This window comes from Acomys minous, assembly GCF_964271855.1.
Source record: "Acomys minous genome assembly, chromosome: 6".
Classification (NCBI taxonomy): domain Eukaryota; kingdom Metazoa; phylum Chordata; class Mammalia; order Rodentia; family Muridae; genus Acomys; species Acomys minous.
Window position 1 is genome coordinate 10,648,249 of NC_140487.1, and position 144,179 is coordinate 10,792,427.

The following is a 144,179-nucleotide window of genomic DNA, read 5'->3' on the forward strand; positions in this document are numbered from 1 at the left end:
GAAATTTGGGGGTTTAATCGAAGAAATTTTGTGAATTAGATGTGTTGTGTGGAGACTTTTCAAGAAAAGGCTTTATTGAGATGAGTAAATCATAATACCTGGGCAGGTGAAGCCCATCTATAGTCCCAGACAATCAGGAAGATTAGCTGAGACAGGATGATCCTCAAGCCTAGGACTTTGAAGCTGGCCCAAGGAGTAGAGAAAGATCAAATCAACCAGTTAATCAAATACCCAATCAATCAACCAACCAATCAGCAAGTAATAATAATATTATTGAATTTTTTATATTATTGAATATTTACAATAAAATCTATGAGCTTTAATCACAGACAAGGAGAATACAACTTTAAAATGATTGCATGGCATAGAAAGCCACAGAAGTATGAAAACTTATAATAAACTAGGACCCCTTCCTGCTATTTGTTTGATATTGCTAAAATGATGAAGAACACCAGTGTCTGTTTTCAATATTGTTTGGTATTAACTAAAAAATATTTTTATTGGCATAAGTCAATCATACATGCTTTATCGTGACACTTTAATACATGAACATAATGCATTTTGATTGTATTCACTCTCTGTTACTATCTCTTGTTCCCTTTATTTGGAGGCAGTTTTATGCTAGGGCCTTCTGCATTGGATCTTCTTGGTGTACAGAGCACGTTAAATATAACAAAAAGGAAAAATTTTGAAAAAAAAAGGTCTTCAGTATGGAACCTAGACGTAGGAAGATTCAATGAGTGATCTGAAAAATCACTCCACTCCTTAGTGGTGAACTGGGTCAAATGGAGTACGGATGATTCCAAAATGTGCCCGTGCAAACTCGTGTTCCAGTCCGTCTGTCCAGAAAGCGACTGAGGGATGGACCTGTCAGGCAGTCTCTGGACTCTGACTTACGACAGGATTATGCCAGTAATATAATGGCAGGAGTTTCAAGTTTCGACGTGTGGCTCCTTATGTAACGGACAAAATTAGGTTAGGTGCGCTTGCACCACAGGGACAGTTGGGGTCAAGGAAAGTGACCGCTTCAGCCAACAACCTATCCCCTGTGGTATTTGCTTGCACAGGCTTAGGCTAGTTCCAGGCAGTGACGTCATATCTGAGTGGCACTTCTACAACAAACCCTCTCGAAGTGCTCTTCGTAAGGAGGCCGCAGATTACACTTCCCATCTTAGTTTAAAACCCTTTAAAACTTCTAAGCAGTTTGAAGCTTCCATTGCAAAAGAGAACAAGAATTTTAGGAAAGTATAATGCTTTGTCAGTTTTCAGAAGTGAGTTTATTCTGTTTTGGCAAATAGAAATAAGCAAATCTGTTTTATGAGGAGAAAATAGTTCCATCTCCTCTCCATTTAAATACCTCAAGTAAATAATCTAAAGAGTAGTGGTCTGCAGGGGCACGGGACTCTCAGGCCACTGTAGCAGTCATTGTCAACCTGTGGGGCTTGACCCATATATTACATATCCTGCATAGCGGATATATACATTACGATCCATAACAGCAGCAAAATTACAGTTATGAAGTAGCAGCAAAAATAATTTTATGGCTGGGGGCTTACCACAACATGAGGAACCTTATTAAAGGGTTGCAGCATTAGGGAGGCTGAGAGCCGCTGCTCTAGAGGGAAAAGGCAGTTGGCTTCTTATGTTAGCTCTGTGTACACAGTTCATATCCTAAGTGGGTACTTTTGGCCGGAGTTCAAAGTCCCCAAGGTTTAGAGGCAAGCTCTCTACTGTGGAGCTGCTGTTGAGTCATAAACAGTTTAATAAAAAACGATGGAAGCTATTGACGGATGGACCGACACATCTGGCTCAGCGTGGGCCCCTTCCCAGGGTGGAACATTTCTGGACTAAGGTACAAAGAGTTTCAGCAGGAGTCACTCTGGAGAGGCAGGCTGGATGGAGGGAGACGGTGGCCAGAGGATATGTTCTGTCCACTTTATTATAGCTTGGCCCAGTTAAAATTTTTTTCCGTGAGGCTCTATTTTATAATACAAAATAAGCAAACCCAAACAGCACGAAGGAGAGACTCGGGAGAAGCAGGTAGGTGAAGCAATCAGATATTTGATTTTGGCAGCCGGTTTTCAAGTTAAAAGAAGGCAGTACTTGGTGGGCAGGACCGAGAGGTCAACTGTTTGAACAGTCTTAGACTTCTAAACCAAGTACAACTAGGAGACACTGTGAGGGATGCACATTGTCTTCAGGGCAAAGTGTTTAGACCAAATCATCCAACGGTAGAAAATCAATATGCTTACCCAAGAGGGAGTTATATTTTTTATTAATAGTTTAATTGGAATATTCTATAAATACACATATCCCCAGAGTAAAATTATGGGGCAGATGTATAAAAGACAGCAACTGGTGAAGCATATGTAATTTCTGAATCACAGATTAATAATAATAATTGAAAAGCCCAGTAAGCACGGTTTGTGACACATCCTGCTTTTACTCATCCCTCCAGTGAATCAACCAGCCCTGATGTTTTACTTTCTGTCATTTTAAGCATTCATTTACTAAACCAACAGCATTTCATTAAGTGAGACTAAGCCCCGTGAGTATTACCTTAGCCCATTAGCTTCCAGACAGCCATTAATCCCCATGACATTTCCTGGGATGACATCATTGTTGTTATTACTATTTATTTTGTTATTTTTATTTTATTAATGTATTAATTTCATTTTAAGAAAAAATATGTGTGTAGCTAGTTTTAACAATTGATTTTTTTTTCTGAAGTTTTTTGGGTGGTGATTTTATGTTTCTTCACCCAGGTGTTCCCAGAGCTCCTGTGGCTACCACAGACGCTAATGCAAATGCTCTCGTTTTTACAGCATAACAAATCAGAAACAGCCCTGCAGAAGCCTGGCACTATGATGCTGGGTAGTTTTTCCTTATTGAGACTTGTGAAATTATCTCTGAGGATCATGTGACTGAAGTTGGGTTTCTTGGGGGGCAGGCTTCACAAAGCTTCTGCATTGGGCATTTCTTCCTTAGCACTGAGGTGGCTGTTTAGTCACGGCTGAGAAGAAGAAAAGGCCCCGCCTGCTTCACTCTAATGGAAAGAGCAGATGTCAAAGTAAGGACTTGGGCTGGCAGAGAACACTTTACCCGCTCCCAGCACTCAGCATCAGACACAGAGCTGGGGTGGAGCACAGCAGTAGGGCTCTTATCCTGTATGAGCCATGCCTCAGATTTGATTCTGAACACTTGTTAAAAAAAAAAAGAAAGAAAGAAAAAGAAAGAAAGAGAAAGAAGAAAACAGAATAGAATACACAAAACAAAAATATTAAATAGAATAAATTGAGATAAAATAAGAGACAGGTAGCAGAAAGGCATGAAACCACTGAGAAAATTAAGAAAAAGACCCACAAAAGGTAGAAGAAATATGGTTCTTAAAAATTGCAGGCTGCCCAATAAAAATAGGAACGGATCTTACAGCTCCATGGACAACAAGTGAGGAACACAACTGGTTTGGGGTTAAAAACAGTTCTGACATGTTTGGATGCCAAAAATTTTTCGAGTTGATCTCTTTTGGCCTGGTAAGATTTTATGCATTTTTGTAGTTCCAGCCAAGTGGTCTAAGGATTACTGGATGTCTCTGCCAGCCTGGAACTCTGTGTAGCAAGAATGTTCTTGGGTGACAGTGAAAAAGTAAATGCATAAAGACAAAGGACTTCTCCTCACAAAAGGGATGGAAATTAATCGTCATTGCAGTCTCGGGCCAGTGCTGCAAAACAACATGGGAATATTGTTTACTTGAAATAGAAATTTCTGTGTATTCATGAGAAACACACCCATTTTCTTCTCAGAATTACTTCTTCAATGCTACCTGAATAGCATCTGAAACTTATTCTAAGTTGGTCCTTTCAGTGACATTCTCTCTCTCTCTCTCTCTCTCTCTTCTCTCTCTCTCTCTCTCTCTCTCTCTCTCTCTCTCTCTCTCTCTCTCTCTCTCTCTCTCACACACACACACACACACAGGCACCTGTCTCTGTGTGTGAAGGTTAGAGGTTGGCATCACGGTCTTCCTTTATGCCCCTCTGCCTTGCATTTTTGAGATAGTCTATTACTGAGTCCAGAGCCCACCTAGCAACTAGATTGCTTGACCATAGAGCCCCAAGATCCTTCCACCTCAACCTCCCAAAGCTGGGATTACAAGTGTACATTGCTAAGCCTTGTCTTTAAATTTTTTTATGAGAATTTCATACATGAATACTGTATTTATATAATTATCCCATTTGGTCCTCCAACTCCCTTTTACATTCATGACTTCTATAAATATTGTCTTTCACACACACACACACACACACACACACACACACACAAACTCAAGCTGTCATGCTTGTGCAGCAAGCACTTTATCCACTGATCTCTCTTTAGACCCCTTAATTCCCATTAAAAAAAAACCCATAGCAATAATAAAAGTTTTAGAGCTATGTAGATATTAATGGACAAGTAAGTAATTCATATGAGACAGTGGAGAGGGGATACTGGAGTGGAAGGCCCTAGGGGACAAGTGACGAGTGGGACAGGGAGAAGGGGAAAAGGAGTGGCCGCAGGGAAGAGTTCCACCCAAGCTATGTAGGAAGATGTTATAGAGAAACATGGTACTTTGTATGGTAACCAAAAGATAGAATAAAATACATTATTATAAATAAGTAAAGTGAAAAAAAGTAACTCACACGAGCCCTTTGAATCCACACTTTTTAATAATAAGAAAAACACATGCATCGGAATAATTTAAGAGGCATCCAGTGAAGGAAAGAGAGGACAGAAAATTCCTTCCACATCAGGCATTTGCTCAGTATTTGCCTTGGAGCCAACAGAGTCGGAGCCGGATGACAGGACAGTAAGCCCTGCTAATGACAGACTTTTCATTACCGTAGGTATGCTTTTGCAATTTTCCTAGATTTCTGCTCCAGGGTCACATGCTAAGTCAATAGTAGTTATAAACCTCTCAGCGCTGTGATCAATACCCTTTGGCTGAGGTAATCTAGACCTTTGCTGTGATTTACAACAAAGGACAGTTTGGGCAGCTTCTGTTTTATTACCTCCAATTCACTAACTGAAATATTTCACTGTCTATGACTGAAGGATTTTTTTCCATTTTTGTGATAGATAGGGAATTAAGATAGTCCTGAAGAAAAAGGTCAGATTTGACAAGGGAAAGAAACAGCCAGTGTTGTTCCCGTTGAGGGACAATGTTTGCATGCCTTTCTGTGTCACAACAGCAGCCAATGTGCCAGGTTGAGCTGTGTCTGTGCAGCTCCCTGTGTGTAGTCATCACCATGGGGAAGGATGTCCATGAAAAGTTCCTTAGCTTCCTGCCACAGAAAACACACCAATACAAACCAGGACATGAGCCACCTTTGCCTGAGCCTGAATAGTCAGCAACAACCCACTGGAGCAACATGAAAACATTAATAGTCGTTAGGCACCAGGGTGGGAACTGTGACTCTACCTCTGCACCACAGGCAAAGTGCCTAGAATTTTACATGGACTCTTGTTTTCCACATCTTTCCTGGATTCTCGATCTGAAGATTAAAGAGGACAAAAAGGAAACCAGCAACTGTCAGAGCGTTAGAGATAGCAGGGGTTCAGGGAAGCATAGTGTGACGACATCCTTCAGGGTCCTGCACTGGAATGAAAGTGCCACCACCTGGACACTGTTTTGTCATGCACCCTCCCTTTCTCATCTCCCTATGCTCAAGGAGGAGGTAGAATCGCTGTGCGCTGTGTGAGATGAATGCTTGCATTCAAACCCCTGTAAGGTCCCTTCAGACCAACTACAGGCGACCCTTATGTGGGCTTTTATTGTCCAGGACTAAAGATCATAATAATATTGCAATTACTCAGCATCTGTGGACACCGAGTGTTTTGCACACTCATTTTGCACCCTGAAACTGCGTTGTGAATTAAGCAGGGCCAGTCTATTTGACAGCTGAAGAATTGGGTTTAGGTTGAGTGAGAGCTTGGTCCCACTGTCCAAGAGCCTGCCATTTTTGTTGTTTAACTGTGAGCTGCTTGGAGGCATTTTGCAGAGATATGAAAAGCCCAAGATGTAATAGTCACCAACTGTGTACTGTCCTACCTGTTGACGTCCTTGGAGTAAGGATAGTTTCACAACCCTATTACCTAATAGTGCCTGACATAGAAGGCACGTGGGATTTGTTGAATTAAATAACAATCACTTTCCTTGTTATCATAGTATTGTTTTTTGAAGCCACTTGGGAAGATGCTTTCATCTGAACATTTGGTATGTTTTTACAGGTCATAAGTCTTTCCCTCCCTGTCAAGGAGTAGAAAGTACAATTTATGTTTGTGTCACAACATGAAAATACATTCCTACAAGCCAGTATTCAGGACATCAAGCAAAGCTATGCAAAATTGGTTGCGAGCCTAGGCTTTAATGGCAAAAATATAGCTTGTTTTTAATTTTTCTATTTTTCTATGTGTGGGGTTTGTATGTCTGTGCATGTTTGGTATGGGCATGTGTGCATGTGGAGGCCTGTTGTTGCTGATGTTGGGAATCATCCTTTATCACTCTCTGTCTTAGTTAGGGTTTCTATTGCTGTGATAAAGCACCATGACCAACAGTTCCACATCATCAAGGAAGTCAGACAGGATATCAGGCACAGTGGGAGCCTGAAGGCTGACACGGAAGCAGAAGCCATGGGGGAGAGCTGCTCATAGGCTTTCTCGCGGTTTGCTCAGTTTGTTTTTCCTTTCTTTTTTTTTTAACTTATCATTGATTCTTTTACATTTTACTTCACGCATCCCAATCCCACTCATCTACCAGTCCCTCCATGTTCACTCTCTGCCCTTGCCACCTTCCCTCCAAAAGAAAAAAAAAATCTTTCTGTAAAAGCTGCTGCGTGTCACACAGTCCATCCTTTTGCCCAGTTTTACTTGCCCGTGTTCGTTGCAGTGAGGCATTGGTCTGTTTGAGGCCTCTGGCTTTTGCTACACTATCAACACTGGATCCTCGCTGGGACTCCTCTCGGATGTCCTGTTGTTGCTCTGCATCATGGAGACCCTGCAGCTTCGGTTCTGCAGGACCAGCCCCTTCACAGGCTCCAGCAGCTCATAGATTGGGTAGATATTGGGGTGGGCTACTCAAAGCCCTGGATCTGGGCCTGGGGTGTACCTACGTTTGTCAGCCTGCTAGCTTTCCCGCCTTGCCAAGGTGATGGGCAGGACCAGCTCTTCCACGCCCATGACATCAGGGCCAGCTCTTTCACATTGCTCAGGCAAGGGGTGGGGCCAGCTCAGTGCAGCTCTTGGACATCAACATGACCCCAGGCAGCGTGAGGGCTCCTCAACCATGCAGCCACCAGAGGAACTGTCATGGGACTGGCAAGGCGGAGCATGTTCCAACCCAGGAAATGCCAAGCTTGAGATTTAAAATCTCATCCTGAGATGGCAGGTGCTGGGCAAGCTCTCTTCTCCCTGTTTTCGTACCTGCCTTGGAGCATGTGACATGATGACCTCCTACCCCCCAAGGTGGTTTAAAGTAGGCGTTTTTTGTTCATGGTTTAAAGTGGCTGATAGGAAATAAAACTGCTGGCTCAGTACAGTAATTGTAAGTATCAAATACTAGGGATACGAAGATAACAGGATTCTGTCTTCAAAAGACAGGAATGAATGAACTTTGCATGGGACAGCATCTCCTGGCTGGAAGCCTGGCTGTGTAGAGGAAATGAATTAGGCCTCACTGTATATTATTAACATCAGTATAAAATTGGATTTTTAAGAGTCAAATTTCTCCCAAAGTGCTACACAGTTCTTAGATGACTGAAACGCCATCTTTGAGTTCTTTTGTCATTATAAGAATGTGGAGATAAGCTGAATGCAGTTTCTCTGACCACTAAAGTTTCCAAAGGGTGGGGACATGTGTATAACAAAAAAGGATTTTGAGGGGCGACACCCATCTCTTTCCAACGGCCTTTTCGTATACATCTTTCTCTCAACTGTGCATTGCAGTTCCTTTGTCATATCTTCTGGTATGTGGATATTCATCTTGCAGAATAGCCCCCCCATGAAAACAGAACCAAATGCTCCAGCAGGGGAAAGGTTGTCAGAAAAATGCAGGCAATCAGAAAGTCAGGACAAACCACCCTTAGCAACACAGACACTTCCAGAGAGTCAGGCAAGCAAATCTATGTAGCTACTGCCCATACATTAAAGAGTCAGCAGCTGGGCTATGGAGGAGCGCCATGGAGCCAGGTGAAATCAATCTTAGGATTCCCTGTCATTATGTAAATGAGGTAGGTAATCAGGCATGACTAGCCATAACCAACTCACAGTATACAAGATGTTACGTCACTTTATTTTAACTGAATGATTTATCAGAGCAATTATGAACATACAAAGTACCATTCGACTCAACTGCAGGTATAGGCAGCGACAAGTAACTCTTAGAAGGATGACTTACTCACATAGTCTGTCCAGACAGATTACCCTAGGAAGGCTCATAAACAGAAAACATGATTTTCACATTGCGGCTTTCTTGAGTATGTATATACAGGTATGGGTGTTTTCCATAGCTCTTTCTGTTCTTGATGCATTCATTTTCCTGACCTCATAAAGACAGCTACTTCTTTCCACAGAGCAGTTTTTTTTTTTACTGTACACTATTGACAGTGCCCTGTGAATTAGTAATACTCTTCATAATTATGAAGCAGCAATATTTGAATTGAAATAAATCTGGACCACAGTTCCTTATGTGTTCTGATATATTCCACCACCACAAAGACCTGTTGATTGCCATCATTTTCCTGAATCAACGGCCAAGCTCAACTATTGGGTTTCAGTGGAGCACACCCATGTCATAGCTTGCTCTATTAACCCCTGGCTTCAAGTCTCAATGATGTAATGAGGGTGGGGTGTACTGGCAATCAGCGCATTTCCTTATCACAATTTACAGCCATTTAATAAAAAAAAAATCATGCTGCTGTCGCTCCAAGTCTCACATACCTCTTCGGAAACATTCACAGTGCAGTATTTCTGTGGCCTAACAAAAATTTTCTTACATCTTTAAAAATAAACATTTCTATAAAAATATAATACTTTTGATGTTTACACGGACAAAACCAGCTAGAGGAACCTAAGCCACATGCACTATACAGTAGTAAGCACAAAATTCCACAGAGCAAAACACGTCAAAAGTCCTATCCAGACTGACTACCCATCCAAGGTTTTCAATTGGCTTCTTGTCTGTTTCTAAAATACGCTTTTGTTTAACCTAAAAATATGTCCTAATGCAAGAAATGAGACTCCCCAAAAGTGTTACCTCCATTGTTTTAGGTGAGAAGCCTCCGCCTGAGAAAGTGTGTGTAGTTCTAGTCCGTTGACCCTTTCTTCTACATACAAGCTGTGTAGAACTTTTCAGTCAGTTTTATTGTCCTCTAAAAACCTATGGAGTTGCGCTTAAAAAGATTTATCACCACAAGTTACCTATTTTCAGAGTTGCCATTAAAAAACAGATAGAAAATTTAAAATGTCCACATTCATTAGATCAGAAAAAAAATCTTTCTTAAATTTTTGTTTGCTGAGACAGGATCACACACTGTTCCTTATTCTGGCCTGTAAATCATTATGTGGCCAAGGTTGGTTTCAAACTTGTGACAGTCTGCCTGCATCAGCATCGCAAATGCTGGGAATATAGGCACAAGCCACCACGCCTTACTAAACAGCTGCATTTTAACTGATGAATATTTTAGTGTAACAAAGTTATTTCTTGAAAAGTCTTCCTATTGTCATTTCTGTACATAAAATCCCTGATAATTTATAAACACACCTCATGTCATGCTATTTTGGAAATAAGTGCATTGTCTGTGGATATTCCTCCAACCAAAGGAATGTGCATATAAAGGTTTAAAAAGGAATGTTTTCCTGACAGGTAGACAGCATCAGAAATAGAAAATGTTCATGACCACAACACAAGAAAAATACTTTTAAAACAGTGGAATTCCAGCAAGCAGCCTGCTGGAGCTATCACATCTGTCCTGCATGATGCCATCTCTTCTGAGTTTTCTATGGAAAATTGTCAAAATTCATTGTATCACTTCCTGATTAAAAAACCAAAAACCAAAAACCAAAAAACTTCAACCCAGAACTGAGATTGTGGACTCTAATGAGATAGGAGTGTTGTAGTAGCTGCAGGCTGCCATTGGCCCCCAGCCTGTGGGGACCATGCTGCTGTTCCTGATGCATTGTCAGATGAGAAATTCCTCAGAATCCAGGAATCGAAGTAGCAACTTAGTGTCTCATAGTGGTGTAGTTTTGGCAAAAGCAAACACCAAAAACCAAAAACAAAACAATAACAACAGAAATGTTGGGTGACCTTTCAAAGGCCAGGCAGTGAGAACTGTTGGGAGAAGGTATATAGACTGTTGTTTGGGCCAATACTGTTTCTTGGAAGGAGGCTGGTGGGCCTCCTGTCCATCATGTGTTCACATCACCATCAACATTGTCTTGGGATGGCAACAGAGAGGGATATGGAGCAACAGATTTTACGTTCACGTAAGTAGCGTTCACGTGGACATAATGCTCCCCGAGGAAAGTGGAGAAGATTGAAGATATCCTGGAGACCAGTTCGGAAAAGGATGGGCGCATTTCAGCTTTGGGATGCCAGCATTTTAGCATCACTTCATACCTGTTTCAGAAAGACACAATGGTAAGGGCTTCTGCAAAGGTCATGAACTTCAGACTTACGGAGGACCACTCTGAGATCCTACTTACAAGGGATCCGGGCAGTATTCTGGTTGCAAGAGTCTTCTGCCTTGCAACAAGTAGATGGTGATATCGAATGTGTTCACATCAGGATAAGGAGGGGCTCCTCTTGTCATGAGCTCCCAGAGAAGCACACCAAAAGACCACTGATGAAACAAGACAGAGGAGAAGCCAGGTGAGGAAAGTGTAACCACCAACTATGCAGGGAAACTCAGCAGGTCCGTGTGATTAATACTTAACACCATTGCTACTTAGGGCAAAAATCTCACTATAGACAATTGGTAAGCTATAGATTTCATGGCCTGTTTAAACCAGAATGAGATTAGGTATGGATTACAAGTAATTATAGTTTTCAAGAAGAATATGAGAAGTCTATGCGATGATTAAGACCGAATTTGTGCTCAGTGGAGTACATTTTCTGAGTTTCTTCTTGTAGGGTCAAAGTACCAACATGTTCCTACCTTCTCCTTAAATGCTTTTATCACATTAGGTTCTTTTTTTTTTTAATTAATTAAAAAATTATATAATTTATTCTCATTACATTCCGATTGTTATCCCCCCCACTCTTATCTTCCCGTGCCCACCCTCCCTACCCCTTCCTCCCCATTCCCCTCTTTCCAGACCTCCGACAGGGGGGGCCCTCTCCCCACCCCCACCCCCACCCCCGCCCCATTTGGCCACAGCCCATCAGGTCTCATCAGCATAGCCTGCATTCCCTTCCTCTGTGTGCCACCCTGCCAAAGGGCAGTGATTTTTCTAGATAAAAGTGAGCTCCCAGAAATAAAAACATGGATTAAAACATTCTGTTTATATATGCTTGTGGGCCTGTGTGAGTTTATGAGCACCATGTAAGTGCAGATGCACATGGAGGCCAGAGGACATTAGATCCCTTCAACTGTGATAGGTGGCTGTGAGCTTCCCGGGGCAGCTGCTGGGAAAAGAATGTAGGTCCTCTGCAAGAGTAGTCAGTGCTCTCAGCTGCGGGCTGTCTCCAGGTTTAGGGATCCAAGTCCTCTTCTACCTCTGTGGATACCAGGCACACATGTGGTACACAGGCACACAGGCGGGCAAAGCGCAAAAGTACACACATTTAAAGAAGCAGGAACTGTGACTATATCAATGAACAGTGTGCTCACTATGAAATCATAAGGACGAGAGTTCTTATCTCCAGACCCACAAATGATGGGCAAGAATGGCAGTTGTCCACAATGCCAGCCTTTGGGAGGTGGAGACAGGATCTCTGAGGCTCAGCGGGAGACTCTGCCTCAGTAAATATGATGGAGAGAGACTGAGAAAAACACCAAGTATCAAGTTTTGGCTTCCACAAGCACAGTTACACATGCACATGCACATGGACTTATACACACACACACACACACACACACACACACACACACACACACACACACACACCATGTACACACACCAAACACACATACACATGCAAAAAGGGAGAAATGTACCCATATCAAAATGTTAATGTTAAAAGGGAATTTCTAAATCAGTGCAAGTAAGAATCTGTATTAAAAGCATAACTAATCAAATTGCTAGGCAACACAGTGTTCTATTGAAAACTAATTTCAATAAATCTGAAAATGCTAAAGTGCCAGCTTAATGTGAAACAGCTGTATCAGTATTTTATCAGGAGACCAGAGACATGGAGGGGCTGGGCAAATTGCTAAGATCTCCCAGTATATCTGAGTGCACACTGGCACAGACATTTAAAGACTTCCTGACTCTTAGGTCTTACTGTACCTACTGAACTTCACAGATATGCATTTTCTTGATTTAAAGCTCCCTACATAGATTAGCACAGGTCATGCATATCTCCCTGCCTCCCCCACTCCTGGACATGTGACAACGGTGACAAGGAGGTGAATCAGCATGTGCACGTCACCCCGTGCAGAGGACTCAGAACATTGGTTCTTCCTAAGCAACACTTACAGGCCATTTCCATACAAAAGAGCCTATGGGAAGCCTGGTGTGTGTGTATGTGTGTGTGTGTGTGTATGTGTGTATGTGTGTGTGTGTAAGAAAATTCTATACCAAAAAGAAGGAAGTTAGGACCAAATATAGAAAGGGCTGTCAAGAATCACATATTTAGCAAGGAGAATAATACATGTCTTTGAATCCAGAGACAGAAGGAAACTAGTGAACTCCACGGTCAGCCCTCCAGTTGTAGGAGTTGCTGAAGCAATCACATTAATGGCTTTTTCCTGTGCCCAAGTACAAGTGCCTCCCCTCCCCCTTTTCAAGTGACTTATTTACTTTTATGTGTTTGGGTGCAAATGCACACATGCTATGGTGAGTGTGTCGAGGTCAGAGAATAAGTCCCAGCATCCAGTTCTCTGCTACTACCTATGGGGTCAGGATGGGGGACAGACAGGTCATCAGGCCGGTGTGTAAGCGTCTCTACCACCTTGCTAGCCCTTAAGCACTCTCTGGCCGTCTTTCTTAGGAAGGGGGGGAGGATTACTGCTCACCCTGTAGTCAAGATTGGCTATAAGTTGGCAGCAACCTTTCCACCTTTGCCTCTAGAGAGCTGGGTTACAAATACGAGCCACACTGTCTGATTCCAGAGGCATTAAGATCACTAAATGATTTGATCAAAAGAGAGAACACAAATGCCACCCCCACCCCCACCCCCACCCCCAGGAGGGAACTAGGTAACTTCACTGTCAACTCAGCCTCTTATCAATGTTTTCAGGTAAATCTTATTCTGTCAAGCTATGGCATAAACGCTAAGCACTGGAATCTGAGTTAAAATTTAAGTTCACTAAACAAATATCTATTGACCTTTGATCCTGTCCAAGTGGGTTACTGTCCAAGTCACTAGCTGGGTCCCAGGGCTGATTAAACAGTGTTAACAGTATTGTGCAATAAGAGCATGGCTGTTATATAGATTGAGGACAGAAAAAAGGTACAGCTGCTGTGAAAAAATCAAAGGGCACTCAGAGAGATTATGGCAAGAGTGAGAGGAAAGTGGATCTCAAGGAACAGACAAGGACTGTTTCAGGAGCGCACGGCACCAGACTTCCGGGTGAAGGGATGCGGCAGCAAGTGTCCACATGAAGCTGGGGACGGTGGCACACTGTGGGACGCTGAGGTGGAAGAGCAACACGTCTGCAGCCAGTCTGAACTACTAGAAACCCTGTCTCAAGCCCTTAGATCCCTCCAAAAAGAACATGTGTTTGTTCTTATTGAATTTATACTACTAGAAAGTTCGCCCATCTAACTGGTGGATTAGGTGACGGGGAGTATGGTTACGACAAAACTGCAAGCCTGTTTGAAGACGGGCTAAGCTGAAATTGGGGAGAAATGACAGATCTGTGTGCCTGGAGGCTGTGACCACAGAAAGAGAATCAGGCAGCTGGGAATGTGGCTCAGTCGATAGAGTGCTTTCCTAGCATGCATGAAGCGGGTCCCACTCCCAGCATACATAAAACCAGGCGTGGTGTCTCATGCCTGTACCTATAGCTTTCAGGAGGTGGAAGCAAGGAGTCAGAAGTCCAAGCTCATCCTCAGCTACATTGTGGGTTTGGGACCAGCCAGGACTACATGAATAAGATCCTGTCCAAAAAGAAAAAAAAAATGTCTCACAAATCCCCAAATGGAGAATTCTGGGTAAGAACAGAGAAGGGTGGTAAGCTTCTCCTATATTCCGAGTCTGATGACAAAAAAGTGTCTGCCATATAGTGTGGCATGTGTAGGCATCACTTCCTTCCCATACTGTTATTTTATTTAATCCTTAGAATGGGTTAACAACAATCATGACCTTGAAGTGTAAATAACTTTGTAGATGTTGTAAGGACAAGGAAGCCAGAGTTATAAGAGGCTGCTCAGGTGCAGCATCTGTAATGCAGAGGGAGTAAAATGGAGACTACGGACATTGAGCATTGCACACCTTAGGCAATGACATCAGAAGTTGGATGACTCATATGACAAAAACTAGAGCGACACAGCTTCCAGAAAAACATTGTACTAGACTATAACAAAACCGCTTGTCTGATGACAAGCCTCTATCCAGGATACAGAACTCAACTCAAAACAAAAGGGGTTAAGATCTGATTAGACATCCCACAAAAAAGGATACAAGATGGCGCCAGGCACACAATAGGCTCAACATTAGTAGTCATTAGAGAAATGTAGATTAAAAAAGAAAATACAGCTTTATTAGATTGACTCAACCTCCCCAAATCTCACAATGCCCAGGGCAGGTGTGGATGCCGAGTGGCCAGATCCCACAGCAATCACCAGTGGGCAGATAAAAATGAGACAGCCATTTGGCATTTTCTTAAAAACTTGACAGTGTAGGAGCATTACTCCTAAATATCTAAACTCAAACTAAAATATATTCACACAAAACCTTTTAAGCAAATGTCTTGGCAATTGTAATTACGTGTAGGCAACTGCCTAACAATAGGATCCTTCAGCTGGTAGGTGAACAAGTTAAACAGTGTTAAGTATACAATGGCCTACCACTCAGAAGGACAGAGTACTTCCTACAGAATATGGTACTTAAAAAAAAAAAGAAAGAAAGAAAGAAAGAAAAGACAAGACAAGAAAAAGAAAATTGAACTACCAGATGGCCTAGAAATCTCCACCTCTGGGCATATATCCTACACAACTAAAAAGATTAAACAATTTGCATATTGCAAGCTCATTGCAGCACAATTCACAACAGCCATGAAGGGCAAGAAACCTAAATGTCTAATAATAGATGAATGAGGCAAACGAAGCTTATATACACATTATATACACATGTCACTCAGAGAAAAGAAGGAAGCCTTATCATATGTGCCAGCATGGCTGAACCTTGAGGACGTCATTTTAAGTGAAACAAGGACAAATGTCTTTATCACTTCACTTCTATGAGGCATCAATATAGTTGAACCCTTAAATGCAAAAGTGGAAGTGTGGCCAGGATCTGGAGGAAAACATAAATGAAAGGTTTTTTTTTTTTCCTGTTCAGTCAATATTGTGGATGATAGCTTCTGAGAAGCGAGGCAGAATGGGGTCCGAGTAAAGCGGGCTGGACCGAACAAGTGGGAGTGCAAACTTGAGTGAAAAGTCTGTGGGAGGTGAGCGCCCCTGGAGAGTGCTGTCTGGGCATGAGGGAATTTCACGGGATGTGATTTCTGTCTGATTTGAATACACCTGAGAGTATTTGGCGTGGCCACATTCCACCTGGGCATGGGCTAAAAAGAGAAGCTACACATTCATAGGCAAGTTTTTGCCTGTAGGACTCCATGGACTTTCAGTTTACTATATGCTTTTGGAAATGTTCCATGTCAACATTCAAAAGAGTATATGCTGCCTTTGAAATGAAACTTTACACAAATTATTCCACGCAATTAGCGACTGTTTGTCAAAGCAGCATTGTACGTGGCTTACCTAGCACAGTACAGCGTCCTTCAGTGAGACGGAGAGAAACTGCACTGACACTCTGCAGTTCCTTTTAAAAGTTTGATTGAGTTTTTGTGGTTCTTGGGATACGCCTTTTCTTGCTGGTGTCTGCTTTACAGATTACAGAATTACCTGATGTCTCTAATCAAGGCCACTGGAAAAATTCAGCTAGGCTATAGGTACCCTTGTTGCTCAGGGTTAGGTTCCCTCACGCCCATCTGTAATCAGTCCCCACTGCCATTCGTAGCCACAGGCAACTGCTGATGGCTTGTTTACAGTTCTACCGCCTTCTAGAAACGTCTTACAAATGGAATCGCTGAACATTATATCATTTGAGTCTGCTTTCCTTCACTTGGAATAATTTGGGGAGTTTTATCTGCACTGCAGAACATATCAGTCCTTCCTGTACACTGCCAAATGGCTTTGTATCACTTTGTATCATTCTCTCTCTCTCTCTCTCTCTCTCTCTCTCTCTCTCTCTCTCTCTCTCTGTGTGTGTGTGTGTGTGTGTGTGTGTGTGTGCGCACACGTGCGTGCATGCACCCACACATTTGTGTGGAGGCCAGCGGTCAAGGTACATGCTGGGTATCCTCTTTAATTACTGTCCACCTTATTTTTATTTTGAATGTATGGGTATTTTGCCTGCACATGTGTGTACTCTGTGCTTGGTGCCCACAGAGGCCAGGAGAAGGTATTGGTTCCCCTGAAACTGGATTTATAGGAGATTGTTGGCAGCTACATAAACACTGGAAGAGCAGTAAACACACTTAGCTGGCTGAGCTGTCTCTCCCAGCCCTGTCACCTGCAGTTTTTGGAGACAGGGACTTTCACTGAACCAGGAGGACCCCAATTTGAGCAGGCGAGATGGAGTTGGAGAGTAAGCCCCAAGTATCATCTCTGTCTCTGCCACCCCAGGGCTGGGACTGCAGGTGTGTACTGTCAGTGAGAGGGGCTACACTCTGGTTCTATGCCTGCACAGCAAGCAGTTTCCTGGCTGAAGTATCTCCACAGCGTAAGGTATATCACATTCGACGTCTCCATTTTCCAGTTGATGAATATAGGGATGTTCCTGATTTGGAGCAATTATGAATAATCCCACTGCAATCACGTACATGCGAATCTTTGTGTGGGCATTTTTTTTCCCTTCACCTGTTCACTGGCTAATGATTCACATCTGTATTTGGTACAATGCCCATTCATATGTTTTGTCTATTTTTGAAAACTGGGGTCTTTCATCTTCTCTCCTTGCTATTGACTTGTCAACACTGGTTCTCTCTCGTGTAGGCGCACTGGCGGTCAGGTCTGGATGAACAGTCCGTGCTCTGAACTTAGGTAAAGCTCTCACATTATGGATTCACCTGCAGCCTTTGTTTCAGCCTCCCTAACATATGTTTCTTGTATTTCATTTGTCAAAATCTCAGGCATTAAGGTCTACCGTGTGCTATGACATTCTTTTCTTTTCTCTTCTCTTCTCTTTTCCTTCCCTCCCTCCTTCCTTCTCTGCCTCCCTCCCTTCTATTTTGTTGACTCTCACATACCCAGAAGCCTCTTTTCACTGCCAGGGTTGTGACATAACTTAGTGAAAACAAACTGTTAGTCTCTTCCCACTAGTGCCAATGCCTCTCCCTCATAGGATCAGGAACTAGACGTGCTCCACTTCCCCAACTTATTCCTGGAGTCCACCCCTCTCCTCTGACTGGCAAGGGGGTGAGGTGGCTTCTCACCAGGACCCCTAGTCCCTGTTCCACATCATCTTTCTGCAGCTGCCAGCATCCTCTTTTGAAGGCCACATCCTCCAGAAGCATTTCCAGGATGTCTTATGTGCTGACAGAACAGATTTGTGGTTGTATCCTTCAGGGTAAAACATCAAATGTTTTTCTACCTAAACATCACACTTGTCCTGACTTGTTGCACGTCAGTAGAACAGTGCACTTGGGGTTTCAGGCAGCACTGACGCTCTGAGCATGCTCCAGACTCTCAAATCATTTAAGTCCTGAGAGGCCAAGGCTCTTTGAACCGGTGAGAAGCAGTGGACTTGCTGCTCCTCCCACCCCCATGCCCTTTGACATTTTTTTCTTCCTCTGGCTTCCATGGTAGTCTCTCCTTCTGTGTCTTCAGGCTCTCCGCCTTCCCTTTCACTTTAGTGTGTAGATTCTTTCAAGTAACTTCTTTTGGATGCTCATAAAAATATCACTAGCCTGGATTTCTCTGTGTAATGGTATTTGGAGAGGGGTCCTGTAAGAGGTTAGTGGGACCTGGGGCATATAGCTTGGTATGGTGTTTCAGTCTACAAATACTTTTGAATAAACAAAGAGAATTTCTGAATACAGTTTGGTACCTATTGGACAATAAACTCCAGTTTTACATATGAAAATATCCCGCAATTAGCGGTTCTTAATTAAAAAAAAAAGTTACCGTACAACTATAGGAATGAAAGTAACAGAAGAGAAATTTAGGACAAATGGCTACGTTACCACGTCTGACTTGGTGGTGAACTTCTGTGTCTGCAGACTCTCCAGCGCCATCCACTTCACCGGCAGCTTCGCGCCCGTTTTGTTGTGGACACTATAATATTCTTTATCATACATGTCTCTGGCAAGACCGAAGTCAGCAACCTTGACCGTGAATTTTTCATCCAACCTACAGGACAAAAATCATTACTGACCGAAGTAGAATAATTTACAACAGCGCTGAAGGTCTATAGATTTTTTTAAAAGTGGCTTCAGTATTAGAGATCCATAATTTCCTCTGGCCTATTGACTAAAGCTAAACTACAGTGGAATTCCTGAATAAAAATGCTTGACATTTACATTTCAAATTCCATGGGCTGAAGGGAGCCATTATGAGTGGCATGGCATTTTGCTGCAGTGTAGGTTTGGAGAAAAGGTAAAGCTGGATTCCACCTTCTTGTCCTTGGTTGCAAAATAAACAGGGTACCAGGCCCCCCTCCCCCACCAAGACAGTCACCTCCATCATCGGTCTTCACCAGTTATCCTACTCGCACTATGGTCCATGGAGTGAGCAGGCTATGGAACTGCATTTTACTCATTTTTGTTTTAAAATAGGCTAGCCAGCACATAAAACTCATATAGATGCCCTCAGTGAGGTAGAACAACAGAAGGCAAAGCACCGAAGAAACCCCTCAAGTTAAAAAAACAAAATAATAGCAAGACAAACATTTTCTGCTAAGACTATAAATCCTTGGTTTCATGGGCTTTTATGATGTTACCCTGAGCAAAACCTAGGTAGAAAATTAATAGCGTAGCTCTGTCGTTCACACATGCCACAAGCCACGAATCAGTGCTCTGCCAGGGAAACGCAGGGATTCAATTATAAACTGTTGACTGTTGTTGTTACACAGCCAGGCAGCCAGACCCAAATAAAAGTTCTTTGTATATTCATTCCCAAATACCATTTTTGGTAGCGCTTCTGCAGGCTGATTTCAAATCTGCTGTCGGGAGTCACACTGCACTGGTATTGCTGGTACTGGCTTTCCCATTCCACTGTCAAAAGCTGAAGATCAAATTCTCTCTCCCAATCACTAATACAGTGTGAAACCACAACCCTGGAGAGTGCTGGTGGGAAGGGCCAAGGAAAGCGGGAGTCCACAGCAGCTGTCCAAGATCCCCTGGGGAGCAAGCTTTTAAATGCTTTGTTTGATAAAACTAAAAGCCCCACCCACACCCCAGGAGCTTATACTTCCGCTGAAAATAGTCAGGGAAACCTGACTTCTTGCTTCCAAGAGAAAAGGGGAACCTTTTCTTACTAGCTTTGGAGTAGTGAGAAACAAACACTTCATTTGTACTTTCCTAACGGAGGAGATTATTTGCATACTCACATGCAGTTTCTTGCAGCTAAGTCTCTGTGGACAAACTTTTTGCTGGCAAGATACTTCATGCCTTTGGCTACTTGAAGGCCAAATCCTATAAGATCTTTCACAGTTGGGTTCTGCAACCAAAAAGAGTCGGGAAAAGCATAAACTAAGCACTCAAATGTTCTAACAGTGATCTCAGAATACTGCAATGTTTATATGACTTATCTTGTCTCAAATAATAACTCATGCCCTGTGGAGAGCCAAAACTATTTGTTCAGTAGTACAGTATACAAAGCCCCAGGCTGGATGCTTTCTGTGCATTTTACTTATTTCCATACACAACTTCTGTTTGGGAGGTGTGGCGGGCTGTTTTCCAGATGGGGAAAGGCACATTATTTGAAAATGTAGGCTTTATTATTCAAGGCATATGATGAAACAAACTCATCAGGAGATGGTGCTCGTAGAAAAGACAGTTTATGCCTCACAGTTAGCAAAAGAATATGGCACACCACACATGCGGGCTGTGTAGGAGAGTACCAGGGATGGTTAGAAGGCCGTGAGGGGAAGGTATGGGCAGCGACTGGATTGTAGCTTCCCTGGGAAGGTGTGGGGTGCCTTCTGGGAAGCCTTGTAAACAGTTCTAGGGGGCTTGGTGATAGGGCTGGTCTCTAGGTCTCACGCCTGGCCCTAGGGTTATTAGGATAGAGGTGACTGAATGACTGGCTAATTTGCACATGAACAGCAGACTCTGAAGGCAGGGGGTACACTACTTCAAGAAATTAGCCCTGAAGGAAGCGATCCCACTCAGCAAAGTTCTAGGTGTCCAAGTATCCAGAACTTGGTCAATGCAGAAGGCTCAGAGAAATAAATCAAACCACTCCTGAGGCTAAGTCTGTTAGGATAGTCACTGACATCTGTCAGAAGCTCAAGGGAGAGCCAATGCAGCAGCTAGCTCATCCCTCAGCTGTCCTGGAGTGACGCAGAGAACAGGTCATGCCGTTCTACCAGTGCCACCCCCAAAACTGCATGAGCAGAGGGAAGGATTGGACTCTGAGCTTGTAGATCTCACTGTGCCTGACAGGCCTGAGAAGGGTCTTAACATCCAGAAGGATCTCTCCTTCAGCAGCTACCATGGAGCTTGTGAGAGCACAGTAATTCAGTGGGCAGCCAGACAGAAGGGCTGCAGTCTCTGCTAGTGCACAGCCCGTGGACAGGCCGCGTCTTGTAGCCTAGACATCCCCTTCGGACATACAGGTTAGGCGCCAGTAACCCATTCTCTGGGCTTTAAGAGCTCAGCTCTGATTCTGTAATGGACACTAGGGCATCTCTCCCACACTTTACCTCCTGAGAGAACAATGCTGCGTTTCTAAGCTGACTGACTCATCAGAAAGATGACAAGAATTAAAGCGAGGCCTTTGCAATGTCAGTTCATTTTATCTGAAGAACAAAACAAAACAAAACAAAACAAACAAACAAAAAAACCCAGTTCACATCCTGAGGGTGTTTTAGTCTTTTGGCTGAACAGAAACTATTACTTTAACCTCCCAGAACTTATGTAGCTTCGTGTTTATACAGCCAGTTTTGAGGGAGAGCAAAGCTACCTGGTTGACTCCCACAGGGACCTGTGCAGCTTTAGCCAAGCCTGAGGCCATCCTGTCAGTTTAGTTGTGGGAGCTCCTTGTTGCTCTCTCCTTAGCTCTGGCCTTGCCAAAGATCGCTCAACTGTCCTGTTGTGATACAGGTGTCATGAAGAAAACTCACACCCACATAAGCTATGGCCCCCTTTTGTAAAGTTCATTTATCCAGCTAATGTTTATTAAGAGCTGATATACTGAGCACTGGGGCCATAGGAGTGAATAAAATCCATAAAATTCCTACCCCGTGAGCTACTGTGGATGTGAGATACATCTCTGTGGTGATTATCTGTTTGTTAATTGTCTAGTACAAAGCTATTTGGTATAATATAAAGTAAGATACATATTTACCTTAAATAAAGATAAATGAGACATAGCACAATATATTTTTAACTCAAGTTTTCTAAAATATTATCTCAATACATGGTCAATATAAGGACTTGTTCATTAAACATTCCTCCTTCTTCTAAAACAGCACCTAGCTATGTAGCTTTTTATAAGCAGCTTTTTATAAGACTCAAATGCTTGTGTTGGAGTGGGAAGATGGCTCAGGGAATAAAGTGAGTGCTTTGCAAACACAAGAACCTGATCTCAGACCCCTAGCACCCACATAAAAGCCAGATGTTATGGTATTCTCTCTCTCTCTCTCTCTCTCTCTCTCTCTCTCTCTCTCTCTCTCTCTCTCACTCCAGAGCAGGGGGCAGAGACAGGCAGATCCTAGCGGCTTATTCACTAGCTAAATTAGGCAAAGTGGCGAACTCCAGGTTTGGTGAGAGACCTTGTCTCAAAAAGCAAGGTAAAGTAATAATATAAATGTATATATAAAAAAAATGTTTAATTAATAAAAAATTTTTGAAGTCAATGTCACAATAAAAAATGCTTTACATAAAAAGAAGAAGAAGAAAAAAAGAATACAATAAAAACCCTAAGGTGGAGAAAAAATTGAAGAAGACACCCAATGTGAGTCTTTGGCCTGCAGAAGTGCCCCCATAGATGTGTGTTCACATACCCCAATACACCAAACAAACAAAGAAGCAAGTGAGAAAACAGCTGGAAAATTGTATTTGTTGCTCTTTCAGAGGGACCTGAATTTGCTTCTCTGCCCATATATGGTGGTTCCAGGAGACACGATGCCCACTTAAAGAGTATCAGGTACTAGGCATACACATTGTGCACACATACATGTAGTTTAATACATAAAACGAAAATAAAATAAAATCGTTAAAAAAAGGAAGGCAAGCCAAGTGGTGGTATCACGTGGCCTGTGATGTCAATCAGTATTCACGAGGCTGAGGGAGGCTGACTGCAGGGAATTTGAGGCTAGCTGGGGCTACAGAGTAAGTACCAGGTCAGCCTGAAGTACAGCAAGACCCCGTCTCATCTGCCAAAAATGTTAACAATCAAACAAACAAACAAACACACATGTTTAAGGAATGGTGGGCTCACAGCTAATTTGCGAGTCAATAAGCTCAATAAAGTACTTACATGCGTCTCATTTCGAATGAAGTTGCGAAGATCTCCATGTTTCATATAGGGCAGAACCACCAGAGGGGACCCTTCACTCCGCAGGCAGATCCCCAAGAGTGAGAGAACATTGGGGTGACTGAAATCCTTCATGATGATCCCCTCAGTCAGAAACTGGGAGACTTCTTCTATATCCGTGATTCCTGAAACACCCCATGTTAGGACGTTAGCTTCAGCAGGGGAGAAGGACCACTTCCTTGACATTTAGAAAACAAGAGCAACGAAATGCAAAAACCAGCAGGCGACCGGCTTGCCTTGATGTTTCAGCTCTATTGTGTTCTTTCTGCGACACGTCTACAACAAGGGAATGGTGTCCTAGCAGAAAGGTTTTTTTTTCTTTTATTTTTTTTACTTTCCTTACCTATCATGTGGGTTGCATCTGGACTGATTGGCAACAGAAACGCATAAGGTCTTTTAAACATTTTGTTTCTGTTATCGTTACTATTAGTGTGCATGTTCCTGTGTCTGTATGTGGGTGTGGTAGATAGTTGTGAGGAACCAGTGGGAGCTGCTGGGAACAAAACCTGAGTCCCTTGGAAGAGCAGGAAGCTCTCTTAACTGCTAAGCCATCTCTCTAGCCCCACATAGCATCCTTTAAAATGAACTTTATAAAGCATGGAGGCTGGGAGGCTGGGAGGTGGGAGGTGGGGGTGGGGGGACGGGTGGTGATGGTGGAGAGGAGGTCCTTCAGAAACGGGAGATCTAAGCACCCAAGGAAATTCTTTCTTTTATGCTTGGATTTGATGAAAATGGACGGTTGTGAAAAACATGACTGGATCAAAAGCCTGATGAATGGTGACCCACTGAAAGGGGGTCCAGCAAAGCTGTCTGTTTGGTTTCTCCCCGTCTCGCTGTGACCTATCCCTTCTTCCTGGGTGTTAGTGGGACCCCTTCTAGAATGAGCGTCTGATAGTAGCCATCAGACAATGAGTCACCCAGCTCAAAAACAGGAAGGAAGAGGATTCTCAGGACGGTATTTTAAGGTATTATTACTGGCTTTTGGGGAGAGGGGCCGTAGTTTCTATGATCTGCCTTGGTTGGGAGGCGTTCCTCACCACTTTGAGGAATGAAGGAGACCTGGGGTCAAAGAGGCGGGGCGTGGTTGGGAAGAGACCCTCCAAATGCCCTGTAGTTCAAAGAACCCAGCAAACCAAAGCCCCATACTGTAGGGTGTTGTTTCCTGAGCCTCAGTGGTGTCAACACTGCACAGTGCCTTCAAGTTACTACTGACTGCCTCTTTGTGAAACAGAGTCCAGGAAAGAACTGGTCTCACGCAGGGGCATAGATTCTCTTACACAGATAAAAAACAAAGCACACTCTTCCAGCTGGGTGGTGTCCAGGGCCTAGGCTGTCAAGTGCCGCTCTGGTTGGCTAGCTCATGTCTGGCTTCACAGGCCATGTGGTGTCTGTCGCAAACACTTAACTCTACTGTTGACCCATGAAAGTATACACAACAAATGCCTGGTTCTCAATCAACTTTACCCATGAAGACAGCTAGTGGGCCATGATTACCGATCTAGGAGAATTTGAGGACCAGTCAGCATGTGCCATAATATAAGTAGCTCCCTGTCAATTGAATTGAGCCCTGTATGTGTATGTGCGCCACCAACTAAGTGGGTTGTATGTGTTTGTGTCCATGCAGTATATTCGTGTGTGTGTGTGTGTGTGTGTGTGTGTGTGTGTGTATACAGAGGCCCAAGAAGGGCATCCAGTGTCCTGCTGTTCTCTGTACTGCTCCTTTGAGACAGGGTTTCTCACTGAGTTTGGATCTAGGCTAGTGGCCAGCAAGCCCTATTAAACCTCTTGTCCCTGATCCCCACAGTACTGGGGTTACAAACACTTGTGGCCATGCTAGGCTTTTTAGTTGAGTTCAGGGATCTAAATAGTAGTCAGCAATTACTCAGCAATTGCTGTTACTCACCAAGCCATCTCTCCAGCCTCTCAGTAGTTTTTAGTATAGTACTTTCTAATCTTTCTACTTATCTCTATAAAGACATACTGGGGGCACGAGAGCACACCAACGAAGAATTAACAGCATCAACATCAGTTTCACTAGTATCTCTTTGGTGTTCATGACAATGAACCTTTTAGACACACAATGCTTTCTAAGACCTGGGAAAGATGATGGACGTCAACATGGGCTGACAACAGCAACCGCATAACAAGGAGAGAAAACTGTTTTTGGGTCAGTACTGTTCTGAGTGAAAATTCCTCTGAGGCCAATTGATTGATCAGCGTACTTAATCTACCAGTTTGCTTTTAGGGTCTATGCTGACTGTCCCTTTAGTTATTTTGTGGTCAAATATCCAACAAAATTAACCTTACAGAATGATGCTCACCGTGGAGATTAGATTTATATTTAAAAGAGTTGAAGTAGTTCTGGTATCAGAGTGCCATGCAGGGAAACCCACCACGTACACAGTTAAAGCTTAGTAGTTCAGTACAAATCTGTAATATAGTTGGCTAACGTTTTCCCAGGTTGTTCCAAATTGTGGAGTAGAAAATTACAAAGCAGGAAAGCAAGTATGAAATCTGTCGTCAAGGGTGGAGCCAGGAAACCTGTCACGTGTAGAGTACACTGGCTTGCACAGTGTGGCATTTTGTGTCCATAATTATGTCTCTGCATCAATAAAAACTAAGCTTACGTTTACAAGCATGCTTGGTTTTAAAGAGCGTGTGTATTTCATCTGAAGAGTTTTCTAGGTAACAGCTAGACTTTTAAAAGGCATTGTCTCATTAAAAGGGACAAGTTGCATTTCCTTAGGAAAGGTATTTCTGTGGATACCTCATTCCTGTAACCCAAGGATAAACGAGGAATTACCATACTTAACCATCTTTCAAATTTCTGCCAGCACATTTCTCTCCTGTTTGTATTATTTCAGTTTTTAATCTCTCTCTCTCTTTTTTTAATGGAAGCTGTGGTTAAAAAATAATTAGAGTAGAGTCTCTGGGTAAAATGAGTCATTACTATGGTATGTGCCAAGGCGCTTCCAATAGTTTCCGTAAATGTCATTTGCAAAACAAATATTTTAAGTCTAACGTGGCTGAATGATACTCGGTTCATCTCAGAGACTCATCACTCCTTCCCCTGTACTTATTAGCTTTCCATGGGGCCGTTTCAGAGGGAAGATCTCAGTAAGTGTTTAGACTAAACAAGTTTCCAGGAGTAATTCCACAGTCTCAGCAGCAGACGATTTTTCCCACAAGGGAGAGTGTAGATCGACACTCTGTTATATGCTGTCCGTTTGCAAACCACAAATGCACCCTTCCCTGTTAAATGCAACTTACGATTCAAGGACTTCACAGCACAGTGAATTTTCTTGCCGTCACTGTCCAACAAAGTCCCATGATAGACACAGCCAAAATGCCCTATTGAAAAAGAAAACTTGATTAGTGTTATATGATATTGGCTTATGCAACAATTACTTATTAAGACCTTCATCTCCCTTTTTCTGTAAGACAAACAAAAGTACATGGCTCTCGACATTTTGGTTAACAATACCACTCTTTATGGTATATGTGTTTGGATATAAATTTGGCTGTAATAATTTCTCTCCATGTAAGCAATATGATTATTTAATATATGGTGAAAATTATAGGTAACATGGCTTCTTTTAAAGGCTAATATACTAAAATATCAAGTCTTTGTGGTACCATGGAGCATAATAATAGCTTCTAAATGAAGGAAATTTATTATTTTTAAAGATCCAATAATATTTGAGAAAACATAAATAATTTTATCCACATGAATAAGTATAAAATGAGCCCTCTCTATACTAGTAGATGACTATAAATAAGGTATTATAGAGGAAGGATTTCCCCTGTTAGTCACTGGCTAATATATAATAAGCTAGGTTGGCAGGAATCAAAAGACAGTTGCCCAAATGAAGCAGACTCACTCTGACTCACCTCATGCATTTCCCTCTGACTTTACCCACTCACTTCCCAATGGTGGCCTTTCAACAGTGGCAGTAATTTTCCCCAGAGGTGTCAAATGTCTGATAGCTGTGTAAGTCATTTAGTTGATTCATGGAGTCAGGCAAGCTGTTCCTAGCGCACTGTATGTGAGTATCAGGTATGAGGCTACCTTCTTGTGCCACAAAGATGAATACAGTAAAACCCAAGCTCATGAGTGCTCACATTTTCCCCACGGGGAAAAAAATATATCAAGCAGTAGTTATATTGATAGCTTCTTAATGACTATGACTTCAGAGAAATAATCACCATGTTGATACTTTCATGATAAAAAAATGTCCTGATTTTACAACGTGAAATTAGTGAGCCTATACACTCCAACACTGGCACACTTACTGGATTTACAAGGCCAGTGATATAATGCAGACACACACTTGTGCACAGAGGTCACTTTTCAGGAAGAAACAACTTGCTCAAACTCAGCTCTAGGGTCTAATGGAGAATGCTGAGAAGAACCCGTGTTCACACACCACCAGGAAGCCTATCAGTCTCTCCTGCAACATCCTGGCAGATGCCTATACAACGTCTTGTAGTAAATTTCGAATAAAGCAGCCAGAAGCCATTCAGTACGAAGTTAAAAGGGTCTTACAGTAGAGTTCACCTTGTGGCTTCTTGTTGGTGTCTTTCCCTGGCGACTACTTCCTCCAGTAGTGTTTGTTTGCAGCTGCTGATGCTGCTCTGGCTAGCTTATCACAGACAGCCATTCTTTGTGTGCAGAAATTGGAGTGCATTGTGGAGACGATCTACGCTGCCTCAGATCAGGGGAGGGCTATAAATTTCCTGTATTCTGATGCAGCGCACAAGCTGCTATTACTGCTCTCAGGTTAAGAAAGATCGAAGGGATAAAGGAATGAAAAAAAAACTGGCATGATTTTTACGGGAAAGTAAGTGACACTTTCCAAGAAAACTGTAGTTAGTGTGAGAACTACGTGTGAGAAATAAGATCTTTTCTCCTATATTGGGGATGCTAAGCAATGGCTTCCAGGCACAGGGCGTCTCCATGGATATGCCTTTCAGGGCTGCGTTTCTGCAGGACAGAACTCAAATGCCTCATTATCAGTGCTCTGTCAGGGGCCTCCACATTGTCTAAGTTCCTAATCTGCAAAACAGGAGATAAAAGGCCTACTGGAAAATTGTACTTAACCGAGAGCTGAGTGGAAACACTTACCTCTTCCTATGACTTCATTGAAATGCACAATCAGGCTACTGGGTCCAATCACGACATGCTGAACTGCTTGGACCAGCTCTGGATTTAGAGCGCTGAGGTCAATGTGAACACTATTTTGTAGTAATGGGCTGGATATATCAGAGTCCCCACTAGTTAGGATGGGGGACAGATCTGACAGAGGATATTGCATTTGTCTGCATGTTCCATTCTGGGAGGAGTTGGGAAACTGGTCTGCAAGATAAAGCAAACAGACACAACAGTGAAGCCTCACTTGCTGGGGTGTGCGTCAGGGGCGGCAAAGGGGGAATTAGACGTGAAGCGTGGATGTTAGCATTAAAGAAAAGCTAGTTACTGCATTCAGTGAGGCTCAGAACACCCTTTATAAAAGAATGGCCTGAGAAAAGTGTTAATGAATTGGGAAAAGACACACATACACAGATGTTTATAGAGAGAAACACTTTACGAAGTGTTCAGAAATTCTCTAAGTGGGCAGTGCTAACTACGAAAGCTTGTTTGTCCTATCGGTTTCCTTGGGTATTTCTCTTTTGATTAATAACAAAGAAGCCATGCATGAAGTTCATTTTAGAATATATTCTACATTTAAGAATTGGAAGCACTCAGAGGAAGGACAGCAGGTTACCGAGACTTGATACCTTATGATCATATACAGGGGGAGGAAGTTCCCCTCAGGAACAGTCATAGGGGAGGGGAATAAGGGGAAAATGGGAGGGAGGGAGGAATGGGAGGATACAAGGGATGGGATAGCCATTGAGATGTAACAAAAATAAATTAATAAAAAATAAAAAAAATGAATCAGAAGCAGTATGGACAGGTGATGGCTTCTAGGGTAAAGAGTCAGTTTTTCTCAAGGGTGAGGACACCAGTGAGGACCATGTTTATATACATGGCCCCATACCCAGGAGCACACGGGCAGCACACGTTGGTTTAGATAAGTTATTAAAAAGAAGAAAGAGGACATCAAGTGCATGTAGGTTGGGGGGTTGGGGAGTTGGAGGAAGAATAGGGGTGAAAATGATCAAGATATAGTCAGTAGTATGAAATTCTTAAAGAATTAATGAAAGTATTGTATTAAAAAGGAAAAGAATCTGAAGCAGTGGAAGTGGTTAAGCAACTGTTCAGTCGTGCGAAACCCCAGTTCAGACAGAAGAATATGAAAAAGATACCTTGTGAGATGGCCACTTATTAATGGAAATGATTAGTATTACGGAAAGCTACATGAACTCCTGCACAAGAAAATATGTATAGCAAAATATATACAATCAAATATAAGTTAAATATCCCTTTCTAAAATACTTGGGACCAGAAATTGTTCAGACTTTGAATTTTCTCAGATTTTGAAAAACTGGCATGGGCTTTATAGGCTGATCATCCCTGACCAGACAATCTGAAATTTAAAATAAAAAATATAAACTTTTAAGCCTGATACTTCAAAGTATCATAAATCGAAAGATGGCTCACTGGGTAACAGAACTTGCTCTAAAGGCATAAGGACTTGGGTTCAAATCCCCATTTCCCACATAAACAAACAAACAAACAAACAAACAAAAAAGCATTGAGGAGCCAAGACAGGTGGATACCAAGAGCTTCCAGCCAACTTAGCAAAAAAGGTGAACTTCAGGCTCAGTGATAGAGCCTGTCCTAAGGTACAAGGCCAAGAGTGATAGCAAGAGTTCCTGACATCTTGCTCTGGGCTCTACACATAGGCACATGGACGCGCGCGCGCGCGCGCGCGTGCGCACACACACACACACACACACACACACGCACACACACATGCACGCACACATGCACATACATGCATACACACTCACGCACGCGCGCGCACACACACATGCATGCACACATGCACACACGCCCACACTCACACATCACAGAATTTTAAACTATTTTTAATTTCAAAATTTTTGGTTATGGTTGTTTAGCCTGTCCATTTAGCTATGTATCTTTAGAAGTCAGTAATGTTCCGCTCTCAGGATTGAGAGCCTTGCACAGCAGTGCTAGTTAGTTCTTCCCCTTGTGATAGTGGTCACAGAGTGTCATGGCCACGTAGAGCAGTTTGGACCTGTGCTAGTGTGCCCTATCCCTGGTAAATTGAGCATTTGGGCAAGGCTCAGTTTCCCATTAGCTCATCTTTACAACCAAAGTGCTATAAGAAGGTTTCTTCTACAAAGAGATGGCACTTTTATGCCAAGGTTAAGGGCCTGTGGCACTGAGTGCTTTTAATGCCAAGTGGGGCAAAGAAGCCACTAACTGCTTTGCACTTCCCTTTGGGACACCAACTATATCAAAGATTGGATATTAGAATCACAGCAACTGACTGGCATCTATGTAAGTCTGTGTGCACATGCACATGCATGCATGCATGCACCCATATGTGTATGGCCAGAGGCAAGTTCTGGGGGGTTGGATCTCTCCTTCCTTCACATGGGTTCCAGGTATCACTAGGCTTGTAAGCAATTACATTTATTGCCTGAGACATCTAGCCTTTTCATTATACAATTTATTATTGTTATTATTATTGGTGTGTGTGTGTATGTGTGTGTGTGTGTGTGTGTGTGTGTGTGTGTGTGTGTGTGTGAGAGAGAGAGAGAGAGAGAGAGAGAGAGAGAGAGTGTGCGCGCGCACGCGAGACTTCTTACTGTTTTACATTTCTCACTTGCCCAATGTGTCATCATGGCTAGGAAAACAAGCTTCTCCCTCCTGGCTTGCTTTCCATCTGCTCCATGGGGACAGGAAAAGTTAAATGGACAAAAGAGAGGCCATCCAAAGGGAAGAACGAGAGAGTGGACATGCCAAACCTAACCAATAGCAACTGTGGAACATTCTATAGTTGGTGAGGACAGTTGCCCACCCCCTCAAATGGGGACCCAGAATTCTCTATGACACTTCAGCAGGATTTCATGTGGATGATCTAAACTGGCTTCTCTGTGTATTTGAACTAAACAAAGGCTCAGTAGAATTTCTATTCAGGAGGACCTTTGTCCTGTATCTTACAAAAGGTATTCTATTAGCCCCTGAGAATTTACAGGTCTGAAGTCCAAGTAAAAAGGAAAGCTAGGGTGAAGGAATTGGGCTAAAAACCTCTGGGGAATGTTTGGTAACACTTCTTCCTCCTCACTTTTAAAGGGGCAGTCAGGGAGCAGCATTTGAGGGGCCTCTTCAATGTTCTAGAGCGTTCCTTTGAGGTTTCATTAGTTTGTTTTGAGCTACTGATTATTATAACTATAAAAGCCCCTCAAAACTTTTTTAGAGACACTTTTGAGATTTACTGTCTGGCCAAGTAAGCATTCTTAACCAAAAGATTTACTCTGGAAAATACTAAACATGCTTAAATGGGGCTACAAACAGTCATGACATCATCAGCTTTCTAAAGTTCTGATTCTCTTGTTTGTTTGCAAGCAAACAATATTATCTGTCGGTGCCATTGGACTGCCCACCTAACCCACTCTTCATCACACACACACACACACACACACACACACACACACACACACACACACACACCATAACGCTTTCTTCATCTTTAAATTGTGTGGGCAATCATCCAGCAATCCCTGGAGAACTAACCTAAGTCTCAGGAAGGGCAATACATGGTGAGAAACTCAAAATGCTAAGTGTCTCACTGCTGGTGAACTTGCTCGGATGAGCAGCTCCTAGCTTCTCAGTATCCGCAACTGTCTGTGACTCACTTTATTTGTCCAAAGGTAAATATTCAACAGGGAAATGCTTGTACTTGACTCATGTCCTGTAACTTCTAAAGATAATGGCCCTGGTACAACATGGACATTTTGCTTTGTGCAAGACATGTTTAAGTAAAACAATGCGCAATGCCCTGGCCAGCGTGACCATTTGTCAGTCTGCTGTTTTGCAGAGCAGATGATGTTGGTGAATAGTGCAACGGAACCTTTTTCTTGGATAAGTCTCAAAGTATATTCAAGTCATAGATGGTTGTAGGTAAAAAGCTATCCTAATTGAGAATGCTTCAAAGGGTAACTAATGGTGTAACTCAAAAGTTTTCCCAAAATAAAGGATTTTAATTTATATTTAGATAAAAATATTTTATAACTATACTCTTCCTGAATGGTTAAAAAGAGATTCTCAAAATTTTTTCTTAGTATTGAGATAAGAGACTTTGCTCAAATGATTCTAAAATGAGCTTTTCTGTATGTGAGCAGAGAGCTTGTAGATGCTAAAATTCCAATATGATACCTGCATGAGTTTGATTTTAAAGTGAAGGCCATGTAATTCTGCATCAAGTTAAATATGAGTTCGAGGCCAGCCTGGTCTACAAAAGTGAGTCTAGGACAGCCAAAGCTACACAGAGAAACCCTGTCTCGAACCCCCCCCCCCCCAAATATATATATGGGGGAAAAAAGCCAAAAGTAAGAACAATGCTACATCTCACAGAGGTCTATGTATAGATATTTCTCAGAATAGTAAACTGAATTATACCTTCTGGAAAAGTAGCTCTGTAGTCTACAGACTCATTTGAAACCATCTCTGTAGTTGGACTTACACTTCGGGCACTTACAAGCCTGTCCAAATGAGGAGTGTGTACTCTTGCGTCATAGCGAACTAATTCACTGCCCAGATCTTAAAACAGAGAGAAAGAGAGAGCTTGTTAAAGACGGGATGTCCCAGGGAACTTTGACCCAGCGCCCAAAACTCACCCCTATGTCTCCATGACAATGTGAATATAGTCCCCATATTACTATGGGAGCTTTTTAGACAATAAATAAAATATATACCTTTATTTTTTCTTTTTATCAGCCACAGGAAGAGCCCGGATAATAACAAAACTATTACTGATACTGAGACCACACCAACGATTAATCCTGTGAAATTCTGATCTGGTTGAACAATCACTTTTCCAAGGACAGTTGAAGAGACTGCTTGCTTCCACTAGAAATAATAAGAAGGAAAGTCAGATTTCGGCCAAGATTGATATAAAACACACTATCTATATGAATCTAAAGTTTTTCTGGGCCCCAGTTAGTACCTGGTGGCCACCATTCTAGAATTTGCATTACAGCCTTCAGAGTAAGTAGGAAATCCCTTAATTCTGTCCCAGTGGTTGGAGAATTAGGAAATATTGATTACCTAATGCACAACTTAGATAAACCAAAGATCCTTTGATCTTGAGGAATAAAGTATATATGGAGAGAAATGGATAGATCAATTATTATAATGATACCATAGAAATATGAATAAATAAAAATTAATTATGTCCCATTTGGGAGGGTAGAGTACATGGCAGAAAAGACTTCTCATAAGAGGCAAGATGGTATTATTATAGGGTAATGAAGTCTCATGGTATCTTTACTTCAGTTTTGGTACATAGAAGAAAGCTTGTGGTTTCTTCCAGCTCAGTTTAGCTTTGGGACTTTTAAGACTGATGGTCATTGTGAAATTTCAACTGTAGTTTCTAAGTTCAGCCTCAGACTTTGTAATTCATTTGCATATTTCCATTTCCTAATGTCTCCAGAAGACTTCAAGAATCCCTCCGAGCTACGTTTTCTTGGGTAAGCAATGTATGGTATACATAAAATCAGATACCAGTTAGCCATGAGCTGGAATGAACTACACAAAAATCTGCCAAGTAAAATGAGCAAGATGCCAAAAGACCAATACTGTGTGATTTGACTTACAGGAATACCTAGGTAAGCAAATTCCTAGAGAAAGCAAACTGAGTAGAGGTTTCAGGGGCTGTTGGGTGTGGGACTATTGTTTAGCTGGTTACATAGCATCTGCTTGGGAAGGTGTTTCGAATTACACAGCAGTGATGGTTACACACATTATGAATATAAGTCGTGCCCCTGAACTGTACATCAATATTATGAGAAAGGACAAATTTTTTACGACATATGTGTGTTACTGCGATTTAAAGAAATTTGCAATTCCAACACACCAAGGCTATTGAACTGCATATTTCAAGTGGTACACTGTATGGTTTGTAAGCTATATCAAAATAAACTATTAAAAATAATAAAGAAATATCCTTGTTCCGGGTTATCTGATTTAGTTGTGTACATGAAAGAAGATAGTGCACAACTGAGTTTCTACTCTATTTCCACTCTCCTTTTATTTATGGTTGTAGGCATTGTGACCACTGAAAGAGGAAGGCCTCTTGGCCTGGTGAAAAGGAGGAGAAAGGACACTCTTGCATGTGTCCTTGTTCCTTCTGAGAATTACAGCACATTTTGGCAAGAGGGTGGCATGACGGAGAAGCAGCGTTGGTAAGAGAACTTTTGAGAATTGCACTTCTAACCCAGGGGAAAGAGATAGCATGATTAAAAAACAAAAATGAAAAAACAAAAACGAAACTCAACATTTCTCAAATCGCAGCTAGGAACGGAGCCAGAGCCAAACACAAATGAGCTCTAACGACTTATTTTGAGCCTGCTGGTAACATGGCACTCTTATTTACATCATGAGAGGCATGCAGGAACCTCACCTCTATATTTAGCTCGCTGTTCAGTTTCAACAGGTCATTGGGGACTGTACATAAAACAGCTTCAGAATGCCAGTGTATGTTCTCACAGCTCTTATTGCCAACTTTTAACACTTCACCTTGAACTGCTTCAGGGTCAATATAATTTCCCTGGAAGAGAAAGAGAAAAAAAAATGAGACGTCATTAACACTTCCCAGGTCAGTAGGCATGCTGGTAGGTTAGAAGGAGCCCAAGAGTATAGCAAATGCAGTTGATGTTCTCCAAGAAATCTGATTTTTTTTTTTATGGTGCTCATTTTCAGGAGAGCTGGGCTGGCTTAAAGGGAGCATGATGAGCATTTCATGACAGTACCCAGGCAGGAAGAGTAAGATGAGCTTCTCTATCAGACTGACTTTTAGAGAAAAGGAAAGGGAATCTTGTTTATGTCCTTGTTTTGAAAACTGTTTTGCATTATCAACTTATTACTGTCTTCGGGCAGTGTATAGGTGTTTGACAAAAAGAAAGCAATTCTGAGTTTAGCAGCTGAACCTGCTGAGTTGCTTAACCCTGCTTTGTGTAATGATTCACTTTTAGAATCACACTGAACACTTTGAAAAGTACCAGCGGCAAGGTCCCATCTCTAGCGATCTAGTGAACTGCTTCGTCAACACATTCTTTCAGCTGGGCAACTTCTTTTTATTCTTCTTGCCCAGTTGAACCCTGTACATATGTGAATTCATTTCAGTGAAATCCCCAGAAAATTCCGTATGAGCTTCATTAGGATTTGAGAACACAATTGCATGATTTTGAATAATTATACAGTTACTTGAAGACTTTCAGACATTAGTCATTTTGACATAGTTAACTTGAGCTAGCATCAGGAATGTTAAATGTTAAAACATCAACATTTTGCTCAAGGAACCAACATTAGTCTTGGGAAAGAAGTACAAACATAAATACAAAATTTCATATCAAGACTTAATGAGTAGTTATTTATTAAACAGGCTGTTAACTTGGAAGAGAGGGCTTTCAAAGCCTGTTACTATTTTTCTTAGGGACAAAGAACAGCTACTAAAAAAGAACTTTGTTTTTCATAGTCTTGAGTGTGCCTGCAAACTGTTTTTCTTTGCAGTGTCTCATGGACTTCAAGACAGGCAGGGCAGACACCATTCTAGAAACAGGAATACCTAAAAGAAGGTACTTTTTAAAAATATTCTAAGAATCTATGGAAGAAATGAACGCAGACCAGCCCTACCCTTACTGTACTTCCAGAGGCAGCAGGAGTAAGCCATTGATCTAGGTCAGCCACCCAGGGCAATTCAACAGAGAAACACATAAATCTCACGGGTCACTTTGGGGCTTGAAATGACAACTTGTTGGTTAGGTCTAGAGAGGGCGCAGGCCCTTACTCACATATTGGAGGGAATTCAGCGAATGACAGAGAAAAGAGATTAAAGAACCAACGAGCTTGATTTATGAGAGAAGCCCTAACATGTGCCTCGTGTGCTTGGATAATGGCTAAGGGGGGGGGGGGGGGAAGGGAGGACCACAATGCATGTCCCTCTTCAGGACTCACTCATTCAGCCCTACAGTCTTCTTGGATCTTAAAACAGAAGAATAAACATTTGAAAGACTGAATTATTTCTGATTTTTAAGCATAAAGGAACACACGATGAGCACTGACTTAGAGAATATATGTTACCAACAACAGTGCATATGAAACTCTTTTTAAAGCTGAAATTAGACAGAAGAGAACAGATAGGGCAAAAGCGGCCCTTACAGCCATCAATATATAAGAGGAGCTAATATCAAAGCAGGAAGAATAAAAATAGATGTAGTTTAATTTTTGTTTTTAAAGTAAATGCAGTTTTATTGAGTTGTGGAAGCAATTGTAAAACTTTCATTATTGATTATCAACTATTTATTAAGTAGAAGAATTCATTCTCAGAATCAGCTTGGTTCTGCAGGCACCGAAGTGACAAAATGCGGGTTTATAAAACGAAATGGCATAAGCAGGGGCGTCAATCCTTTATACACACAGAGGCGCTCAGACTTGCAATGATGTCATTTTCTCCTACACAGACTCTTGGTATTTTGTCATTGCTGATTTACATTAAAAGGCTCAGCTTCAGGAAGGGACCAAGTCACTAAGCTAAGCAAATTCTATCTGATGCAAAATCTGCTTATCACCCTGCGAGTGACAACTAGGGGAAATCATAAGGATTCTCTAATCAGATTTTAGATATTTGAAGAAAATTTAGAGCAGGGCTGGAGAGAAGACTCAGTAGTTAGGCACTTACTACCCTTCCAGAGAACTTGAGTTCAGTTTTCATCACTCACATGGCTTATAATGTGGCCTATAACTCCAGCCCCAGAGGATCCGCCCTCTTCTGGACTCCACAGATACTCACACATATATGCATACTCACACATATATGTACACATACACACACGTGCACATGTGTGTGAGCATGTAACTGAAGTAAAATAAAACTTTAAAAATGTTTATAGCTATTTCACTCAAAGAAGCGTGTAGAATCTTTATGTCACATGATAGAAAACTTCTCTGTTATAAAAAAGTATTTTTATATTCATTAAATGAAGGTGAATATTGAGCAACACTATAATTCAGTGCATTTCATGTAATCTGGGCTCAGGAAAGTTGGATGGGGGTTTTAGTACTGCTGTTTGCTCCCTGGGAGACCACAAAACAATTAAGTCAAGCTATCTAAACCTGTTTATTTATTTGTTAATGGGGACAATACTTGCTGACCCCCTGACCTCAAAGGTCCACATAAGATTCAAATTGAATAGCAAACCTTTTGTGCTGACTGTAAAATCCTTCATGGACATTAGTGCATTGTTGATGGGAGCCCCACTGTGTACTCCCAAAGGGACACGGACTCCATGACACTGTGCAGAAGTCATCGTGGTGGACTTGAACTACCTCCAACATCTATGGGATTCCCGGAGTGACCAGTATTTGGTCCTATTGTGGCTGGCCCCTTTGCATAGTCACTAGACCAACTAGTTGCTAAGGCAGATCCCATATTGGGGGGGGGGGTGGCAGAAAACTATCACGATCCCTTTTAAACTAAGGATTTATCTAGTTGAAGAAGGCAAACTCCTCTTGGCAATAAACAACACATTTCATTGTGTAATTTCTTTCACAGCTCTTGCTTCCTTTTTCTTCCTGGCTGTATCGCCGATACTGGCCTAGAATCCTTTATATGCCCCTCTCAGCAACACATAATGGTACAGGCAGGTGCCACAGCCCCTGACCTTAAGTCCCCTCCTCCTCCTCTTGTTCTTTCTTTGTTATGTGCATGTGTGAGTTTCCTGGTGCAGATATTTTGAGCTCTGTGCCAGCAGGGTCCCCAGGAGGCCATGGGATCCCGTGGAGCTCAAGTGAGGCCTCCAGAATGGGGTGCTGGGAACCAAGCCTAGCCCAGTCTTCTGTAATAAGTGTACAGCCTTAACCACTGACCCACCTTTTTAGCTCCCAATTTTGTTTGTTTGTTTTTTTTGTTAACATTTTCTTTTTGTAGTATTAGTGATTGAGCCTAGGGTCTCTACAGCCCAGTCACACTCCAGCATCATAGCACTTTCACTAACGGGGAGGGAAGGGCACACCCCCCCTTTGCACTCATGTTTGGGCGGCACACAAGAAACTCTTTGAACAAAAACACTCTATTGGGTGTCCAAGAGAGGTGGAGGGTTCAAGGTCATCAACTTTAGAAACCGATAAAGGATTAAGTTGCTGCCACAGCAAACAGGATCATACCTACTCTTTTATTCCCTCCTAGACTTACATAGAGTGGAGAATAGGGAAAGAGTGAATCATGACACAAAACCAATCACCATAAACTGTACTGTCCCCGCTGGAGTACAGTTTTGTGACACCAAGTGCTATAGACTAATTAGGGAAGATGAGTGAACTTTATAAAGTGAAGAAAAAAGACTGCTTTGTGCTCATCTCCAGGGACCTCAAGCCATCTTGGAAACACCATTAATAGGCTTAGGATGATGTCAAGTCATGTTTTCCTTGGTCCAACAACTTTGTAGGGCATTGAATAATGGCTCTTTAATTTATAGAGAAAGGAATTTCCCTTGCATCAAACCCTGGGGTTCAGAGGGTACACAAAGAACCACTTATCTGTAATCCGTCCAGCATAGGCACAAGAACAGAAAAAAATAGTTTTTGGGGGAGGAGACATAAAACTATTTGCACACAAACCTTTGTTTCCATCAAGAAAAACCAAATGGAATCTTACAAACAGAAAACAGGAATTGTTGGAAGCAAAAGGCCACACTACACTAGTTTTATTGGGGGAGGGGGAAGGAGAAGTGATAAAAGCCCTTTATAAAACCAATTAAGGAAGCAGGTGAAGGAACTTCGGTGTGGCAAATATGCTGTTCAGTGAGACAGTCTTGCATGTAATTTCATGCTGGGTTTACTTAATTATTGGAGAAAATTCTAGAGTGAGGTTAGTGATTGTGTGAGTGTGAGGGTGTGCACTGGTACATTCAGAGATAAAAACAGCCCCGAAAAAGCGGAACTATTTCAGTGGAAATGTCTCTCTGACGGAGATGATCCATGCCACCCACATCAAACCTATGTATGAGCTACTCTGCTGTTTGTGTTTGCTCATATTTGCACTCAGATTTCTTCCCGGAGAAAACATTTTCAATGCCTCAAACAGCATGTGGTGAGGGATGAATATTTTACTATCTGGCTGGACTATGAAAAGCTAAAAATGTGGACCATTTTGCTAGCTTTCTTTTTATCTGAAGTAGAGACAACGGAGATAACACCAAAGGGCTGATCGGTGTCCTAGTCCTGCCACCCTTTTGTTCTGCCTGTTCCACTGCTTCTCAAACCCCAGCCCTGCCTGCCTGGTTCTTAGTGACCTTTACCTGCAGCAGGAAGGTGCTACACTCCTATAAATCAAGTAGGTAGCATTTGATTGATAGAACATCAAGGTGGTAGGAACCCAGCTCAGTTTATAAATCTGCTTAGACTTGACCACACCCATGAAATGGCCCTGTGGGTAAAGTTAAGTCCCCAAAGCCCCTGTGAAAAGCTGAGTGCTCTGCCATGCATCTATAATCCTAGTTATTCCTATGAGCAGGGGAGGCAGAGACAGGAGAATAGCTCAGAGCTTATGGGCTAGCTAGCCTGGAGTGGCAGAAGCAGTAAGAGAGACTGTGTTGACTGTTCCACCGAAGGTACTGTAAAATGTGGCCAAGAACCCATGACTGGGGAGCTGACAGGTTCTATGGGGGCGGGGGCGTTGAACTCATTACTATTACCGGTATTTTGCTAAACAGGTATAACATTACACTGTCCTCTAAATTCCTATCTCTATACTCATAGACTAGTGTAGCCACCGGGCTTTGTCAGGGGACTTTGTGCATTGCGTGGTGCTCAATGCAGAACTGGTCAGAGTGCAGAAAGTCAGTGTCAGTAGAGTGCTAAGACACGAATGGTGCACTTATGTCACCCTCGTCTCCCCAAGTCTTAGAGACCATATCTTGGAAGAGGAAGTAGAAAGATTGTCTGTAAGAGTTGAAGGTTGGGGAGAGGCAGTACAAAGCAGTGTCTCCTGGACTTGTCAGGACTGTTCATTCATGAACTCACAGTTGCTTGCATAGAACCTGTATATGAGCCTGCACCCTAATTAATGAGGCACAGATAACTTGTTGGCATTTTGGGTTTTTGGGTTTTGTTTTGTTTTTTGTTTTTGTTTTTTTTTTTTTGAGGCAGGGTTTCTCTCCTGTCCTGGACTTGCTTTGTAGACCAGGTTGGTCTCAAACTCATAACGATCTGCCTGCCTCTGTCTCCCGAGTGCTGGGATTAAAGGCGTGTGCTACTATGCCTGGCTTGGCATTTTGGAGGACAGTCAACTTTTTTTTAAGAGTATGGTCCCTGATAGGGACCACAGTACATTCCAGTGGTTGACCCTGGGTCTAGGAATGTTTGGGAGAGACAAATTGGAGTTGGCAGATTATTATTATTATTTTTTAAAACAAGACATGAGGTTGAGATGGAGTGCATGGGAATCTGGGAAGAGTTAGAGGTAAGAGTGGGGAGTGAATGTGATCAAAATACACCATGTGTTTATGAGATTCTCAAAGAGTTAAAAATATACATAGAGAGAGGGGGCAGGGAGAGAGGGGGCAGGGAGAAAGGGAGAGAGAGAGAGAGAAGAGAGAGAGAGAGAGAGAGAGAGAGAGAGAGAGAGAGAGAGAGAGAGAGAGGCACACTGGGAGAGGGGTGGAGGAAGAGGGAGGGAGAGAGATGTGTGTGTGTGTGTGTGTGTGTGTGTGTGTGTGTGTGTGTGTGTGTGTGTAGGGAGAGAACCACAGAAATGAGGTGCAAGAAGAAAAACCAACTCTGAAAAGTTGACCTCTGGTCTTCAAATATTTGCCGTGGCATTCCTACCCTCCCCCTCCCCCCCACACGATTGGCTACACACAGATATAAAACTTTATATACTACAAGTAAATACAAAGCTGCAGCTAATACATTGACCACCACAACCCTTACTGCTTGTCTTCTAATAAGCACGTTTAGGTGAAGCACACAAGGCCGAGTATACCAGCTCACCATCAGGATAGCATCAGGGGGAGCCTGCTTGATAGATTTATGCTCAGCATTTGTTCCTCTTTAATAATATACACAAGGAAAGGGTCTTGAATGCTTCATTAAAAAGAAATGTTTAATCACACTTATCTTGTAGTCTTATGCCATAAAGATTTATTTTCAGAGCTTTGATATTTACTGATGCAGAATAAGATATACTGAGGAAAACAATGACTCTATTCACATGGCTACGAAGCCAACAGAGCAGTTCAAGTTCAAGTTCATTTAAGAGAGTGTTTGAAGCAACTCTTACCTTAATTTCTAGTACATTTTCATTGCCCATTGAGATCACCACTGGCTTTTCAAAAGGCTTAAACATAGGATTATGCACATAAGTGAGATCAAAGTGTTTGGAAAGGATCCCGTCTAACAGGAAGGAGGCTTTGGTCTTCAGGGGGAGTTGCAGGCCCAGCTGTTGCAGGGATGGAGTGGTGCAGCAGATGATCTCTGAATTAGAGCGATGCTCACAAGCCTACAGGAAGACAGAGTTTCCCACTGTCAGCAGGACACAGACAGCACCTATACGACTCGGCTATTTCCCAACTTTAGAATCCAACCAAAACACATTGATTGTCAAAAACGGTCTGCATTTAACTTCCTAACACTTGAAAGCACATTTTGGGAAACACCATGGATGTGAAATTTCCCAAACAACTGAGCATCACGTGCTGTGAATAAGCTACACTGATGGAGTCACGCTGGGCCCTTCCCTCCATCACATCATTTTCCTTAGAACAACACAGCGGTTTCCTGGGGGGACTGCCTTCTTGTTTTGTAAAGCAGCTAGGGGTGAACAGGGACTGGACGTTGAGCACTTAGAAATCCTTTGGTTCAGATGCCACGTTTAAGTTATATGAAGGTGAAGCATCACTCAGAAACTCAGTTTCCCCACTTAGTATTTAAGACTTAAGTGTTCTTCCCTACGGGTCGCCTCATGGTAAAGGGCTGTGTAACTTGCAAAGTCCTCATGGTTACCACTATAGCTGGCAACACCCACGGAATCTTATTAGTGTGTTTACTCCTAAGTGTTGAGTTCCCAAATACTTTACAGAGTAAAATACAGTCTCATGTCCTGATTCTGCTATTCCTGCAGGGAGGGGCCATGTTGCCCCCCCCCCTTTTTACTTGAGACTGAGTTTCTCTGTATAGGCCTGACCATCTTGGAACTCACTCTGTACACCAGGCTGGCCTCAAACTTAGAGATCTGCCTGCCTCTGCCTCCTGAGAGCTGAAATTCAAGGAGTGCACCACCACTGCTTAGCTCTGTTTTTAGATAAGGACACTGAGCTTGGAAAGCATGCTTTGTTTAGTCTGGTCACATATCTGAGGGATACAATAGGGTGCTAACGACCAAGGCATTACCATCAGTGCTCACTCATCGCCCCTGAGACTTGATTCTTTTTTACTGTATAGTGTCTTCAAATAATGCTGTCCATGTTACAAAGGCTCTGCTATTATTATTTTATATCCTTTCATCTCTCACTTCAAATCTTCCTCTTTGAAATTCTGATTTATGGAATTTTGGAAAATGCAGTTTCCTCTTGATTGTACTTAGACTAAAACCAGCCACACAAAGTGGTATATTTAAAGTCAAAGGGCTGTGTTTCTCCCCCAAGGAAAAGACAAACAGGCAACAACATCCCTTAGATTTCCTTTTCTTTGAGAAGTAAAGTTGGAGATAAAACAATTACTTATGCCCACAATAGCAAAAGGTTTCAGGATATACATAAAAAGCACAGAATTTGCAGTGTGATATTTTGTTCTTAATAATTTTAAAACTTAGTCTGTATTTAAAAAAATGTATGTTGGAATCAGACAAAATAGAAAGATACAACATGAAGAAAATATATTGTAATATTTAGTTTTATTTCAAATATGTCATAGTGCTAAGCCCTATTTATTCCTATATCTTGTAAAACTGAAATGAAAGATTTCACTGCTACCATAACAATTCTCTATAATAAGAAGAACCTAGAAACAAACAAACAAACAAAAAATTTCTGGGACACAGAGTGCATTAACAAATCAATCTCCATTTCACTAAGTTAATTATTTTTATATTTTAATATTTTGTACTGATTGAAATTAACAAAATTATTGTGGCTAGATATATATCTGCATTAGACTTGACCATGAGTTTAAAAATTTAAAATATTAAATGGGTTCAATTCATTACCGTCAACTTTAAATTCTATAAGCCCCATGGAATATGCAGGGAGCACACACATCGCTGCACAAAGCAGTGTTTGGAAATGACAGTAAAGTAAGGAATAATGAAAGAGTAAATAGTAGAGTATCCCTTAAGATTTACACTCCTGTCCAGTACCATCTCGCAGAGCTACTGTATGCTGTGTCTGGCTCATGCATTAGAAGTTTGCATTTCCAGATGTGTACACAGGTGAGACTTTTATCACCTACCACTTTCTGAGTCTTCCTTAGGGTATGCCTCTGTTTTATCTGATACCTGCAGGGCTTCAAGCAAACAGTCAACTGTAAATAAATGGCTGAAGCGAAGAGTCATTCTGTTTGTCATCTTTGGGTAAGGGAGATGAAAGTAAGCTCAGCCAGTGTCTTAATAATGGAGGTGTGGTCTTCAGTGAAGGAATCATTTCTCAGACCCAACTCTGAAATGTTACATGCCAACACCAGAGAGGGTCACTGTTATTTTTAGCTAGTTAAAGTAAAATTGTATCTTGGTTGTGGAGAACTGATGTGTCCTAAATTAATAGCAGTGGTATTCTAACTTTGTTTGTGGCCATGTATGGGGATTGGTTTCAAGGTCCTTAACTTCATGCTGTGAGTCCCTGGAGAACCATCCCTTGGAAATATGATAAGAATCTAATAACACGTGTGAGAGGTGATGTGATGTGGGCGGTTGAGAGGGTCAAGAGGAATCTCATTTGAGATGACCTTATTGTTTGGTGATTTAGCTTGACATTTTAGTCCCAAATTGCTTTTTGTAATTAAGGAACAGAGTGGCTTTAGTCCTTAAGAAACATTGGATGGGAGAATTTCAAAGAAAGTGCTATAATTCAATATACCACTTGCCCATTGAGAGTGTATGTGAGAGAGAGCACTTAGAGCCTTAACCCCAAAGTGGAATGTATGTGCCCAACTAGAGTGTGGCGTTTCATAGGAAAAAATATATACCTTTCTGAGGTTTAGATCAAAGTGACTGGTGTTTTGTTTTGTTTTATTTTGTTTTATTTTGTTTTTGAGACAGGGCTTATTTAGCCTCAGACTGGTCTTGAACTTGTTATACAGCTGAGGCCAAGGCTAGACTCCTGATCCTCCTGCCTCTGTCTTCCAGATGCTGTGATTACAGGCATGTACCTGCACGTCAAGCCTGATGAGCAACAGATGGACTCATCACCTTTAAGGTTAAATTCTGAGTAAGTTTTCAAATATAAAAGGAAATGTAGAGAAATGAAAAATAGCATTGATATCTAGGATACAATATAGTCCAGTGTTCTCTTGTTACTTAATAAAAGCACTGTACTAGCATCCTATGTGTGATAATAAAGAGACAAGAATATTGGTAAGGAGGTGCAAGGAAACAGGCTTTAGATCCATAGTATATGGTGCACAGAGATGTGTAACAGTTTAAAATTTCTTAACTTCATTAGTCAAAATGACCTTTGATTATATATGTATTACAAGAAGTATATCTATGTGTAATATATATACCTACAATATAGTGTTTTTCTATGTATAATATAAGCCTATTATTTGGCTTATTGACATCATATAGTATGAATGTAAAGAAAAGAAAAATACACACCACAAGAAGACCTACTAACTTGGGCCTATGTGGGCTCACGTAGACTGAGCCACCAACCAAAGAGCATGCATGGGTTGGGCCTAGATCCCCTACACATATGTAGCAGATATGCAGCTTAGTCAACATATGGGACTCCTAACGACGGGAGTAGGAGCTGTCTCTCTGACTCTGTTGCCTGCCTTTGGCTCCCCTTCCCTTAGCTGGGCTTCCTTGTCAGGCCTCAGTGGGAAAGGATGTGCCCACTGCTATAGCTTAAGGTGCCAGTGTAGGCTGGTATCCCTTTGGGGGGCTCCATCTTCTCTGAGAAGAAGGAGGGGGATGGGGGTAAGGGAGTGTGAGGTGGGACTGGGAGGAGAGGAGGGAGGAGGATGAGATCAGGCTGTAAAGTGATTTTACAAATAAACACATTTTAAAAAGAAAAAATATACATATATAAAATATAGCATTTGCGCTTCTCACTCATAAAAAGTGTCTGTCATCTCTCTTTCACTCGAGAGAATCATCACAAGATGTTACTTAGGTTTCCATTGCTGTGTGTGACAAAGCTCCACGGCCAAAGCCAATTTGGGGAGAAGAGGGTTCTCTTCATCTTACAACTCTCAGCTCACACTCCATCACGGAGGAGAGAAAGTTGGGACAGGAACACAAAGAAGGCGTATGGAAGCAGGAACTGCAGGGAAGGCCACAGAGGAATTCTACATACTGGCTTATTCTCCAGGCTCAGGCTAAGCCACCTGTCCTGTCCCTCCCAGGAACAGCCACCTTATGGATAGCACCACTCATAGTGGGCCTGGTCCTCCAACATTAGTAATCAGGAAAATGCTTGCACAGACTTGCCTGCAGGCCCACCTGATGGGGGCATTTTCTCAGTTGTGATTCCATCTTCCCGGATGACCCTCGCTTGTGACAAGTTTGTGTTTGTGCCAACAAATTTGAAAACTGCTGCCTCAAGTTGAAAGTCTTCATTGATCTATAAATGTGTGTGTGTGTGTGTGTGTGTGTGTGTGTGTGTGTGTGTGTTTACAATGTCAGCTCAAGATTGTACTGTTAAATAAAAGTACCATTTGACCTCTGCTGCAGGTTACTAGTGAATATTATAAACAAAGCCAAAATGTCCCTGTGTCCTCCCTGAAAGCCTGGAGGCAGGGGAGGGGATCTTATCAGACTGGCCCCTCTAAGGACTTACCACTGTGTAGTTGATTCCCACGTCATGCACACTTATTGCCAGCTTTGGGATGCTAACTGAATTCAGGTTTTTTCCAATGCCCGTTATTGTGCTCCCGCCACTGGCAAGATAAATAGAAAACAGAGTTTTCAGAGGTTTTACACCAAGTATTTAAAGGCTCGGCTTCATACTTAAAGATAATGGGAGAGGACCAGAGCTGAGTGCAAGTTCAGGGGTAACACTTCTCTGGAAACTTCAGGAAAATTTTTTTCTTTTTTCTTTTTCCTTTTAAAATTATTTAATTAATTATTCAGATTACAACTCAATTGTTATCCCATCACTTGTATCCTCCCATTTCTCCCTCCTTCCCACTTTCACCCTATTCCCCTCCCCTAGGTCTAAGACCAAAGGGGACCTACTCCCCCACTATATGGTCATAGGCTATCAAGTCTCATCCTGGTAGCCTGCTTATTCTTTCTTTGAGTGCCACCAGGAGGATATTTTAAAGAAAACTGTATCTCATAAGCTGTAGCGATCTCTGCATCTTTAGTGACTAAATGTGAGAAAGAAATTTTTTTCTTTCTCTGGAAAATACAAAGAAAAGTGTACATGACTATTATTGCTAGACTGATGGAAGGGGTCAGGAATAGGAGAGGCTGGACGGAGTCCAACAAGATACTGACTAAAGCAGAGTCTGGTGCGGGCAGAAAATGTGTGTACAGGAATCCTAAAACATCACGGGAGGGAAAAGGTGACGCGGCTGGCATGAACTGCGGCTCAGCCGAGAACTGACCCAGATGCAAACACACTATATGTGACATAGGTGCATATATACCACGGCACCAGGTTGAACTGGTTTTTTTTTCCTAAGCTGTTTAAAGCATATTAGGATAGGGGCAATAGCAAGCGTGGTTCTTGGCATGAAGTGACATCGATAAAGTCAAACTGTCCCCAGAACCTAAATGCATTTCCCCACTGACTTGGAAAGGTGCCATCAAAAGAAAACACAACAGCATTTAAGCAAGGGATAAAAATGCAATGCTTCCTGGGTGTTCCTTAGCCAAACCATACTTCTGTTCTGGCTTTTCATCTACCTTTCAGAAGCTTTTACTTACCTAATAAAAGATTTGGTCGGGTGGATCTCATAGACAATGGGGTCTTCCCGGTAATGGAAGCTGCTTGTCTCTCGGTTAGCTAAGTCAATTTTCAATTTCACGGGGAACTCAGCAGAGATGGATTGGGCGGGGGTATAGCATTCAAGAATATCATCTGATACACTGAACAACAACAACAAAAACCCAACAAACAACAAACGAACAAACAGAAAGAAAGGAAAGAATAAAAAGCAGTCATTACTCACTTGTGATATGCCTAATCCCAAATTATATCTGTAAGTCAAAAAACATAACTCGGTGGAATTTCCCGAGGTGATCTAGGAGAAAAGCTCTTGCTAGTGTGGGTTGTTTACATGCGACTAGATCCCACTCTTAGCCTTGTTGAAAGGTCGTCAGTGACTTCAAAAACACTTGGTGGTCGAAGCAACCTTCAAAGTACATTCGGTACCTAAATAAACTTAGCTCCTTCAACTCCAAGAAGGAGAAACATATCTACCTCGCAAATCTAACCTCACCCATTTCTTCCCCCCACATTTCTTCTTTAGCTTGGGCTATTGATAGAAAAAAGCTTATTTTCATGTACTGCCAATGGCCAGAGCCTCAGGTTCACTGTATAGCTTGGATAAGACTCACCACAATAAAGTGATGGATAGCGAGAAAAGAACTCTGTAGGGGGAATTAAACAATAAAAAGAAAGGGTAGAAACATCATCAAAGGGAGATGGATTTGGGATGGAGAAAATTAGCATCAGAGAATCACACATAAACATCTCTGCTGTGCTCTGTACACGGCAGAAGAACTAGGCTTGATGTATTAAGTATGGATGCTAATAAAACAAAAAAAAATTACCATACCTTTTTAAAGTACATGTTTTCCCACCAATTGAAATGTGTCTAGAATTCCCACTGTTTAGGTATTTTCCAGTTAAGGTGAGTAAAGTGCCTCCAGCCTGAGGGCCATAACTTGGAGAAATACTTGTTATTACAGGATCCTGAGTGGGTGGCAAAACCAAAAAGCAACCGGTTAATTCCACCATTTAAACGGAGGAAATAAAAACCAAGCATCCTAGGTCACGAAAAGAGTAATACTTAGACTTACTACGTAGGAAAAGGCCCTGTACTGTGTTGTCTCTCTGTTGTTTGAGATGATTACAGACACATTGAAGTGCTCACTCATCACGGGGCCAACTGTGCACTTCAACCTGCAAAACAAAACAAAACAAAAGAGCCGAGCTTAATACGTTTCAAATCCACATGCATTTTCTAATTTTCTGGTTTGCTTGCTTTGTGGCAATGGGACATTAACCCTAGGTTGTGAGCTCCCGACTCCACACCGTAAGCTCAGTGTCACGGAAGCATCAAGGCTGAAAAATCACGTCATCTATTTTTTTGAATGGTGATGCCAAACTTTATATTGACCATTGTGGGGAACGTCAGACCTCAGCATTACAGACTTCAACAGCTGAGAAGCGCATGATAACCTAAGCCTGTAAAATTATGTGCTTGCTTGGCACATGTAAGAAAGTGACTGCTGTCTCAGTAGCATAGGAGCCAACGTGCCAGCCCTGAATGAGCCAGCTCTTTTCATCAACTTATGCCAACAACTGTATTTCTATGACTATAGTTGTCACACATTTATTTAAATCTCTTAAAGGATAATGAAACGGTGACAGTCTCCTCATAGACTGTGTCATGTTGGGGGCACAAGTATGCATGAAGACACCAGAGGTCAACAGTGGGTGTTATTCTTCAGGGGCCATCTGCCTGGTTTTCAGATGCACTCGCTCACTGGGACCTGGAGATTCCTGACTAGGCGAGGCTGGCTATAAGCACCAGGCATCTTCCTGTCTCTGCCTCCCTAGTGCTGGAATGCCTGTGAACACCATGGCACTTTTTACTGGGGTGCTGGGTATTCAACTTGGGTTCTCGTACTTGACCAATAAGCACATGAGCTACTGAGGCGTCTCATTAGGTCCCAACAATGTGAATTTTTATCACTAATCTTATATAGTTTCATATATAATATAATACATATAATATATGGTTTAATATAATTTGTTTTACTAAGTAACTTCTAAAAAGAGAGAATGAATTGTGGTTTTTTTCTATATACATCTTAATTCATGTTGCAGTAATTAAGAGTTTTGGAGAACAAGGGATGTTTTATAGTTTTCTGCCTGCATGTACCACCTACAGGCCAGAAAGGGGCATAAGATCTCATTGTAGATGGTTGTGAGACACCATGTGGTCGCTGGGAATTGAACTCAGGACCTTTCAAAGAGCAGGCAGTGCCCTTAACCTCTGAGCCATCTCTCCAGTCAAACAAAGGATGCTTTAAGAATGATTTTGTGTTTGTCTTTGGCCCGGCAAGCTTGATATTAATTGATTTTGGTTTCATTAAAATAGATATATTAAGATCTTTTATGACCCTGGAATAAAAATCTATATTAGATATACTTACCCTATAGAACAGATTCAAATATAAAGATTCAACTGTTAAAACTTTGGTTGCTGCAACTACAATATAACAAGTAATTCCTGGATTACCTCATCACCAAGGTTACCCAGGACAATTTCTTTTTCTTTTTAGAAACCCTAATTAAAGAACCAAGCGTATCTTCTCAGCCCAGCTCAGCAAAATCACCATGGTCCTTACGTATTTGCCGTGCTCTCACTTAAGGTCAAGGTACAGCTCTCGTTGCCAAGCAGAACTTTGGTTTTCCTTAAATCAAATTTATTATTCTTCTTGAATCCAAAGTCCCAGCCACATATGGTCAGCATTGTTCCTCCTTCAAGGGGCGCACTAGTCGGGAACACCTACAAGAATAAAACAGGACTTAGAAAAAAAGCAGCATATGTGATTTTTTTTCATATTGTAGAAAGTATATTTATTTTTATTTTGAAAAAATCCACGTGTATGCTTCTGTGTGTGTGTGTGTGTGTGGTTTTTTTTTTCTGCATGTGAGCACATTGACTACGGAAGCCAGAGATGGGAATTCTATGCTCTGGTCCTGGAATCACAGCTGGCTGGCAGTCACCTAAATAGGTACTGGGAGCTAAGCTCAGGCGCTCTGCCGGGCTCTGAGTTTACTATACGTCTACCAATTTGTATTTCTTCCATAACTTTTTTAGTTGCTTTTTAAATATGGTGACTATTTGATATGCAACATACATGAAGTTATGTAATAGTTAATATAAACAACACATTATTTCTATTGGAAGAATCAAAACTGAGAGATCCTCAAATCATTATTGTAGTAATTTTTCTAATTCTATTTTTGACATTATTTTGAATCATACTAAAGACCTTTTCCCTCATGTGCAAAGTTCAGTGAATGGTAGGCCCATTTTTCATGTGCTAAAAAGTGAACCATGGAGTTACTAATAAGACGGTGGCACCCATGTTATACCATAGCATGAGGCATTTATGACGTCTGTAAGACAGCCGTTCCTAGGTTAAAACTACTTAGGCAAAACACATTTCCAAGTTAAAAATAAGCTTCTCCTGGGGAGCTGTGTGACAATTGAAAAAGGAAATGCTCTTTTGGGGGGACATATTGTAAATTGTACTGTTAAGTACAATGGTGGGAAAATGAAGTGTGAAGATCAGGGCAACTCGGAACAAGCCAAGGCATTTGCTAAAGCCTGGCCCGAGCAAGTCTTAGGGCTAAGAACTTTCAGAGGAATTCCAATGGGCAAACATCCCCAGCCTTCCCAAGTAAATAATCACAAACCAATGTCTTAACTCACCCTTGTTGCCAAACCCCTCTAAAGTTATAGCTTAATGTTTTTATAATAGTCATTTTATCCATACAGATGCATTACTCAGTTGTGCCTTTCACGTAAATTCACCTCGTCTATGTCTAACCAAATGAGAGCTGCTAGGGGAAAAAAAAATCTATTATGATAGTAGAACTCCAGCAGAAGAGAAGAAGCATTTGGTCCCAGGACTCCTCAGGCCAAGGCTGACTGACACGCAGCTGCCGCTCCTTCTAACAGGAAGGTTTCCCCAGCCTAACCAGCTGCCCAGGCCTCCAGCTCATCCTCTGCTCCACATCAGAACTGAAGCCTGTCACTCAGCACACACTGCTGCTTCTTACGAAATGCCGAAGAGACTTGGAAACCACTGAGAAAAGCCACCTCCGCGCTGTTCAGCAGCTGCACTGGCAAGAGGCAGAGTGACTCTGAAGCCCTGTGCCAGCCCCGGGGTTTGAAAGGGTGGCTCTACAAAGCGGTCGCTGGACTGAACGCTTTCCCAGTAGCTTGTGGAGGAACCCATGCCTCTTCCAGTGGAAAAGGAAGGAAGCGGTCGTAGACCACACACCCTTGCCTAGCCTCAACAATGGGCTGGCAAACTGAGTTATCCTGAAGTGCAGAGAAACTCTCCAGGCAGGAAATGAGCATCCTGCAGAAAGCCACAGAAGCTGGCTCTCCCACCTGTCTGGCTGGGGAGATACCACACCAAAGTAGCTCGCATCCTTTCACAGGTGAAAGATCACATCACTGCTGGACTCATCCTATCAAGACTTTCGGCTTATGTTAGTGCACCCCATTCAGATAAAATAGGAGAAAGCATTAAAAAAAAAAATTGAAACTTAAATTTACTACCAAAGCCACTTTCTGATTTAGCAGGAAAAATAAAGTCACAAATATATTGATGGCAGTGTACTGCTGCCTGGTCTGCTGTTGCTCCTTATCTGGGATTCTAATCAAAGATAAAGTTCTACTGTGTCTCTGAGATCTTCCTCAGTCCTATAAGATAGGAAGATTCCCCTGCCCAGATACAATGGAATATACTGCAAATGTGCCCCCCCCCCTTTTCTGAACATTTCTCGCTGCTCTTGAAGTATGAGGTTAGAAGACGCATTTGAAACAATGCATTGGGCTTAAAATCCTGAAATCACTCATATCTGGAACTGCTAAGTACCTCAGCCACTGAGCGCCACGTATCTTGAGAAGCAGGTTAGGGCATATGTATCAGAAAGTGAAACTCTATACATCAGCTGGATTTGTGCATGTAGAGTTTAAGGCAGAAAAGAAAGGGGGACAATTTATCTTATTTTCTTGCAGTAAGAATGCCCAATGTCACGGTCTAGTATGGCATGAAATCTTCCTAACAGCTATGGACAAGAGGGGGTGGAGTGGGGGTGGGGTGGGGTGGGGGTGGGAGTGGGGGCAGGGGTGGGGGGTGGGGGTCGGGGTGGGGGTGGGGGGTGGGGTGGGGGTGGGAGTGGGGGCAGGGGTGGGGGTGGGGGCAGGGGTCGGGGTGGGGGTGGGGGGTGGGGGGTTTAGAGACTCAGCTGTGCTGCTACTTTCCTTCTACTCTATAACCCACGCCTTCATCAACCTGTGCACGGGACGCCGCAACCTGTTAGTCACCAACTGTGGATGCTGTACTTGGGAAAGAGGTGGGAAGAGGAAGACTATGTGGTTCTGGGAAACTCTAAGCTCATTACTCAGTTTTCAACTTGGTTTTTTTTGTTTGTTTGTTTGTTTGTTTTGTTTTGTTTTCTGTTTTCTGTTTTTGTTTTTTTGTGAGACAGAGTTTCTTTGTGTAACCCTGGCTGTCTAGGACTCACTTTGTAGACCAGGCAGGCCTTGAACTCATAGATATCTGCCTACCTCTGCTTCCCTGAGTGTTGGCATTAAAGGCATGAACCACCATGCTCGGCTTGTTTTCAGCTATTTTAACAAGACTTTGATGATTAATAGAGAAGCACACTGGTCAAGATGAAATGTTTTTTTCTGGTCAGGTTATCAGCTTGCTTTCTTAAATACTATTGTGGATGATTCTGAAAGGAAATTATTGTGATGTAACTGTGTGTGACTGTGCGTAAATGTGCGCTCTCTCTCTCTCTCTCTCTCTCTCTCTCTCTCTCTCTCTCTCTCTCTCTCCCAATGTCGTTCTCACAGACTGTAAAGAGTTCAAGTTTCTAGCATCTGCAATTGCCAAGGCTATTTGTTTACTAAAGCACACAGTTGCATCCGGGTTTAAAAGACTGAACAGCACAGCCCTGGCTCCTAGCTGCTGTCTTACTACTTTCAGTTCATTCTCTGGGTGACCAGGCCAAGGCTTGAAAATTGTAGCACATCTCGCAGAAAATGTTTTTCTCTGAAGACCCAGTTACCCACTGCAAATCTCGCTCTAAACCGTAACTAAATGGGAACAGCCCTGCACTTCAGCCTGGTTTCCACCCGGGGCCACTTTGTTTACTTGGAGTGAAGCAGGTGACCCAGCCCTTTGACTTGAGTCTTTCACAAGAACTATTTACTAAAGGCCAACTGTTCAACATGCAGGCAGAAGAGGTAACACTGGGTCCTCGCTTGGGAAATATTTCTCAAGCAAAATCTACGCGAGCAAGAGGTTTTTAAAAGACTACCACATATTTTCACAGTGTCAAACCAATCCTTATATAAATCTACAATGGCAAGGCTGCCATCCTTGCCAGGAACTGGGTTCTTCAACAGCGGGGTGCACTTGTCTCCTTCCCTATATCTGTCTCGCCATACAATCGGTAAATATTTTCAGAGTCAACTGAAGTATGATCCGTCTTATAGAAGCGTAGATGCCAGTGTAGCTGTTCTCTGAGTCATTATTTCTTGTCCAGGTACACTGAAACAAGCTTTAAAGGCACCCACAGCGGAACCTGGGAACTGATCTTTATGTACAAGGCTCATCAGTCTGCATGGTTCAAGTTAGGGGCTCCACGTATGCCATGGACATGAGACCTATCTCTCTCTCTGTGCTTCTGTTGGGTACCTGGCCTAGAGCAGGCAACGAGGGATAGGAGTATGGGTAACTGAGCATGGATCAGATCTGGACTGCAGAGCGGTGCTCCTCATCTCCCACTTCACTGTGTTGCTATGTGCATGGACCTAAGGGAGAGTTGCTCCCCCTAGAAAGGACCCAGGGGCATGAAGGCAGCACTTAGGAAGCAGCGTGAGGGGGTGTCCCGATCTACCTTATTGACCAAGAGGGGACTTTGGCTGGTGTCCCCCACATCAATGAATACATTTCCACATTCCATTCTTCATCATTGTAATTTGTATGATGGCCGGCAGATAGTCCTACCTCATAAATTGCTGGCAGGCAGATCTCTTGGGTCCATGTGCCGTTGGGGCATTCATCGGAATTCACACATTGATCGCGGCACCACCCACACTGGACAAAGGAAGGGGCTGAAAGACACTGACTGCAGGACTGGAAATGTCCACAGCCCAAGCCATTCAGCGGAATCTTGGTGATCTGTGAAGAAAAGGGACAGAAAGCATCAAAAAGTGGCCACGTAAAGGTTACATATAAACATCAGTTGACAGCATACAAGTGAAAAAATCCCATAAGAATGGCTTGAAGTGATCTTAGAAAAAGTTAAACTTCTTTTACTGTTGGCCCGTACATGATAAAAGTTAACACTGCTTGCTGGATATAGTGTACACCAGAAAAATTTGCTGCTTGGAAGGCTGAGACAGAGCTGTGAGCTCCAGGAAATCTTGGACAGCAAAACCCAGGACTAACTAACTAACCTCCCACCCCAACTCCAAACCACAGCTTTAAGAAAACAACAACACTACTACCCTGGTCCAGAATCACTGTCCTGTAATGCCATAAATTCTACATAATAGACACACGAGGCTCTCTCTCAGATGATTTCAAAATAACAGACTAATAGGAGACTAATTTAATCTGCCAGCGAAACACTTGAAACCCTGGAAAGTTCTAGGCAAGGTAACACACCACTCTGGTATCAAGAGGTACATCTTTCTCTTAGAGAAAAAGATTACTGGCTGGAGTCAAATTCCATTGTGTGTCTCCAGGGTTTATCTGCCTGTTCTGGGGTTCTGTTGTTAGGATTATAATTTGCATTATGTGTGGTTTCCTTTCCTTTTGTTTTTCATGGAGAAACAGGATGCAAGGAGAAGGGCACATTCTAAAGAAGACCCCTCAGGCCTAATATTCCTTGAATAATAAATAACTCTTATTTCAGGAGCTTTCTGGACCACTCAAGAAAGAGCTAAATGGGAGAGGCATGAATCTAAGACACTGAACAGGGTTATTACAACAACAACAACAACAACAACAACAACAACAACAACATAATATCCATTCAAGGAGAACCGTATCCATGGAAACAGGCCTTACCTTCTTCCCTGTGATAACCAACGTGTAGCCATCTTGGTTTGATGGATGCTCCACAATAACTTGTGGAGACACTGGATGGGAATCCAGGAGGAAGTTCACATGAGGAGTGAAAGAGACCATGGTTCGAGAGAGCACGGCCTGTGTAACAAAAGGAAACACCCTCATTCCAGCAGACTTGCTTTACATGCAGGAGTGTGCATCAGTGTCCCAGCTAAAGGCTCATGCACAGTTCACACTGTTCGAAACCAGCCTCCTGCCTCGAAGCCAGCTTAATTGAACCCTCATATTCTTGTCTATGGTCTCAAGTCATTTCCTGGGAAAGAGAGAGTCCAACCAATCAGCCAGCACAGTCACACCAATCCTTACAAGTGAAAGGGAAACTGGAGGAGCCAAAAATCTCCCCAGAAGGAAGACACCTCTTAGGTTTCATAGTTCCTGAGTTATTCTGTATTCTGCCCTTTAAACCCTCCCATGGGGCAGTTTCCCATGACGTAATGTTAAGAGTAGAGGACTAGGACTCTGGCAAACCACGGGTGATTCCAGCTGCACTACCTTTAAGCTGTATTTATGGATCTTCTGAGGTCAGAATAGATTCTGGATCTTTGAATTGACTATATATATATGTATATTATAACTGTCTCATGGTACATTATTGCTTATATTGCAAATAAAGTTCCACATTTCATCCTGGCTTTAAAAATAAGGCCTGGTGGCTTTAACGACACCTGAACAATGTATTTGGAGAAAAGGAAAAATGGTATTGTCCTTGTGTTCAGGTTATTTTTCATTAGGGATATTCCCCAGCCGTATACTTTCCCTCCTTCCTGTTTCTACAATCCAGTGACAACAGTCAGTCAGAGACAGACCAATGAGTACAACAGGATCAGGATGGTTATTTTAGCTGACGACAGACTTCAGGGGGCGTTGGGCATGCTCAGGGAGTATCTTAAGTAGGCCATCAGTTTGCACACAGGGGTTGTGGGGTAAGAAGCTGGTTCTGCACTAGGCTTCGTATCTACTGTGAAACTGCCTGGTATTTCCAAGAAACCTTTATAAGATGAATTTTCAAAGTACACTGGTTTGCCATATGAAGTCCCGGGACAACCACGGGCACCGAGAAGTTAGAATAAAAACAACACAATCAAATTAAACCAAACCAAACCAAAAAAAAATAAATAAATAAATAAAAAATAAAAAATAAAAAAATTAAACCAAACGAAACCACTCCTTCTATCATCATTTTTTCATTCACAAAACAGTGCATATTAAGGTAGCAATTAAGTGCTTCGTACTTGAGTAAGTAAAAAATAAACATATTCTGGGGAAAAGTAGTCATTTTCTTTTTTTTCTTCAACACCATAAAGAAACCAAGTAGCCTAAAACAATTCAGGAAGATTTCCAAGTGCTTAATTTGTTCTCATGGGGTGAAGCGTTAATAGAAAAACTAACCAAATGCACATTGAGCCATAAAAATTTAACATCATGACATGCTTGTTCTACTCCAAACACTCAACACTTTCAAAACACCTCCATTAATCGGGTGGTTATATTTGCACAGACGTTAAATGATGGCTCAAGGGTCACGTGGTCAGGATGGAAATGACTGTCATTTCCTACAGTTTGGGCCCAATAGGCATTTGTGACCTCTGTGGGCAAAGTGAAGAAGAATTTAGTTTCCAGCCCCTGCCCTCCCCTTCCCCTGGGCTCTCACCCATCAGTCACTGAAGATCCTAAACCTCTATAGCTAGTGTGTTATCGGGAATTCAGCTATTCGGTGTTGCGAACATAAAACCCTTTTCCTGCTTAGCTCCTCCCATTTTCTGTACTTCTCCAACCCATGACTTCATTTTAAATACAAAGATTTAGAAACAAACAAACAAACAAACAAACAAACAAACCCCTCCTTTTCCCATGCATAAGTCAAAACCAACACAAATATTAGTATGCTGGCTAGTCTTAGGTCAACTTGACACAAGTTAGAGGTATCTGAAAGGTGGGAACCTTAATTGAGAAAAATGCCTCCATAAGACCCAGCTGAGCAGGGAGTGGTGGCATATCCTGTCATCCCAGCACTCGGGGAGGCAGAGGCAAGAGGATCTCTGTGAGATGAAGTCCAGCCTGGTGTACAAAGTGAGTCCGGAACAGCCAAGGTTACACAGAGAAACCCTGTCTTGAAAAACGAAACAAAACAAAAAAGATCAAGTTGAAAGGTATTTTCTTAATGACTTTTGATGAGGGAGGGCCCAGCCCATGGTGGGTGGTTCTATATCTGGGCTGCTGGTCTTGAGTTCTGTGAGAAAGTAGGTTGAGCAAGCCCTGGGGTGCAAGCCAGTAAGCACTTCTCCATGGCCTCTGCATTAGCTCCTGCCTCCAGGTTCCTGCCTTGACTTCCTTAGCCGATGAACAGCAAAATGGAAGTGTAAGCCAAATAAATCCTTCCCAACTTGCTTTTCGGTTGCGGCAATAAAACCTAAACTAAGACACATCAGCTTGTCTCAATACTCATTTTTTTTTTAATCTTTACCTCTTTGATGATTATGGATCAACTCTTGGATATTTGCCTTTTGCACCTGTCTTTCTGGTTTGTTCAATGCTCCTCAGACCTGTTGCATGACAATGATTATCTCCCAGAATCCTTTGAAATGATATGTTTCATTTTCTTTCCACTGCTGTCATGTGATACGTCAAGACTGGAGTTGCTGAGCCTTATGGCAATTCTATATATAACTTTCTTGCTCGGTTTAGAATTTCTCATGTCTATAATAAGCAATCCCTTCTTAATTACTAGACTGTTATCTCTGACTTTATCACATATCTGATTATATGTGCTTCCCAGGAACGATTAACCTTTCGCTTTGCTTCCATAAAGAAGCTCTTTGCATCTCTGGGCTTGGCTTGATTGATTTGTTGTTGCCTTCCCATCATTTTTCAGCTGGGGACACCACACACATGGCACTTTCATCATAGGTAACCGAGTCAGATGCAATTCTAAGGGCTTTAGGAAGAGATCAGCATGGCTCTTCACAGTTATTCTGGATGATAGATACTGTTTTTGCTTTCAGTAAAGTTCAAGGAAGAACTTAGCTAGAGTGTGCAAGAGTCGGGTTTCCCATAGACTTTATCGATGCCAGAATCTGTGTGCTTGACCCCTTGTTAAACACCCAGCTGCTTGGCTCTTGGAGTCCTGGAGTAAGTGCCAATGTGAAGCTCCAAGTCAGAAGTCCCAAAGAGCCCTGGAGAGTTGACGCTAGAACAGCTTTCACAACGCATCTGCTTGCCAGTTACTCCTTGTTTCGGTAGTGTTGGCTGCATGAGTGAAGGGTCCTTAAGGAGAAAAGGCCTCTCTGTTTAAATGAGCACTGGTGGCTAAGATGGCATTGTAGTGGCCCAGTTATCTCTGGCTGCTGTGGAGCGAAGACAGCAGGAGGAAGCAGGAAGGCCATGAGAAGAGATGGATGCATCTTTGCCTTTGTGCTGATGATCAGAGACCTTATCACGGATGCAAATACCTTTCCAGTTGGTCATTAGCCTTTTTCTCTGCAGGAATATCCACTGTATGGAAATGCCAAGAATGCTTTTTCTATCATGAATTCCTCCCTCTCTCTCATTGCCAGAATCCTAAATAATTGAGTAACCACTAAAATCCTCAAAATACCCCTGAAGCAGTGCTAGCAAGAATTAGGAGTTGCTTTTTGTTGTCATGGAGATATTTCTAGGGACAGAACAGAATTGGGCACGTAAGTTTAATTCTGATGATAAATCACTTGGCAATCTGAGAACAATTAGTATGAAATAGAAGACCGGCAATTATCTTTTGAGTTTCTACTGTGTCCATGACTAATCTTTAGTATTTAGGCCACAGACCCTTTTTCTTCAATGATCCTGAAAATAAAGGCTTAATGCATTGTCTAGAGGGGTGAGGGGAGAAGAAAGCATCAGAATTTACTTGCTCATTGACGTTATTAGGCCACATAAACTCTCTCAATAAGGTATCTGAGAAAAGATGTGGGAAAAATACATGAGCATGTAACTATAACAGTGTGGTTTTCACCTGGAAAATTTGTAAATGTGAAAAAATAATTTTCTGTGATATTCTATAATTCATAAAGACCAAATTTCCCTATCATATACTGTTTTTATTTTTAATTAGATAGCTTTACAATTAACCTTTGTTTAAAAAGTATGAACATAATTTAACGCAGAATAAATCTATATTGCTATCTGCTTCCCTAAGTTTTCTGTTTCTCTTTTTTCAAAGTAGACAATTCAATAGTTTCACATAAAAAAAGGAATGAGGAGGAAGAGGAGGGGGAAGAGAAGGCGGAGGAAGAGAGGGGAGTAGTGGTGGGGGTTGTAGGGTCAATAGGAATTTCAGTGGTCTCTCAAGTCTCTCCAAGAAAATTAAAGGGTAGGACATGCCCTGAGTCTACAGCAATCCTGACTAAACTCCTTGCTTGGCTGTCCTCTGATGACTTCCAGGGTACTTCTCTCTGTCTTTCCAGAAACCCACCATCACTCATGCTGGGCTGATCGAACCACACTACCACTCCACCTCCTCCTCACACTTCCTGTGTGACGGGCTACACGCTCTGGGGAGTGTGTTTCATCCTCCACTCTGTTTCTCCAGTGAGAATCCACTGCTATTCCTTCCATCCTGACAGTTTCCAGCCTGTACCATAGAGGCCAGTTTCTAGAGTATATGCAGATTTGTGCAATCATTACTACAGTCTACTTTGAAATACTTCTCAACTTCATATAGAAAAACAAAAATCCCAGGATAGCTAAAACAATCCTGTACAATTAAAAAACTTCTTGAAGTATCACCATCCCTGATTTCAAGCTGTACTATAGAGCAACAGTAATTAACAACTGTATGGTATTGGGATAGAAACAGACTGGTGGATCAATTGAATCTAATCAAATACCCAGAAATAATCCCATACAACTACAGACACTTGATTTTTGATAAAGAAGCCAAAACCATACAATGGAAAAAAGATAGCATCTTCAACAAATGATGCTGGTTTGCATGTAGAAGAATGCTAATAGACCCATATTTATCACCCTGCCCCAAACTGAAGTCCAAGTGGATCAAAAACCTTAACATAAAACCAGTCTAATAGAAGAGAAAGTGGGGAAGGGCCTTGAACTTATTGGCATAGGAGACAACTTCTTGAACAGAATATCAACAGCACATGCACTAAGATCAACAATTAATAAGTGGACCTCATGAAACTGAAAAGCTTCTATAAAGGGACACTGTCAATAGCACAAAACAGCAGCCAAGAGAATGAAATACTTTTAGTTTCTCAAACAAACAAGCAAGCAAACAAACACCCAACCTCACTAACATCCCTTAACCTAATGGCCAATCTCCTTAGCCTCTGATAACTACTAATTTACTTTCTATCACTCTATATTTTCCTATTCTGAACATTACGTATGAATGGAATCTGATACTATCTGGCCTTTGTGTTTGGCATGTTCTGCTTCGTATGTTTTTAAGACTAATCCATGCTCCTTTTGTTTGCTGAGCAATATTGTTCTCTGTACACAGACCACTTACGCATCACTTGGTGGACATTTTGGTTGATTCTATGTTTTGCCTCTGAATAATGCTCCTGTGGATATTGATGTGAAACTTCTCGTGTGAACATGCACTGTCATTTCTCCTGTGTGTGGCATCTAGGATAAGGACTGTTTTTAACCTTATGGTAACCCAGTCTTTAGCTTTTTAAGGGACTGCTAAGTTATTTCCCAGTGTCTGTACTACTCTACATTCCCACAACTTAGGCTTTTGACTTTAAGTTTCTTTTCTTCATTCTTAAATTTTTTTTTTTTTTTTTTGCTTTTTTGAGACAGGGTCTCTCTGTGTAGACTTGGCTGTCCTGGACTCACTTTGTAGACCAGGCTGGCCTTGAACTCACAGGGATCCACCTGCCTCTGCCTCCCTGAGTGCTGGGATTAAAGGAGTGCACCATCACACCCGGCTTAAAAATTTTTGTTTTAAAGTCAGGCACTTTCTACATAGTCATGGCTATCCTGGAACTCACTACATAGCCCAGGCTGACACTGAACTCACTGCTTCTTACGTGCTGGAGTAATGAGAATAAAGGAGCGTGCCTATTTTCCATTTTCTTAATTATGGCCATTTTCGTGGGCGTGAAGTGGTACTTTACTATGGTTTGGAATTGTACTTCTTACTTGTGTGTGTGTGTGTGTGTGTGTGTGTGTGTGTGTGTTTCTGTAAAATGAAAGTTTACTTCAAGAGATCTATTGGAGACCCTTGCTTGGCCATCCCTGCTTAGCAGCCATAGTCAAGGCTTTGAAGAATGTTTCTTCACGGTCAGCACGGGCCTCTATAATGCAGGCTCCTAGGGGGGCTGGTAGCTGGCAGAGTAGATTCTCACTGGAGAAACAGAGTGAGAGATGACACACATGCCCCAGATAGCTGGGTGGCAAATCAGAGGGGAGGGCATGGGGCAGAGGAGGCGGAGTGGCCGTGTAGTTAGAACAGAACAGCTTGGTGACAGTGAAGGACATGTGAACATGAAGAAGAGTGAGGGCCCCTGGAGGTCATCAGAGGACAGTCTAACATGAAGTTTAATCAGGATTGCTGTAGACGAAGGATACTTCCTACCCTTTATTATTCTGGTAGAGACCAGTGGCCACTAACAGTCCTATCAGCTCTTTATTGCTACCGTCCCCTTACCTCCTACCCTCTTCTTCACCTCTTTCTCCTCTCCTTCTTCTTCTATTTTCTTCCTCTTCCTCATCTTATTCTTTTCCTTTCTCCATTCCCCCAACCCGTTCTGCAGGTCTCCCTATGTAGCCCAGGCTGGCCTCCAACGTGAGATCTTCTTGTGTTGACAGCCTAAGTACCTGGATGGCAGGCATGCCCCGCCGTGTAAAGCAGCATTACACTGCACAAACAAGATGCTGGTTTCGATGAGGTTCATTTCTAGGTTACAAATCATAGGTGTGACATTCCTAGTGGCCCTCAGTCCAGCTGAACTGGATGGCAGATTTCTAGAAACGTGCAGCACAGTTCTTCACAAGGTTATTCGGTTGGTGATAACAGTAGACCTGTGGTATATGATCAAATGGCATCTAAGAGGCCTGCATAAAATTGTTTGAAGGCAGAAGTGAAGTTTTCAGCCCTGTTTGAAAGTAAACAAAAGTGAGGAGGAGCTTTGACACCGTCTACAATATTGATGTATCATAAATGTTAAGAAACCCAGGCTTTCTGTTAAGGAGTAAGGACAAACCAATTCTTCATGAAAGAGTCAAATCATTGGAATTTTGGGTCTCAAGAAGAAAAATGTGAGTAATAGACAGACCAAGTTATATCTAGATACAGTGCTGCAGATGTAGAGTTTAATGTGCTTTCCTGTAGTTCCGGTATAGATCATATTCTGGTCCATAGTAGCTCCCCAAGAGCTCTCTACTGCTTCAGTAGAACTGAAGATTGACCTGGGAGGCCTACTTATGCCTTGATGGAAACCTGAATGTTTTAAAATGTCCCGGGCCTCCGAGTTTAATGTGTGTTTTCAGGGTAGCCAGCTACCATCCACAAAATGATGTTTATTGGAGAGAAGCCAGTATATGAGCTGCTGTTTCACTCAAGGAAACTAGTTTTATGAAACAGAAAAAAAAATAGTAGAAATTGCTGATCAGTATTGGAAGCTTAGGACTCAGAGGTGGGAGACAACGTACCAAGTACAAAACTTGAATTAAAGAGAGTAGGAGAGGAAAGGTGTGGCCCTCTGTGTTGCAGAATAAAGCCACGAAGTTCATTTAAAAGCCAGGGCTGGGAGAACTGTCCTTTGCTTAGCTATTTTTGCTGAACGGGCATGAGCGCTTCTCCACCAAGCAGACATCGCAAGGACAGACATATCCAAACAATAAGTGCTCGTGTGTCTGTGCTTCATGTAAGTTCCATATAACTGATATAAGTAAAACCAACCAACAAACAAAAACCAAACATCTAAAACCCAAATAATCAAGTGAATTTGTAGAAATACGGGAAGAACTAATATATAATACATTTCTTGGGTTTAGATGTGAAAATTTTCCCTGCAGGTTCATGAGTTTGAACACCTGGTCCTCAGCTGGTGCCTTTGCTCAAGGAGGTTGAGGAACTTTTGGGAAGTGCAGTCCAGCTAAAGGAGGTCCACTACTGGAGAGGGGGCCTTGCTGTTTGTACCCAGACATTGCTTCCTGCCTATCTCTGCTTCCTGATCTACCCAGATGTGAACAAGCAGCCTTTGCTGCAGTCATGAGCCACTGCTGCTGCCATACCTTCACTGCTGTGATGGGCAGTACCCAGTACCCTCAAGACCCTTTTTCCCTTAAGGCGTTTCTGTCAGTGTTTCGTTACAGTGATGATAACTAGTGCAACTCTAATTTAGTATTACAAATACATTGACTACAGGGCAATTAGTCTATGTACAGAATTTACCTGTTATTGATATCTAAAATTAATAAAGATTCATAAACTAATGCTATGTATGTTTCATATTTTACACGTCCCTCTGTTTTTTGTTGTTTTTGTTGTTGTTTTCTGAGAAGCATGCGTGAAATAAATTTTAGTTACTCTGTTATCTACAACGAAAACAAGGTATCACATTCTCCCATTGTTTCAAATATTTATGATGCTTTAAATTTCTGTAATTTGATAGTGAACAAAGTGTTTATCCTTCACAAGCATGCATATATCAATGCTATAAGACCATACATGAACCTAGCTTAAATTTTAGCTATGGGCATGATCTTCAAATTCTTATTTACAATAAGTTCTTACTTCACACGAAGAAGCTTCTGAACTCACTGTACATGTTTTCCTCAAAAGAAACATACTAATGCTAACATTCTTTAGGGCTATATCTAGGTCAGTGCTGTATACTTCATTTTAAATGATATTTTTAATGCTGCCTCTGTGTGAACATTTTATAAGAGATGAGTGAATTAACAATCCCTAAAGAGAAACAATGTTTGAGTTTAATCTTCATTCAGATGCGTCTCTAATGCTCCCTTGCGGAATCTATATGTGTCTGCATATTAGAAAATAACAGTACTTCTAAACAGGATGCATGCCCTTGCCTTACAATGGCAAGGATTGATGTGGTACACCAGAGTGGTGGTAGAAAATGCCCAAGCAACCTGATGACAGGAGGCGAGTAGATGAACTGGTCTTACTGAAAGAGAGTAATTATTCTCAACTTCACTGATTGCTGACGTAATACTTTAAGTTAAGGCCATAAAGAATGACCATGACCAAAAGACATCTTTGCTAGACCCAACTGGTCCAGATAAGACCAGGAGAGAAACATCAATAAAGGTAACAGGATAGGAAAGGCAGGGGGCGGGGGAAGGGTGAAGAAGAAAGACCAGGGTGGCACCTGTGATTGTGCTCAGGCAGTGGGCACTGTTAGCAGGCACAGTGTGGGGTTGCCCAGTAAACGTCTGTGGAGCTGAGTTGGAAACAAGCCCTGGAAAGGCCTCTGGCCCCTTCCCTTCCCCCATCCTGATCCACTAACTCTCCCTGGCCTGACAGTCATGCACAAATATTTTAATAGCAATGCTTTGCATTTAGAGATTAAAGGCCTTATCCAAGTGCTGTTAAAAAAAAAAAAAATCAAGCAAGCATTGTTTAGATGTAGATTAGATGAGGAGCTCAGAAGGAGAGACGTGGGCAAGCCCTGAGATTAGCCCTGTGGTCGTCTTCGGGAGAACCCACCCTTCTCTTGCATGGCCTTGCACACCGTGTTAGGTTTCCCCATAAGGACACATAGTCTCACTGTTTACTTCTGCTCTCTCAAATGCTGCTTAGTGTTTTACTTCAAAGCCTCCCAAGAGAGTGATCACACAAACCAAAACCGTTTTTTTGAATTCTACTATCGACACACTTCCACTGATCTAGCCTCAGATATATGAACGCGTCAGTATATTTAGACTTAGTTGCACCTGCATGAGATAAGTTACACTTGTTTAAAAGTTAGCGACATGTCAAAAATGTCTTCTCTGCCACGCACAGACTATTGTTAGCTAAACAATATAATTCTTTCTAATCAAATAACCACTGTGAAATACCTGATTCACTTTGCACCCAACAGCTGGGGCTGTAGCTTGTGTTCCCAGCCGGAGCCGAACACCAACACAATAGGAAGGGCAGAAACAGCTGCAAACTCTTGGGATAAAAAAAATTTGCTAAGCAACTTTGCCATTAGGCTTGAGGGTAGGAAGGAAGTAAAATCATTTCTCTGTTTTTTTTTTTTTTTCATGTGTGGCAGCTGCCTTGGGAGGGAAAAATATGTTGATTCTATTTTGTAACAGAAACGCTATAGTATTTATTAAAACATGCATTGTAGAAACTTGGCTTGGCTACGGATTTAGAGTTTTAGTCCAGTCAAAACACTGACAGAACCTGGTAGTAAGTCACACTGGCAAAGCTCCCTGAAGGTCTCCCGCCTTCCTCTTCGCCTCCTCCTCCCTCCACTGTATTTGATGTAAACAAACTGCGTTTCAGTATGGTTGGATGCTTATGGTGACTGTCAAATGCTTTAGGTTTATTTATATAAAACTTGATGGAACGCAACTACCATAGAAATAAATTCTTTGTGGTCCCTGCAGCCCCTTATCTGTATGCAATATTGCTGCCAGGAAAGCATTTTAATCTCCTCTATCAAAATTTTATTTCCCCAAAAGCAGTTTCTGTGTTTCCTTTGCTTTACTCACTTGCCCAGTAAAGAAAAGGCAGTGGGATCTTAATATAATCTTGATGACTTAAAAATTACCTTGCTAACAAAAATATCAGATGGTGACACCAGTACCTATTATGGAATAATTTTTCATTTTCACCATTTTTCTTTGTGCCACTAGTGGCATACAATAGCTCCCCTCTCTATATACACACTAAGACAAGAATAAACAATCAACTGCAGAGCTTTAGTTAAAATAAGTATATGGTTATATATAAGTGATATATCCCTTGGGTGGGCTGAACTCTTTTATTAAAGTAACTCACTTAAAATGGGATTTTAGTATAATTTTTAACATGTGGAAATAGACTCTGATCCTTTTGATGTTTAAGGACAAACTATTGATGAAACAGGTTATATTTAGGAATATATGTGTATACATATACATATATGCATGCAATAACAGTGGGGGGGGGGGAAAGAGGGCCATGAATTTGAAGGACACTGGTTAAGGGCATGTGGGAGGGTTTGCAGGGAAACCAGGAAGAGAGAAATATTGTAATCTCAAGAAGAAAAAAATTACTTCTCAAATCTAAAGTGACTGTAAAAGTGTGTCAGTGAAGACCTGGGTTGGAGAAATAATGGACAACGTAGGAAATAGAGAAGCAGTAATAAAGATGTGGGGAAGCCAGCCATTGCCACGCGTGTATCAGGGACTCACTGGATGCCCACTTCTCCTTCAGATTCTTTGGGCTTTGAAAGAAATTATCAGTGCACATGAAGACTGCACATGAACACGAGTAACGGGATTCCATTTCAGAGATAACAGATAATAGAAGGTCTACATGCCTATGTGTGTGTCCCACCTTCACAGTTAAGAACAGAATTAAATGACCAGGACTGGTGAGTCAGGTAGGCAGCGTACTAGACTGTGTGAGGGGGGGAAGAGGAGTGGTCAGCTGTGTGTGGGGGGGCATAGTAGTTGAGGAAACAGTGTGCGAACAGTCACAATCACAGGATCTTTGCCAACATTTTAGACATAGGAAGGTTGAATTTCATGTTTCATGACTTTGAAAAACTTCCACCACACATATGATAAATATGAGTTGTATTATGGCAATGATAAACATCCAGATTATTCTAAAGACAACAAAGATTTTCAAAACTTTGCTTTGTAAAATAATATACAGTATGCCTTGATGGATAAATTAGAGGAAAATCTCCCCTCCCTCAGTTGGTTTACTAGACACCGTTATCCAATCAGGATATTAGCTTCATCAGACAATTAGGAAACAAGCATCCTCCTTTATAAGAAAATCCTAATATTCATAAAAGTTGCATAGATGTCATTGTCCTTCTGCATTAATTGAGAATCTGCTCACGAACTCATGGTGAAAGCACAGTAACTATTAAACCAATAAAATATATCCACCATGAGGGGTTGTTAATTTCTGCAAAGTGCTATGATTCTTGTAGCTAGGAAACACTAATTCCATCAAGTCTGAAATGTGGACTTTTATTGTATGGAAATACAGTCACTAGCCATTAGAAGCATTTCTCAATGAAGCCTGCTTTAAAAAAAAAAAGTATTCGAGCTCCTTTGTGTGAGACTCCACCATTTTGCAGAATGAGGAGGGCCTGAGGTACAGTGGGAGTCTGACAACTTCCCTTTCTGATTGCTGCCAACGTCTCTCAGGGACGTGAATGCCTCCTCTCATGGACACACAGGGTTCACACAATAACTCTCCTTTGATCCACAGCTTCCTCTGAAATAGGAAAACATGGCCTGGAAGGGCTTAATTGTTTTTCTTTCTTTCTTTCTTTCTTTTTTTTTTTTAACTTTCCAATCATGTGATAGAAGTTATGAATGGAAAAAAAAAAAAGACCATTCCAGACAAGAAGATTAAAGCAAGCACATTTGATTTGAAAGGTTCAAAACTTTACAGAAACAAGCGACCCACTTTATAAAAAGTAGGCCATGCCTCACTGTTGGCCTTTTAGGTATTATTTCCAGCTAATACTGTGATTTGCACGTTGTAGCCTGTTTGTAAATATCTTACAGTGAAAACAAAAACAAATTAATTGCATAAACCCAGGTACTCTAAGAATGCGCTTACCTGTATAAAGCGGCCTTCTGATGTCCCCAGGTTAGCTATGGTGAGGTCATCTTTGATGAAGGTGGAGATGGATGTTAAGAGCACTCGGTTGAACCGGCCCGCGAATAAGTCAACACGCTGCAAAGCCGTGGTAAACTCCGTCCGGTACTCATTGCTGCGCACTTCACAGCCTGATGAATTTCTCAGCAGGGTCTGGAAGAAAATGTGGTCCCCAAGTTAAGGTGAGTTCAGAGGCAAACAGACTGGTAAGAAACTTCGCTGTTTGCCATGAAAGAGCTTCCTCAGCATAGCAAGGATAACGGCACAAACGGCCGACCAACCAGCCCTAACCACGCAGGAACTACTGCCCTGACCGAAAAGGCTCCAGCGTTTTACCAGGCACTGTTGCGTGTACAGACTCTCAAAACTGGAAGGCAAAACTTATTATCTCAGTTTTACACTGGGGTTCAAATGTGCACTCACAAAGATGGAGCCTGGATGCTGTGAGAAGAAAAACAAAACCTTAAGTGTCTCATTTCTTGACCTAAGTGTACAGTTCCTAGCAGAAAGTCCTATGAAATGAATTTCAGGTCCATTAATAATAATGAATAGGAATGATGTTAAAAGTCATATGTGACATATTTTAAAACCCTGCATATGTGCATTTGGGGGGGGCAGTGAAATGGAGGGAAGTAGTGGTTACAGAGAATTCCTGAGAAGGTAGCTGAGCATACAGCAACTGCCTTTATCAAGCCTTGGTCCTGGATGCATGTGCATTTTGTGCAGTTCCTATAACCTTTCTGTGTTCAGAAATCGAGGTGATCTCTGCTTTATTCTCTCCATCTGTGAAATAAGAGATGGCTACAGGAAAATGCCCCACCCCCACCCCGGCCCCTCCACACACAAAGAATTGTTACGAAGGTTAAAATAACCAGCTCATAAGCATCTCTGGGGCAACAGCAGCAGCATGCAGGAAGACTTCACCAGAGACTCTGCCATCGCTGGGGGAAGGGTAAAAAGTGCACAGCAAGTATTGCAGTAGTCGGCTTCGTGAAAGACACGCACCAAATTGGTAACCCTTCAAGTGGAAGGGCTGGGGCTGGGGGGAGACTGTTCTATAAGGCAGGAGAAAGAGAATCACTGGGTCCCCCCATCCCCCCCTCCACCCCCCTCCACCCCCCTCACCCCCCCCCCCCCCCCCCCGGTGTAGACTCAGTTCTCTGGTGTTTCCCTTGCTTCCCAGACCTAAGCATTTGTGCCTCCTGTGCAGGACCCCTCAAGCCTGGGTTTCTATGTCAGACTTCCCAAGCCTTCTAGGGTCATGCCTGGACCACACACTCGCTGTACTCTCCCTAGCAATCTATTTCTCCTGTGACGTCTATTTTATTGACTCTACATTTGCATCTCCATCCGCGTGTCTGCGAGCTCTCAGGCTTGGCATGCCCCTTCTTCACCTCCATTGCTGATCTTATCTTATTTATCCCTCATAGAATGGCTCTTCATTTTCTGACTGTCCCAGTCACTTTCCGTCGCTGTGATAATGCCCGGTCCAAAGGTGACTCGGGGAGGACAAGTTTGTTTGGTTTACATGTCCAACTCACAGTCCATCATCGATGGGAGTCAAGGCAGGAACCCAAGCAGAGGCAGGATTCAAAGAGGAAAGCCGCTTACTGGTTTGCTTTCAGGGCCACGGGTCAGCTCTCTTGCTTACTACTCCCAGGGCCAGCTGCACAGGGATGATGCTACCCTCAGTGGGCTGGGCCTTCCCGCATCAGCCAACAATCAAGAACTGCCTACAGGCTGTTCTGATGGAGGCATTTCCTCACGTCAGGTTTCCCTGCTCCCGAGCGACTCAGCTCCAGGGACTCAGCTCGTCTTAGTTATTGTCAACAGACTATCTCCCAGATCTACCCCTGGTTTTTCTGTCTTCACCACGGTACTATCCATCCTAGCTGCCCACCCTTTTGCTGTGCAATAGCTTCTCAAGCAGCCCCACTGTGTCCATCCTCGCCTTTGTCAGGTTAGTTGCTTATATTGCAGTTGGTCTTTTTTTTTCTTTTCTTTTCTTTTAATGATTCGCTGCCTCTTCCACTCCATTTAGAACAAGAGTCTCCTTGCTCTCGGGATAAGCACTTGTAACATGGCCCGCCGGGTCTTCTATTATGTGGCTTTTACCCAAGCCCTGCAGGTCTGTGTTCTCTGTGTCTCGATGTTAGGCCCGCTTTGAGCTGTCTGAGTGTTCCGGCATCTTCCCATTAAGGAGCCTGACATATGCGGTTTCCTCTTCCCGGGTGCTCCTTGCACCTTCACTCACCTGGTAAAGCTCTTACACATCCTTTATTCATGAGCTTAACACCAGTCTCTCATGAGCCGTGCTCTGATGCTCATATCAAGGCCCAGTGCTCCTATTATAGATGCTCATGATAGCTTTTGCCCATTCCCTGCAAGCACAGCAGTAACGACGTCTGCTGCAACCCAACATTTCCCCGTGTAGTTAATGTCGGGCTCCAGTCGTGACTCCCTGCTCTTTCAGTACTACAGTGCCAGTGACAGACTGAAGGTCAGGCAAAATAAGAGAGCTAATAAGTAATAACAGGATGACTGAGTAAGTACGGTGGAGGGGGCATAAGTGTGGAGCTGTGAGCTAGTAGTTTTTAAACCTCTGTTTTCAGGAAATAGAACAGTTAGGAGTTCATGAGGAACAAAGAAGGCCAGGATCTTCATTGCTCCTGACGATGGCTGGGAATTGGTAAATCTGGGCCCGATGAAGCGGGTGGGAGGACATACTGAGGAAAATGAAGTCCATCTTAGAAGAAAAGAAATGCAAGTTCATCCCTGGGCACCTTTATGTATTGTACCAAGTCCGGGAAACTTATTAAAAACTTAGAAATCTTCTGTTACTATCCCGTATTTTAATAATCAGAAACTAAAATTTCTGTGGTGCTCATAGTTGAACCCAGCACTTTGTACCTGCTGGGCAAGCATGCTGTTACCTAGTCTCACACACATGCACTGCCCTCCAACTTCCTGTCTAAAAATAGCAAAACATTCAATTATACTACTGTATAGCGACACCATTCTTTAAGGCTGACCACATATTAACAGGGAATTGTAAAGTTCTTATATCTTTTTGCCTCTAGTTAAAATCCACTTAAAATATTCTGTGTTCTAACAATTTCTTCATTTTAAATGGCAATCAATTAACAACCTGAGAGGGTCTTACAGATCCTAAACCTGTTGTATCTTGTAATTAAGAAAACGTTTCAGTTCTGGACACTTATTTTGATGTATTAATTGGTCCTAGTTCACTACTGAATTAGAAGCTTTTCTTCACTAAAGTACTATAGATTATTCTGAGGAGCAGCAGTTAACCAGGATGTGCTAGCAACTCAATAGAGATCGATTAATTGATAATTGAGTTTCTACTGGGGATCACTGATTCATTTTGTGGAGACAGCCAGAGCCGAGGGAAGCCGCTTACACAGGCGATGGGCAATTTTAAATCTTAGGGCATCTGAAGTGCTCCATCAGAAGAGGGGCTGTTTCAGGGCCAGGCTTCTGTAGCTGTTTTGTTCCTTCTCTTACTAGGCCCTATATTCCCCCTTTCTAGACCTGGGTAGCTTTAAAGCCTCAATTGTGACCTAGGGCACAGAGTTAATTAATGGAGTTTTTCTGGGACATAAATACAGTGCGTAGTGTGCAGGATCCATCCTGGACCATACAAAATTGCCAGCTCTCTACCATCAAGACACAGGAACTTTCTCCTTATCTTTTGTCCCCCCCGAGCCCTCCTTCAGGCCTAGGTGATAGCAGCAGGTGATAGTCATTACTGCAGAAGTTGTGATTCTGCAAAGCCAGCAGAGACAAAGCCCTTCTCCTAACCGGCTTGTTTTAAGGCCCACGTTGCTGGGGGAGGTGAACAGGGTGTGGTGGTCTCTGGGAGTTGCTCAGAGTGCCTGCAAACTTAGAGGAGCTTGCCGCCAACTTTTTCCCCAATGGAAAGTGAGTGCTGTGAGCAGGCATTCCGCCCCCATGGGCCTGTTGTCACAGAGGGAAAGGTGAAGCATAAATCTGTGCCAGCATGGATGCAAGAATTATAGTGTGAACTTTGAGACCCTTCCTTCAGGAGATTGGTCTCAGAATCACATCTCTTTAAGGATTAGGAGCACGGAGCTACGTCTCCATCTGTCCCCAGCAAAACTCCTATGTGAGGACATTGCACAATGCTAGGACTGGGTCTACAGGTTTCCTTGGTTTGAAAGATTGTGCAATTGGAGCTAAGAAACAAACAGCGTCAAGGACAGCCTGGTTTCATAATGCATGGATCCGTATCTACTCCTTTTTCATCTCTTCCCAGAGCAGAGGGCTGCAGGAGGAGGAGGAGGAGGAGGAGGAGGAGGAGGAGGAGGAGGAGGAGGAGGGGTAAGCACGCTGGCTTCCAGGAAGAAGTAATGTCCCAACATTCCCTGCAGGAGAAGGGGCTATGTTTATCTCTCTCCCTGCTGAGAATGTTGGGCAACCCGGAGGCGGGGGCAGAGTGGCCTACAGACCTGCATGCTATCTGAGCCTTAGCAACGGGAGTCTCCACATTGCAAAGCAACAGCACACAGGGCTAACTCTGAGTCTCACTCACTCACTATGTCCTATGAGGATGTCTCTGACCTCAACATATGCGCTCAAAGGATTGGGGAACACACAGACACAGACACACACACACACAGACACACACACACACACACACACCCTTTAAACTTGTTCCAAACTCCCTTCCCTAGCTTCAATCTTATATCTCACCCTAGAGATTGACTTTGAAGTAATACCTTAATTAATTGAGTGGTTTTATTTTATTTTATTTTTTATTATCATGAGTACTTGCCAGGTATTAAAAAAAAAACTGAGTCAGCCATATGGATTTTTTTCAATAAAAAAGAAAATTGAAGTGCTAGAAACCTCAATAGGTTTAACTCAAGATGTTTTCCCCAATTAACACTGTGATGTATGCAGCAACTATGCAATTACATTTACTTCGGTGTAATTAAGGATGTGATGTATTTAAAATAGTGATCCTTTTAATTGATCTATACGACAGATTTAGCTCATCTATAGATAACTTAAATCAGCCATGTAGATAACTTTTAAAATGTAGTTTTGTAAAAATCATCCCAGCTTACTTGTACCAGTTCTTACGTCCTGGAGCATGGGAAAATTAATAGATTTTAAAAAAAAAAAATATAAACTTTATTCATAGTGCTATTTTGCATTGTGGCTTTGTGGGAGACTCAAAACTCAAAATGGAATGCTCCCTTTCTTAGACGTTGTTCACCAGTTGGCTAAACGTTCAACTGTGGTAATGTTCGAACTCTGCTTGGCTTTGTTCCCTAAATACCATTCCCACTGGGGTGCACTGGACACTCTGAATGCGTGACACAGCCCTCTGGATGTCAACGCCTGCCTATGCTTCTTGCAGAGGAAGTCACTAGAACAACACTAAAGACAGGACTCCCCTAGGGTGCAGAAGAATCAGTCCTTGGGCAGAGTGGGATAGTCTTTAGTGTCAAAAGGTGGTGTTGTCTCGACCTTGCTAGGAAGGGAACTCAAGTTTGATGTTTTCAGGGCACAGCCTGAAAGCAAGAGGCTTTCTCACTGCTTCTGCTTCCATTGACTCCCCGAGAAGAAGCAATTCTGTGCCACGTCTTTACCTGCCCTGGAGCCATGATGCCCTGACGCCTGGTCTAGCAGGTGTCTAACTGCAGGTCTAGCAGAAGAGCAAAGCCGGGTGCAGAGTTAAAGGTAAGCTGGCAAAATGACATCCTTACAGCTCTGCCAGCCACCAACACAGCACAAACAGGCCTCTGGTTGGCCTGCTGCTGGCTCAGAGCTGGTGAGTCACCAGGTGTCAATGCTGCAGCTCGCCTAGTGGTGATGGCCTAACTCTCCACACCCCTTGTCCCCTCAGGGCCAGCGCATCTCCACATCTGCCTGCAGGCGACATTTCAATAGGCCTGACTCAAACCTATCATTTTCTCTCCCAATTTGGGGAGGGAGAGTTTCTCTCTTTTAGTGCAGGGCTTCTAGAAGTCATTTAATCCTCTCCTCCAACACCCTCCCCCACCCCTGCCATCTCTGCCGCTGAGTATTGAACCCAAAGTCTGTAAATGCTAAGCACATGTCTTACCAAGCTACACTCCCAATCATATTTTCCATTATTTTATCATGAAAGTATTGTGCTTTTACTATAGATACCTGCTCAAGACCGAGGCAGTTAGAACTTCCAGCAAGGTGAGGGGGAGGTGCTCACAGAGCCCCGCCCTTCTGAAGATGGTCTAGAAGGAGAGTGTGTTCATGCCCTCATGGATGGCCCACACTCGTGTGCACATAAAGCAGCCCCAAATGGACTCAATAGGCTATTTTTAAAAAAAGGATGTGAAACCGGAAGGGAGATACACTGGGGGTGGGGTGAGTTAAAAGGTGGGAGTAGGGGTTGAGTACAACAGGATGCACTATAGGTATTTACGAAGTTATCAAGAAATTAAAAAGATAACAAATGTGTTAGACTTTGAAGGTCATACTATCCCTGTGGCAGATTTTACTTTTCTCGCATATATGTGACCCTTTAAAAATGTCAAAATCATTCCTAACTTGATATGTGTGCCAAAATATTTTTCCAGCCCATTTTCTGAAGGCACAGAGCACACAGGGACACAAGAGACCAACACATAACTTATTATGTCAGACAAAAAAAAAAAGCCTCAGTGGACAGCACGTGCTATCGGACTAGAGGGGGATGAGGTCAGCGTGGCCTTCAACAGCTGCAGAACAACCTCGGAGCAGAGACGGATGCCGAGCTAGGTCTTTACAGAAGTTGGACTATAGGAGGAAAGATTCTTGGAACAGAATATATTTTATGTACATGTACGTATGGCTTTTTATATGCATGTGTACGAATGCATTCATACATAGATATAAATCCACCCTCGGGATTAGAACACTCAAAATTCTACAAGGATACGGTCGTTGGAACTGGACATGTTAAAGCATTTGCATCTTTATCATTTCTGAAGGTGAATCAGATATAACACAGGCTGAGCCCATGTGGTTTTGGTTAGCAGCCTTCACACTGAGCTCAGCCTCAGCAAGGAGTGACAGTGATTCATAAAACTGTTCCAAGTGTGGCAGATTTTGATGCTGTGAGGAGGTTTTCTGTCTTTCTCTATGTAGTGAATAGGAACCAAATCATAATGCACTTACCTCGCAGTAGAAATAGCAGAAAGCCAGAAGAGACAAAACCAAACCACCCTACATTAACCAATCAAAGGGAAGTCAAGAGTCTTAGCTTCTTTGTGGGCCCAGGAAGCTCCCTCTCACTGCAGAGTAACTAATGACTGTCCTAGGAAAAGCCCAGAAGACAGGGAAAATGGATGAAACAAAAGTGTTCAATCATGCCCCCAGTGTGTTCTTGAAGCCCATGACTATATTCTGGACTCATCAATCCAACTGTCATCAGCTCTTATCCCTCTTCTCCATCTTAGCATTATAGAGTGAGGAGACTCATTTCATGTTTTCTCATTTGGATTCAGACTTGATCTACTTATCAGAAACTTTTTAAGTGGCAGGAGGAGGAGAGGTGGGGTGCAGGGCTCCGAAGGCTGTGAGCACGATGGAACGATATCCAGGACCAGCTGCAGGGAGGCAGGTCAGCTTTAGTCCAGGGGAGAGGGAATATATAGGAAAAGGGGAGCAGCCAGGAGATAGCCTGATAGGTGCTCACAGTATACCTCACTACCTAGTTATCATATGGGCAAAGTGGGGGGCTGGGTGGAGCATTATGCAAAAAGCTGTGTGAAAGGCTACATCTATGATAAGCCAGGCATCTAGTTCAGGAGAATCTTCCAAATGAGGACAGGCAGGGAACAGGAAGCCCCACTCGGGGAAGGGAGTCCTCCATTTTGTACTGAACTCAGAGAGCTGTCCAGTCACAGAAACTTCAACCTGCAGCAGCAGAGCCCTCCAACACCCAAGGTGTCCAACGTCCTGAGCTCCAACCAAATCTCTCATTAGGCCTATCTAGCTCAGGAGAGGGTTTCTCTGCCTAGCATGGACTTTCTGCCTATGAGGTAGTGCGAAGTGAGGGACCCCTGTGGTCATAAAGGTGACACTGATACATTTATTTTTCTTTCTGTTAATCCATGCTTGATTTTAAATGTGTAGTCATGATTGGTGTCTAGCTGTGAAAACCAGTGGGTTTCAAATGCACATGTCAAGGGAGGCTACCACGGCATGACTCGAGCAATATCTGCTAGACGTTCTCCAAAGTTCCTGTCACTGACAGTATCATTCCGCTCTGGGAGTGTTCCAGAAGGCCCGAAGGAGCAGAGACGTCCTCCCTCAAAATCCTCTTAATGACTTTAATTATCTTTTCCCAATTTCAGTTCATTGCCAAGTTCTGTAATTTCTGTCTGCCCACCTGCCATATACCTTTGTCTTTTCCTTTCCTTTCCTTTTTATCCCCCACTGATTCATCATTTTTCTAAACTGGACAGGGTGCACACGTGCACATGCATGTGCAACGCACATGAGCGCAGGGAGGGGCCCTCGGCCAGAAGAAATGCAAATTTTTAGTTTCTCCTCCATGTTAATTTAAATCTTCAAAACCCACTACTCCATAAATTAGTTTTTAGACATTTGAAGGGAACAAAAGAAAGATAGCTTTGGGGGAAACGTTGTTTTTAACCAATAAACATTTTTTTTTGTTTTTACCAACAAACATTTTAATAGCCTACTTGAAACATGGATCTGTGTTATACTTATTTCTTTGATAAGTATGTATTTTGTCCAAGCTAGTCTATTAAGTTTCAGATATATGGTGCAGGAATCCGTAGTCCATATCGAGAGAGTAACAATGTGAGTGGAAAACATACCACCACTCTGCATGTGGTAAGAGATGTGGTTGACAGGGATAACAAATGCCACTCAGAAAACCAGATTATAGAGGGGAGAGGGGATGAGAGGGAAGGTAGGGGAATAATTCCTGGAAAGAAAATATGCAAAATGAGAATTTATAAAAGAAGGGAAAAGAGATGTGAGCTTGACAAAACAAGTGTTGAAGGAAATCTGAGGCTGACGGCGGAACAGGCATTATGAGGCAGGGCTGTGGGGGAGACTGGCAGACGTTATCAGCTACAGCAGCGATAGGCTGGGTGTAGGGCAGAACTCAAAGATGCACTGCAGCCATTTGTGCAAGATCCCCCCTCCCCAGTTTTATTCAGTGACAAACTTGTTTCAGTGGTAACTTGGCATAGTCACGGTGGGACACTGAAATGCCAGAGGGTGGCCAGCAGCAGCACATGCCAGGGGTCTACACTACCCTCTCTGCCAGGAATGAGTTCTTGACTGGCTTGCCACTACATGTGAAGGAAACCAGGGCCCAAGTCAGGGACTCCCTGAGTGTCATACTAAGGAATGTGGACTTTACTCTGAAGCCACAGGGGAGTCCCTAGAATACTTCTAGGGTTGCAGCTATTAAAAACATGCTGCTTTCAAGAAAGATCACTGCATCATTAGCACAAGGGGGACAAATAGATGGGTGGAGATGAGGACAGATCCAGGGTGATCTAATTTTATCTTATTGGCATCATGTTTAGCACACTTTAAAAAAAAACCTTTTAGAAGCAATAACATTTTCTATTTCTGCTTTATGAATACGTAGAAAGAGCAAAATTAACGATTTTTTTTAAACTACACATTTACTAGGAAAGAATCCAGCTTTTATTTTGAGGATGAAATATAAGGAGATTGTGTTCAGGAAGAAGGCTGAGGCAGGCCAAAAGGTTCCCTGGAAATATTAAATGTCTTGTTTCAGTAGGTGTTGTTTGCACCCACACGAGCAGGGCTCCGGGGGAAGAATGTCAACATGGGTTAATGAATGAGAGAGGTTGTGTAAAAGATTACTTAATCCGAGGGAAGGTTTTCCTGAGCCACTGGGGGACCTGGGTTGAGGTTGAGAGACAAGAATACAGGTAGAAGGAAACAGAGCATTAAGCAAACAATAGTTCAATTTATTTTGTGATTTGCCCATAGCTCAGAGTATAAAATAAATCCTCACTATAGCAAGAAAAGTAAAATGAAGCTATATTATCACCATTATTAAAGCAATTATCCACCCATTCACTGGAACAGAGAGTTTATTATATATCCTCAGACAAAAATAGAAAGTTTGACTGTTTCCTAACCATTGCTTGAACTTCTAACACATAGGGCATTAAACACAGTTATGAGAGATCTAAGGACCACAGTGCAGGAAAAGCTTTCACACAAAAGCAGTATTTATTTACGACAATGTAGGGGTTCACCTTCCAAGTGGTTCTTAAGCCTTCTCTTCGTGAGTTGATGTGCACTCAGACTGCTGCCTTTTCACCAATGCCCTTCACATTCTTTACCCCACGTCTTATGAAAACCTGCAGTTTTGTTTTTGTTTTCTTTCTCATTTTTCAATTAGAAATTTTCTTTTTAGCAGGTGGGACAATTGTCACAAATTACCATAACGTGACACCACCTTTAAGGCTGTGATATATTTAAGTTCTATCCGTTTATGTCAACAACTTAAAATCTAAACTTTTGGCCCTGCAACATCAACCACAAGGTTCACCCACTATCGTTAAACTGCCACCTACATACCACATTTTTCAAACCCCTAAGGATATTCTTAGCACGGGGACGATGGTAGAACTGAAATGGTACATTATATGCCAACTTTACCTGGAGACACTATTTTTCTAATAATTATTCTTAAAAAATTGTTTGAGCTTAGTTGAGAGAAAAAAATAATGCTATTCCCCCCCCCCCACCGTGTCTCCATATAAACCCAATGTAGTTGGTCTTTTTAAAAGTGAAAATATTTCTAAATCACTCTAATATAGTTACTGCTTCTTGTTTACCATGATGGTGGAGCCACAAATTAGTTTCTACTTAATTAATTATCAGACATATTTTATTCCTTTGTAAACTTCCCATAATACTTCAAGATGCTAAGTCTTGGGATTACCTGATGTGACCTGAGGTTCACCTCTATTACTGCACTTTAAGATACTTCTAGAGACTCTGACTGTCTCATATTATTGAAAATATGAAGATACTAGTTTCATTTTCCTATTATCTTTTCCTAAATTGTGCATTATTTCTTACGTCCACTTGCTCGTATAAACAGTCTATTACATTCAAGAGTCTGGTCATTTTACTGGAAAATAAATAGTCCTCTGCCTGTAATTACAGGCTGCAGGAAGGGGCAAGCCAGTGACCTCCCTGACTTGTAGGCACAGGAACAAGCTCCGAAGATTAAATGCCTCCTCGTCCCTTGGCAAGCACCATGTCTTTGTTGGCCAAACAAAGGCGAACAAACAAGCACAGAAAAAGGTGAACATTTCTTTGGCTCCTCCAGACTATTTTTACACCTGCACTTCATATCTTTACGGCCTGTGCAGATGAATGAGAACAACACTGTCTATGATTTATTCCTAAAAATACCTGGGCAAACTTTACCAAGACTGGATACGCCTGTGATTCATATGGTCTTTCTTTACTGTTTAAACCCGTAGATTTATTTTTGGAGACTTCTGAGATCAAATCAACACAATTTGTTGTCTATGATCTACGATGCAGACGCTTGGTAGCAAAGCGTCTTTACTGTTTATATACATAGGTTTATTTTCGGAGATTTCTAAGATCAAATCAACACTATCATCTACAGTGCAGACGCTTGGGAGCAAGGCACAGCAAATGCCTCCTTCTGAGAGCTTACCTCGTTTAGACATCTGCACGACTAACCATATAAGCAGATGAAGATGATTAACACGGAAGACAGAAAGCTTTGCTGTATGTGCGGCAAAGATGAAAGAATTGGCAACACAAAGGTGGCCCTGGTTGGAGAGCACACACTGGGACATTCATGGGGTGCTCATGAGTTGTGCATGAGTCCTGGGGGGGGACATTCTGGAGGTGCTCATAAGATGAGCATGAGGTCGGGGAGCACTTGGCTCCCACTTGGCCTCTCAGCCACATGATCCTCATGAGCAGGAAACGCACTAAGAAGGGATATGATTGTCAAGGGTAGACTCCGCAGATGCAGAAGGACAATGTGATTTGGGCCACCTCAGCATCACATTGCCTCAAATTCTATTAATGTTCATAACGCTGAAGGACTCATTTGTGTGTTCTCAGAGTGGCATGATTCTTTGTCATAGGACTCATGAGTAATGGGAGAACCCTTTTCATATGCAGAGAAAAGAAAAAGTCTTCACAAATAGTGAGTGTTGACACAAAAGAGAAGCAAGGAAGAAATAACCCATACAAGGAGAAAACCTACCCATTTCCGAAGAAGCTGATGGTGCGCTAGGCCATGAGAGGCCGTGAGTGAGCGAAGCTGAACCCATGCTTGTAACCTCTAGCCCTGCACACACCTACTTCACACACTAAGCTTGATCAGAACACACTGACAATTTTGCACAGCGGACGATATTTTACAAAGTTAAACTCTCAACAGGCACTACACCTGCTGAGTATAAAATAATGGGTTCTAATGCTCCCAACCCACTTAAAAAAGTTAAAGTCAGCAGTTTATGCTTAAGACACAAAGCCATGAAATAGATCATGACTATTAGTGTACGAGATACTTGGCATATGTTTGCCCCCAAACTAAATATATTAAGGATATAATCTCTGTTTCTACAGCTTTAAGCTTTATGTAAAAGTTAGCTTCTATTACTTCAGAGTAGTCTTTTAAGACTAAACCATAACATTTATATTTTGCCTTTCATTTGTATCCACAAATCACATCTTATTTCATGAATTATCAGGACATCTTGTGTACTTGGCAATTTACTGCCATCTCCACTAACTCACTGCTGCACGAAGAAAAGTGTCACATACAGTGGATTCATCACTGTCCTACTAGCCGAGTTGGCACCAGGAAGTAACTATTATGCTTCCTATTGAATCCTAGTAGCATGATAATTTTTTTTCTCTGATTCTTGTTGAAAATGGTATTTACAAGTATCTACTCCTTTATGCCCTACATAACACAGTTAGGCTTCCGGCACTTAGCGTAAACTAATAAGATGCAAGATCAAGCTTGCAATCTAATTAGTTGAAAAAAAAAACGTGGAAAACATTGCACACTTTATTGTCAAGATGATTTTTAGAGTCATCCATTTTTGCTACTGGCTGCCACCACATTAGGACTTGTAACCTGTTTAGTGCATTAGCACTAAACACTATTGATTCACTCAGAGCTGGAGGGCCAGTTCACTCCTGCTTTGTCCCCAAGTCCTGTGTGCCTCTTCACTCTTGGTGTTAGCAGACTGCTTGAGAGATGTGAAGTGCCAAGCAAATATTTTAAATGTAAACTATCAACAGAAAATTTACCATTCAAATTTGCATTTTTCCTGGCACGCAGACCTACGGTCTAGGCCACCGTGAATCATCGATGCGTCTTGTGCTGGCAGCACAACAAACCGGGCGTTTATAAAGTCAGCTCCACAAAAGAATGCGCTCCAAACTCAAGCTGACCTTAACTCACCCCTTTTACCTAGAGCACAATCCGAAGTGTCATCTGCCATTTAATGTCCTCTGATTGATGAGTCCTTCATGATATACCCAAATAAGGGAGGTCAGACCTCAGTCTGAGTTAACGTTGCATCTCTTTGTTTGATAATAACATCATTTATAAACCATCTGCAGCTATGTGTGAAGCTATGTAGAGGATGGTTAAAACAAACTTTTCCTCTTATGTTTAGCACGCACTAGCTAGGCATCTCCCTCTCCCATTCCTCCTAAAAGACAAATCTTCCTGAAAAAGTCTGTGTCCACACACTCTATCTGCTCCCACGTTAGCCTAGCTCCCAGGTGAAGTGCAGTAAATTGCTTCCCTAAGGTAGAGCCTGGCTTTTAGAATAGGAAGTCAATAGTGCTCAGCCAGTGATTCATAAGCAAATGAACCCTCCTGGACCATTTTAGTTTGAAAACATATATATAATTAGCAGACTGGAATGTATCCAGGATCCCAGAATCACTTACCACATCCATGTATTAAAAAAAAAAAAGTCAAGGGAGTCTCATTGACTTCGAGAGTATCCAAGCCTTCGGTTTCATTTCCCTGATACTTTCCAGCCCCCGCCCCTCATGGGCACTGGACTTACAACACACACCTGGGCACTTGGTCCTTTTGTGCCCACTGTATTAGTATTTGTGCTAAACCATGAATAAGTAACAGCAAACATTCCTAGGTCTTCTCCGCCAGATCCCTGTTTTTCTTGTTTGAGTGAGGAGATAGGAACACAGGGAGGAATGGCCGCTAATGACAAGACCGGCGTCTGCAGGACGTTGTGCAAAACCCAAATTTTGAAATACTATAGTAAATTTAAAGAAAACCTGTTATTACTCAAGACGGTTATTAGCCTTATCAACATGTGGGGCTCCACACGCTTCCAGAAACCTCCAAAGCGCGGATCGTGGGGATGCAAACAGCACACATCGGTGCTCTGGCTTCACAACTTGGCCTTTTTCAAACATCCACGATAGAATTCATTCCTTTTCCTATGGACTTACTGTCCGACACGGCCATTTCCCCAAATGAATCATCCCTTAGCGATCAGCAACCTAACACAGCCATGCCCTGCTTTAAAAGACAGCAAGGACAGGAAGTCCTCTTCCCATGCAAGCGGTGTGGTTAACCTCAGCTACCCCACAGGAGGGAGATCCTGTTACTCACATCCTGAGTCAGTACCGTCCGCAGGTAAAGGCTACCTGCGTGTCTGACCAGAATTTCAACTTTAACTGTCTCTTTCTGCTTCTGGTTTACAACAGCTTTATCCCATAGCATTATAAGATCTTGTCTGAAGTGGGCTTGGGAATAGACAGGGGTTAGCAGGAAGGCAAGAGACACTAATTGCTCATTCGCTACTTTTTAAAAATCACCCCCAGGGTGTGCCCAATGAACTCAGAGAGCATTATGAAATTCTGGAAAGAAATTAATTTTAAGTTTCTCTTAAATAGAGCAAAATGCACTATGCCATCTTGTATTCAGGTTGAATTCTAATAAGTCAGGAAGCAGCAACTTGCTGAGTCTGGAAGAGAACAGAGCCAACATCTATGGAAAAGGATCAAGTGAAAAATTAATACAGTTTCAGTTACATTTTAAAAAAAGTAAAGTATATCAAAATCCTTGTACCTCGAGATTTTGCTTTGGTAGCGATTACATATGCAGCACAGACAAGATTTTTAATGTTTAAATTTGGAAACCTGCCTAATATCAAAAATAAAGAATCCTTAGGGTACATATAGGGCAACAGTCTCTCATTCTTGAGCACAGGAAGTTAAAAAAAAATACAACCTTATGATCTGCCTTTACAGTCATCACTCCTAATACAAAATGAGAACACCGCAGTCTAAATTAGCCATGCCAGATCCATCAAACGACATGGACGTTATTTCTAATGCTGACTCCACATCTACAGTGAATAGTGTGGGAGAGTATAGATATACAGCCTATAGGGAGTTATAAATCTCTGTTTATTTTATTAAATATTACAAGACATGCCCTGAGGAAGACAGATCAATAACAGGCCTTGTGGTTTCCTGATGGAGCGCTGCAATTATTTTCTTTCATTACAACATAAATGTAACTCAATTTTATCCATCTATCATCTTTATGGCAGTGATAAGAAATGTTGCCTATGTCTAACACCCCTTGTTTGCATCTTGTTTTTATTTTTGTTCTTATTGAAAACTGTTCTAATTCTGTTCCTTTCTCCCTGTGACCGCTAGGCGAGGTGACCCTTTAACTTTGGCACTCTAGGACAGAGATGGAAAATTACTACCTTTAGTTTCCTTTATTTTGGGAAGCAGTTGGCTACTCTTTGAACTGGAGTGCAAGTGTATTTGAGAAACAAGAAAGCTCAGTAACAACAACCTACTGGCTTTTTCTGGAGCCTTATTCACTAATTCTCAAAACAAGGTTTTGCTTTAAGTACAGAAGCAGAACATCTTGCTGTGCCATGGCTAAGTTAAAATTTAAGTCAGAGAACGAAGCTGACTTTTTTCTTGAGTGTAATGCAACTTGACTTGGTTGTTATTCCCCTCAGTGTTAGCCCACTTAGACCTTAACTAATTAAGCTTGTATGGCATTTGGTCACTCATAACATACAGAGGGAAGTGAAGGACTCTCATGAGAAATAGAACCACAGTATGGCTTTTTGTTTGTTTGCTTGTTTTGATACAAATGGATCATCTGAAGTCGCCTTTCTTTATACAAGCATATACAGCTGTAATTTAATATTAGCACAGGACCAAGTCAGAACTGTTCTGGGTATTGTTGTTTTGTTCACGTGATAGATTCTACGTGAGGCCAGACTTGTTGGAGAACATAAGTTCTCAGGGTCACCAGGTAGAATACAGTGGGATGCAGGCCTGAACCCAGATCCTGGGCTTAAGGGTCCTCTCATGAAGCTATATGGAACCCCAAGGTGCTAGTTTTATAGTCATCTTATTGTGCCACGTGCATTACGGTATCCTTGCACAGTTGAGGAAAGTCCGTGACGTAGGTCATGCTACCCACACAATACAGCGGAAACCCAGCTTGCAGGAAGATGAGCAGCAGGTTGAGGCCACACAACAAATGTACTGTAAACCAGGCCTTTCCCTCAGGAGCGTCTGGTACCAGGTGTCATTGCTTCCCCCTCAGCTAATTCACTCACTACTCATCAAGACAACCAAGACGTCACTGAACCAGTTAACCATACTACAGGACAGGCCCCCATGCCCAAGTGAAGCTGGCCATACAAAACGGACTCTGTGGGTTTTCTCGTGTGTGTGTGTGTGTGTGTGTGTGTGTGAGAGAGAGAGAGAGAGAGAGAGAGAGAGAGAGAGAGAGAGAGAGAGAGAGAGAGAGAGAGAGAGAGAGAGAGATTTTTGCTTGGTTCTGATGTTTTGTCTTACTGTTTTTTCTTGAGGAAGAGAGAGGTGGAGCCAGAGGACATGCAATTAAGTGGGTTGGGGGTTAAGGGGTTGGGGGGGGGTTGGGAGAGTTCGGGGGTTGGGGGATGGGAAAACTATGATAAAACATACTGTATCTATGAAAACAATTTTAATTTTTAAAAAAACCTAAAAGATGACCAAGATGTTGGGGAAATATTTACTACAAGCTTACTTTCTCAAATGTTTACACAATAGAATAAACCTTTAGTAATGGGACTCTAAGGAAAAGAATGCAATTTTACAATAAAGAACCTTCTCTATCTCAACATCCTCTAAAAAAATCTTTTCTAAAATATAGCATTTCAAGTCTCCAAATACAGGACATAACACATACAGAATGAGATTTCTGCTGACTTCGAGAGTTTAAAAAATTCTCCTATTCAATACTGGTTCGAATTCGCATTTGCAGGAACTGTCTCATGTTCTTTAGTATTTCTTTTCTGGACTTTCAAGTTAATAAATTTCCTATATATGATCAGTAGAGAATCTAGTAATCGGAAGTGAATTAATGCATTTATTAATGCTATTGATCTCCAAATAGAAGGAAGAGGGCTTTTCCCTCTAAAGTTTACTTATTACAAAGTTTCCATATTAAAGGGAATGTTTTCTCAATTATTTTACTTTCCACATTTATATGTTCCTAACAGAATATGTACTAGCCTAGAACAACATGGATTGTTACTAATTTGAGATGCTTCTTATAAAGGTTTTTAAAAAGTCAAGAAAGATATTTTAAATGAATTTGAAATTATTGCAAGTAAGCAAACTAACAGAATTCAAAGTTAGGCATCATTGTAAATAAGTCGTTTAGGAGTTACATACAAACATGTGTCATTGTGAGAATCCAAACTATATTCTTATTACCAACAGCCCAGGGATCCCATGGATGGCCACCTGTGGCTTGGGATAAGCCCCCAGAGACTGCATTGTATGTAGAGACAAGCTTTGAAGCCCAGCTAAGACATGGGTAAAAATGATGTGCTCTCGGAATTATCAGATGACTCGTAGGGGGCTTTCCTGCTGCTGCAATTGTGAGAAGACGCCTGTAAAGATTCAGGAAATGAGGAAGCAACAAGACTTGACCATCAATAAGTAAGTCAGGCCTAACACATCTGCTGGATGCCTGAATAGAAGACAGTCTCTCCCAGCATCCTTGTGCTTGATCCTGCAGTAGAAACACATTTTCCTCCACTTGGCAGGAGCCTAAGTAGAAAGGTACAACCATAGCATCCTTCAACTTGTCCAAAGAACACTCAAGTCTGACCAGCACATATATTCGAGATATTACTAGCAAAACTACTCAATGTGTATCTAGTCGTGAAATTTCACACGTAAAATAAAGACTCGATTCCAAGATATTATTAGACAGCCACCTGATATCTGGCCAAGTTAGTCAGCCAAGACAAAATGGAGCCATCTTATTGCTTAGAGCCTTCCTAACTGCCTCAGTCCTGTAAATCATTTTGTTTTTGCTGCCATTGCTTTAGGACAAAGCTAGGAAATGACTATATGCTGAATACTGGAACACTGTCTGTGGGCCAGGTATCTGAAAACAACTGTGTGCAGTCTTGGTTTCAGAAGAAGTCCAGCCATTAGTAAGCGGAGGAGATAAACAGGCAAATAAAGAGAGGAGGTTTGCAGGTATTTATGTTTATGGAATTTGGCCAGCTCGAAGCTTGGCTTCCCTTGCAAGAAGACTGCTGGCAAGTCACGTCTTGTTTCCCACAAGAATTTTTTGAGATGGGAGTGATAATGCTTTCAGGTGTGGTGTTCGGGGCGTTTTTCCTGCGTGATAAAACTGGCCTACATAAGAACTGGATAATCCAGCCTCTTTGTTCACTCTGGGACACTGAAAAAAATGTCAGAGCGGGTAAGATTAAAGTTCAGAAGGTTTTCAGATTTTCTATAATGAGTAAGAATGTTTGCAGCTGGGAGGCTGAAATGGCCAAAATAAGGTGAGATAAGATACCAGTGTGCCCTTGCAAAGTCAAGGGTCTTTTTAACTTTTAGCAGGACAAAAATCCAAGCACCAAGGTCCCTGGAAGGCTTGGGGACTTCCCAACAGGCTCTTTAAACTTGTGGTGCTTAACGAGCTTGCTGGCTATGGGGGAAAGTGTTTTCTCTAAGATGCTATGAATTTCGCACTTGAATTTCTGAATCCCAGCTCTGCGCAAGCTCTTCAGTTTTCTTCCATCCTTTTGTTGTATTTCCCGCTGAAGAAAAAGGGTAGCCTGACGAAGAATCCCACTGTGTCTTACAGAGTGTACTGTGTATGTCAAACATCTAAGGGGGCGGTACGTCTTAGCTGGGACTGGCATGTACATGCTATGTGTACTATTAGACTTCGGAGGGGAAAGGAGGAAAGTTTTGTCTTTGTTTCACCAAAGGATATATTTTCTGAGATCCATAAAGCAGTTCGGCGATTTTCCACGTAGGGGAGTTTCCTAGGCTTGTGAAGGCCAGCTTCTGTTCCTGAGTTCATACGCCCTGGGTACCCCTCAGCAGAACTACATGCTTTCTCTTATCAAGTACACATTGACTGTCCTTCCTGGTTGCAGTTATAACCTTTAATTCTTCGACCGAAAACTGCTAAGGAAAGGCACATGTTTCTCCCAAGCCCCAAATGTCTTCAGATAAGATTCAAAGTGGCTCAATGGTAGAATATTTGCCTATCATGCACGAGGCCCTCCCTGGGTCCAATCCCTGGAGCTGCCAAAGCAAAGAGGCACTATTTGTTCAGTTACAGTCACTGAGGATCACTGTGCTAGGAGCACAGCGATGCTCCTAACATGCAAATCTAGGCTTAACACAACAACTTCCAAGGCCACAATGGACTCCATAATTTGCTGTTCTTCCTTTGTCACCAAGTGATCAAAGGAGTAGCAGGAATACAACTCTGTACTGATAGAAGGCAAATTCTACTTTATTTAAGTAAAAACACCAGTAATTTTTCTATGCTTTCCTGTGAAAGTACCATTTTAAATGATCATCAATCCCAAACAAAAAGTATTGTGCAGGAATGCAAATCTAAGTTTTAAAATTATTTTTCCTTCATTTATATTAATTTATCTCCCCTCCCCAGTGTGTCCGTGTATGTGTGTGTGTGTGTGTGTGTGTGTGTGTGTGTGTGTGTGTGTATGTGTGTGTGTGTGTGTGTGAGTGTGTGTGTGTGTGTGTACATGGAGGCACAGGTGAGCGTTGAGTATCACCCCTCAGGACCTGTTTCATTTTATTTATTTATTTGAACCAAGGTTTTTCTCACTGGCCTGGAGAGTGCAAATTAGGCTAAGCCGGCTGACCAGTGAGTGAACCCAAAATATTTCTTTTATGAGTACTTCGATCACAAACATACACTGCCACATCTATTTTTCTCACATGGGCCCTTGGAATGCAACTCACCCACCCTATCCCCTAAGCTTATATAATAAACATTTTACGCACTGAGCTAACCTCCCCAGCCCTAAATTAATTTCATAAGATACCGTTTTAATCATTAATAAAGATCACCTTCTTAATTTTCTTGCAAGGAATCTGTAAATATTTTGAATACAAATAATTCACCAACCACAACAAAGCCTTGCTATTCCCCTCCCTTCTTTTTTTTTTTTTTTTTTTTAAGACTGGCATGTACTCTGCTTTACACCTAATTTTAAATGAGAAGCCCATATCACTTACCCTATTGAAACACTGCTCATGGTTGGGTCCGTAAAAATGCTGGAGACACCTCACGTTGTTTTTGTTGACAATCTTGTTGAAGAACTCATTGACATATTTGATGGGGAATGCACAGACTGCCGATCGACTCACGGGTTCAGTGGAATCGGGCTTGCTTTGTGCGAACACTCCGTAGAGGACGTCATCATTTGGGCTGGCTCCTATTTGCTTAGCGAGGGTGGGCCCAGGTTTACCGACATACGCAGCTTGGAGGATATTAAACACTTCATTCCTTGTGGATCTCTTCCTTCTTTTTTCTGTCAGAATACACTCCAGAGGCATTTCCATGTAGGAGTGCAGCCCAGAGTCTGCAGAACAGAACCTGATTATTCTCGTATGAAACGTCTGAGCATCTAGGGTTTCCTTTTGAACAGTCAGGAAGTAAATAAAATGGTCGCTTTCAAAGGCATGTATGTACTTTATGGGGTAGGAATCTCGAAATTCAGGTAAGATATCAATATAGGACTGGTCTGTCAAAAACTTGAAACCATCTTGCGTTTCCTTCAGCCGTCTCACTGATATCGAATGCAACGATCCATCAGGCAGGTAGGAAGAATTGATTGTGTTCCCCACAAAGAAATTGATGAACCGGTCCTTTACAGACAGGAGGACTTTGGTTCCCAGGGCACTTACTACACAGTCAGGACACTGGCTCGACTCTTCATCCACCTGTGGGGAGAACATGCAGTGAACCTCGGCCTGGATGTCAGCAGCATCGCCGGGCGGAAGGACGTGCCGCTGGCAGGTCCCCCGGCTGACGCTGCCACAGCTGATGAGCTGATCGTCATAGTAGGTGTCAACAAGCAGCGCCATGTTGATGTTGTCCTTCCAGACACCCCCTGATGAGTTGGCTTTGCTGCTGCAGTCCTGACAGGGAAAGCAGTCTGGGTGTTCCAGCACAGGCCCGGTCTTGTACTCGGACACCTTCCGGAGGTCTTTGTCATCTAAAACATAAATGTGGTTTGTGGCTCCGAGGTAAATATGATGGCCGTATAAAATGGCATTCTGGATGGGGGTTTCTGCGGTGAAGTTGGGAAGCTGATACTTGACGTTTAGGTTCATCTCGGACTTGGCTAGGGCCTCCTTGCACTCGCCGTGGCTCCTCTGCACCAAGGTCAACAGCAGCACCAGAACGCCAGGTGCCAGCACGGTGGGAGCCTTCATGGTGAGAAGTTGATCTGCCAAGACACATTCAGGCAAGAGCAGTTTAGTCGTCGTTAGAACAAAGAGGAAAAATGGAAGGCTCGCTCCAGCTTCGTGATGAGAAACAACATTTCCTAAGTGGGATTTTTACATAGAATGAAAACACACACACACAAAAAAAACCCCGCGAGCTAACTTCACATAAAGATGCATTGTAGGGCTGGACATGACTCCGCAGAGTTTAATTTTAGAAGTCAAGCCATGAACAAGTAATTTTCAAGGGCCATTATGTGATGCAAACAATGTTCTGTGTGGAGGCCATGCAACAACTGAGAGGCATTCAGCAGCCCACAAGAAGCCCAGCACATTCGTTCTTAACCCCTTGCCGCTCGCTTAATGTGGCTTCGTATCTGTGGCTAATGACTAGGTTGATACTTAAAACTTTCTTGGTTAGTCAAGTAAAGGAACTTGTGGTTCAGATTCATTTATTCTAGAAATCACAGCAGGCATTGTTTCCTTGGGAGCATGTAGAATTACTGGGCTAAATTTAGCTTCCTTTTGGAAGAAAACAATCATAAATCCTAGAAGCAAGAGATCACATGCTGTTTATAGAGTTTTGTGTTCAGGGAAAAGGTATGGTTATAATTTGGCTATAGTGAACCTATTGTTTCAGACAGGCAAATGCTTAGTGCAAGATCACTAGGACTTCAAAACAAACAGCAGGCTGAGATGTGTAAAGTAAAATTTAATCTGCAGAACGAAAATTTTAGAACTATTTCTCAGGGGGAAAGAAACAACATATCGTTCATTATCAAGTCAAAAAGCTTTTTGGTAAAAAGAACATTATTTCAGCATTCTGTGGTGTGCAATCGGACTAGTGTCTCTTCCAGGAAACATGACTGATTTGTTGTTCAGTTTCTAAAATATAAGGGGCACAAGTAAATTCTACTGATAATAGCTCTGAGCAGGGGATGGGCACTGCTTTGCAAAAGAGAGGCCTTAGAATGAAAGGGACTAAATATCTAACACACGTGTTTTCTGACAGGGTTGAAGGATACTTAAAACCTTATTTGGCATTCCAGCTACGGTAAGAACTAACCTTGTATCTATGAAACCACACCCAAAGTCACCAAGCAACTAATATGTTTATGGCTCTGTGCTTATACTATGGAAAGCGGGACATGGTTCCTACCTTTTAGCGAACCTAAAAGCATGGTTAATAAGTAACACGCATAGACCGATGACTATACTACCTGGCATTGGATCACTATATATAGCACAAACTCCAGACAAGAAGCATCAAGAGAGGGAGAGATGGTCCATGGATGGGATTATGATATGAGAAATAGGTACACATTCATCATGTTGTGAGGTCCAGAAAGAGGACAACCCCAGTCTGACTCATCACCGTATTCCAGTAATTGGGTACAAAGGAGCCTGGAACACAGCTGGCAGTAAGCTAATATACACTGAATCTCTGAGCAAACAAAAGATGGGCAGCAGGTTCAGAAATAAGAACTTGAGTCTATACTTTCTGACTTTGGTTCTATTAAATCTCTAAAAAATTGAGAGCCCTAAATGAGTGGTGGGTCAGCAACTGTAATAGTCTAGAATAAAGTGAAAGAGGGCCAGAAGCAATATGGTGGCCCCAAGAACAGAAAAAGGCAGTGAGAGGCACAGTTCAGTAAGTAGGATCTGACAAAATAAGGGGTAAACAAAGGTAAAGATGATTGGGCGTCATCTGGGCAGGAGAATGAGTTACCACAGCATGGCAGGCAGCACGAGGAAGTTGGCTACAAGCTGTGAGTTCTAATGAGAACTGAGTAAAGGTCTACCATAGGCATGACTAGAAGGGGTCACATTAGCCATGCGTGGTGGCACATGCCCTTAATCCCAGCACTCAGGAGGCAGAGGCTGGTGGACTGCTGTGAGTTCGAGGCCAGCATGGTCTATAGAAGGACCGTCAAGGCTACACAGAAAACCCAGGGGAAAAAAAAAAAAGAACAAAACAAAACAAAACCCCAGAAGGGTTCACATTAATTGTCAGGAATCAGGGGCTTATAATACGTGACGAATGAAATTTCTGAGCAGATGGAACACCTGTGCCAAGGAACAGAGGTAAATAATGAAAGGCTTCTGTTGGAAAGCTGCCATTATGGATGAGAGACACGACTGGTCCAGGTGAGACACATCTGCTTTGAGTGACACAGTGGCAAGTGGAATGAGGAAGGAATGCAAACTCAAACCTTGGTGTACTTGGCACTTCACTTAGAACAATAGTAATAAACTGCAGGTATATGCGTAGAGGTGAGAACTAAAGCCTAGGCTGGTGTGCTCGCCACGGTGGTACTAGATAAAAAAGGAAATGGGCAGTGAATTAAATCTGGGTGAAACCCTACATTAAAAGAACTAAGTGAGGAGCTAAGAAGGCTCAGGTCATTGAGACAACAAGAGCCAGCATTGTTTCCATGTTATAGAAGTCAAGCAAGGGTCTTAAGAATACCTAATCCAAAACAAAACAAACCAACCAACCAAACAAACAAAAATACCTAAGCCATATAGGAGAGAACTATCTGTGGACTTTCAAAGAGCGATTTCAACAAATTCAACAGGAGCTTTTGACAGACTGTTGAGGTGCAAGGAAATGAGTGTTTTGAGGAGGTAGAATGTTCATCAAAGGAAGAACAAGCAGAAGGCATCAGCAGTTGCTTGGAGCTCGTTGCTACACTATAGAAAGGATGTATGTTAATTTGCTAGGCTTTCCCTTCTTTTACTAGTACTGATTTAGTACATACAAAGCCACACTGCCCCTCTCCGTAGAGCTCATAGTCCATTGGTAGAACCAGTGAGTTAACAAAAAGCTGGGTGAGGAGAAAGGAAATCAGACTGTAAATGTCTTCAAGGAGGACAGTGACTGAAGATTCCTCAAAGGCATGGTAGTTTCGTGCAAAGCAGAGAAATGTGGCGAGTGCACGGCAGGGACAGGACAGTGAGAAGTGGGGTGACAGGCACAAGTGTGAGATAAAGCTGATGAGGCAACACTCCAAACAGAAGAGAGGTCACGATCTCTGATACAGCGAGAGAGGAGAAGTCACATGACAGCACAGGAACAGTGTGGAATTCAGAAGATGAAACATCCATGTTCTAAAAGTAATGGATGTATAAGAGGGATGAAGAGGCTCAACATAGGCAAAGCAGAGCCTGCGAACTGAGGTCAGCAGGAAATTGGTGAAGGAACAGCTCTAAGCATTCCTTTAGGGTAAGATTCAATCAACATGCTGTGACTACTTCTTCACATTCAAGAAAGAGAAGAGGCCTAGTATAGTCAGTTGAGGACACAGTGGTCTTCAAGCTCCATGTGGAAGTATCTGGTTGAGGATACAGGCTTTGAGGTGATGTGCGACAAAGCCAGAAAATCCACAGTTACACCCCAGAGCAAAGGAAAGTGCCAATAAGATAAGTTGTTGGAAGCGGTATAAACCATAAACTAATAACTAATAAACTAATAAACACAACGCTGTGTGCTTACCACATGCCAGGCGCTCTGCTAAATGGTCTGGTTTCTCTCCATAAACATCCTGTGAAGAAGGAAGTATGATTAGCATCCTCTTCTGCATGAGCATGCTTGACAGAAGCCACCCAGTGTGAGCCACGCCCAGCAAGCTACAGCCCACACTCAGATACTTTATCAATGCTTAGAGAGATCCCAGCCTGGGCACAGGCTTCTCCATCAGCGCCCTGATCCCAGCCCTTCCCTGTGTAGCTATCTGACTTAAGGCCGTTTACTCGCCTCTGTGCCCACAGTTAAATACTCTCTTGTGATTGTTCTTAAGTATAAAAAAGAGAGGATATTTAAAAGATATACTACCATTTTAGAGTATATGTAAGGACTGGGAATTGAACTTGCTGTTTTTACGTACACTTCTCAGTGTTTTGAAGTATACTAAAATGTTTTTGGTGCCAATGAGAGAAACAAGAAGGAATGAAAAGAAAGGACTGGGGACAAATTGTCTTATCACTGCAGAGTATATTATATGAAAAGTTAAATGTTCTTCTTAACATGATATATGTCAGTGTATCTTCCAAGAATGGGAAAATTATTTCTATATTTTCTCCAAAAATATGATATGAAGGAAATATAAGAATGCTTACTTCCAAAAGGAAGGCCAAACAATATTATAACTCAACTACATCCAAACTGATGCCCATTAAAGCACGGCTTTTTGTGTGTGTGCACGGCTTTTTGTTTTTCGCTTGTGAACGAAACTTCAAAATTATCTTTATTTTACTTATACAATCTGAGGGATTGCATAATGTTTTAAAAATAAGAACCATGCTCTACGGTTTATGCGTATGTCACTCACTGTACCAATGTTTAACTAGTTAGAATTCAGCAAATGTACAAATGGGCTTTTTGTTATCTCATTGGACGGGACAGCAAATCAAACGTAAACCAACAGCAGAAAAGGATGCATTTAATCACTTGGTACATGCCATTTTCCTGACTACTCCCGTTAATTAAGACTATTCCTTGTTTACAAAGGTGTGTATTGGCGAGGGCAGAATGCCAAGTCCAGACTCTGGTGCAAAGTGCACAAACACATATTCTGGCCGGGTGCATTGTGGGTCCTACCTCATTTCTGAGCATGGCTCTATGAACTCAATGGTGAGAGCAGGTTAGCTACTAGGCCCAGTGCCCGTAGTAGGTCAACGGATATTCTCTATTATCACTGGTTGTTCATAGCCTCAGAACACATAGACGGGCATCTATAATGTTCCAGATACCAAGAAGAGGACGAAAGAGTCAAGGATGATTAAAAAACTTTCCAGCTGTTAGTGAGAACACAGACTAGTAGAGAGCAAGACAATCACGCCGCCATTTAAACTCAGGGTGAGAAGTTCAAAGACGGGAAATGGAGCCAAGCTATAGAGTTAAGTGGACTTGGCAATCACTTCCAGTCCTTCCCTTATTGTGCATTCATAAACCTGAGACGCAGGGTGTGGCTTCAGCTGTGTCAATGAAGCTAAGCTGTATGACCTAACTTCTTGGGCCTCAGCTACTTTTTAGTCTGTGACGTGATTTGTGGACCAGTAGCATGCCTACGTCCTCTGGTGCTGGCTTAGGACACCTACTCTGTGCATCTCTTTCTAACTTATATTGCAGTGAGCTTATCTTGACAACCAAAAACCAGCATGATGGGAGTGTTACATCATAGGCATTGGCAAACACTGCAAATCAGAGCTTTGTCCTCCCGCATGGGGATGGTTACTGAATCTTTACTCGCATTCCTGAAAGAACCCATGAGCTCCAAAGTATGCTCCCCTGTAATAACTCTGGTTTCTGGGACTGCTTTTCTACAGTTACCTGTCACTCTAGGGCCATCAACTTAACTATAATACTCTTGCTTGACAGTTCTGTCTAAGCCAGAAAGTTTAAAGTTTATAATGGTAGTGGCTTCAGAAACAAACTCACTTCCATATATTTGTGTCCTGATACACTGGTTCCTATGATATGTCTGAATCAGACTTTCAACACAGAATGTCTTTTTCACTAGTTCTGCTCCTTTTTTTTTCTTTTTGAACGAGTGCTAGCTTTTTAACTGATTTTTTTCTCAACTAAATGAAACATAAAAAGATGATTCAGATTGACTAATTTATTCTCTTGAACTGTGCACATAGCAGATGCAATCGAATCACCTACAAAACATTTCCTTGTTTCTCTGTAGTTGGTAGCAAGAATACTCTCACTGAACAAACATTTCCCAGGAATTAGTACCTCTGTTCCATCTTGGTCATTAAGCTTGTGGCATTTAGGAGTCTTTTCATTAGAGACAGCCCGTTAACTATGAACCCAGGCACTGCCTGACCTTCCCACCTGCCACTCAACTCTTCTCTGCTACCTAACTGTGTCAGTTTTCTCATTAAAATGCCTTGTACCTGTTACATCATTCCTCTCAAATATTGTCTGTGATTGCCAACACTCCCATCAGCAGCAAAAGCAGTGCTGTAGCCAAGGTCTGGTTCCTTGGGAAAATTCGCAGCAGGTGTAATGGGACATTTTTCTTTAAGGGGGAAGATTTTGCAAACTTTGACACAATTAACTTTGCTTTAGGGCCTGGTTTTCCTCAGAAGTCACAATGATATATGTGTTGAAAACACCTTCTAGTTTACAAGATATACTAAGTTATATCAATTATTTTCTAATGATAGCCATAAGGTAATCATTACTCATTTTTTTCCGAAGAGAATAAAATGTTAGCTCAATGTACAGATGGAATCAAAGTCTCCTCAGTATTTCTAATTTTTAAATATATGCTGAAATTTATATTAAATTATTTTAAAATATGCTTGTTTGAACTATATCTAATTAGCTGCATTGCTAGGGAAAAAGTTTTTTATTTTATTTTATTTTTATTTTTTATTTATTTATTTTTCAAAGTTTTATTCAAAAGACACATTACTTGAGTGAAAACACTTATTTGTACCTGCTCAACACCTATTGTTTCCTCCTCTGGCAGCTCTTTTGAAAACCCTCTCTACCCCATCTCCTGCCTATCAATCATGCTGCCCAAATCTCACTGCAGGGGGAGGATGCTCACCAGACTGGCGTTTCAATGAGCTCTAGTCTTCTGAGCCAGTGCTCAGTCAGGGTGAACATATGACCAAAGCAAGGACAACCGTATGGATGTTGGCAGAGCACCACTCCTGTTCAGAGATTCCAAACATGCAGATGACACTGCCTCAGAGCTTCTGAGGAGCCATCTTTGCTACTGTGTGGGGAGAGCCAGCGTGCGTGTGAAGCGGACGCTGTGGGCAGAAGAGCTCAGACATGGAACCTTCTCACTCACATCTGGCTCTCAGTGTGCCACCATGTTTTAACTGTTCAGGAGCCAGTAAAATTGTTTCTTTTCTTCTTCCTTGTTGGTCAGCAGTTTCATAATGATTCCTTTACTTCTTACAAATCTTAAGTAAACAATATCCAGGAAAAAAAAAAGTACTGATGAACTTCGGAGTTCATACACAAGGTCAAATGCATAAAAGCAACTTGGCATACAGAAACAAAACAAAACAAAACAATAACAAAAAAACTCAGAGAAGATCGGTGGCATGTTCGGGGGGGTGTGGCTGTAGACTACATAAAATAGTTAAATAAGTGAGACAAAATGCTTTCTTTGTGTTTTTGAACAATTACTTGCAAATATCTCACGTGGCACCTGGGAACACATCCATCAGCTGAGATTCCTGAGGTGATGGGCTGTTTTATTTTTTCTCCTACTATGTATTTCTGAAGCACAATAAGTAGCATGAGCTCAAGATGAACATAATGCATCAATTAACATAAAACTATCAAAGATTTTTGATACATTTAAGTATATAAAGGGAATCTGTAATTCTGGGAAATGGCTGAGATGCCATATCGAGGCAGATAAGCCATAAAAACTGTCACTGCTGCATCTAAGAGGGTTTGCGGGAATGGCATCCTAAGGAATATCCTTAGCCCTCTCTGTTTATGTTCTTGCCACTAACTTTAAAAGTAGGACTTGTAAGAGCTGAGAACGTTCAGTAGGTAAAGTGCTTGGCATGCATGTGTGAGGCCCTTCGGGGATCCTAGAGCTCACAGAAGGTGACGAGGTAACATGCCTGTCTGCAACTACCACAGCCCCCACTACAGGACCAGAGGTGGAGACGGGGGAATATTTAGAAGGGGGAATACACAGCCATCAACAACAAGAGACCCAGCTCAAAGGAGAGAGATGATTTGGACCAACTCCGGGGTTAATGTCCAACCTCCGTACAAGCACCATGCATGTGCCCTCTCTACCAGTGAAGAAGAAGAAGAAGAAGAAGAAGAAGAAGAAGAAGAAGAAGAAGAAGAAGAAGAAGAAGAAGAAGAAGAAGAAGAAGAAGAAGGTTATCATAATAAAGTTCTAACAACAACATTCTAATAAGAAACCTCTGCTGACGTTTCAAATGCTGGATTTGTAAACAGTCACAGTACGTGGTGTTACATAATATTGAACAGCTATTTGTGAGCGTCCATTACATGACATGCCGTTGTCTAGATGCTGAGAACTTCTGTTGATTTGAAGACAGCGGGATAAAATCTATACCTTAAGTCTGTAGCCTTAATCGAAATGTAAATGAAACAGTCCTCAACAGGACTGTTGAGACATTTTACAACTTGTTTTTTTCTTTTTCTGGATTCCCCCCCCCCAATGCCTCGGCATTAACTACTGTGTGTTTAATAATAAAGACAATACTCCATGCACCGTATCAAAATACTTTCCAGTGTAGTCAGAGCCTCCCTTCCTTCCCTCCCTGCCTACCCTTTCCTTTCCTCCCTTCTCCTCCCTCTTTCTTTTACTTTTCCCATCCTCCCTTCCCCCAAGAGACAGAACCCAAGGCCTTGAATATATTAACCAGCTGATCTAACAGACACCTCCATCCCAAGCCCAAGACACTCCCGTAACAGTGATTTCCAATGGCGAGTTAAAGGGACAGACTTGAAGACTCTTCAGCCCATCCAACTGTCCTTTTGTATGACCCATAAGGGAATCTAAAATTCCCTTAAGATAGTCTTTTTTTTTTTTTAATGTTTTACAGATTAGCTTATCCTAAAGTAGCTTTATGACACTCGGATTCTGCATAGAACTTTCTAGAAAAGAGGTAGGATGTGGTGGGAGAGTGGAAGGATGTTTAGGTGATCTATAAATGTGTGTTACCCCTCCATATAGCCTGGCCTGAGGGACAGAGTTCTTTGTTTCCGCCTTGTGGGTTAGCCATGAGGGCCTTAAATAAATTATGGGATACACCGGCACTCATTTATGCACCACACACTGACACCTAGTAAACGTAACTCCTCTGCTTCTTATCCTGAGCTGCGCCTTAGCCAGTTCTGCTAGCTCTCAATAGAAATGAGGAAGTTGGCCAGTGCTCCAGGAGAGACCATTCTAAAAACCTGCCAGCGTTTCACTACTTTACTTCTCTCTACAATTTAAATAGAGCTATTTGTTATTTCCCCACCCTTGGTCATCTTGTGGTTTTCCTCTAACTCACTTTCAAGTTCTTGAAGCCCTTAAAGTTCTTCCAAGATAGAGGCTACAGTAAGAGCCAAACAGGAACCATTAGTTTAAAGAGTAAGCCCATACCCCCATAGAGATTTAGGAAGTGAAGGTGTATGGAGTCCCAGTTAAATTTGAATCTCAAACACTGGATTCTTTTTTAGTGTAAATATGTCCCATGAATGTATTTAAATGGCAATCCCTAGTTGTAAAAGCATAGAGAAAAATAAGGGAGTGGCCAGCTTTTGAAACCAACATAATTTAGCACAAAAAGCCTTGGATGGAATCTATTTATCTTGAGAGGAGGAGGATTTTTCTCTCTTTTGCTTGCCTGGTTTCTTGTTTTTCTTCCTTCCTTATTTGTTTGTTTACTTATTTCTACTGGAATTTGAGCTACACACCTTGCATATGTGAGACAAGTGCTCTACCATGTAGCTGCAGCTCAGCCCTTTACTGGCTTCCAGGCAGTCTTGCTATATTGTCCATGTTGTCTGAACTTTCTCTGTGGTGCAGGAAGACCTTAAACGAGATCTTTCTATCTCAGTTTCCTCAGTAGCTCGGAGTAAGACATGTGCCACTAGGCCTGACTCAGTTTTAAGAGTTTCTCTAACATGTACATATCTGCAAACTGCACAATTTCTTGTTTTTATTTTGGTTTTGCTGCTGCTGTTCTGTATCTATAACATGTTGTTTTAAATATGATCAACAGGGTAATTGAGCTCATGAAGTGCTTTAAGATAATCATAGGCAGGTATAACTGCCAAACGGCATAAACCTTTAATTTTAAAGAGAAAAGTTGTAATGAAGATAGCAACTTGCACATTATATGAAATTTCATAAAAGATCTAGATCTGCAGATTTATTAAAGATTGAGCTATAGATAGTTATAGGAGAAAATGAGTTAAACTTGACACTAGAATAATATACATGTTTATAATGTAGGGCTCAGGGTGGTTCTAAACACTTTCTTGGGTATAACACAAATGTTTCTGTAAAGAGAGCTAGTGCTTTTGTTCTGATTCTTATGTTTTTTATCTCAGTCCTTCTCCTGATCATCATTTTAGAAATTGAAAATGACAGACTTTTAGCCTACGAAAAGAAACCAATTGTGCATTTTTCTCCTTTCAATATATGATTAAGATCATTGTCCAAGCTTGCTAAGGCAAGTGTAAAGATAAAAGTAATAGAATGTCATTCTATCCTCAAGATTTTGTCTCATAAATTCATAATCTGTTAGCAAACATCTTTGTTCTTTTAAGAATGGCTGAAAACATCCAACTTCTGGGGAAAAAGAATAAACGGACATTTGTTTTACTATTGTGCATATTGAACTGTCAAAGTCCCGATTGATGGACAGGCATCATTAACAAAGGGTAGCTCAAACAAGAACAGTTTATTAGCTTTGGAAATGTGGAGGTTGAAATTTCTTGTTGTTAGGAATATGCTAAAGGGCTTGAACTCAAAAGCAGCTCCCGCCCTTTTCAGTCCAATCGATGAATGGAAGTTTGTAAATCAGATTGTGTAGACGCTCTACCAGGTTTTGTTCAATTAAGCCAGGAACACTGAATAAAATAAACCCACAGATCACATCTTTCTGCATACGTAAGCTAAAATAAACTAAGCCTAGCAACCCGTGCCTGCTATGTGCAAATCAGAGTTTGGAAAGGAGGGACCTGACTGGGCAGTCGGAATGTGAACTGAGAGGGAGACAGAACCAGAGGAAGCTGATACATTGCTCACCAGTGAATCAGACCTTCCCTCCTCTGTGTGGGGGTTGGGGGGGTAGCAGAAAAAGTCCTGGGCATAAGGCATGTCCAAATGGGGGATGCGTGCTTTCTTTCCTTCCTTCTTTCCTCCCTCCCTCCCTCCCCCCCTTCATTATCTTTAGAGTAAGCAAGGTCTTCTTGTTACTTTCTTCAGGCTGGTCTCAAACTGTCCCTCTTTTCGTCTTTTTCTTCGTAGTGCTAGGATGACAGGCATATGGCACTCCTGGTGGGTCTACTTCCTCTGGGTTTGCACAAGGCAAACATGAAATGGCGGCACAGGGAAACGGGGTGTGAGCAGATCCATTTTTGTCATGGTGGCTGTGCCATAAGGAAAGAGAGAGCCTTCTCGTAGGTAAAGGGACAAGGGTAGAGACACAAGGGGCTATGTCAGGGGGGACCTCTCTTTCTAACACTCTTTCCACTTAGCTCTGAACTCTATTTTGCTCATGTCTGAAAACAACATTCCTGGGCAGTTAGCATTAGCAAGCTGACTCTAAAACTCAATGAATTAGGTCTGAAGCTGAAGGACACATAGTTTCTTTTTTAAGCAAGTAGAAATTGTGGTACTACTGGGAAAGAACAGAGTTAGGAAACTCGGCTGTATTTTTCTGCAGGTGTGGATTTTCGTGGGAGAAAATAATGCCATCATGTTGGAACAAAAATCAGAAGCAGACCAACATGCTCAGATCAATATATCATCAGAAAATAAAGAACTAAACACATTTTCTAAGAAGTAAAAATTAAACACCTTTAAACGAACAGAGAATGCCAAGCTAGTCGATCCCTATGAAAATAGGACAGGGCAGAAAAGTAAGGATGAAATCCCATTTCTAACATTTGGTAAACACTCTGGATGCTTGAAAAAAAAAAATCAATAAACCTAAAGGTTAGGACAACTTAAAAACAACTGTGTCAGCATTGCATTTATGTAACTAATCAATTGAAGTGTGTGTGTGTGTGTGTGTGTGTGTGTGTGTGTGTAGAAGAACAAGAAAAGGGAATGGTCTTTTTTGTTTTTAATTGTTACTTTTGTGTGTGGCAAGGAAGGAGGGGGTAGAGAGATAACAGATCACCAGGAGCTTGAGTTGAAGGCAATTGTGAGCTGCCTGGTGTGGGGCCTGGGAATTGAACTCAGGTCCTTTGGAAGAGAAGACAGTGTTCTTAACCACTGAACCATCTCTCCAGCCCCAGCTTTTCTCACCTAAAGAGACACTGCCAAAACACTGGAAGTCCCATTTCACCCCTCGCAGTGCTGTCACAGAAGGGGCACAAAGAGAAGAAAAGCTAAAGGCAGTTCAGAGAGCCAAGATGGCTTACCGCTGATCTTAAAGGTAAATGACATGCTCAGAACAGCTAAGGGCACAGACACTTGGAGCAGTGAGGACTCTGGAAAGATAAAGGTCTGGAAAGATAAAGAATCAGAATGGTAGGGCCCTCTAGGCCACTGTGAGGTTCTCGCTTTTGTTGGAATGACACGAGAAACCAATGCAAGCTGTGGACTGAGGGAGGCCTTCTATCTGAATGGAATCAGCATGAGTGTGAGGGAAGACCGCTGCTAGCAGAGGGTAGTGTGGCATAAGGAAGAGACAATGGGGCCCGTGGCAGACTCCTCACGCAGTTCAACGGTGACACACATAGAAAGTTCTAGATGAAGTGGCTTAATTGTGGTTATATTTTGAGGATGGAGAGAAAGGAATTAGCAGGTACATGAGTAAAAAAGGAGGTAAAAATATAAAGTTTGTAGTAAAGAGATTGGCTTTCCCAATTATGGCAGAAGGGCTTAGAACAACCAGTGGGATTTAAGACATCCAGAGGTCTGATGGGCATGTGGGGGAAAATTTGTGTCTTAGACTGAAGAATGAAGGTCTAGGATAAAGACTTAAAGTATGATGCTGTGAGCGTGTAGATGGAGTGAAAAGATAGGAAATTAAATGAGACCACCACGAGGGTTAATCTTCAGGGTCAACTTGATAGGGCTTGGAATCGCTCAGAAGGTACACCTTTGCATATGTCCGTGACTGTGTTTCCTTTCTCCAGAAAGTATAACTGGAGAGGAAAGAGCCATCCTAAATGTGGTGTAGATTAAGTAGAGAGGGGAAAATGAGAAGGTGTGTCAAGCCCTAGCATTCGTTACTTTCTGTTTCTTGGCTGTGGATACAATGTGACCGACAGCCTTATGCTCTGTCCTCACGCTTTCCCTGCCATGGCAGACTGTAGTGCTGCAAACCACCAACCCCCAACCAAAACCATCCCCTTCTCCCTCAAGTTGCTTCGTGCCATGACTTTTGTTACGACAGCAAAGAAAGAGTTAATGCAATCCACAAGGAGCAGAAGACAGATGATAAGAAGAGGAGTCCTGCAGGCTGGAGCCAACAAAGCTAACAGGCCAGAAAAACAGGATGGATAGGTCAAGCCAAGAGGGAAGTTGGATCCTTAGGGAATCTGTACTCTCCCTCATAACACCTGCTCTCCCAGCCTGTATCGTACCTCAGTGTCTCCCATCTCCCACGCTTTCAGGTCATCATACTGGACTCCCACCTATGGCTATTGCAGATGTACCTGTCTTGTCATGCATTGCAGTGTCACTTCTTACCTGGATTGCTACAGTTTCCTAGCAGATTTGCCCTCTCCACTCTTGTCTTGATAATCTATTCCCCAATGTACAAGAGACATTTTCTGAACAGAAAATCTGATTATGTTGTTTCTATATTGAGCAAAAAACTTACTACCGTAGGAAATCTTGAAAGCAAACATGATCTCTCCAGACTTACTCTTACTTTCAGTGGACCAACCATCCCATTCTCCAGTTCTAAAGGCAAGCTACATGCTCTCTCACTTTGGTTGTTGGCACCTGTGGGCTTTCTTATGGAGCCCTTTTACCTGGCCTCACCTGAATAACCCAAGCATGGCAGTCTAAGGAAAACAAGGAGTCAATGACAGAAATCTGTGGTCCATTCACTGGTCCGCCTGAACTTTAGATGCTCTGGTCTTCACTGTCAGAGAGTGATGCATTTATCCTTTATGCAGGCTAAATATCCATAATCTTGAAATCGGGGATGCAAATGCTCCAAATCTGCCATCCTCTGAGTACCCACGCACTTGAAAAGTTTTGAATTATGGAGCATTTTTTAAAAAATATCTGTTAGGGACACTCATCTAGCAGAATCTATGCAGACATTCTAGAATCTGAAAGAAAAACTCTAAGATTGGAAACATTTCTGATTCCCAAGCATTTCAGAGTAGGGGCAGCATTGTCTTTACTCCAAAGGTACAAAGAAAAGCTGTAAACAGAGGAAGCAGAGAGACACAGAGGCTGAGTTTGGATGACTTTTCAAAGCTAAGGAAGAACTTTCCAGAACTTCTGGGAAGAAATTAGAGATACATCACAGAGTGTGGTGTATTCCACAGGAGTCCATTAGCTTTGGCAACAAGGATACTTTCTTAGCCATATGGAGAAGACTACTTGAGTCAGTTTACTCAAATAGAAATAAAGTAGAGGAAACAGGTTTGGCATCTATTTTTTCAAGAACTCTTAACTTAAAAGATAAGGCAAAAAATCAGAGCGACTACTTAGGCAACTGTGTATTCAAGATCCTATCGGCATACCTCACATCTGTGCTTTATTTCTTTCTTGAAGCAGTGGCTGGCTGCATTGAGGCCTGGATGAAAAATGATTAAAGAGAGTTTAAAGATGGGAGGGTAGGGGGCAAAAGGAGTGCAGGGCAGGCAGAGCAAGGTAATCAATGGTGTAGGGCAGAGTGGGATCAGGATCATAGGTTGAGAAGACTATTTCACTCTGAGACATGTTCAAGGAGGTCACAAGGAGTGGCATGGAGACCAGATGGCCTTCTGTCACTCTCCAAATATAAGAGGTGGTCTCACATTGCAGAATATGGAAAGCCAAGGGCAACTGAAAACTTGAGAGGATGGTGAGAGTTTGTAGTCATTGCAGTGGGCCTGGAGGAAGATGGGACAGAGACTGGTAGGAGAAGCACTTGTTATGGATTGGCCAAAGGTGGGAAGATCAAGAACAAAATTCTGTTTCAGGGTGCTCTCATCTTCAAGCCCTTAGTGCTTACTCCCATTGAATGAGCAGGCTGAGTTGAAGAGCAGATAGCTACATGATTATGACACTGAAGCAAATTCCTCATGTTTACGTAGCTCATCACATCCATGGGCCTTTATTAGGAGGAAATGCCAGCCTCCGGTGATTATTATTTCAGAATCAGATTTGTTGAAATCTGGAAGAAATAACTTCTGAGGAAAAGAGACACTAAAACTGAGACTCGTCTTACTTCAAGAAACCTAAAGATGTTGAAGAAATGAATCAGATATAATGATCATTGTATCTAAAAACTAAAACCCTTTTAGGAATTGGGAGGGAGCCTTGATCTTGAATACCAGTCTAGTTATTCACTCAGAATGCTTAATAGCAGTTGGAAAGTAATTAATCAACATATGACACAGATTCAGATTCAAGGGCTGTCATCTCTCATTGCCGTTAGGGAAAGTGCCTGGGATTTTAGCTGTACTTTTCTGGTGATTTAAACAGCCTTTAAAAGGCTCCTTGTAGACCAAAATACTGCTTAAAAATTATTGGGCCCTGACACACAGATTTCAAGGGACAATCTAAATATGTGCTAGTCAGACTGGAACGAAATTTAGAAGTCTTTTAATTTGGACTAGACAGAAAAGCATTTTTGAGAGACCCAAAGTGTTTATTCATTTCTGCCCGAGGTTCTTCTTCAGTTAACCAACAGCAGCTAATGCAATGCTTAAGCCTAAAGATTCTTCTAGTTCTTAAATGATACATACGTTTGCTGTCTTTGTGTTAACCAGATAGTCTGCAAACCATAGTCTCTTCGAACAGTGTGGCCTCCACCTGGAGGCTGGGAGAAAGCGGTTTATGCCCAAATGTAAAGTCAGGTTCAGATGAAAGCTGCCCATTTCACACTCCTAGAGAAGCAGAAAATACTGAGAGCAAGAACAAGAATGCAGGAAGTAACACGAGCTTTCCTCAAATCTTTGGATCACTATCTGGGTTTATTTGAAATATGTAACTTTTCTTTCCTGACATAATCTAGGCATGGACTCTGTTATAGTGAACACCCAAAGAAAGGTTTCAAGATACACCCTCAGAGGAAGTTAATTCACACCCACAACAGATGACATGACAGTGGGAAATGATCATAGATACAGTTCTTAAGACCATACATAGCTTTTGTTCACAATACATTACAGTGATTGTATAGGATAGGATAGAAAATGATTCTGTGAAAGCGGTATAAAATTGCATAATCTTGTCTGGTTCAATGTTGACAACTTTCTCTGAAAAGATGAACTTGGCCCAGTGCATGAGAGTTGCCTCCAGAGCGCCTAGAACCTGACACGGATGGTAACAGCTGTGCTTCTGCCTCACGTTCCTCCTACTCTTTCTAGTAGACAAAGACAGGCTAGACTTCGAGGCCAGTTTACATCTGGGTAATCGCATCAGTAAGCTCTGTAATGAAATATGGGAGGCAGCTGACTTCATGGAGAAAAGGTTTACGTGGCACAGTTTTAGAGGCTCGCGAGCATGGGACAGTTTTGGTGACGATTTCATGGTGCAAATCAGATGACAATGGCTGGAGTATATAAAACTGGGTGCTCACATCTGAAGCCAGAGGTCAGAGGGACTGTGGTGCCCCACAAGGCTCCAGTGAACTGCATGTTTTCTACTTCTACTCATCTTGTAAAGATCTACCCCACCTCCACCTAATTACACCTTAAGGAACAGGTTCCTCGTTCATGGACTTTCTGGGTGACACAACTGTATTCAAACAAAATGCAGATAATAGTCCACTTTCTGTGGGAATTAAAACACGTGTGACAGAAAAGAAAGGAAGCTTATATGCTACCCACAACCCGACTTGTGTGTGTGTGTGTGTGTGTGTGTGTGTGATTCTCTTGTTGACTTCCCACTTTGATTTGCCTCTCTCTGCCTCTTTACCACTTAGAACGAAGGCAACAGTGAAAAAGTAGGCTGTGGAACCTTACAAAGTTTTCAGAAGAAAAAAATGCAAATGTCTAAGAAATATTTTGATTAGGTGTTCATCATCTTTAGCCATCAGAGAAATGCACATCAGTACTATTTTGAGATTTCATCTCACCTGAGTCAGAATGGCTAAAATTAAGAAGACAAAAGACAAGAAATGCTGACAAGGTGTGGGAAAAGGGAATCCTCATGCACTGCTGGTGGGAGTGAAAACTGGTGGCACAACTGTGGACATCAGTGTGACAGCATCTCAGAAAACTGCCATTTGACCCAACTCTACCGCTTCTGGGCTTATCTCTAAGGACTCAAGTTCCTACTGCAGAGATGCTTGCACCTCCAAGTCTATGGCTGCTCTAGTCACAACAGCCAGAACAAGAAAACAGCCTAAATGTCCACCAACTGGTGAGTAAACAGTGAAAATGTGATGCCTGTATTAAAATGAAATCTTATTTAGCTATAAAAAAAAATAAAACAAACCTATAAAATTTGTGGGTAAATGTACAGCTCTAGAAAACAGTATACTAAGTGAGGTAACCCAGAAAGACAAGTGCGCATGTCTCACTAATGCCTGGATTCTAGTGTCAAATGTTTAGACTTTTGGGTTTAATTTGAATTTCCTATCGAATCAGGAAACCAGAAAGAGACTATTGTTGGGAAGGGTGAAGAAGGACCCCAAGGAAGGACAGAAGTGACAGAAAGAGGGAAAGGGGGGAGTAATGGGGAGGGAGGATTAAGTGGAGAGGGGAATGGGAGGGGAGGGCAGAGGGAGGGTTGGAGCAGAACAATTAAGACTAAAGATGTTTTGGAAAGCCATGGAGAAATCTATCTTATAAGTTTCATACATACATACATATATGTATTCATATCCCAGGGTTCAGGTGGCTCTGTGCTACACAGGGGACAGTGCTCATGCCAGAAGACATGTTACCAAATAAAATGCTCCAGTGCCAGGTGTGAGATACCACGCCCCCCCCCCCCCCCCCTTGAGCGGCTGGTCAGAAATGTCCTAAGGAGTCCAAACTAACTTAAATTACTGCTCTTACATTTGGTTGAGGGAGAAAAAGTCATCAGTGTTCCCCCTCTGTGAGCCCTGTAAGCTACAAAAGTGACCACAAGATATGCCCATAAGCACAATGAATATTACAGGGTAAACAACTGTTTTCCGATCCCATTTAAGGCCCACTCCATAAGACGAAACATATTCCTGTTAACTGCAAATCTGGCTAAGAACACATGGTGGTGAGCCTTCACCCTATGAAGCCTCACATGGTGAGCCTACTGCTATCAATTTTGCTAAATGGTCATAGTATCAAAGTACCCTTTTAATTGGCATCTTTCTACCTATGGATTGGTGCAGCTCTCTGACCTCATCAGAGAAGTTCTGTGTGCAGTGGTTAATAACATAACAACCAGACAAAGTGCCTGTGGAGTGCACAACCACACATCTATATCACATCTTTACCCTACGGCTTAGGGACCTTAGTGGAAGAGGGAAGTGTAAATACTCTAAGAGTCAGAGATTGGGGAGCCCTAGATCAAAACAGTCTCCTCTGGACACGACAGGACCACTAGACTCAGGAGCTCAGAACATCCGTGGTTACCTGCACCAAACCTGAACAAGATCAAGCCAGTCATTATTTTGGGTAGAGAAGGAGGGCTCCATGAGCCTCATTCTTAGCTGAAGCGCTATGGACAGTTGACAGGTTCTGGGAGAGAAAGAATCCGTTTTCTTTAAGGATGAGGCTCCAAGCAGGTTGTCACCACAAATCAGATTGATGGGCTATTAGATATTAAACGAAACAAAACATGAACTATGGTGTAGGAAGGAGGGAGTGGATCTGAAAGGAGTTAAGGAAAACAATTGAGGGTAAAAATACATTGAGATAATCAAGAATAAACTACCTTTTAAAAAAAGAAAGAAAGAGAAAGAGGTGAGGGAGGGAAGGAAGAAGGAAAGAAGGAGAGAGACAGAGAAAGAAAGAAAGAAGAAACAAGAGGAAAGGAAAGGAAAGGAAAGGAAAGGAAAGGAAAGGAAAGGAGAGGAGAGGAAAGGAAAGGAAGTAGGCAGGCTGGCCCCTCATGGACACTGAGGCTTACAGCGCACCTTGACCCTTCCAGTGTTTTCCTATCTTTCCTCTCTGTTTTCTCACTGATCCGATACCCATCACAAATTCCAGGTATTATTGATTTTTGTATCTGTGGCATAACATTTATCACAAAATGTCTTAAACGGAACAGTTTTATATAGTCTCTCAACCATATAAAGGGGTATTTCTTCATTTTTCAAGGTATAAGACCTTCTAACTGGAGTTTTAAAAGACTTGTAACACAGTTGTGTAAAAAAAAATCCCCATGCATCATTGTTATTAACAATTTAGCTAAGGACAAGAACAAACTCAGACACATTTGAGCTGTATAAATAAGTTACTCCTTGTATACAGTTATCGGTATTAAAATGTCAAATCTAGGTTTACCGAGGATGTGTGGATGCAGTAAATGTTCAGAGCCAACTTTAAAAAATCTATAACTGTAATAACATAATTTCCCCTTTCTCTCCCATCCTTACAATATATATATATATATATATATATATATATATATTTAAAAGACCAAATTTTGCTACCTCACATGTTGCACGCTCTGGTTGCAGAAGGGCTTCTGAGGATAATATACGATGGGCAATTAGAAAGCTAAGTCTGGTATCAAAATGTATCTCACTGGCATTTCGAGTCCTGCATCTCCTCTCTCTCTCCAAAGTGCTCATACACTCTACCCATGTGCATTCCCACTGCATTTAAAGCTACGTTTGCGTTCAGTCCATATGGGAAGTACAGTTACCAGAAAACACACAAACAGGAAATCTAGCTTCAGCAAGAAGGTGTTTTTCTCCACACAATGGAGTTCAAAGATGTGTCATCCATGTTATTTGGAGCAAAATGCAACAGCACCATCACCACTGAGCAGGCCTCCCTCCTCGTACATGACAGCAATTTATAACTAGTGTGTGTTTTCCTAGCCTGTTCGAATTTGCTGCTCTTCTTATGCATCCTATACCTTTCCTTTTCTGTGAATAGCTTTCAATCAGTAAACGTGTCAAGGTGGGAGGAAGGATGACAGGAATAGTAAAAGAGAGGAAAATCAATTTTCAGAAAGCATATGGTAACAACAGAATATTTAATCAAATTAGCCTCGAAATTCCTTCCTATTTTCAGCACTCTTTGCAAGGCAGTTGCTTCACGGTACAAAATGAATTTCAATAAATGTCATATATTTAGTTAGATGGCTTATTTTTGAAATTTGCCAAAACAGGTCAACCCACTCAGAATAGATCTTGTTCTAAGACATGACAGATGGATATTGATATTGAATACAAAGATCGGCATTGGGTAGAAGGTTCTGGGATGAAGAAAAAAGCATTCACTTAACACTCAAGTAGTATTTGCTGAGTACTTACTAAGGGACAAAAGAAAAAAAAATGAGTATTTGGGATACATATTTTAGAAGGATGGGGTGTGTCAAAAATATGTTCACAGCATTGGTGAGGGCTTTAGCTGAGTACCATGAGAAGCAGGTCTCTGAACCTACCATATTTTTTGGACCATAAGATGCACTTTCCCCCCAAAAGTGAGGGGGAAATTAGGGTACACCTTATGGTCCGATTGCTGTTTTTTTACTGTTTTTCTTGTTTTACTGCTCTAAAAATTGGGTGCGTCTTATGGCCAGGTACATCTTATCATCCGAAAAATATGGTACTACATTTTTCACACTGTGTTAGTTCCCCTTCAATAAGCTGTGCTGATAGTTTACACCTACCCCGAATTTTTAAGATGCCACGTACTGACTCTTAGCAAAAAGCTACTTCATATTTTTCGGAAAAAACGAGGGGGTACTTCCATGGTTTCAAAGATTTCATAGACATCAAAGAGCTGGGAGGAACGTTCAGTTTATGGGTAATGGTTTAAGGCTTTAGTGAATCAAAAACACATGGATTAAATTTCCCCTAAAAGACCCCTAGGTTTGAAACTCAAAGAGAGAAAATGCTCTGGTCTCAGGCTAGGCCAAAAGTGATGTTTTCGTCAGTTTGAGTTGTCTTAAGGACCCAAAACTTGTCTGGACTTTTCTTTCCCACATGGGCAGGCCTCAAAAGGGGTGACCTAGCCCTCCTAACTCTGTCACACAAATTTACTCCACCTCTCACTCAGAGTTTGGATGATGACCTTATGTCAAAGGTCGGTAGTTGGAGTCATTTTTTGGACCCACAAGCCATTCTGTGGTAACCTACAACTTCAAAACTAGACCTGAGATGGTGGGTGCTATCTCAGATTTCCAACTAGCAGGCAGCGCAGGATCATCTCAAAACAGGAAAGGGGCTATGGTCTTAACATGTGCAGTGCTTTACGGTGTGTTATTATGCTTGCGTTTAAAATCGTAGGAAGACAGACAGTACACAATCTGCCTTTCCTCCACAACGGCTTTCTAGCTGATACTTGACCTGGTTTTTAGGGTTAAAGGAAACATAACCTGTGAGCTTTTATTCCTTTGGCAAAGTGGGTTGCAACACTGGTTGCTTTGAAAGGCCACTCAAAGCCAGCAAGGCAGTGCACATTTTGAGTTTCAATAGGAGGGAGAGAAAACAAAGGGGGAAGTTCAGTCAGATCCAAAATAAAGAGCCAGTATTCCAAGAGGAGAGTCTAGTCTGAAGGAGAGAAGTTGGAAATGAAGTTCACATCCAAAGTTATGATGGATTCAGGTTTCAGAGAATGAGGGCCTCAGTGCAAGAACAAAATAACTAGATTATCCGGTCGCTTAGAAATGTCCATAGCCTGACGCAAAGCATGTGCACTGGTCAGTTTAGAGAAGTGTGTGCTAATAAGTGATGAATGATAAGACAACCTTTTCTTTCTTTCTCTCTCTTTCTTTCTTTCTTTCTTTCTTTCTTTCTTTCTTTCTTTCTTCTTTTGACTTAACTTTCCACAGTGGGATTCTTTTGTTTTGTTTGTTTTCTTTTGTTTTTTGAGACAGCGTATCTCTGTGTAACAGCTCTGGCTGTCCTGGAACTCGCTCTGTAGTCCAGGCTGGCTTCGAACTCAGGGAGATCCGCCTGCCTCTGCCTGCCAAGTGCTGGGATTAAAGGTGTGCGCCATCATTGCCTGGCCATTTTTTTTTTTAAAGAATTCTAGAAAAACCAACTGCTGTGTTTACAAAGTACTCTAAGGTCCTCTGGCTGTGTGTGCTGTTCAATTGGACAGTACCTGAAGAGCCACCCTTATGGGGGAGGGCACAAACAGCCAAAGGCCTCATGGGGACGAATCTAGTCTGCAGACTCTCTGTCCCTCTTACATATGTAATGCTTTAAAGATACCGAGTCAACATTTTAAAACATGGGGCTGCGTGGGTTCTCTTGACATTTTAGAAGATCAGCACCACCATGTTGGTCCATGACACACAGAGAGGCCACATGACAACTCCAAATCAGATATCCAGTGGCTGCCTGTACCCTCTTGGGTGGAATTTTTATCAGCACCTAATAAAATGGATAGTTTTATTCATTTAAGCTACTTGTTTGCAAATGGATGGAACTAGAAATGATCATCCTCAGTGAGGTAACCCCGACCCAGAAAGACACACATGGTATATACTCACTTATAAGTGGATACTGGCAAATAATTCAGGATAACCACACTACAATACACAGGCCTAAAGAAACTAAGTAAAAATGAGGACCCTAGGGAGGATGCTTACTTCTCATTCAGAAAGACAAATAGAATAGACACTGGAAGCAGTTGAAGAGAAGGACCAGGAAGGGAGCTTAACATAGATGTCCTCTGAAAGACTCCACCCAGCAGAGTATACAAGCAGATGCTGAGACTCACAGCCAAACCCTGGGGTGGAGCATAGGGAGTCTTATGGAAGAGTTGGGGAATAGAGGGAACTGGAGGGGTTCAGGAGCTCCACAAGGAGATCAATGGAGCCAACAAATTCAGGCAGAGGAAGGGGATGCTGCAGAGACTGAAGTACCAACCAAGGACCCTGCATGGTGAGGACCTAGACCCTCTGCTCAGACGTAGTAGATACTCGGTCACATTCTTAAGAGAATAGCAGTTTGGCTTTCATGAGCACCCATGGTTCCCCAGTCACATCTCACAACTGCTTTGTCTTGATGTCCCCAAAGTACAGACAGGTTTTCACCCTCCTGATATAACTGATATGGTCCATAGGTCTTTACAGAATTATTATACGGCTCCGTTGCTATATAACTTGATGCAAATTAAAATGGAGAATAATCTGTATTAACACACTTGCACACAACCACAGAGAGAAACACACATGCCTGGGTCTGTGATTTCCAAAGTTGATTGTTCATTTCACAGCGCTCACAACCTCCTGTTACAAATGCCACACGTGTGATTTTTTTCTCTCAATTATGTTTTATAGCTTATAAAAACACTTTTCTTCATTTCGTCCGTTGAAAAGCAAAGTAGTCAGATTTTACTGGATGTTTTTATTAAAACAAAACCCAAGGGGGATATAAACGTTAAACAATTTAACACAGCTGAAGAAATATCTGAGAATGGGCTTTTTGATGGAAGGGCAGATTACAAAGTCACTCACAGCTCAGCTCTTAATCTGATAATGGTCAGAAGACCCCACACATATGAATAAAATCTTTTTTTTTTTTTTTTTTTTAGTCTTTCTACAAAGAGAGAAAGCAAAAGGAAATTGAGAGGGGAGAGGAGAAAGAGAGGGAGGGAGAGAGGAGGAGAGAGAGAGAGAGGGAGGGAGCATGTGTGTTACCAGGGGCTTAGAAATATTACACTCATCTTGGTGTCTAACCAGTGCCTGAGTAGAAAATTTTGCAGGAGCTAACTTGTGCTGATGGCTGAGGAGCACGGGGTAAGGCTCAAGGCAGCTCCTTAGTCTGTGCAACTGTGAAGACCTTACAGATGAGCTGTGCTCAGCTTGGAGGATAGGAGGAATTAAATAAGTAGAAGCAGCTTAGACACGCTAAGGTCTTTATGTTTCAGTCTTTAGCAAGTGAGATGATTGTCTGTTTACTGCAATGTTCCCTTAATAATTATGAATTCTAGCTCTATTTTATATGTGTGATATCTGTCCACACAATTAGAGTGTACATTTCTCAAGGACAGGTTCATTTTTTTTTCCTCCCCCACTTTTAGAGATTCTTCTAGAACCAGCACAGACACTGCTCACAGTAAACTTCTTGGTCATTTTTGATGAGAAAAAAAATGCGAATTTAGTCCTGAATCAGTATGTGTTAAGAACTCATAATAAAAATGATTCCAAACTGACACTGGCCTGTACCTAGTGCATATTACTGAGACTCGCATGTTGTTTTGCGTGGAAGAAAAACCATGAAACTCTGTCCTGAGGCCTCAGTATCTGACAGGAGTTGCAACATATACCAGCTGGGAAAAGGAAACTGCCTGCGCTGCACTTGAGTTTCTGCGCTCACTCTGTCCCTTCAGGGAGAACGATAAGGTCTTTAGGTGCTCAGGGCGCAAACGCAGTAAGCCAAAGGCTATCATGGGGAGGCTAGAAAAAAGGCTCAGCATTTACGAGCAGAGCACTGATTGCTCTACCACTGCACCCACCTGGCCGCTCACCACTATCTGTAACTCCAGTTCCCGGACATCTGATGCTGTCTTCTGGCCCTCCCCAGGCACCAGGCCCACACACGCACACAGTTGAAACACCTGTACACATTTTTACCCCAAGCGATAGGGAGGGGGCATGTGGATGGCCCTGGTGACGACACTAAGCCTAAGGCCAGTGGAGAAGAAACCAGAAAACTGTATGAAATGGAGTTACGGGAATGAGGAGCAAAGGGGTGCAGAAATCAGGGGATCTGGACGCATGACTCGTCATGCCTGACCATGGGTGTGACAGCAGGCAGTGGCACTTGGACAGCCACATAAAGTGTAAAGCCTTTCTGAGTTAATCTCTCTGTTCTGAGAAAAACACCTTTACCTGGAGTTATTACATAAACTTGTAAGCGAAAATCAGATTAATTCCATTTTGAACTACCTATTTCTATCAATAGCTCTCTGTAAATTGACTTTTAAACATGTATTTCCAAGTGCAGTCCTAATTAAAATATTTTTTTAAAAAAAGTTCAAGACAAACGTGGGGCACTGTTTACATGGTCTCCGAAATCATACATTGTAGGAATTTACGTTCTTGAGAAAATCCTAGACTTAAAAGTAACACAAATTAAAATTTTCATATTTACTGCATGTGGGTATTTTTACTTTTTTATTTTGCAGATGGAGCTTGCCCTCAGATTCTCAAAGCCCATAGTGCTGCTGGTGAAGCATCGCACAGCATCCCCTGTTGCAAACGATGAAGAACAAAAGGCAGTAGCTGCCTGATGGTCCTCGACATGCTATAAATCCATCTTGTTTACAGCAGAATATAGCTAAGTTAATAACTATTGACTGATGCGTGGCTGAGTTTGAGAACTGACCACAAAATTTAAAGCGCCTACTACACTTTGTAGGAACACATTTTGGGTACCATAAAATTTTCCTAGTGGAGATATACATATCGCACGTGTTATTCATCTCTTCAGATGAAACAAACATTGGCTATACCACAACTTGCAACGGCAGAGTCCACAACACCTCATTTCTGCCCCACAATGGAAGTTTACACTTGAGAACAAAGCCGAGTGAGCTTCCAGCTGGAGAGGAAAGCTATATACCTGTAAATAATCCAGGCGACAGCAACACTGTCCCCATAAAAACACAATTTATGTCCCAGTAGCAAAGGGAAATACCATGCACATCATTTCCAGATCATCTTCATGCAGAAGAAATTCATTAGTCAGCTATAATAGTTGAGCTGTAAAGGAAAATAATGCTCTTCCGAATCCATTTGCATGGCAATGTGTGTGTGTGTGTCTGGCTGTTGGAAGCGACAGAATAAACCTCCACCCAGTGCTACAAAATGCGAACAATCTTCTTAAAATTCCGTCTATATTCTCTCCAGTTACAGCTTTTACAATCTTCTCATAGTCACGGACTGTTTTAGCTCGGCAATTAGAGCCTCCTGATTATTTTGCCTAAGAAAGTTGACAATATTTCATTCTGCCCCAGACCTGCTTTGAACACAAGACTGTGATAAGGAAAAAGCCACTGGACATGCATTCATGCGTGAGCCCCTGAAACCCTTGCCAACTGCCAAATTAGCAAATGGCTCTTCTAAACATAAAAGGTAGGAAATGGGAAACCGCAGTTTGGAGTAAATTCTGCATTGTACTTTCATTGGTGTTTTAATAATTATAGTGGTACTAGCCAGACCGCCTGACCTCTGGTTATAATGTGTTTCACCTCCACTGAGTCCCAGCAAAAAGATAAAGTAGGATCGAAATTGATGGATCACACGCTCTGCGTGTTTGCCAGGAATAAAAAATTCAGATCATCCCAGAAACACCTGCCCTTGGGAACCCCCCTCCCCCCAGCAGAAAAAGCAGGGCTGAGAACAAGGAAATAGCCGGGCTCAAACCTTGCGGGCTGCATCACCCTGGACAGGGTGACCAATCCCTTTTGTAAGGGCTGAGTCAGATCACAGAGGTAAAACTTGCAGAGCCATAACAGCCCTAGAAACACCCAATGCTCCTAGCGCCCGAGTCACACAGGTGGCCATCAACAACGCTCTCCTAAAGCGACGAGCTCAATGCTAATTTGCACCTCCCCCGACCCCATCCCTTCAGTTTCCAAAGCCCCGGAGCTCGCACCCACTTCGGTGGTCTTACCCTCCGGAGCCGCAGCCAGTTCCCTCAGTGGAACAAAGAAAGCAGAGGTGCCGGGAGAGGGTGGGTGCGGGATTGACGCGGCTGGAGTTAGTACCTTGAGGTGCCCCGAGCGCGCGACGGCGAAGTCAGAGGGCCGGGACCACCCGCGCGCTCCGCCCTTCTCCGACGAGTCAGCGGCCGCCCCGCTTCTGGCTCTGCACCAGGTCACCCAGGGCTCCGAAGCTGCGGGCGGCGAGGCCGTCCGGGTCACCTGCGGCCCACCGGCCGAACCCCCGCCGAGCGCCCTCGGACTGCTCCGCCCCTTCCCACACGCGCCCTGCCCGGCCTGTGACTCAGCTGGGCATTGGCGGCGCCGGGGCGCGTCCCTGCTGGAGGCGAAGAGACCTAGGCACCCGCCCCAGCACGTGTCTGCTGGTTCCTGTCGCTCTAGGTCTGTCTTACCGGTCCCTCCAGGGGCCGAGGTGGGGACTCTCACCACCCTAGGAAGGTTGATGAAGAGAGCGGAGTCCCCGCCTTTCCAGCAACCCGTAGGCTTAGCCCTGGCGGGGGGCGGGGGGGGGGTCGCACTTTCTCAAGCCCCGCCTACCCTCCCGCCCTAGACAAGGTGAAACTTTCTAGGTGGCGAAGTTTCCCTCGCTTTCTCCTCCTTCCCAGCTCTGGAGTCTGAAGCAGGCGCAGAGAGGAGAGAGAGATCAGCGGCCCCGAGTCTCCCCCTCCTGGTGCTCCCGCGGCGAATGTCACCCGCGCAGAGCGCACGCACCCCTGGCGCACCAGGGCGCTGCAGCCTCTCCCACGCCTGTGGTGGCGACCCCGCACTCACCCACGTGGATAGAGATCTGGTCACCGCCGAAAACAAGGGGCTCATTGTCACAGACGCTGGTGGGAGTGATGGACGGATTGTCCCAGGGATTTCATTTTGCAACCATTATCCCCTATTATAAGAACTCAGATTTCTGGGAGTACCCCCAGGAGTTTAACCCACCAGAGGCTTCCGTTTAACTTTCACTTTTTCTCATAGCCAGATGCAGGGTGATTAAATAAACCAATAGACACAAGCTGATTAAATAAAAAGACAAATAGCAATTAACAAAACCACGTAAGTTCAAGTCTCGAATATTAAAAAACTGAGATTTTTGAAAAAGATCTGGGACAATAGTTAACTTATAAAGATTTATTTGCTGGAATCGTTTCTAAAATTTCACACATACCTACAAGGATACAAAGAGGTGAAAGGCTCTAAGGAACCCATTGCCTTTTAGAACTCGAGTTCTTTGCAACTGTGATAAGAGCTGATTTGAAAATGGAAACATAGGTATGGATCTGTGAGTTACTGAGAGCCACTATACAGGTGCAGGTGTCACTTACTACACACAGAATAGAGACTGAGAAAGTATCACACACGAGCCTCATACTTTTCCCATTACTGCACTATGTGCTCAGTACACTACAAGACACTAGACAGAGCTATTTCAGTCCCCAGAGCTGTTTACCTCACGGTTCTTCAGTTTGAGGGGGGGTGGCAGGGAGAGGGGGAAGTTCCTATTACATTTTTGGAGTCCTGCATGGAATCATTTTGCAGATGAATAAAACAGTCCTACAAATTCCTAAGAAGGCCACATAGCTGGGAGTAAGACAGCCAGAGTTAGAACTCAGTTCTTAAATCCCCATTCAAGGGTCTACACTATGTTAGTGGCTCCCAGCCAGGCAAGCTTGATCCAACACAGCCCTTCCAAATAGCGTGTCATTAATGAAGGCTGAAGCTCATTCTAAAACTCTGGTCTTAGGCGACTGGGCCTTGAAAAAACCATCTTGATTAACTTTAAAGTTTGTAACATCTTTTAATAGAAGGTAAATAAGTAAATTTTATACACACACACACACACACAAGCTATAGTTGTCTAAATGAATGATCAGAGTGCTGTTTCTATTTCCTGGTTTCCATAGCAATATGTTAACTGGATTTTTTACATCACATGTAGTCTTCTTAACAGGTTTTCTAAGTTTGAGTGCTACGGTAAAAATAGAAAAGCAGGACAACAACAACATAAACAATTGAAGTTGTATAAAGACTCAGAAAAGGCAGTACAGTACAAACGAATTGAAAAGTAGATTATACGTGCAAGGAATCTATTGTATGTTGTTAGAATTGGACTTTCCTGGTTTCCACTCAAGGACAAATTTCAGTTTCATTTTAAAAATGGACTCAAAATTATTATTTTGATACATTAGCCTATGTAAACCAGGAGATAATAGTTTATAAAGCTAGCTCAGAATAACATAACTCAGAGAATCTCTGGAAGCACTGTGTAACTTTTAATGCTACCTTGACTGGTCTGTGAGAAAAAAGATTTCAGATCTTTGGAATGATAGAAGCAGATCGTTGGTAAAGATGGCAGAACTTCTCCAATTCTTTTTTTTTTTTTTTTTCTCCAGACAACTTCAGTTGTTCTTTGACTCTCTTATGGTTTGTGGCATGGGTGACACACTGTATGATGAAATTCTACTGGTATTTTCCTAATCAGGGCAAACCACTGTAGCCAATACGGTTGGCTGGCTAAGCCAGCACCTGTTCCCAAGCAGATTTCGTTTTACCGCCTTCCCTCCTCAGGCTTGTTAAAAAAAAAAAAAAAATCCCAGAATTCTTTGCAGCCTGATCACATGATGTTTGTCACTCCTGCAAGGTAAAATCTGATGGTGTCTTTGGAAAAGCGTTCAGTTTCTAGATCAAATGGAAAAAACAAGCTAATGCCACCTCTTTTCCTTGTTCTCCTGAGTTCAGAAGTGTTTTTAAGGTGAACTAGCCGATCTGTTACCTTAGATTAAGTCGATGCTGACAGTGATTCATCAATGCTTGCTTTCAGATTTCATGTTTCTGGGGAAAGCACTTCAACCAGCACTAATAGCCAGGGTTTTTGTTGTTGTTGTTGTTGTTGTTGTTGTTGTTGTTTGTCACCTATAGTCTTTAGAGAACTCAAACTCATGGTAGAAAAATTATGGGTTCCTCAGTTTATCACCACACTATAATCATCTCCTGTTCTGCAGATTTCGGCTCTGGGCGCCATGCTCTAGGGCCGCAGCAGAATCCATGGTGCTGGCCTCCATATGTTTACTCGTGTGGTGTTGGCCTGCATATGTTTACTCTGCAGTGCTGGCCTCCATATGTTTACTCGTGCACTCCTGCTTCTTGTGTTCTATGCCTCCCCGCCACATCATTTCTGTCACTGTGTGTGTCTAAATAACAAAACAAAAAAACAAACCACTGACACCAAAACCAATAGAAGGTTCAGATGGTGGCTCCTCGTGCTATTACTGAGAGTATATGAAATTTGGGGACGTGGGGTTTCTATTACCTTTTGGGACACACCCTGTACATATTAGAACAGTAGGTGTTCTGAAGATCCACGTGTGAGATAAGAGAACAACACAAGGAGAAGATCCTTCCTAGCTTCACTTCCCCCTCCATGTTCCAGGCCTAGTTGCCCACAGAATGCTTCCTGTGCTCTTAATATCTGTAGCGGCAATTTCCCATAAAATTAATTCATTGGATAACATGTTTTGGGGAACCCAACTTTAAAGAAAAAGTCATTTCAGGTAAGCAGAGGAAGGCTATGCCTTCAGTTGTGGGTGATGGTGAGAACTGGGCCCTTTCACGATGAAATGCTTTGGAGTGGTTTTGCGTTGGCCATTCACTGATGTCTGCATCTCTCGACGCATTCTTTATTAAGTCACTAAAGACGTGACAGAGCCTGTTGAATATGGAGGGCAAAAGGAGGTGGTTGGCTACAAGCTGCAAGTGTGACAGTAAGTAACCCAGGGCTGAGCAAATTGTAGGTAGAAAAATTCAGAGTGGGAACTTCCAACACGTTGCTCACCTTTTGTTAGGGGTTTGATTTCTTCATTTTAACATAAAATGTGTGCTTTTCTCAGGCAGAGGCTGACTTTCCTAATCATCCTCAACACATCTGTCACATACTTGGATTTTTTTTCTTCTGTCCTCATGCTAAACTCCAGACCAAGTATCATCCTGGCCTTACTCTTAGGAAATCAAGCCTCAGAGAGATCCTGTAGCTTATCCAAGGTTACACAATTGGCCTAAGGCTGCTCTTTGCATGACTGTGTCTCCCACTGTAATGAATATGGTGGATAAGGCAATCAGTCTTTTAACTAGCAGCAGCAGAGCCTCCTGTTGCTAGTTAACTTCCTTTCTTCTCTGGCCACGGAGTCAGCTGCAATTCAGGACAAGACAGTTCCTCTTCCCCCTGCCTGGTCCGACTGGGCTGAAGTTGCAGTGAGGAACAAAAGTGCGGCTTCTTCTGTGCTGTCCATCTGAACAACCCTTCACGGGCTGGAGCAAAGATCTGGGGCACACAGGCAGGGGCCAGGGACTCCTTGAATGTGAAAAAGATGGTGAGTGTTTTTCTCCCATGCCCTTTCCCCCACAACTTCTGAGTTCTCCTCTGGGGGCTGTATTGGTATATTTTCTGTTGCTGTGTAAATATCCGAAGCTTCCTACTTTATAAAGACGACAACAGCTCTCTTATCAAAGTTTAGGAACCTAAAACTTCAAGACTGAGTGGTCTCCACTGTTTGACTTCTTGAAAAAAACAGAACCCATAGACTATTTATCACACAGCATGCCAGAGAAATTCACAGGGATCAGACATCATGCCAAAGGTGCCTCGCATGCATGGCATGGCCTGGTTTGTAACAACCCACTCTCGGGAGGATGGAGTGACTCCGTAGCACCAGCATCCATCCTTTCTGGAATTAAGTGCCTGCATGAAGCTGTGCTTTGCAGAGGCTCCACAGTTGACACAACGACACTGACACTGGGTTTCCAGTTCGGGACTCTCTGAGTGATAGACTATAACCACTAAGCCCCAGACCGAACACAAGAAATTTGGGACAGGAAAGGAAGCACCAGCGGCAGAGTAGGGAGCCTTATGGGAGTCTTTGGAGAGTTGGCCCTCAGAAGACCAGAAATGAATATCAAGACTTGGAATGAGCTCTGCAGAGAGGCTCCTACAATCTTTCCTCCTCTCTATAATTCCCATCTCACAGTCACAGACACTCCTTTTTCTTTTTTTCATTGGTGTTGTGGTGAAGCATTGTGGTAAATTGGTGAAAGTATTTTTGGAAAAGATTGTGTTTTAATCTAACGCAGTATGCTAGAGTAGTCATTTCCTAATCAGTCTACTAGTTCCATAGGTAGATTTAAAACTCAGTATTCGTGTCTGGTACTACAAGTTTGACCAAGGACCTATGGCAAGGAGCTCATAGTCTCTAAGGGAGAAGCCTATTACTACTATTTTGCTAAATAGATGTTGTATCAAACTGCCTTCTAAATGCTAATTAATCTTTATACCCAAGGAGTGCTAGAGCTCATCAGAGGAGCTCTCTTTTTACAGTGGATTGTGGCTAAAATGGAGACTCACGACTGGTCAAAGTACGGAGGCTACTGTGGAGTGCTCAGACAGAAATTCAATATTCCACACACACCCAAGGCTCAGGGAACATCATAAAAGACGGTGCTGAAAGATTCTAAGAGCCAGATGCTAGGGATGAGTGGTGTAAAACAGTGCATTCTGGACGTGACACAGCTGTTGGACTCACGAACTTGTAGCAGCTAAGGTTGCTCGCACAAGACCTGTACAAGATCAAGCCAGTCATCATTCCAGTGCCAATATGGAGGGACTAATGAAGTCCCGTTCCAAGCTAAGAAGCTATTGAAAGTGGGGTTGGGGATAGGGGTGGAGAGTCAGCTTTCTTCAGGAATGTAGCTCCTGGTGGCCAATGCTCTAGACTGTGGCCTTACACCAATACACAGATAAGCAGCGTTACTTGGACTCGGTAGGCTATTTTATTTTATTTTTATGAAAAGAACATTGAATTGGGACAGCAACATCCATGCAGGCAGATTGGGAGGAGTTGGAGGTAGAGAGTAGGAGTTAGATATTAACATACATTGTATGTGGGAAATTCTCAGACATTTTCAAAAAGAACCTATCTCTTAAAATCTCTGTGCTTATATAAAGGGCTTAGTCCATATCAGGGAATAAAGTATTAATAAAAGTAAATACCATTATGAAGGCTGGCGAGATAGTAAAGCGCTTCCTGTGTGACTTTGAGGAGCTGAGGTTAGATCCATGTAAAAAGCTGGATGGTGGCAGCATACACTTATAATCCTCCTCCTGGGAAGGTGGAGAGAGGCAGCTACTTGGCTTGCTGGCCACTCAACCCAATTGAATAAATGAGCTTGAAAGCCAATGGGGCTCTGTGTCTCAAAAAATAAAGTGAAAAACAATTGAAAAAGAAGTCTGGAATTAACCTCTGCCCTCTACACACAGTGTACACACACACATACACACACACACACACACACACACACACACACACACACACACAAATACACATACTTACTTTTTAGATTAGCATTTATTTATGGCTAGTCTCTTAAAAATGTGTCTATGTGTGTCTTTGCATAATTAGAACAGTTCTAGATGTTATTGCTAAAGCAATGAGCGTTTGGGCAGTTAAATCCCCAAGGATTAGTTTCTTCAGCTATAAACATGATCTGAAAACCTGATGAGAATGATTTTTTAAAACACTAAGCTTCAACCAAAATTTTATAGAAACCACTTCATGTGGAGCAAATAGACAAATTCATATACACATTCTATTGAGTAAAACGAGGCTCTTTTGAGAAAGAAAACACTTCAATGTATGGTTCTTGTTAACTACTCCCCAGTCCAAATATGATAAAGTTCCTTTCTCCTTCCAATGCAAATAATTAAATAATGGATTTGGGGAGAATATATTTGATGAGTCCAAAAATAAATTAGGCAATTTGAAAATGGCTACAAAATTGGACAGTTTAAGAAGAATTATGTAAGTCTTATGGAATTGAAAAATGATAGAATGTTTGAAGGGTTTGGTTAAGATTACTGAAGCTAATACACATGATTGATACGTTCTGAACTATAATAAACATGGTTGTATTAAAAAGCCTTTCCAACACTTTTACATTGGCAAGTTTGGCCTTTTGTTTAACAGCCATAGAGTCTAAACATAATTACTGTTAATATACACTCAAACACACAAGAGAAATGGTGGTACCTCTGGATTAACCTTGGGTTGCCAATGATAAATTAAAGAAATAAGCACACAAGCAAGGGTCAGGAGCAGAAAGTTGGCAATGACACAGTACATTTCGCTCACTGGCCTATTGTAAACATCCTTGCCTTTCCAAGGAAAGTCAGCAAATCCCAACCAAACTGCACATGAGAGGCAGTCGCAAACCAACCTCTAGACAAAACTGTCAGATCTGATCAAAATCATCTGCAAACTTTTAAGTTTATGCTGCAGGAACTTTCAAGGAGTGTATAACCTGAATTAGCAAAGACATCTTGTTAAAGCTTTCCCCAAGCATCGGGTCCATCTGCTGTGGTCTGAGCTCCCCACGCGAGAGCTGTTATCAAGGCCTGTCAGCTCTTTCACTGCTACTGGCAACAAATGGATTTGTCAATCTAAAGTTAAGAAAAACACATTTTTTTCTGTTGCCACACATTCTAAACACTTTTTGTAAACACTTATTTGTGAGTGTGTGCCACAGTCTGTGTAAGGGTCAGAATACAACTGGCAGGAGCCCTCTCCTTCCATTATGTGGGTCCTGGAGATTGCACTCGGGTCATCATGGCAGAAGGGATATTTTTACCTACCTAGCTATCTTGAGAGCCATACTTTTCTATATCATGATGACAGACCAAAAGTTTACATAGCACCAGTGAAATTGAAATTTAGAAGTACTTTTATTAATCTGATCAATGAAATCATGTGATTTATATTGACTTTCAATATTTGTTCATTTGCTTTTATTGAATTGCCCCCAAATCAATTTTTATAACATAAACATGCATTATATAGGAATCCTAGCTTGCAATGAAGCAACTGTGAATGTGGAATAAAACATTTAGACATACCAAGTCTTGAAATACATCAAGTAGGTTTTTATCTAAAGCTTTATTGAGCCTGTCTATGTGCCAGAGATATTTGTTAGTGCCCGGGGCTATGAAGATGAATCGGTTGTGCTCATAACACTAAGGACGTCTGGCATGAAGACAGACATGTAAGTTAGTATATGTGACACAACTTGGCAAGCGCTCCTCACCTTTAGGAGAAGACACTGTAAGGAAGACCACGCATGTCCCCATTGTGTTGAATGAGCCATATTTTGCCAGGTGACTGCATTTACAAGGGAAATGGGTGAAGGAATTAAATCTTAGAAGAGGGGGTGGGCACACAGACTGGCTGATTATGTAGTCTGTGTATCAACTGTTTACATGACATTTACACTATATTAGGTATTACAACCTACCTGAGATGAACGTAAATATAGAGAACTTAGCGAGGTGACATGCAAATACTATGCTGCTTTGTAACAAAGAAGGGACTTGAGCACCTCTGATTTTGGATGACAGGGAAGGTGTAGGACCCAGTTCTCCGTGATATCCAGTGCTTTGGTGTTGGAGTGCTATCTTTCGGTGGGACATTCTATTTCAATGGGACATTTGGAACATGAAAGACTGAGGCAATTTCCTAGAGACAAGGATTATGATGATGATGATGATGATGATGATGATGATGATGATGATGATGATGATAAGGAGCAACGATGAAAACTTGCTGGGATACTGGGATGGGAGGAAGGTTGGCTAGACGCCTAGAGTGTAGACTGCACAAAACCACAGACATCGAACAGAAAGGCCCCTTTCCCCTCTTACCAAAATAGATATAATTTTATAAATTAATTATATTTTTAAACTTTGAGGGTGGGATGCTCATTGTTTTATCTTTTTTTTTTTTTTTTTTTTTTTTTTTTTTTTGTCTTTAAGTGGTATGCAAGCTTGCATTCATTTGGGACTTCCTCAGTTTGAGGAGGAACACTTACTTGCACCGACATGGACTACTGGAAGTCTCAGCATTACGCCAACCAGGGCAGCTACTATGTGCTTGGTTATGGTCAGACTTACAGCTTCCAGACTGTCTGTTTTCACAAAGTTCTAGATTGGAGTTGATCAATGGGGAAGGTACATGTTTCTGGGAGGCAGGAGATAAGCAACTGCCATATTCCCTGATGATCCTGGTCACCTCTTTGTGATGAGGGACATGTGGTGAGTATGACATCCACAGATTCCAGTTCATCTTTGCTCTGTCCTCACGGTGGCTTTGTCACTAAAAAGTGCCACTTGTGCTGTGTCAGATGCTGTTGAGAACTCACAGAGGATAAGATGTGAGTCCCTCTCTTTCCAGGGGCTCTGAGATTCCATCACACAGCAGGGAGAGAAGGCGCTCAGAACCTCTGCCGGGTCTGAGTCCTTTGGGGTTCTCCTTGTTTCTTCTCCATGTGTAAGGTCCACCGCCCCATGCTTTGCCCACAATTGTGTAAGATTCAATTACTACAATGAATGTTTTATCTTTACTTATCTATTTAGAATAAATTTGTGTGCATGTACACATGCATGTATGTGCCACTGCGCATGTGTGAAAGTCAGAAGGTGACCTGGGAGAGTTGGTCCACTCCTAGCATGTGAGTTCAGGGTGCGAATTCACATCATCAGGGCTTTACAGCAAGTGCATTTATCCACGGAGCCGGTTCCCCAGCCCACGCAATACATTCTGTCTTCTCTATCACTCATGGTAGTTTGTTTCCTTGACCGAATGTTTTAAAAGCTATAACTGAGGTTCAACCAAAACATCATAAACGGTCATATTTTACATTCACAAATCCTACTACTTGAAACTGCTTGGATTTGAGTCAGAGCCCTGGGTCTCTGACAGTGAACAGCAGAAAAATGATGGTCTTAATGTGTTCATATGGGAGACATTGTTAGGCTAGTTGAGAAATGTCAAGGGAATTCAACATTAAGTTCTTAAGTTGTTAAAAAAATGATTTTATAGTGTGTGTTTATGTGAATATTTTAATATAATATAGTGTTCCAGAGCTTTCAAGATCATAGAGAACAAGTTGTAAAAACATCTTTGATATTTTAGAGATAGGCAGTGGGAAATGACAGAACTGAGTGACATAGGACTAGAAAATTTTCTCCTGTGGCAGCACGGAACCATCAAATGTGGGAGCTAGTGTCAGAATCCTGATGGTGTCCCTCAAGCACAGATCAGCACAGAATGAACAGGATATACTGCCCAGATTCTAGAATAAGTAAAAAGGTTTCCTGTTAGAATAGCTTGTCTAAGTACCACAAAGGCCCACATGGGAAAGGTTTGGTTCTCAAGTTGTGATGCTATTGGCAGGTGATAGAAACCTTCAGCAATGGAACCTAGTTGAGGTCATAGGTCACTTTGGGTTTGTTCTTGAGACAGATGGTGGAGTCCTAGAACCTATGTTTTTTTCCTCTTAATATCATTGGTCATGTGGATGAAAATGGCCCCCATAGGCCCATAGGGAGTGGCACTAGCAGGAGGTGTGGCCTTGTTGGAGTAGATGTGGCTTTGGTGAAGGAAGTACATCACTGAGGGTGGACTTTGAGGTTTTAGATGCTCAAGCCAGGCCCAATGCCATTCTCTGTTCTTGCTGCCTGGAGGTCAGGATGTAGAACTCTCGGTTCCTTCTCCAGCACCATGTCTGTCTGCATGCTGCCATGTTTCCTGCCAAGATAACAACAGACTATGTAAGGCAGCCCCAATGAAATGCTTTCCTATATAAAAGTTGCCGTGGTATGGCATCTCTTCACAGCAGTAGAAACTCTAGCTAAGACAATATCTAACCTACATAGTGAGCTGAGAAACTTCGGTCTGCTACAGTCCCCACTGCAATGTGCTATACCCAAGCAGCGAGGCCAATGGATCCTGACGGAAACACCTAAAACTGCGAACCAAAAGAAACCTTTCTTTTTATAAGTTTACTTTCCCTAGTCATTTGTTGCGACAATGAAAAGCCAACACATTCCATTTGTTCTGCGCCTTCCCTGGGGGAGAGGGTGAATTTTAAGTCCAAGGCTGGTAACAGAAACACCATCAGCCTTGTGAGAATTGGAAAGTAAAGGTTGTCCTTAAATGTTGTACTTGCCTTTGCTCTTTGCCTTCCTTGCAGAGTCTTCAAAGGAGAGCATGGGATTTCTTCCCTCAAGAAGGGAGGCTGTCCCAACCATACTACAATGGCATCTGTCTCTTTTACATGGCGGTGTCTGACTTATCCTTCAAAGTCTGAACCTAATATTGGAAGGCTTCTTTGACTGGTCCTATCTCTGGGCAGGCTGACAGGTGGCTTTGTCTATTTTTCCACTGGCATTTCATACTCCTAATTTAGCATATCTCACACTGTATTACAATTAGCTGTTTGTGTGTGTGTGTGTGTGTGTGTGTGTGTGTGTGTGTGTGTGTGTGTGTGACAGCATAACCCAATGATATATTAATTTGCATGATGTTCTAGACCTTCTACTTTATGGATCAGATAGTGCTAAGGCAAAGACAGTGAGACGATCTGCCAGCAGGGTTAAGGGGAAATAGAACCTGTATCTTTTAAGAGTGTTGTATATCTAGTGGATATGCCTTACTGCAAATTCAGGCTGACCAAGCTCTATATTTGCTTCGTTAGGAAGGAACCAGAAATAACACTGTCCATAAGATTTCTTAAAAATCCATCATCTCTATGTATGTACAAAATTTGAAATTCACTAACAGTTCTGGAAATTGGGTTGTATCCCCTACACACACTCTGTAGACATAATAAAAGTTTGATATCCTGTTCTGAGAACAAAACTAGCATATGCAGGGTATATAGGCCTGTCCAGCTTCCAACTAGTTCGTGTCCAGAGGGAGTCTTGGGTAAATGGCCTTTATGGGCCTAATGACCCCCTGACCTACAGTGGGTAATTAATAATCTTTTCCTTCTCCTGAGAGACAAATGAGATTAACAAACTGTGACAGTGTCTATTATTCTTAAGGAAGTCACACTGAGATTGGTATCTCCTTTCCAAAGGACATGTACACATTACACAAAGGGAGAGACATACAATGTGTGCAGAATTCTGGTGATAAATTTGTCTTTGTTAAGATAACATGAGTGCTAGATATGGTTTGTTGGCTAGGCAAAGAGTAGTAGTTCATGCTTAGTGCTTTGTATGAGGTAAGAAACTGAGATTGGATGGCTCCATTAAACATGTCAAAGTGAAGTATGGGACGGTTTGACAAAAACACATTTCATGGGTTTTAAGCAAAAGGATTGTGCCTGATGTTACCCCAGTCCTCACACGCTGCTCCCCTCGGAAGCATTTGTGGGTGATTCCCATGGCCCATTGCCAAGGTGTGGGAAGAACTCTGGCTATTCTGAGATCAACTCGGCCACTGTTAGGGCTCTTGGCTGCACGGCAGATGGGATTTCACACATGCCTATTTGTCTCTTAGGAGTCTATAATTCCTTGCACGTGACAATCAACAATAGTGAAATAAAACCTGAACTAAGAGGATGCCTGATTTTGTCAAAATTCTAAAATGTATAGCAAGGTCTCCATTGTTGTGGGACGATTGGAGCTGGAGAGATGACTCAGTTAACAACGCTTGTTGATCTTGCGATGAACCAGGATTCGGTTCCCTGCAACTACATCAGATAGCTTCCAACCACCTATACCTTCTGTTCCAGAGGATCCATTGCCCTCTTCTGGCCTCTGTGGCTACCTGCATGCACATGGTTGACATATATGCACACATACACATAAAATAAATGGACAAATAAATAAGTAAAGATACATGTCTTTAACAAAATAGATAAGATGATTGGCATTTCTATGTGTTTCCAGGGACCTGAGGCTTTTTCCTTAGTTTATTCTGTTTTGTGGGATACCACGTAAAGCTTTATTAATTAGGCAATTAATTACTTGTTTTTTAAAAGAGGATATAAGGTGGCAGTTCTTTGATGCCCTTTACATCTGACCTACACATGTCTCATTTGCACGTAAGCACTGAGTTCCAATTCACCACAGTTTACTGCATGAGGAAGCCTCTCTGATGGAGTCTGAGAGAGGAACAAAACTATGAGAACAGAATTCAGAGAACAGTTCAATATTGTGCATATTTAGCAGGTTAATAGTAGTAGATTTCATCACTGGGACCTGCAAGCTTTTTAACTATAAGTTCTTGGGCAAATTAATAGCACCATATATATATTTTTTTTTCAGTGACATGAGTCTTAAATCCAATAAAGACTATTTGATTACTCCCTTACATCCATGCCACTATTGCACACGAGTATATCTTCCTAGGCTTGTCATTATTATAAATTTCAGGGTTACCAGCTTCGTAAGATCGTTGTGGGTTTTTCTCTTTTCACAGCCTTCACAGCACCCTCTGGTAATATGAAAACTAGTCAGTGTGGGGGAAGCTGTATTGTGTGCATGTGGGGGGGGCATCTCTGTGACGTAGCCAACCAGCAACTATAGGTGAAGCATCCGAGTCCTGGCACCAGGAGTTTTATTTGGCAACCTATGGCTTCATGGAAGAGCAACATCCACATATATAAATGCATGCGCATGCACACACAGGTACATACGTGTGCGTGAGCACACACACACACACACATACACACACACACACACATCATAAAACAGTAGGTTTTCATATGGATTCTTCAAGCATCCTCAGCATTAGTTATCCCCCCCCCCAGCCCTTTCTTTCACCCTACCCTCTCATCTCTCTTCTAAATCAGTGCCACCTTCTCTGTTATTTTCTCTTTTTTCCTTCATATTACCTGTGTTTGGCTATCTCCCATAGGCAGTAAACTTCGAACCCCTACCCAGACCTAGCTGATGAACAGGATATTCTCCACCGTTGAGTGGAGAGTGAGATCTGACTCTCACACGAACTCTGGTGCCCCTTTTCTGACCACATCCTCTGGATGGGGAAGCCTGGTAGCACTCAGAGGAAGGATAGCAAGTTACCAAGAAGAGACTCGATATTCTAAGAGCATATATAGGGGGAGGAGGTCTCCCTCAATCACAGACATAGGGGAAGGGAGAAGGGGGGAAGTGGGAGGGAGGGAGGAATAGGAGGATACAAGGGAAGGGCTAACAATTTAGATGTAATATGAATAAATTAATAAAAAAAATGAAAAAAAAAGATTTCTCTTCCTCCTCCACTCCAACGGCTCCTTTCTGGTTTTCTGGATTCAATAGGTACTCTAACTCAAACACACAAATATAAATATTTGATTATTAAATCTACATATGAGTGAGAACATGTGATTTTTATCTTTCTGGGTCTGGGTTACCTCACGTAGTACAATACTTTTCCTTTTTATTCACTGACTTGGAAACTCACAATTTTCATTTCTTCACAGCTGAGTAAGACTCTATTGTGTATCAGTATTTCATCTTCCTTATCCATTTATCAGTTGATGGACATCGAAGCTGTTTCCATGTCCTGTCTGTTAAGAACAGAGCAGCAATGAACATGGATGAGCATGTGTCTCCGTAGCACAAAATAGTCCTTTGGGTATAAGCCCAGGAGTGGTAGAGCAGGGTCATATGGCAGATCTATTTCCAGCTTTTGGAGGAGCTGCCGCGATGATTTACATAGTGGCTGCACCAGTTTTCACTCCCACCAACAGAGCATGAGGGGTTCCTACGCCCATATCCTTACCAGTATTTGTTGCTTTTATTTTCTTAATCTTAGCCGTTATGACTTGGGTAAGATGAAATCTTAAAGTAGTTTTAATCTGTATTTCCTTGACAACTAAAGATAATGAACACTCCTATTTCTTATCCATTTCTATTTCTTCTTCTGAGAAGGACTTCGCGATCTTGTTTTGCTTTTTTTTTGTTTGTTTGTTTGTTTTTCCTCTGAGACATGGCTTCTCTGTGTAGCCTTGGCTGTCCTGGACTCACTTTGTAGACCAGGCTGGCCTCGAACTCACATCGATCTGCCTGCCTCTAGACTTTGTGCTCTTAATTGCTGAGCCATCTCTCCAGTAGGGTATTTTTGACTTAGTAAGTTGTTGTGTTTGCTTTGTCTGTGACTTGAGAAATAATTTTGGCTTACAGTTTCAGAGCATTAAGCCTTTGTATTTGGATGGCATATTGGAACCATATAGCTAGTGTCACGGAAGCCAAAAAGGTATTTTCCTACGCCTGCGCTCACGGGCTTTCTGGCCCCACCCCCATATTCACTTTATCCTGCTTGGAAAAGCAGCATTCGATCTTCCTTTTAGGTTATGAGCTCTTTGAAGTCAAGAACTATCTATTTTCTTTGTGTCTACTTATTACACGTCAGAATCCTGTCTATTGTCAATGATTTGTTAAGTTTTACATAACAAACCTGTAGGCAAAGGCTCATCACTTTATTTAACAAGGTTGTCTCCTGTATTTAGGAAAGCATGTGCGAGTCCTTCTTAACAAGAGTTTCATCCCTGAAAGATGAAACTCCTGAATGAAAGGGTTCCGTTCATAAGAGACAAAACGATTTCCTACACTGCCATAGTGACCGTCAACTTTTCTGTTCCCCTCTCTTGTCAAAGAGACTTCCCACAGCTTTTAGGTTTTGATGACTAGAATTTTTTTTTTAAGGTTAAGTCATTCAAGATACAATTTCCTTTCAAAAAGTACCCCTCTACCTGCTGGAACCAAACAACGTAATCTATACCTTTAGACATTTGGCTTTGAAGTGGCTTTGAACTCGTTTTAAAGACTTGCTACTATTTTGACCATGTCAACCCATAAGAAAGTGGGAACCAAATAGAAAGGAACTGTAGCCCAGTGCTCTGCTTGCTAGCCTAGCTGGGGTAAGTATGGTAGGAGAAATGTTCAATATCTATCATGTTCCTGTGATTTGAAAAAACAGTACTACTGAGGGAACCTTGGGACCTCACTCTTTTTTGAGGGTCATGAAAAAGGTCTACGGAAAGAGGCTTTGTAAAAGGTTTCTAATGAGACTGTGTGATAAGTTCCCATTCAATCTACTCATGGTAGTTACTGTTGGATGTCCTGGACTAGACACTTGTATATTCCTATGAAAGTAACTTGATTTTCCTACTGTGTTTGAATGTTAAAAGGAGGTACAGATATCAGTCTTTTAGACATAGACCAGACTTCTAGAAATAAGCAAAATGTTTAAACGTTCCCTTAGAGTCTGAAATGGTGTTATCTGACCCATAAGGGCCCATGATTATAACTCTTGTGTTTAAAAAAAATTTATTTTAAACACAGGAAATGATTATAAACTTTGGGATTTTAAATATTGTCAAGAAATGTCATACCAAAGATGGTGAATGCATAAATATGCATGCATTTTACTATCATTTTTATTATTTACTCAACACAATCCCTAAGGTTCAGAAAACATGCAATGCATATTCATACATAGTTTATTATTTCATTTAAATAAATCAGATATCCACTATCCCTTCCTGACTCATGAATTGAATAACTAATATTTAACAGTCACCTTTTCAAATTTAATCTAGAGACAAACTGCAAGCTTAGTGCTAAATATCTCTTTGATGAAAATCTTTCCAATTTTATTATTATCCTTTGATTTATACACAGATTACATGCTACTTTCTTTTCAGCTGAAGTTGCATTTCAAAATAAAGCCTTCCTTTTTCTCTTTGTTTTAGTGACATGGTTTGCTTGTATTGGACACAGAACAACACTAGCTTAGGGGTAACTATAAAGGCAATTATCAGAGTACCACTGAACCTTGAGTGTTGCTGTCTGATGTCCTTACATGGCGGAAACCAAGTCAGCTCATATTGCCTGGTTGTAATGTTCATCTGGCTTCCTGCCATGTAAATGGATGTATTAATATACACTTCTCAAGTGTGTTGTGAAGTTTAGTTAATTAATGCTTATAAAAGCTTCTTGAGATTGTCTACTGAAAGATATTGCATGAGTTAAATTTGTATAAAAAGCAAACATGTAGGGCACTCTAAAAATTGTTGCTTAGGAGAGATAAACTGCCCTATTAGCCATCTCCAAATCAATGGCTTCTGCCTTCTTTAATTTACAAAGGTATTTTATGGCTGGTGAATAAGGCTGACTTAAAAGTGCACCCTCTCTTTTCATAGTGCAGAAGTCTTTATGAAATTGTGGTCGGAGAGGTTTACATAGAGCATTTGTCTGGTGTTCATCCAGGCACAACATTCAAATTACAGATCTCATAAAAGGTAAAATATTAGATGGAAGATTAATTCTTGCTCCTGAGTGCATATACTTTGTGGCAGGCACACTATCCATCTATCCATTTTTCTCTTTCAGCAATAGAGTACTTTTTTTTTCTGAGCACAGGGTAATCCTGAATGAAGTTCTACCTTGCTTGCCTTTCTTATAGCTAGGTGTGCCTACAGTTCTGGCCAATAGGATGCATGTGTACGCAATTCATTTGTGGAGTATATATGTCATATTCTTTAAGGGACGGTATATCCATTTCCCCCTTCTTTCACTGTTTGGATTGTAGATGTAACAAGCTGTATTATATACGTGAGTGACAAAAACAACCTAGAGATAAAAGAGTGACAAGACAAGGGTTCTAAAACTCACAGCCACAAGCCATCATGCCAGCCTTACATGGTCTCACTATAAATGTGTTTCAAATGTTATTGAGTCTTGGTTATAAACAACCCTTTATATATTAACTTATACCTGTTTCTACAGGAAATAGGCAGTGATTTGATGTCCAAATCTTACATAAATTAGCCACTCCTGGATAGGGATACATTGAAAACCCACTGTAACTTTTATTTATCTTCTAGGCATGTTAAAACCTTTTAATCTGAGAGTGTGATTAATCTCCCCCAAATGGATACCGACAGTTTTCTGTAGCTACTCCTTTAAGCAGCTCACAGACCTCTGTTTCAAATGAACTTGCCCTCTCAAAAGCCTCAAAAATTTGAAAATATTAAAACTAAAAATAAACTCTGAAGATTAAAATTATTAAATCCTAGTATATTGGACATAATCATAAGTGGCCATTGTTTTGTAGCCTGCTTTAACTCATTTTTATGCTGTTTATATTGTCTAGTGACGGTATCTCGTTTCTCTACAGAGCTAACTTTATTTTGATTCAGATTTTAAAGCTTATCTCTGTTCTATATTCTTTAAGCATACATATTCAGAGCTCAGAAAGGTGCTAATATTGTAATAGCTGCTTTCCATGTATGGTTGTTATTTGCTTCTGAAATATTTTTCTTACATGTTAATAGGGGAATAGATTATAATTTTGTTCAAATATTTGGGCTTATAGGTCTCTGAATAAAGCTAGGAATGCTACAAATATGGGTGGCTTGGGATTATTATATTAAATAAGGGATGTGATACATTCATGATGATGCTTATATTTACTACATTTTGTAAACACTATCTCAGGTAACTTAGATTGGCCTCACATTCACTATGCAGCTAAGGAAGACCTCCTGAGCTTTCTGCATCCCCCATTAAGAGTGCTGCCACGAAGCACTGGTTATGAAATCTAGGCCTTCTTGCATGACAGGCAAGCACTCTACCAGCTAAACGACATTCCCAGTCATTGTTAACAATTTTTGATTGTGATAAACTCATCTGGATTCACACTGCATTGGTTGGTGTAATTAATTTTTTCTTTTGAAAGCAATTGTTTTTGTTATCTATTGCTGTGGCGCAAACTACCTCAGCTCTTAATGGTTTACAGCTACAGCAATTATTTATTTTACTCACAAGTCTGAAGTTTGATCATTACTCAGAGGGAGCAACCATAAGGGGCTATGTTCTGTTTCGCAAGGCAACTGTAACTATTCCACCAAGGCTTGAAACTCTGCTTCTAAAGCAGCTCTTAACAATGTGTGGTGTTCTGCCCCAGCTCCTTTCTGAGAGGTAGGAAAATGCAATAAGCTGGGCTTTGGCCACTTTGCATTGTGTTTTGACTATGAAGTGTACACTGTAAGCATATGCATTGATCCTCAACTGGTAGAACTGTCTTGTTCTGTAAACGGTAGAAGGCAGGCTCTAACTGGAGGAAGAAGGCCACCAAGGGCTCTGTTCTGGCAACTGCCTACCCCCATGATGCAGTGAGACATTGCAAATCAGGAGCCCCAATAAATCCATCCTCCTGCGAGTTGTTCTTTCAGATATTTAGGCCATAGCTGTGCAGAAGGACAGTTCTAATAGTTCTCTTGTTTATTCCCCCTACATATTGGTTGAACTTATTTCCAACATGGTAGTTCAGTTCCAAGAGAATGCATTTGAAGACACAGGAAGAGAACACTGTCAGTTTTTTGACCTGGCTCAAACAACTGACAGAGCATCATTTCTAGAACATCCTATTAGTCAAGTAGTCAAAAAGTCATCAAGACAAAAGAAAAAAGAAGATGAAGTTCACTTCTTGTTTGTATCAGTGTAAAACATCTTTACATCAATATTAAACACTTTCCAGCTAATATTTTTTGTTATTGTTATTGTTGTGTATGCAGTGTGCATGAGTGTACGGTGTGTGGGTGCATATGTGTGGATGAACATCTGGAAGCCAGAGGTCTATGTTGGATATATTTTTCTATTGAATCAAAGTCTGTGTTGGTTTGAATAAAAATGGCCCCATAGGTCCATAGGCATGGTAATATGGAGGTGTGGCCTTGTTGGAGTAGGTGTGGCCTTGTTGGAGTAGGTGTGGCCTTATTGGAATAGATGTGGCCTTGTTGGAGTAGGTGTGGCCTTGTTGGAGTAGGTGTGGCCTTGTTGGAGTAGGTGTGGCCTTATTGGAATAGGTGTGGCCTTGTTGGAGTAGGTGTGGCCTTGTTGGAATATGTGTGGCCTTGTTGGAGTAGGTGTGGCCTTGTTGGAGCAAGTGTGTCATTAGGGGGTTGGTTTTGTTCAGAAGCTCAAGCCAGACCTAGTGGCTCACTGTCTTTTCCTGCAGCCTGAGGATACTGATGTAGAACTCTCAGCTTATTCTCCAGCGCGATGTTGGCTGTGCTTTCTGCCATAAAGATAATTGACTAAACCTCTGAAACTGTAAGCCAGCCCCTAAATGTTTTCCTTTATAAGAGTTGCCCGGTCATAGTGTCTCTTCGTGTCAACAGAAACCCTAACTAAGATAGTCCCTCTGAGCTCTGAACTCACTGCTAGACTGGCAGGCCAGCAAGCTCCTGGGATCCATTTATCCCCACCTCATCCAGCACCCACATTATATGCTGCATTTCACTGTACCTGGCTTTTATGTGGGTGCTGGGGAACTGAACTCAGGCCCTCCTGCTTGTTCAGAAAGTGTTGTTTTAAAATTAATTAAGCCACTTCTCTAGCCCCTTCAACACATATTAAAACACAATAATGGAAAGAAATGCAGTTTAGAAAATAAACTACAACAGTTACTTTTCATAAGAAAAAGCTACAGAACATTGCTGTCTTTCCAGAGGAAGAAATACATTGGATTAGTAAGTGGGTCAGCCATGGGTCCCTACCCTTTTGTGGCACACTTGTAATCTCAGAGTTTGGAAGTAGAGGCAGGCCAATAAAAAATTCAAGGTGATCCTTAGCTACATAGAGAGTTCAAGTATCGTGTGCATAAAGTCCTATGTCAAACAACAACAACAACAACAACAACAACAACAACAACAACAAACATGAGACATCAAATGTTTGGAATCTTTTATTTCATATCAGTAATTTGAATTGCAATAGTGTGAAGCTTTTTTGGGTTCATAGTACAGTGTAATAGAATTTTTATTGACAGTATATGGTAGACACTGAAGGTTCTATGTTCAGTAGTCACCACACTCTCTATTCCTTGCTTAGTGATCTATGAATTTATTTAGCAATATACCAAGGTGAAAATGCTAACCATCCCATGGTTCCCTTGTCCAGGGTGACATTCTGCCCAATGCATTATTAACAGAACCCATTGGATCTATAATTTTAGGAAGGTGCTTTTGGAGGGCTTCTTCTCTCCTTCCCTGTGTAGATTATGATGACACTGTCTGTGGTGTAATGGCTTTTGCAGATGTGATTACATGGAGGAAAGCTTTATGTCAAGGAGGAGAAGTGGAAGGCTGACTTCTTGATGATCATGATGCACCCACTCTGGACTACCTAAAACATGGTATAAATAATGCTCAGTGGCAAACGCACAGAAATTGGGTTTCTGTCCCATAGAGTCTAATTTAGTTCCTAACTGAATTAGTACAGTAGAGAAGTCAGCAGTAGCTGTAACCACTGGAGATTAAGAATCTGTCATAGCATTTAGAAAAGCATCCATGGATTTCTCCTGTGCTCAAGGTATTTCTGAAAAAAAAAAATGGAGCTGGCATTAGTTGGACTGTCCCTTTCTTTTCTTATATTTGTAAGGCAGCATGTTGGCATGTTCACAAGTTCTTGGTGTCAGAAAAACAAAGCAAAGTAAAACAAAAAGAACCAAATAAGCTTCCTATTTGAAGCTTACTGAACTCTGCCTTGTCATGGTCAACACTATTCACTCTGCTCAACCTTTCATCTAACATGCAGTGCTTACCTACATGGCTACTGGGAAAACAAAAGTAGAACAGTTCATTGACGAAGTACTTATAGTAAATCAGTGACGCAGGCATTGCTGTAACTTATGGGTCATAATATGAACTAAGTTTGGAAAATATTTTATACCATATAACTTAAATGACTTCAAGGATCATACTGAAAGAGTAGTGTCAACCCACTACATAGGAATATATTCTAATAGGTGGTATAGGCTTGGCTGTGTAACAGTGGATTACACATGATGGGGGGATTTGTTTTTCTCTTTTGGGAAAGTCAGAGTTGGGAAGTGGTTGAATCTGGAGTGAGGTGACTAGATACAGCTAGGCAGCTGTGTTTACTCAGAAATTCAGCATCTTTCTGTGCCATTGCTGGGTCATTACATGGACTGGAGTGTTGTCTTAATCTTCATGGCCAAGAGCTGTCTTACTTCCATAGTGTCTCTAGTCTAGAATTTGGAAGTGTGAAAATAATCAAAGGATAATAGCCTCTTATAAGAATGTGGTCCAGGAGAGCTGGAGAACTGGCTCAGTGGTTAAGAGCATTGACTGCTCTTCCGAAGATCCTGAGTTCAATTCCCAGCAACCACATGGTGGTTCACAACCATCTGTAATGTGATCTGATGCCCTCTTTTGGCCTATGCAGGGGTACAAGCAGGCAGAGCACTGTTACATAATAAATAAACAAATCTTTGAAAAAAGGAAAAGAATGTGGCCCTGAAGCTGTTCATATCCTCTTTTAGATCTCACCAGTCACGCCCGTAAGCCACACCAGCTGAACGGGCAGTCAGAAACAGCCTAGATGGGTCAGGTGATAGGAGTCTGTCTCATTCAAAAGGAGAAGAAACTGGGTGCTGGGTGACAAATGGCTACCTCTCTTATGAGTATCTAAGTATTGTCTATCTGCAGAGGATAAATCATATTTCAGGCTGATGATAATATGATTCTTAGATTAAAACAAAAGATGTCAGGGTGGACATTTGTTCCTGCGGTACTGCAAGCATATGGGTCAGCTCCCGGCAGCAGGGGCTTAAGCTCTGCAGCTCTTCTATACTGGAGATGGATTTGATCTCTTGGCTTCCTTTCTGCTTTCCTCTGCTTCTCATGTCCTGTTATCCTCTCATGCTCATTTCAGTGTGTCTGTATACCTGCTAATGTGCATGCACATGTGTGTGTGTGTGCATGTGCATGTCTGTGTGCATGTGTGTGTCTGTGTGCATGTGTGTATGCTCATGTCTGTGTGTCTATGTGTGTGTGCATGTGCCTGTGGGCATGTGTGTATGTGTGCATGTGTGTGTATGTGTCTGTGTGTATGTGTCTGTCTGTGTGTGTGTGTGTGTGTGTGTGTGTGTGTGTGTGTGTGTTGAGGCGAAGTCCCTCACCAACCTGGGGGCAACCAACTCTGCGAGGCTAGCCGGCCAGTGAACCCTTGGATTCAGCTTGTCTCTGTCTCCCCAAAGCTGGGCTTACAATCACTTGCCACCATGCCTGACATTTTCAAGGCAATTTTAGGGATTAAACTCTGATCCTTCCGCTTGCGAAACAAGTGTTTTGCTAATTGAGTCATCCTTGCATCCCCCTCATCTCAATAGCCCTCTTGAATGATTGTCCTTGGCTTTTGATATGCAAATGAGATACTCAGAGCAATGGCATGATTGAACTGTACTGAAGATCAGGGTTGCTGGGAGTGACAAAGGACCCCTTCTCTCTGGTTTTGGCTCCTTGGCACCTCCATTCTCCTGTTAGCTCTTCACCCACTCACAACCAAGTCACCCGTTGCCCTTCAAGCTTGTTTTTCCTCCATTTAGCCAAGCCACTCTCTCGTTCTTAAGCTTTTGAAGCTCCACCAGATCCACAGAGATTTCTGCTTGTACCCTAAGTGGTTTACTTCCTAGAAGGGCTCTATGACCAGCTGCTGAAATAACAAATGTCCTCACCTCATTAGAAAATGAAATCAGCGCTTGCATTTGTTGTAAAAATGTTGTCGAGGACACTGCCCATTACATCACTCCGTTTCCTTTCTAGAAAGCTCCACACCAGAAAGTTCTTTCAGATTTCAGTGCCAGGAAAAACTTTGCTTCTCCTACAGCATGCTTCCTCTTTCTGATAACAAGAATTTTACAATTCCACATGCTTTTTGAACCATGCAACTCAAAGACAGTCTTGCAGCCCTGCCATTGCAGTTATGTTAAACACATATTTACCGTGTTAATATTTTCTCCATTTGCTTTGGTCATTATTTTATGTCTATCAAACTGACTTGAATTTTTTTCTTATAAGCTATTTCAAATCTTCTGGGAAAAAAAAAGATTCAACGTAGCTGCCTGCAATGTGTGTGTGCCTGCATTCCCAGCTACGCAGGGTGACTGCTTGAGGTCAGGCAATCAAGGCCAGACTTAACTCGAAAAGAAAAAAAAAAAAGGCAAATAAATCACCATGCAGCATTTTAGAACTCCACCAGGGATATTAGAGCACTCATTCTAAATAAGGCCACTTCCTGCCGTGGGGGGGGGGCATGGGACAAGGGGGGTAACTCAGAAAACTGGCATTTTGCATTTTATTTATTTATTTTTCTGATGCTAGAAGTTGAGGCCAAAGTGCTAGGCAAGTTCTATACCTCCAACCCTGAACTGTTACTTCTTGGTTAAGATTGGAAACTTAAAAAGCAAAAACAAACAAACAAACAAAAAATGCCCCAAACCCTTGCCTGTCAAGTCATGTACAATGTCTCCAAGAATCTTTGGTCACTTGCTTCACTCTAACTGTCACTATGGCGACCAAACTGATGAGGGCTCCAACAGATTTCGAGGAAGCACAAGGTCACAGCATCTTCCCTCGTGCTGTGCTGTTTACTGTTTACCCTGGGGCTTCTCCCTGAGAATGGGAGTGATAGGAGGCTGACTGCCCCACCACAGCAGCTGTGATTGCTTTACATCACGGGGGACCTCCAGGGCTGGAACCCGGGTAATTTATTCATTTTATCTTTTCCTTTTCTCCTGTTGCTGTGGCTCAGATAAAGGCCTTGCTCTTGACGGGCTAGGGCTGTGCTGCTAGGCAATACCTCCATGGCCTAATAATGAGTGTTTGAACATGATTCCTAGTTGTCTAATGTTCCTGGAGAGCCTCACAAGGCAGATGGTTCCCGGACAATTGTTCCTGGGGAGCAAGTGTACCCTGGCGTTTGGAATGACAGTAGGATTAGTTAAGGCAGGACTAAGAATGAACCTTCAGGCAATGATCAGAATTAAGAGATAAATGAAACTTTGGGGAGAGCACAGCACACACAGGCTTTGAGGTGAGCCCAGCTGTCAGAGCCAGGGAGCATTTGGAAGGCAGGCAGGCAGGGCTTGGAAGCCAGCAGGGCACACAGCAGGACAGGCTTCGTTGATCCTGCTGGTCAAACATGGGCTAAGGGTAAAGGCTTAATCCTGGACAGTTGGAAACTGAGGCATGATGATCTAGGATAGGCCAGTCTTTTATGCGTGCTTTCTGCATCTCTGTAGACTTCTAAGGAGTTGGTGACCTGCAGTGTAAGGCTTAAAGACAAGAGGGACAGACGGTCCTTCCTCTAGGAAAGCCAGGAGTGCTAAAGGTAAAGGGTTTCATTACATTCTGCAAACATCTCAACGATTCCGAGTAGATTTCTGTTGTTTAGTACTTTCCTTTGATTTGAAATATTCCTTCTGGAACTAAGGGTTTGGAGGTGCTCGTGAGACTCAGGAATTAAGCCAACTTCACAGGTCTGGGAAACCTGAAACTTAAAGGTTCATAAGGACTCCTTTCTCAGGTTATATAAGCAGCAAAGAACTGTAGGGCAGAGACTGGCTGGCTCAACAGGCCAGAGGAGATTCTGAGCTGCCCAGATGCCTGCTCTTTATCCAGATTGCTCAGGGAGTGATGCAGCTCCTGCAAGCCCCTACCTGTGTTGGGGTGAACCTCCCAGGGAAGCAGCTGCCTTTGTTGTCTCAGCTCCTGCTTCTGTCAGTTAACCCAATTAAAACCTATTAGTTCACACAGCTGGATGTCGAGAGAACCATTACTTTGGACTGTTGTGTGTTCCTCCACTGAGGTGACTAGATGTGTTTGAGATGCAGGAAGTCTCTCACACAGCCCTGGCAAAAGAGATGATAATGTGGAGTCTGAGAAGACATGGCTCTTCTGAGTCTTCTTCTCTTTGAGGGGGCTTTCTGGGATCTGTATTTTATTTCTGCTTTTTTGATGTGCCGATACCTCTCTGAAGAACCACACATGGTCCCGTGCAACTACTCAGTGCTTTGTTGATGGACATAAACCAATTTAAGGTGAGGCTGAAGAGCTGCTTTTCCTCTTGGTTGACATTACAAACCACCTCCATCTGTCCCTGACTACTGTTGCTAGGAAGTAACTTGCCAGAATAAATAAGAGGCAAGCCACTGTTTTAGGAGATAGACTGATCATATATAGTAAGTGCATTTTTAATTCTTGTCAGGACCGAAAGGTATGGGGCACCCTCGGATCTAAGGTGACAAAGGAACAGAAGGCCATGTTGATATCATGTCTCCTTTAATTATAGGAGCTCATAATTATTGCCTCGTCTGACAGATATGGAAAAGATGTGTCAGAGAGTGAGTTAGGTATGGATTTGAAGCCAGGCCTGTATGGTTCCTAACACCTGAGCTGGGCCACATTATCAAATTTCTTGATTATTTTTGAAGGCTCTTGACTCATAGTTGACCAGAGACCCTCCATGATTGGAAAACTCGTATTATTACCATTATTAAAATAAATAGATACTTCACTTAGAAATTCAAAAACACTGAAAAACTAAGTTGTCTGCATTAGTGAGTGTTTTCAGTTGTTGAGGACCAACACCATATATTTGAATGCTATTTGCCTGTATTAAAAAAACAAAACTGGAGTGGGGGCAGTAGTAGCACATAGCTTTTGGGAGGCAGAGTCAGGTAGGTCTCTGAGTTCAAGGCCAGCCTGGTCTAGAGTGAGTCCTAGGATAGCCAGAGCTACTCAGAGAAATCCTGTCTAAAAAACAAAAACAAAAACAAAAACAAAAAAAAACCAAAGCCCATTATTTAAATGAATTTGAGTTTGACAGAAAGTCACATTAAGAACTGCAAAGGCTAGCTAAAGAAATGTCTTTTTATACAGTGGGAATGCTCATTAGAATAGGATAAAGAATGGGAAAATATGTGTCAAACTGGAGGGAAGAACCATGAAATCTTGACAAACTAGTGGCCCGAAAAATCCCATCACTGCAAACAACTTCATTTAAGCACAGCCAGGCCCTCTTACCACGAAAACTGTATTTGTAATGTCCCAGGACAAACTGCCCTTGAAGAGGAGGCGGCCAAGTCAACCCCCAATCCTCTTAAGCAGATCTGTCCCATTCTAGCATAAGGAGTGTCCCAGCGTAGGCAAAGCCGATCTAAATACTTTTTTTGCAGCATTCTTTCTGCTCCATTAATGCCAATGGCCTGCAAATATATTACAGTTAGTCTATTACACCGCAGGAGCAAATTATAATAATGCTTTCCAATTCAGAGATCCTGGGAATTAGGATAGTTAGATGGCTGAATCTTAATGAGGTTAGGCATAACAGGTGCCTCATTAATTACTCATATGCTGAAAACATTCTCCTTCCTATATCTTTAAAAGTGAGAGAGGCCTCTATTTTTAGCATGGAGTCTGCCCCGCAGTTTAGTTGTATCAAATCCTGTCTTTACCACATCAAACTCTATGTAGAACTACTTAGTATCACACAAATCAGCTATAACAAGGAAAAGTAGATTTGTTTATCATATCAGCAATAGTTTAGCTGAACTGTAATAATAGGAAATGTTCCAGG

At 42.1% G+C, this 144,179-nt stretch overlaps 1 protein-coding gene across 7 annotated transcripts; it reads right to left on the reverse strand.

The window, feature by feature from the left end:
- Positions 1-8,302: 8,302 nt before the first annotated feature.
- MET (MET proto-oncogene, receptor tyrosine kinase) lies at positions 8,303-117,406 on the reverse strand. 7 transcript variants are annotated; one of them, XM_084786799.1, is made up of 22 exons: positions 116,957-117,406; positions 93,755-93,803; positions 89,044-90,260; positions 68,365-68,556; positions 55,548-55,685; positions 54,480-54,653; positions 50,064-50,224; positions 48,507-48,609; positions 48,263-48,399; positions 47,409-47,570; positions 46,315-46,414; positions 41,601-41,819; positions 34,725-34,871; positions 33,019-33,172; positions 32,723-32,863; positions 28,250-28,480; positions 26,395-26,475; positions 23,068-23,249; positions 19,973-20,082; positions 18,609-18,774; positions 10,738-10,874; positions 8,303-10,651 (listed from the first exon to the last, which is right to left on the reverse strand). In XM_084786799.1, the coding sequence occupies exons 3-22, from the start codon at positions 90,244-90,246 to the stop codon at positions 10,441-10,443; spliced, it is 4,149 nt and encodes a 1,382-aa protein (XP_084642925.1). In that variant the 5' UTR covers positions 90,247-90,260; positions 93,755-93,803; positions 116,957-117,406; the 3' UTR covers positions 8,303-10,440. The 7 variants fall into 7 exon arrangements, with proteins under 7 accessions (XP_084642925.1, XP_084642920.1, XP_084642921.1 ...); XM_084786794.1 differs by having other exon boundaries at positions 116,849-117,406; XM_084786795.1 differs by having other exon boundaries at positions 116,863-117,001.
- Between the last annotated feature and the right edge of the window lie 26,773 nt (positions 117,407-144,179).

Bases quoted from the DNA above. Each gene is read 5' to 3' on its own strand.
- MET (XM_084786799.1), bottom strand. From the start codon at position 90,246: ATGAAGGCTCCCACCGTGCTGGCACCTGGCGTTCTGGTGCTGCTGTTG. The intron at 20,083-23,067 runs GTAAGTACTTTA...TTTTGGTTGCAG, and splicing joins TCATTCGAAATGAGACGCAT to AACCCAACTGTGAAAGATCT. The intron at 10,652-10,737 runs GTAAGTAGGATC...TTTCTGAAACAG, and splicing joins GAATACTGCCCGGATCCCTT to GTATGAAGTGATGCTAAAAT.